Source organism: Castanea sativa, chromosome 7 (genome assembly GCF_040712315.1).
Source record: "Castanea sativa cultivar Marrone di Chiusa Pesio chromosome 7, ASM4071231v1".
In the NCBI taxonomy this organism is placed as follows: domain Eukaryota; kingdom Viridiplantae; phylum Streptophyta; class Magnoliopsida; order Fagales; family Fagaceae; genus Castanea; species Castanea sativa.
Genome location: NC_134019.1, coordinates 4,321,496 through 4,465,674, shown reverse-complemented (window position 1 = coordinate 4,465,674; position 144,179 = coordinate 4,321,496). Strand labels below are relative to the sequence as shown.

Genomic DNA, 144,179 nt, shown 5'->3' with positions numbered 1-144,179 from the left:
AAAGTTGTTAAAAAGTAAAATTTGTGACTCATGAACAGTACACAGGTACACTGTTCACGGGAGAATAGTCAAAAGTTTCGGCTTGAAAAAAAGAAAAAAGAAAGATAAAATGCAGACGTGTATCCAAGCGGATACTTAGTTTGGTGATGAAGGAAAACTTCCTTTTCAATTGATTGTCATGAATATACACATTTAAATTTGTGGTACTTGCCATGTGGAGGGCTAAGATCATGCCATATGGCAGCTGATGATAAGGCCAAGTATTCAGGATTTTAAAAACACGGGAGAATAGTCAAAAGTTGCGGCTTGAAAAAAAAGAAAAAGAAAGAGAAAACGCAGACGTGTATCCAAACGGATACTTAGTTTGGTGATGAAGGAAAACTTCATTTTCAATTAATTGTTATATGAATATACACATTTAAATTTGTGGTACTCGCCATGTGGAGGGTTAAGATTATGCCATATGGCAGTTGATGATAAGGCCAAGTATTCAGGATTCTAAAATACTCAAGAAATATTTTCATGCAATTTGCCAAGAACATACCATGTGGCAGCTTATAATGAGGCCAAGTACCCAAAGTTTTAGAATATTCAAGAGATACTTTCATACAATAAATATTTTCGGTAATGGATTTCATTCAAATTTGCAAGCTTCGCGTGGACTTTGGACAAATGGGGTTCTAGAAAAATGTTGAACAAAATTAATATGAGTGTATTCATTTAAAGAAAAGGCAGCTACTCTCATTTTATTGGTCTTTTGTTTGATTTTGAGTGTTACAAAATGTGGTCTTCTTTTTCCATCGATCTTCCATTTGAAAGAACATAGAGAACCACAAAGAAATATGGAAACAAAGAAACAGAGAGAGAGAGAATTTTCTTTATTAGAAAGCAATTGTGATTGAATGGCTTAAATTACAAATAGGCATAGACTTTACAGTATATACTAACTGAGAGAAAAACTGAATCTGTTACAAGTCCTAACAGCCTTTCCTATGTGCATACGCGCAAAAGCTAACATAACAAACTCAGCACTTTCAAACTAAAACGACACCGTGCTACTTAAGCGGAACGACTACATTTCTTATATACATGTTTGCACTGTTTCTCAATCGGCACCGTTTCTGCTTTACTTACCATTGGAACAGAATCCTCTTCTTCTTCAATTTCTTCAATCTTGCAACTGGTGTTTTCACCATTTTCCTTCGTTTTCTTATGAACCAAATATGTTTATTTTTTTTATTCAATATTAAGAAAAAAGTTCATTAAATTTTATTTTTAAAATGATTTCATAAGATTTTAAATTTGTAATGTGCACCACTAATTTGGACTTTAATTAGGATAGTGAATATATATATATATATATATATATATATATATATATCTTGGTGAAAGTTTCAATTATTGTACTGCTTGATCCTCGCAAATGGTGCTGCTTTTGATAAAAGAGATTCCTCATAATGTTACCTGATTTCTTTCAGCATAAACTGCCAAAAGAAGATGAATTGCTTCTGTCCGTTCTGATTTGAAAAATGAAAAGTTACTATTCACTGGTACTGTTCATTGTTATTGTTCACTAAGTTTTTGCCTATTTAAGAGGGGATGTCCCTTATGCTGGATTCAGAATTCTCTAGAGCTCTCTTTAGGAATACTCTTCTCTTTTAGATTTTCCCTCTAGAATTCCCACTACTACACTATTTCCCTATTTCCCTACGAATCTTGTAACTAGACCTAGTTTCAAGCTTTATACTGTTGAACCCTTGAGATCTTGTAACTACTACTGCTGTAAGTATTGTTGTCTATTTTCAATAATAACTACTTTTAGCTTTGTGTTTCATATATTTTAACTATTTTAATATACTGCTTGGCTGGTTATATTGCCTTATTACTTTCTTTCAATATATTATTATACTATGCTTCCACCTTCAGCGCTGCGTTCCGCTCCCTTTGCTTTAGTTTACTTTGTTTACATACTGCTTAGCTGGTTTTACTGCCTTATTACTTTCTTTCAATATATTATTATACTGTGCTTCTGCCTTAAGTGTCGTGTTCCACCCATATTGAAAGAAAGTAATAAGGCGGTAGAACCGGCCAAATAGTATATAAACAAAGTAATTTAAAATAATAATGAGGCGGTAGAACTAGCCAAGTAGTATATAAAGTAATTTAGAATAATAATGAGGCAGTAGAACCAGCCAAGTAGTATATTAAAACAGTTAAAATAAATGAAACACAAAGCTAAAAATAGTTATTATTGAAAATAAATAACAATACTATAGCAGTAGTAGTTATAAGACCTCAAGGGTTCAACAGAACAAAACTTGAAACTAGTTCTAGTTACAAAATTCGTAGGAAAATAGTGTAGTAGTGGGAATTTTAGAGAGAAAATCTAAAGGAGAAGAGTACTCCTCAAGAGAGCTCTAGAGAATTCTAAATTCAACATAAGGGACATCCCTATTAAAAAAGCAAAAACGTAATGAACAGTAACAATAAACAGTAAAAGTGAACAACTTTTCACTTTTTAAATCAGAATGAACAGAAGCAATTTAGCCATCTTCTTTGGCAGTTTATATTGAAAGAAATTCGGTAACATTATGAGGAATCTGCTTTATCAAAAGCTGCACCATTTGCAGGGAGCAAGAAATACAATAATTGAAACTTTCATCAGAAGTAAATATTGTAGCATTTTGGTCGTTGTGCAGGCTAGACAATTAGTAGAGTACCAGTTGACAGAGCATCAATACTAGCAGTGGCAAACAGTGAGAGCATTAGTCAGTGCTGGCAGCAAAGGGGGCGGAACACGGTGTTGAAGGCGGAAGGACAGTATAATAATATATTGAAAGAAATTAATAAGGCGGTAGAACCAGCCAAGCATTATATAAACAAAGTAATTTAAAGTATTAATGAGGCGGTAGAACTAATTAAGCAGTATATAAAGTAATTTAGAATATATATATATATATATATCTATCGCAAATGAAATTATTGGCCTCCGTTTATGTTCAGCTCCTGGAACACTCCATTTTTTTTTTTTTTTTGAGCCAAATGTTTAGGATTTTATCACCACCTTCGCCTAAGTTCAGATGACCTCCAATAAAAAAAACACACACAATATCAATAATCCATTATCTTTTTTTTTTTTCAGAAACCAATAATACATTATCTAGTACTAGTAATTCAGCAAAAAAAACCAAGGACTAGTATATGGCAAAGTTTTCCTTTCAAGTAAGTTGCGTTGCTGTTGTGGACTTTTTTTTTTTTTTTTTTTTTTTGTGGATAAATGACTCTCGTGAACTTCAAACTATAGTTAAGTTGTTTTTATTATTGCTAAGAGTGGTGTGTGCGTGTGTGTGTGTTTTTTTTTTTTTAGGGAGATTGCTAAGAGTTAGAAATGCTTTTTCATACACGAAATTGTATTACCTGGCCCAATGTTACGGCTTTAATTGAGCCCACCAACCCCACAAGTTGATGAAGTTCCGTCCAATGTGACAAGCCCAGTATAAACTTCACGTATTTGGACCCAAAAAACTACCTAAGATCCAATCACTTGAAAATCAACAATACGGGTTTTGTCACTCACAAGTCACAACAAGTAAAAGCCTGAAAGACCACGATTGCTAAACACAAGTATAGGCCATCACCAGATGAAAAATGAGAAAGATGAATATGAGGCTCGGGATCGGCATTTTTCTTCACAAAGCTTTTGCTTGGGCTCAATATCTTTAAAAAAAAAAAAAAGGCCTACATAAAAAACTAAAGGAAAAAGTGTAGAGTTGTGGCTTGGAGGGCATTAAAAAAAACGGATTTTTCCTCCCCTTTTTTGGGCTTCATGGGAGGCCTTCAAATGGGCTTCGAGTCCCTTCAAAATAGGTCATGTGCAGAAAGCTAAACATACATGAAAGAGTCATTCTAAAAATGGTAATTTTTTTTTTTTTGCTCAAAATAGGATTTTAGCACATCAAACAAGGATAGACAAAATATGACATCAATAATATGTTTGTTATTGAAGGGTATTAAGACCATTAACATTAGGGGTGTTTACCAAACCGCATAAACCACACAAACTGCCCGCAAAATGGCATAACCGCACTGCAAGTAATATTGCACCGCACTACACCACATGGTGCAGTGCGGTTTGCGGTTTTATAATAAGAAAACCACACAAACCGCACCGCACCGCACCGCACCCTAATCCTAGTTTTCAAAAAAAAAAAAGTTTGATAACCCTAGCAAGTGTTGATTAGGAAAGCCAGCCAAAAATAAAGAAAAACTAGCTCAATAGTTTAAAACTTGGTACAAGACAAAGGGAAAATTTAGTTTTGAGCTGGGTAGAAAAAACCCAAAATTTAAAAAATATATTAATTTCAAATCATTCAAACCACATCTTATACATTGCACCGCATATGTGACCGCAAAAATGAGGTGCGATGCGGTGCGGTTATGGTTTTGGTTAAATTTTAAACCGCACCGCACATGTGATTGTAAAAATAAGGTGCGGTGTAATTATAGTTTTAACTAAACCGCACCGCAAAGTTTGGTGCTAAAAATAGCCCAAAACCGCATTGCATTGCATCACAAACACCCCTAATTAACATATTGATCCAAACTCATATAAAAAAAATATTGAATTTTCCATTAAATTGATAGAAAATACTATCGGATGAGGTAAAGTGCTCATTACCAAAAGACAAGGAGGCACAATGCTATGTTTTAAACTAAATGGGGAACATTGCCAAATACTTAGGTGGGGATGTTTCAAGTTACACCTCGTATAACTTTAAGCAATATCATACCACCTAGTAATATTTTACTATATTCATATTTTGAAAATCTCAATTTTGGATTACATGTTATATATGTTCTTAACTTGTATATCAAATTTTGAGTTAATTGGATGTTATTTACTATTTGATCCTTTAACTTATCTTTTATGTATAATTTTAAACTAAAAAAACTTGAAATTAATATTTGATTGATAATAAGATATTGATTTTTTTTTATTATTTTGAAAATTTGCAAGTATAGAGAATATTAGAAGAAAATGTAATTCAATGGTGAATTTACCAAAATTCGCATCTAATGAAAAAAATATATTTATGTAACATTACTTAATTTATTCCATGTATAACTTTTTTGAGAAAGAACACCATGTATAACTTGGATCTAATCCATATTGATGGATTAAAAGTTTGTTTCATTTCATAGAGAAGACACTTAGCTAAGTACAATATGATATAATATATATAGTATAGTATTATAATATATATATATATATATATATATATATATATATTTATTTATAAGAGTATTATAATATTTAGCCAATAGGGGCCTTGGTGCACGCATCATGTATAACTACCTAAACTGTGAACAACTTATATCCAAAAAAACCATACTAACTTCCTTGATAACGAATATATATATATATATACATATATATATATATATATATATATATATATATATATATAAAATTTATGTTCATATTTTTTATGGATTGGACATTATTAGAAAACAATATACAATAGAGCTTTTATTTTTTTAATTTTTAGAATAGAGTTGAATGCATAACTAGTATAAGGTGTATTGAGGTAAACGTAGATTTCCACATACATAAAGAAAATAAAGATACAGAGGTGGTTGGGGGAGGGGGAGGGGGGGGGGGGGTTGGGAATCTTGCAGACACACTCAATTTCACATGGATCAACTATCAAGACTCAATTTATTATGCACCAATAACAACTTAACACATTAATTGGATGTGAAATTTAATGTGTATTTTTGGACTTTGTTTTTGGGAGGGGGGGGGGATATGTAGGATAATGAAAACCAAAGGTTATGTTGATGTCATATGATGCTATTTTACGATTCAATTAAAACATATAATATTTTTTAGAATTTTTTGGGGGGGGGGGGGGAATTGTAAAAGAAGTACCTTTCTTGGAAGTTTTGTATGAAAAATGCAGATTGGAAAATTTTGAAGGGTTCTCTTTAATCTTTATTAATAGTAGATATGGTTATTAATCCTTGTGAAATAATAATTAGGATTAATCCATGAGAAATTTATATTTTAAGTACAATCAAAAAGGATTTTTGAAGGTTAGATATAATTATGACTCGTTAATCAACTAAATTGAAGTCTTTGTTTTGAATATAATTTGTTTAAAGTAGATGGTTTTTTTTTTATCAATAATAATGCTTTTATATCAAATATTAATCGGAGGTTGACATCGCCTAAATAATTTTCCTTTATTTTTAATTTTCATGAATTTTATACTACTATTAGGGTTGACATTTCTAACTTCTATAAATATATTAGTAATATAATCATGGGTTGCACGGCTTATTAAATAATCATATATAAATAAAGTAAATAATTCAATAATAAAACTAAAATTGAATAATAATAAAACTGTTAGTAAAAACAAAAACAAAAAGTTTATTTTAAGTTACATAACAAATTCAAATAAATTGCATAGAATTAGAATTGGTGTACATTGAAAAGTCGACTTTACAAGTTCTCCAATAACACAAAAATCGCCCAGGATATATCTTGGGAAGGCCGTCAATTATGCGAAAAGCACCAAAGTTAGGAGGTGAAATCTTGGAGATATAATTCTTGACTCCCCTGATGAAAACTGAACATATATTATAGTATAAATTAGGAGGTTGGAACGTTTAAATATCATTGTGTCCCATCATTATCTCCTAAGCAAGATGGAGATAGAGATAATTGTCTGGTTTTATTTATTTCTTTATTTTTTGCTGAGTGATTATTTGTCTTGATTTATGATAATACATCTTGGCGTGCAGTTAATGGAATTCTCTAATTATATATAATTAGAGAATTTCATTAAACAATCAATTGATATATTTAATTATTTTAAAATTTTGCAAGCATAGGGAATGCACGAAGATAATATAATCCAAAGTTAAAATTTGCATAAAATTAAAAGAATATTAAGTGATGTAACATTGATGTAATCGGACGGATGTGAAAGCTAAATTGTGTACCGGCAATAATGTGATGGAAGCTGAGCCCCCTGATCTTCTGCTTTTCAATACCACTTATCCATATCAAAAGTTTTTTTTTTTTTTTGGGTAGAAATCCATATCAAAAGTTGTCTACAACTAATACACACCACCAAACTCTCAATCTCCAAAAGAAACTTACTTTTACTAGAAACTAGAAAGATATGAAAAGAATCTTTTTTATTGAACTGATTTTAAACATAGGCCACCACTTTTCTTAGTGGTGGGCTTATAAAAAAAAAGTGACAAGAGGCCTGCCAAAAATGTACAGTCTTTTACCAGCAAAGATAGTCTTATCAGGATGCCAAATGCTTGTGTTTTCCCACTACTGTTTATGTTCTTATTAGGAATTTTCAGTTTAGAGATTTTCTAGAATTCACACCATTTGGTTCACAGCTGAATTTTTCAACCTTTTCAACTACTTGGACAACCTCAAACCTACTTAAGAGACCAAGTATATATAACTTGTGCAAGAGTGGTGATATATTTAAGAGGTAATTAGTAGAAGAGAGATTTTACAAGAAGCTTAATTAGCAACTTGTGAGAGTTTAGCATATACAAAACCCTGTGAAAGAGGAAGATGGGGAACACCATAGGAGGAGGGAGAAAAAAAGCAAAGGTGATGAAGATCAATGGCGAAACCATGAAGATAAAGACTCCCATACAAGCTTGGGACGTTGTCAAGGACTACCCTGGTCATGTTCTGTTGGAATCTGAGGCTGTTAAGAATTATGGCATCCGAGCCAAGCCATTGGAACCACAGCAAGAGCTTAAGCCCAAGAAAGTTTACTTCTTAATAGAACTGCCCAAGTTTCCTGAGGAGAAAAAGTTGTCTAAGCGCTCACAATCCACTGGCATACACCTGAGTGCCAAGGATAGGCTAGAGTGCTTGATGCTATCTCGAAGAACGGTTTCAGACATTTCGCTTAGTAGACCATCGTCGAGTCTTGTATCCGATGAGCCGGGGCCGGGTACGAGCCCTTTGAGGGTGAAAATGAGGTTGCCAAGTTCCCAAGTGGCTAAATTGGTGGCTGAAAGCAGAGATAACGTAGAGGTGGCTGAGAAGATTGTAGGCCTTTATATGAACCATGCTGGACCTAGAGAGGTTAACAAGGACTCACTGGAGGCAGGAGAGGGCGCGTTGGTGCACCAGGAAGTACCATGGAAACCAGCTCTTGGTAGCATTGGGGAGAAGAACAAAGCACATAAGGTACGCTTCCTTCGAAATACAACTTCTTTGTTCTATTTTTTACGTTCTACTTTATGCTTCATTAATCACAACTTGTTATATGTTAATTTAATTTAATTTATTATTATTATTTTTTTTGTTGGGAACAAAGTAGTGTATCATTCAATAATCAATGTTGCGAATTACATAATTTTGATTCTTTGAACGTTTCTTTCTAGGAATTCCACATTCATTGTGCCATCTTTAATCAATTGAACAAGTAGTACTAGCAATAATAGCTCAAGGCCGAAAAAAATATATCTGAGGGCCCTTAATTTATGAGATGTTGTCGGCCTTTAGGGCCTATACACCCATTGTTCAAAGATGTTGAATTGTTGATGCTAACCTTTTTTTTATTATAATTTAATGGGTAGGCTAATATGTAGATAAGGCAGTTGGATAGTTGGAATAATTCCATTAAAAAGAAATAAAGAGAAATGTATAATTTAGTTGTGGAAGTGGCTAATGGCCTAATATTACGCGACAATTTGAACGTGGGATGGGACCAATTCTTCCCAAAATATGTATCATGAATTAAGAATTAGTAATTCCGCCATTATAAGGAAAAGGAAGAGAAGCAAAGTATTAAAGAAAACCGTTGAAATTTCAATGTCAAACAATAATTATAAGAAACAAATGAGGAAAGGAAAGTTGTGGTGGAAATTAAGACTGGTTCTGTTCTAGTGTGAAACTAGATCCAAACCTCACCAGACACGTAGTTCGAGGATTAAGACAAACCCTGATTTTGTCCATCTTGATCACAAACAGTGATATTGGCATATCTTTGTAACTTTGGTGTGAAAGCTTTGGACAGTTCTTCAGAAGAGTTTGCTAGTATGATAAGCATTACGTAACAAATGACAAAGAATTGAATATACTCAGCCAAAACCCTCCAAACAAGAAGAAAATGATGTACGACAAGAACACGACGTTCTTCCTCATTTTCGTCGAATTCGAAGAAGTGAACCCAGTACGTCGACCATTTTTGACTTTTTAGGCAGATGCCTAGTTTTTGGCATGAAATTACAAAGGTCTGCTTTGGATACCAAAATAAATAAATTATTTTCTCAATCGAACTTTAATCCTACATAAGAAGAGTTTTGTACTTTAGTAACATTTTCTAATTCTTCTGCCAGATTTAGAGAATTTGAGTTAGAATTATTCTTACTAGTAGACAAATATGTTTGACAAAAAAAAAAAATGACACATGTTACTATTTCTTACATTAAAGTAATATTCACGAGATAACTTGGGCAAACTAACATATTTGTTTGACTATGCTTAGGTCAGTTAATTCTTCTAGGAAAACCCTCTATGCTTGATGTTTATCTATGCCCTATTACTATAGTTAACTTGATAGTTTCAAATTTTGTAACTTGAAGTATCTGTTTGCCTACAATTTTTTGGACAAACTTTTAGTTTTTAGTTTTTGTTTATAACGTTTTAAAAACTTTTTTTTTTCTCTTCAAATTTCTGGAGTACAAGTATACTTTAACGTATTTTTAGCAAAAAGTGAAATAAGTTGATACCAAATGCACATGAAATATAACATACGCCCATAAGCTAAACAATTTTGTTAAAAATATAATTTTCTTTTGGAGATAAATCTTGGAATTACATCATCAACATAGAAGATTTACTTTTAAAATGACCACAATCAAGAGTTTTATATTTAAACTAGCTTTTGTAATTGTTTCCAGCTGAACCCTTTTAAATCCCTCTTTCCCCACATATCAAGACATAAAATAAAAAGAAAAATAATTGTAAAGAGGACCTCACTTTATACTACTTTCTATATTAAGTTGTAAATCTATGTGGCCCGTTTCTCCACAAAAAAGAAAAGAAAAGAAAAGAAAAGAAAAGAAAAGAGAAGAAGTAAATCTATGTGGCCCAGGAAGGCAGATTGGCATTTGGCAGTATTATTCGAGATTGTAGACAAGCATAATATATATTTTTTAAAGTCCAGATAATTGTGACTAAAAGAAATTGGAACTAGTCAAAAGAAGTGATCCAAGTTGAAGTTCCTATTTTCAATCCTCTGCAATAATCTTTAAATTGTGAAAGCATTGAAATCTTAGCTAGCTGTTGTAGTTAATTATATAATAGCTTGTAACTTCATGTGTATGCATAGATATAGTTAAAGATATACAATAAGATGCATAATATAATTCCTATATATATAATTTAAATACTATTGATAGTCATTTTTATATTTTGTTAACTCTTTATAAAATTTTATAAGGATATTATTAGGTATAAAATGTAAATTGTCCATATTTATTTATTTATATATTATTGTGAAGTATTTTTTTTTTTACAATTCATTAATTCTAAACTCTTTGATTTTTGTACTTAATAACTCATTTAGATGAATATTTATGATGTGGTCCTACATTTGATTCTAAAATTAAATAATGATTTGTCCTTATACCTACACAAGTTATTAGTGTTCTAAAACTCAAAGACTTTTCCTGACAAAAACAATCACATCCAATAAAACTCAAAGATTTTTCCAATTAAATTAGAATTTTATTGGGGAGGGGAGAGGAGGGAGACGTGGGTCAAGACCGTGACACACAAGAATTAAAGTTTCTCAACATGAAGAAATATTAATTAATTAATTGCTTCGAATTCTATGTTTTGATTGTTTTCCAATTATTAAAGCAAGCTTAAATTTAAAATTTCAAGTTATGATTCTTTAATTTCCTTCAATAACATGAAAATTTGGACATTAATTTCAACTATGCTAACATTATTTCTTGGATAAAATCTAAATTTGCAGAAGAAAGTGAGCTTCGTCCCAGTGGAAGAAGATGAAATTACTCTAGATATTGCTTCTAAATAGCAAGATAGACTTTGTCAAAATATATATTAGTGAAGCATATGGAAGCAGCCATGATTAGTATGCTTATTGTATAGATTTTGTTCTTAATATATTATTTCGTAGAAGATTTCAATTTATAGTTGTTATAGGTATAGGTGTAGCAAGACAAATACTTGTATTTAGTCGGACCAGGAACCAGTCTCAATGCATGCTCTTTAAGTCCGAGCAAGAGTAGTAACTAGTAACAAGGACATGATGATTGTCAATATATTTTGAGTTTGAAAGGCTTTGAAACCAAAAGATTTGCTTATTCATGATCATGATTTGAATGGTATTCTTTTGAAGTGAAGATTGTCAGAGTGAAGAAGTATTTTTACAGCAATATGACAGCCATTATCATATATAGCATGTAACTTTTTTTAGGATATATTCTGCTTTTTGTAGGGTTTGGACTTTGTATCATGGTGGTGATTATTTGCAATGAATTATACAGTGCAAGTACGATATGTATGAACCAACTTTTACGATAAAAAACGAAAAATTGTGGTAGAATGTTATATTAATATAAAATAAACTGTTTAAAAAAATTCCCAAAACTATTTTTTTTTTATAAGATTCCAAAAACTATTTGTAGTAGAATTTTAATTGTTGAGTAATATTTTTTAAACTGTTTGAAATTATAGAAATAGAGTTTCATATAGAGCAAATATGTTAATTATTGTAATATTCTTGTAGTACATCACATGACATATATAGGAGAAATAGAACAAAATATGGCATTCACTTAGGATGTGTTTATATACCGCTTATTTTGCTGAAAACAAAAAACACTGTAGCAAAATAATTTATAATATGTGAATAGTGCCATGAGACCATTTTTTAATAAAAATTTTGCTGAAAGAGAGGTTTTTGGGTCTCGTGAACAATGCATGAGACCTATTGAAAGTGCATTGACTTTGTTGAAATGCGCTTCTAAACAAAAAAAAAAAGAAAAAAAAAGAAGGAAGATGCAGACGCAAGAATAGTGCTTTTCAACACTATCCAAATGGGTATTAGTTAGGGGTGGCAAAATTTGACACGACCCGCGAACCCGACACGACACGACACGGAATTAGCAGGTTATGGGTTGAGGCTTAACGGGTTCGTGTCATATTCGGGTTGACACGACTAACCCGTTTAATAAATGTGTTGGGTTAGTGTTGAACCCATAGAACTCGTTTGACCCGTTTCACCCGTTTAATTAAATGATATTTTACCAATATACCCTTCAAACTCTAGGTATATAAACTTATTAGTTGTTGTGATTTATTTTCTTTGACAAATTGTGATTGATTATTTGTGATATTAGGATATGCTTTAATTTTGAATGATTATTTGTGAGGCAGTTACTCGTTAGTTCTGAATTTTATATTAAAAATATTTATTTGTTTGTTTTTTCATTAATTTTTATTTTTCATTTTGATAAAATCTGATAAACAGGTCGACACGACTGACCCGTTTAATAAATGGGTCGTGTTAGGGTTGAGGAATCTTGACCTGTTTAATAAACATGTCGGGTTAGTGTTGACTTATGTAGTCGAATACTCATGACTTGACACGACACGAACCCGACACGCGAACACGAATTGCCACCCCTAGTATTAGTGTGGCTAACACGTATACGTGAGACACAACTTTATTTATATGTTATATAATTTGAAAGTGAGCTTATGTAATATGCAATTTATTGCGAAAGTTTTAGTGGCAAGGCACCAAACTATGAGTCTGCCAAAGATCCAGCCACCTGGAAACATAAACCAAATAACACAGAGGCAATGCACCAAACTCATAGCCACACTAAGAGGCCTTTTCTTAACAGTTTTTTTAAGTATTGTTGTTAAAAATGATGTGAAAACTGTGGTTTAAAAAGTGTGCCACCTGAAAACATAAACCAAAGAAGATAGAGGCAAGGCACCAAACTCATAACAACACTAAGAGGCCTGTTTGGTAATAATTTTGAAGCATTGTTGTTCAAATGATGTGAAAACTGTGGTTTAAAAAATGTGAAAATACATGTTTAAAGTACTCATAATGCAAAAAAAAAAGAAAAAAAGAAAAAAAAGAAAGTATTCTTTAGGACTTGGAACTTGCTCACCTACTGAAGGAACCAATGTTGGCTTTTGAATATAGAGAGAAAGATGAGAGTGGAGATATAGGGAGAGTATATATAACCATGAGGTAGTGTGACGTTCTAGTTGTTTCCAGAGATTGAGAAATGACTTCTAGCAGGTAGGAAACTTTTCACTTGTTTTAATATCTTTCATTTTCTTTTCTTTCTTAGTAATTTTGACTCTATTACTTTTTCTGTGTCCCTTTATGTTCCTCAACCATGCCCTTTCTTTTATAGAAGTATGGAGTGAGTTCTCAGATCAATTGATTTCCCCTTTGATATAGTAGTGCCCTTGGGCATTTCTTTGATTAAATGATTGAAGGAAGAGTGATTCATACCTCCATGCCGAAGTGCATTAATGACAGTCTCTGAATCTCCCTCAAAGATGGATCGATGGATTCCAATCTTACGAACAAATTAGACAACCTGCTTAACATTAGGAATGCCGATCTAAATTTTGAACATTAGGAGGTAAAATATATATACCCCTAAACTTGAAGGGTGTGTTTGGCACTTTAGCTTTTTAAAAAAAAAAAAAAAATTCTTTTTGTTTTTTTTTGTTCTTTGATAAAAATTTGTTTTTCATTTATTAACTAACTCTATTGATTAAAATTTGGGATTGTCTTTTGTTGCCTCGGGGTTTGTAGGTTGTACGGGCCTCACCCCCCGTCAAGCCTAATCGCCCTAAGGCCTATGAAGACTAACTCGTATAAGAGCCTTGCACTGATCACACATGGTAACGCACGTGCCGTTCGAGGGGTTTGAGCTCGGAGTGCTCAAGGTAGCTTGTGGCGTGCCCCTGACGAGCACAGAACTTACAGGCGGGACTGGTCCTAATGCCACTATCATTTTCTCCTTCCTGTCACCAAACATCCACTTAGGCGAAACGGTATTGGACCTCCCTTCCATTGCCTAGGGAATGCCCCTGCCGAGCATCAAATCTAGCGGTGGAGCCAGTTCCAATGCTACTCTCACTTCCTCCCACTCCTAACTAAACCCCCACTTATGGGTAATAGTATTGGACCCCTCCTTCCACCCACCAAGAGAATAATCATGACCGTTCCACTAAGCTTGGCTATAAATAGACAGGGAAGATTCAGTTGGGGGGGTTGGCGATTCCAGAGTGAAAAGACTAGAGAAAGTAATATTAATCATCCCCAAGGAAGAAAGGAGAGTGTTAGCGAGAAAAGAGGGGAGACTCAGGAAATGGGGCAGCCGAGCATATTGCCACCCATGGTAGGAAATCCAAAAGCCCACCATACAAATAAATTGTGAGCCCAAACTCCCCTTAGGCCCAGTAGCCTTATTTTGGAACGTACAATTGACGCCGTCTGTGGGAATCTCCTACATAGCTGTAGTGCTATCTTGGCACGCTCGCAAGAATGTCTGGAGGTGTGTAGGGAAGTCATGTAGAGAGCGGCACTAGAGGGTCGTCATGGGGGTCTACATGGCTAGAAAGGTGGCAAAAAAGGTAGGAGGATAGAATGCATGAGGAGGTAGAAGAATCTGGGCCCGGAGAAGGGTCGTGCCAAACCTTCCGAACAATGTCTGACGCCTCGGGCCGTAGCCGCCTTGACAGAAGAGACTAGGAGCTTGAGTAGAGGGATCAAGAGCTCCAACGCCTGCACAGGGCGGTTAGGGATTTGGAGTTGCAAGCACGGGGTCGACGCAGGAGAAGGGACTAGGGAAAATGAAGGGAAAGGTCAGTAAGTGTGGGGAATCGCCGTGAGGCAGGATCTCATCAATCCAGGTCTCATAGGCACTGCGACCGTTCCCGAGAGTATACGGACCGTGAATCGACTTCCCCCGACGCGAAGCGACCACGTAATGCAGCCATGGATACCATAAGCCGAGCATTGCGTCAAGCTACTTGGTCTCCGTTTTCTAGAGATATTAAGGGCGCGCCTATGCCGAGCCGGTTCGCACGCCCACCGTTCAATTCCTATACTGGGAAGACAGGCCTGGTGGAACATGTAAGTCACTATATTCAAATGATATCCTTACACTCCCATAACGATGCATTGACGTGTAAGGTTTTTCCCTTGAGCCTTGGCCCCACTACTTTGAGGTGGTTCAACGGGTTGAAGAAGGATTCGATCCATAGTTTTTCAGAACTGATCCAAGAGTTTGGAGTGCGGTTCATGATTTGCAGTCGGGTGCCGCAGCCCGTGGATGCGTTGCTATCAATGAAGATGGGGGTTAGAGAGACCCTTCGGAATTATGCCAGTCGATACTGGGAGTTGTATAACTAGATTGGCGGGGGTAATGAAAAGATCGCGGCGAGCACCTTTTGGATGGGCTTACCTAAAGAATCCGGGCTGAGAGAATCATTGACCCTAAAGCCTCCAAAGGATATGAGGCAGTTGATGAGGCGTATCGAGGAGTACAAGCACTTAGAAGATGATCGGCTGCAGTCCAAGAGGAAGGAGCCAATAATCAGTTATCCTCGGAACAATGGTTTCAACCCCAGACACAGGAAGGATTTGAGAATTCAAGAGCCCGGCCCGGCGGTTGGGAAAGTCAACGCGACATTCAAGGATCCCGTACACCGCATCATTGATAGGATAAAAAATGAGCCGTATTTTAAGCGGCTGAACAGGATGGTGGGCGACCCGTCAAGGAGAAACTAGAATTTGTATTGCACCTATCATCGAGATAAAGGGCATACCACCGAGCAGTGTAGGGTGTTGAAAGATCACCTAGAACAGTTGGTGAAGGCGGGGCATTTGAAAGAGTTTCTGGTGGAGACAGGGAATCAGGAGACCGGACAGGCAGATCGGCTGCGTAGAAACCTTCTCCCACCCCCTTTGGGAGTGATAGAGGTCATCCACGTCGCACCGAGGGTAATTAGAGTACCCATAGCAAAAGGGGTGTTGACTGTGGTGTCAACGGAAGGAAGCGTGAACGAACAATCCCCGGGGAAGAAGCTGAGGTACCGTAGACAACCCATAGCATTTGACGACGACGACGACCTGGAAGGTACTATTCAGCCCCACCACGATGCTTTAATAGTCACGGCCCGAATAAGGGGTTTTATAGTGAAGAGAATAATGATAGATCAAGGGAGTGGCATAGATGTAATGTACTTGAACCTATACAGGGGGCTCGGCTTAAAAAAGGGGGACTTGTTCAAGTATGATACACCTTTAATGGGATTCGATGGGCATATGGTGACTCTAGAAGGACAGATTTCGCTCCTAGTTATCATGGGAGGCAGGGAGGTAATGGTGACATTCATAGTGGTCACCTGTTTCTCGCCGTACACGGCAATATTCAGAAGGCCATGGATACATGACATGGGGCCTATACCGTCTACCTCACACGTGAAAGTCAAGTTCCGAACTGACGAAGGGATTACAGTAATAATAGGTGATCAGTAAGCGACCAGACAATGTTTGGTAGCCGCGGCAAACAAACAAACGGAGCAGAGAGAATTAGCCAAGAAGGCGCCCCTATAGCAATTACAGCATCCCCAGGTGGAAGGGACCAACACTGCCGAGGATTTGGTAAGCGTAAAGATCTTATCGGGAAGTGAAAGGAGTTTTCAGATAGGGGCAGGATTGAATGATGGGGAAAGGGTGCAGCTATTGCTCTTCCTCATACAAAACATGGATGTGTTTGCATGGAATCCATATGAGGTGCCCGGTGTTGACCCCGAGTTCATAGTTCACAAGCTGAATGTGGATCCTCTATGCCCTCCCAAGAAACAGAGATCGAGAAGGTCTGCTAAGGAGCATGTGGAAGCCATCAGACGAGAAGTTGGGAAGCTGAAAGAGGTAGGGGCCATAAGGGAAACATTCTTTTCGGAATGGCTCGCAAACACGGTGGTGGTGAAAAAGAAGAGCGGTAAGTGGAGAGTTTGTGTTGATTTTATCGATCTGAACTGAGCATGTCCAAAGGATCCGTTTCCAATGCCGAAAATCGATCAATTGGTGGATTCTACGTGCGGGCACCCAAGAATGAGTTTCCTTGATGCTTTCTAGGGCTATCACCAGATTGCACTAGCCGCCGAGGATTAGGAGAAAACGACATTTTTAACGCCCGATGCTAACTACTACTATACCGTGATGCCGTTCGGTTTGAAAAACGCAGGAGCCACTTGTCAGCGAATGATGATGAGGATGTTTAGGGATAAGGTTGGACGGACAGTCGAAGTGTACATTGACGACATGGTGATAAAAAGCAAGCAAGAAGGACATCACATTGACGACCTGAAAGAAGTGTTCGAGATACTCCGACGACACCGGCTGCGCCTCAACGCCGATAAGTGTGCCTTCGGGGTTGGATCCGGCAAGTTCCTGGGTTATTTGATTACTAAATGGGGGATCGAAGTTAACCTCGATCAAATTGAAGCCGTGAAACATCTCAAACCGCCGAGCAATCCGAAAGAGGTTCAAAAGCTTACTGGTATACTGGCTGCTCTTAACCGATTTATTTTCAAGTTCGCTGATCGGTGCCAGCCCTTTTACCAACTTCTGAAGAAGTGGAAGGGGTTCTAGTGGGACAAGAAGTGTGACAGAGCCTTCCAAGATCTAAAGGATTATCTTGGGCGGGCACCGACATTGTCAGCCCCAGAACCAAAAGAAGACTTGTATATGTACCTCTCAATATCCGAGCATGCAGCGAGCGCCGTACTACTGAGGGATAACGGTGTATAGCTGCCAGTTTATTACATCAGCAAGACGTTAGTCGACGTGGAGACCAGGTATTTACCACTGGAAAAACTGGTGTTGGCACTCGTGCATTCCACCCGAGAATTACCCCATTATTTTCAGGCCCACACAGTCCAAGTCTTAACCGAGTACCCACTCCACTCATTGTTGAGGAGATCTGACTTTACGGGGAGGATAGCCAAGTGGGGGACTCGGTTGGGCTCTTTCGACACCAGATACAAGCCGAGGAACTCAGGTACTTGCGGACTTTATTGCCGAGTTCTCACTGAGAGGTACAGATATAACCTGCATAGTAGAAGTCAAGCCATCGAAGATATTTGTGGACGGAATGTCCAATGTGGCTAGAGTAGGGGCAGGGATCGTGGTCATCACCCCAGAAGATCTGAAGCTAGAACACTCATTCAGATTAGGCTTCAGAGCTTCTAATAATGAGATGCCCTAAGTTACCGGTCATCGTGCACGAAGATCTCCGACCTAAGAACGAAGTTGAGGTCTCTCGCATGTATAACTCGAGTGTCCGGAAAGAACCTTTTGGATTCTGCAACAAGTCCGGAAACAAACCGATTAGCTATAAAAGAAAAAATATATAAGATGCAAGAACAAATCAAATGGGGATTGTCGGCACCGAACAACTTCACGTGGTGAGAGCGGGCAAAGAAGCTCACTGGCATGCCAGTTACCACGCACCCGAACGAACTCTCCGGCCGAGTTCCTATTAGAGTTGGGCAGGCAGGATATAAGCCGGACTCGTTTATCTCTAGTTTTCAAGTAATAACCACGTGTGAAGTTGCCGCACAGTTTATACATGAAATTTATGTCGTGTTGGTTCAACTGCAGCCCGAACATGTGATTTAACTAGATGACACAACTAACAACCCTATAAAAGTTGGAGGGAAACTGGTCGGGGCACAGACCGTAAAACCTTAGGGTACCTATTACGAGAGGGTCTATAGGGAACCTAACCCCACCCTCAAGTATGGACATCAGCGGAAAGAACGCTGCGTTTGAGTCAGCAGCCCTTTGAAGTTTGAGGTCGCCTACATTGCAATACGCAATGTCGACATCCCCTAGGATGCCAATGGTCTCTCTAAAACTAGCCAAGGCAGCCCCAGGGGTAAGTACGTGAGAAAACCCCATTCCTAGAGTATGAAATGGAAGAGAATCGAAAAGGAAAGAGAGACAGAAAGAACTTACTTTGGGCTCTAGGGAGTGGAGAACTGAGGAAGTTTTTGTGTAGAAGAAGAATGCTCGGCAAAGGAGGGATTGGGAGCGAGAGGAACGCGAAAAGTGAAAAAGGAGTCCAGAATGGGGCTATTTATAGGACCTTGAAGCATTTAATGAGGCCAAGAGCGGGAAAACCCTCCCAAAATCCCTTTCTTGGATAGCCCCCCACACGCGTGGGCATGGTTCACGAACCGTCAGACGGTTCACGAACTGTCGGGCAGTTCGCCAACTACCAAATATTAATTACTGACGTGATGACCTGATACAGCGCCATTTTTGAGAAATCTACTATGACGATCGCCCTAGCTGTGTGCAGAGAGTATACGTCCACAGAAAGCCATCACTATGACTTGCCCGGGATCCTTGATTCATCGCCTGAAGCAGAGCATGAATCAAGGGGGGCTATTGTACGAGCCTCACCCCCCGTTAAGCCCAATTGCCCTAAGGCCCATAAAGACTAACTCGTATAAGAGTCCCGCACTGATCACACATGGTAACGCACGTGCCATCCGAGGGGTTTAAGCTCAGAGTGCTTAAGGCAGCCTGTGGCGTGCCCCTGACGAGCATAGAACTTACAGGCGGGGCTGGTCCCAACGCTATTATCATTTTCTCCTTCCCGTCACCAAACATCCACTTAGGCGAAATAGTATTGGACCTCCCTTCCATTGCCTAGGGAACGCCCCTGCTGAGTATCAAATCCAGCGGTGGAGCCAGTTTCAATGCCACTCTCACTTCCTCCCACTCCTAACTAAACCTTCACTTATGGGTAATAGTATTGGACCTCTCCTTCCACCCACCAGGGGAATAATCATGACCGTTCTACTAAGTTTGGCTATAAATAGACAGGGAAGATTCAGTTGGGGGGGTTGGCGATTCCAGAGTGAAAAGACTAGAGAAAGTAATATTAATCATCCCCAAGGAAGAAAGGGGAGTGTTAGTGAGAAAAGAGGGGAGACTCAGGAAACGGGGCAGTCGAGCATAGTGCCACCTGTGGTAGGAAATCCAAAAGCCTACCATACAAATAAATTGTGAGCCCAAACTCCCCTTAGGCCCAGTAGCCTTATTTTGGAACGCACATAGGTGATTTCCTAACTTGCCTAATCGTTAGGCTGTCTGTGACTTCCTTTTCCTTCGTTTGAGAATTGCTTATTTCTAATTACTTATGCTTGATAGTTTATTTGCATAATATGAGACAAAAAACTAAAAATTATGTTATTTATAAAAAAAACTTAAAATTAGATTATTTGAAATAAAATTCAGACAAAAATTGGCGTGAGATTCATAAATAGTGAATAATTTAAGTAGAAAGTTAACTTTTAATATGTTGTTAAACACAAACTAAAGGCTTGCTATTTGAAATTATTTCTTTGGAGTAGCTTTATAAGTCCAACGAGTTGCCTCTCCTTTCCCCATCATGGTGCTAGGGGTTAGAGGTTCGACCTTCCTCGCTGAATCTATTGTCTATGTGCAAATCATTGATAATTGACCACACACACCAACACTCTAGGCTTCAATCCGAGGTTTATCCAAGCTCCCAAGGCTTCAATGAGTAAAGGCCACATGTTCCCTCCTTGGCTGTACTCCCCAAACTTCCAAACCGTACAAGACTTCACTCTCCTTCTTTGAGTTGCCAACCCGTAGCCTGGACCATGGGTCTTGATTCTGAAGTTAAAGTCACCAGACTGAGGCTCTGATGGAGAGGGACAAATGCTTTTTGGACCACTAGAGATCACTCTCTTCTCACCGGCTTTGCACAAGTTGACACTAGTCTACAAATAGAAGACAAACACACTAGCTTGTGTAAATACCATGGTTTTAAAAACCGAACCTGGTATCAAACCATTTTTTTCAAATTTTTCGGTTTTTGACTGGTTTTGGGGCTTTTAACCGGACTAGATGGAACCGGTTTTCCTAGTTGAACCGGTCGGACCGGCCGGTCTGATCCGATTTTTAAAATAGTGGTAAATGCACCTACCCTTCCCATTTTTTATTTGTTAAGAAAAGGGTGAATTCCATTCACACTTTTTGATGTTTGAACTTTGAGCTAATGTCAATCAGGTTCAAGATTTTTCAAAACTAACTAATTTGGCCCCTAAAGCCAATTTAGTTCCCAAAACAGTTGAGAAAAAATAACTAAATGTTTAGGGACTAAGTTGGCTTTAGGGAGCAAATTGATTAGTTTTGAAAAGTCTTCGACTTAGTTGGTATCAGCCCAAACCTCAGGGTATGTTAGTAGAATTTACCCAAAAATTTTGGGTAAATTTACAAGTAATTACACTCTTTTCTGTTCTTAAAATTTGGGAGAATGACATTTCACCCAAAACCTAAAAGGAAAAAAGAGTTTCCTTGATTAAGGTTTGGAAAAAATAATACCCCCTGCCTATATTAGTAACAAAATATTCTAAATTTTTATAAGATTTTCTTTATCAAAATTCAATCATGATTAGTACAAACATAACTAATAAATTTAGAATAATAATGCAATTTTTATCAAGCACCAAAAGAATTGCAATGATAAATCTCTCCACAATCCATTGAAAAAGAAGAAAAAAGAAAAAAGAAAAGAAAAAGTCATACTAAATATAGCAAGCAAAGCACAAGGTGCTTAGGGATGTGCATGGATCGGGTTAAGGAGATTTTTTTGACCCAACTTATTATGGTGGGTTAAAAAAAATTCAACCCAACCTAACCCAACCCATCACATAAGTCCAATCCAACCCAACCCACATGGGTCGGGTTGAACCCATGGGTTTGACAATATTTTTTTATTACTATGATTATTAAATTAAGTAGAAAAGAATATAAATATAAATAGATTAAAAAAACCTCAAAGATTAGTATCAATATAACTCCTTAAAGGCAAATAACACTAATGACTAAATAACAATAGTAATTTACTAGAATTTGTGTAAACTAATTGGCTTTTATATAGGATAAGAAGAGCTGTTTATTTAGATATTTATTAATTATATAATTTATTTTAAATATATGGGTGAGTCGGGTCGGGTTTGGAATTTTATGACCCAAACCCAACCCAACCCAACCCGCAATAAAATAAAATTGTAACCCAACCAAACTCACCAAGCCCTAAAACCGACCTAACCCAGCGGGTTGAGTTGGGTTGATTCAATTTTGACAAGTTGGCAAGTTGGTTGCACACCCCTAGATGTGGTAATAAATAAAAGTTTGGATTCAGTCTAACCTTAAAATACTCATTGATTAAAAATTTAAATCAATAAATTTTAATTCTGAAAGAGATGATAATTTTGAAAATGTGTCCTAAAAAAATACAAGCTAGTAATTAATACTCAACATTTTTAAAATCAATTTAACAGAATTTGGTTAAACAGATGCCAATAGAAAAGAAAAATATTTATTTTATTTTATTTTCTTAGAGTGGTGTATCATTTCTCTAAGAATGAAGTGTAATTACCATGGGCTTTTGAAGCTAGTCAGGAATAGCAATGGGCAGCCTTGATTCTTTTGGATAAGGCCGAAAGAGAACTCTTATTCCCTTTTGAGCACACGCCTAGCGTGGCACGACACTGGGCCTATCAATGGGCACTCATGAAACACTCATCAACCTGCTCTTTTTGACACAGAGTTGGGCTTTAAAGACAGCCCCATATGTATGGGTCACAAATTTGGGTTCAACATACTGGTTTTAAGAAAAAGGCCGACAACAAAAGTTGCGCACAGTAATTTGTTCCAAGCTCATCGCCCCTCTTCTTCACCATCAAGTGTCAAAACATCCCTAATACATTTCAAAAGTTGTCTAGGTTTGAGTCTCGTTGTTAGCAGTTCTTCTTGGTGAGTGATTTATAAATTCAATGTAAGTCCTTTTGAGGTCTGCGGTTTACCCTAACCCTGGTACGAAGTAGCCTCCTCTCACCTAAATTTTCGTTTAGCCCACCCCCACCAAAAAAAAATTTCATTGAAAGATTTTTGCATATATCACCGTTTATATAAAAGGTGACAAAAAAGAGAGTAGGCATGGCATGTCAACAATGTTCAATATTCTTTTTCCACCGAAGAGTGTCTTGTCATCAATCATCATGCCAAAAATGTTCAATATTCCTTTACCACTAGTTATGTTGTTATTATAAATTTCAGTAAAAGAATGTAATCTGTAGAAATTTTGATTACAAACGGTGATATATTGGCATATATTTGTAACTTTGGTGTGAAAGCTTCGAGAGTTCTTCAGAAGAGTTTGCTAGAATGATAAGCATTACGTAACAAATGACAAAGAATTGAACATACTCAGCCAAAACCCCCAAATAAGAAGACAAAAAAGTACAATAAGAACACGACATACTTCCTCATTTTCCTCGAATTCGAAGAAGTGAACCCAGTCGACCATATTTGACTTTTAAGGCAGATGCCGATTTCTATGCATGAAATTACAAAGGTCTGCTTTGGTTTACCAAAATAAATTAATTCTTTACCCAATCAAACTTTAATCCTGTACTAGAAAGAATTTTGTACCTTAGTAACATTGTCTAATTCTTCTGCCAAATTAAGAGAATTTGAGTTTGAATTACTCTTACTAGTAGACAAATATGTATGACAAAAAAAAATATGATACAAGTTACTATTTCTTACATTAGAGTAATATTGATGAGATAACTTGGGCAAACTAACATATGTGATTGACCATGATTAATTAGGTAAGTTAATTCTTGTAGGCAAACCCTCTATGCCTGATGTTTATCTATCCCCTAGGACAATAGTTAACAAAAGTGATAGTGTCAAATTTTGTAACTGGAAGTATTTGTTTACCTACAATTTATTCGACAAACTTTTAGTTTTTAGTCTTTATGTACAACTTAAAAAAAAAAAAAAAATTTCCTTCAAAAATTTGAACTACAAATATATTTTAACACATTTTTAGCAAAAAACTGAATAAGTTGATGCCAAACGCATATAAAATATTACTACATACGCCATAGGCTAAACAATTTTGTTAAGAATATAATTTTTCTTTTGGAAATAAATCTTGGAATTACATCATCATCTTAGAAGATTTACTTTGAAAATGACCCCAATCAGAGTTGTATAGTTCAACTGGTTTTTCTAGGTGTTTCCAACTGAGGCATTAAGGGTTTAAATCCCTCTTTCCCTACCTATCAAGTTATAAAATAAAAAGAAAAACAATTAAAAAAAGACCTCACTTTATACTATTTTCTATATTAAGTTGTAATCTATGTGGCCCGTTTCTCCACAAAAAAAGAAAAGAAAGAAAAAAATCTATGTTAAAACTGATGCATTTAGCTCAAGTTGTAAGGACTTGTCTGCTGAGACTGGTGCAGGGCAGCAGTCCAATAGTGGAGCATCATCACTAGCAACCAAGGACAGCCATAAGCAATTGTGTAGCAACAATGCAACAGAGGCATCAGATATAGAGCATCAGTGAGCTTGTAGGGATGTGCTAGAGACCATTGAGGCAGTACCCTATCATGAAATCTTCATACATAGCTTTGGAGATTATGATACTCGTGGCTTGTAACAATTAGTCTGTCATGTAAATGGTATAAGACCGTTGTACAGTTTAGCATAGTTAGTAACTAATTTAACTGAAATTAGGGAGTTAGTTATCTTTGAGACTTGTGTATATAGGATAGTCCTTATGTATTGAGATCAGTTGCTTGTATCATTCATTTCTGATTCAATAAAATCTCTGATCTTCTATTTAGAGAGAGGGAGAGTTCTAGACTTTTATAATCTATGTGGCCCAGGAAGGCAGATTGGCATTTTGCAGTATTATTTGAGATTGTAGACAAGCATTAATTATTTTAAAATATATATATATATATATATATATATATATATATATATATATATATATATATATCTAGATAATTGTGACTAAAAGAAATTGGAACTAGTCCAAAGAAGAAGCGATCCAAATTGAAGTTCCTATGTTCAATTCTCTGCAATAATCTTTAAATTGTGGACTTAATTATTATTGTTACTATATTTATTAAATAATGATTTGTACTTGTAAATAACCTACACAAGATGTTCTAAAACTCAAAGACTTTTCCAATTAAATTAGAATTTTATTGGGGAGGGTAGGGGAGAGGAGAGAGACCCTTCCTTAGGCTCAAGACTTATAAGGCAAGGGTGGGAGGTGTCTCTTCCCGATGTGGGATTGAGCAAATCCGTGCGGGTGGGAGCAAGGGTCGACCCTGCCCATCCCAAAGCGGACAATACCTGATTGGGGATGAGACTAAGTTTCCTTCTACAACACACACTACGGTACATGCTTCCTTAGGCTCAAGGCTTATAAGGCAAGGGTGGGAGGCGTCTCTTCCCGATGTGGGATTGAGCAAATCCGTGTGGTGGGAGCAAGGGTCGACCCTGCCCATCCCAAAGCGGACAATACCTAATTGGGGATGAGACTAAGTTTTCTCCCACAAAAACACACACACTACAGTACACCCTTCCTTAGGCTCAAGGCTTATAAGGCAAGGGTGGGAGGCGTCTCTCCCTGATATGGGATTGAGCAAATCCGTGCGGGTGGGAGCAAGGGTCAACCCTGCCCATCTCAAAGCAGACAATACCTGATTGGAGACGAGACTAAATTTCCTCCCACAAAAACACACACACTACGGTACACCCTTCCTTAGGCTCAAGGCTTATAAGGCAAGGTTGGGAGGCATCTCTCCCCGATGTGGGATTGAGCAAATTCGTGTGGGTGGGAGCAAGGGTCGACCCTGCCTATCCCAAAGCGGACAATGCCTGATTAGGGATGAGACTAAGTTTCCTCCCACAATATGCATGGTATTATTTTGAAGTGAAGATTGTCAGAGTGAAGAAGTATTTTTACAGCAATATGGCAGCCATTATCATATATAGCATGTAACTTCTAGGATATATTCTACTTTCTCTAGGGCTTGGACTTTGGTACAACTCTGTAAGTGCTTCATAGGTGTGTGCTTGGTTAAAAATTCCTTACATCATGTTGATGATTATTTGCAATAAATTATATAGTGCAAGCACGATATGTATGACCCAATTTTTATTATTGAAACGAAAAATTGTAGTAGAATGTTATATTAATATAAAATAAACTATTTAAAATAAAATTCCAAAAACTATTTGTAGTAGAATTTTAATCGTTGAGTAATATTTTTTAAACTGTTTGAAACTATAGAAACAGAGTTTCATATAGAGCAAATATGTTAATTATTGTAATGTTCTTGTAGTACACCATTGTGGACACGGCCACGTGACGCCTCTCGGGAAAGGTTTTTTTAAGAAAAAGAAAGGTTTGATTTTGGGAGTATTTTTTTTTTACTAGGAAAAATCATGAGTCTGAAAAAAGTTGAGGAGTCGCCACTTATTTTATTATTTTTTTCAAGGGAAAACAAAACAAGAAATAAAAACCCTTTATTTTTATTTGATTGACTCAATGGATAAGGAAAACGGTCTATGTCCACCAAGGACAAGTTCGGGGGTCAAATTACGCCGTTGGAAGGTATGAGGCACCCACGCACGCCCGATATGTCTACCGGTCTCTACTAATTAAGTAAGGACTATTTGATGTTCAATTAATCGTTCAATGGGCACAATATTATTAATCAAATTCATTACACCAAATCAAGCAAGTAGTTGATTTTATGGCATGGTGGCCTAAAGCTAGATCATAAGACAAGATAACGATAATAAAAAGAGACGGCAAGTTAATAATAAAAAGAGACGGCAAGTTAATAACCAAAACAAAACTATGACCAAGAAATTAACAAGCATGTCAAGGAATTGATATAACAACTACTATAAAAAAAAAAAGTGTAAGCTTAAACTCTTCCAAGATATGATCTGAGCAATACAAGAAGATTTTATTTTAAGGAACTAGAAGGATTGTAATTTTTTAAAGACAAGAGTGGGGCTTAATCAGATTAGCTTGTGACTTGGATTTGATTTGAAGTGAAAAGAAAAAAAATATTTTTATTTTTGTTTGTGGAAATTGAAATCATAGACTTGGTAAAAGAAATGCACATTCTTATTTTTGTTCGTGGAAACCGGAGCATAGACTTGCTTTTGATTTGAAGTAAGTAAAAAAAAGTATATTTTTTTTTATATTTTGTTTGTAGAAACCGAAATAGTGGAAGTTGTTGGGAAGATCATGGGTCTAGGCAACTTGTAGATATTAGCTACGGTGAAAGAAAAAATAAAAATAAATAAATAAAAACCTATGTCCTCATCACAAGCATTGGTCCATCTTTTAAGAAGTCATGATTTAACCCCACTCTTTCACTTTTAGCTTTCTTTTATTACAACCAAACTTTGCTCTTTGTTCACAAGGCAGCCAAGCTTCAACTTTAACATTCAGACTGAAAATGAGACACGGGAAGGTTGAAAACATACCCAGCACCCTTGGATGAGTTTGACGGCGAGTCCTCTAAGACGAACGGCGACGACAACGGCGTTCTCTGATGGATGGTCCTCCCCACCACGCGACGCTCCACCAGCGACAGTTGACGGAGAGGTGCTGAAAAATCTGTGTACAGTGTGGGATTTGTCCTCCCTCAAGACCAGATTTTCTCCCAAGAAACCTCAATCTCTCAATGTCTTTTTTTGTGTTTTTTGAAAGCTTTTTTTTTTTTTTTGAAGATTAGAATGCAGAGAGGTGCAAAGAAAATGAATTTTTGAGATGGGAAAAAAATCGGTCTCTCCTATGGTTTTGGAATCTAGTGGAAAACAAAAATAGTCTCTTTGTTTTCCTTTCCCTCCCTTTTTTTCTCTTTTCCCCGCTGTTATATGGTCTCCTCTCTCTGTTTTTTCAAAATTCGAAATCCACCCCCACCTGCTATCCGTTTTTTTGTTTGCACATACTCCACTGCCCCGCTGGAACAGTGGAATGACAGCCAAGACAAAAAAAATGTGCAGAGGAGGGCACGCCGGACTTGCTTAGTGTGGGGGTGTCTGTCCACTGCACCCAAAATGTACCTCCCGCCATTTTGTTTTGTTTTTGTCCTTTTCTTCTGGACCACTAAAGCTAGGCTTACCAAAATATTTTCAAATAAAATGCAATTTTCTTTAAGTTTAATTAACAGAAGGAGCTTGAGGGACAAAACTTGATTTTTTTTTTTATATAACTTTCAAAAATTGAGGATTTTGTGGAAAATGAAAAAAGACAAGCATGCATGGATTAAAAAAAGTTGGTTCAAATGCACTTAAAATAAAAATTGAAAGTTAAAACTATGAAAATAAAAATGCGTCAAATGAGAGAGAGATTAGGGAGTTATACATGTCATTTAATCAATTCATCATTGGGGGGACGCATGCGCAAAAGGTATGCATTATAATTGAGGAACGAAATAGGGTGTCTACAATCACATGACATATATAGGAGAAATAGAAAGAAAAAAAAAAAAAAAGTTGAAGGCATTCACATAGTGTAGCTAACACGTTTACATAGGACACAACTTTATTTATATATTAGTTGTTAATCCGTGCGATGCATTAAAAAACTATTGACTCTGAAGAAAAAAAATGAAGAAATATTAAACTTCTATATTTTTCCATAGTTTAGAAGTGTTGTCTAACATTGAATATTATTGAGTTGCAAGTGCATAATTACCGAAACCTACAAAGTAATTTACAATCCTTAAATTAATAAAGCAAAACTTCCAATAGTTATACACACACACACACACACACACACACACACTCAAAACTAATAAAAACTGCAAATATATAAACAAAGACCGTGATATGAGAAAGACACACCAAGTTTCAAATTTGAGTAGCAATATGACTTTCTCATAGTAATAACAATATAGACAATTCAAAACCTGGAACAATATCAAAATTATAATGCCTAATTCCATTATCTTTTATGTTGAATCCAAACAAATAATTAATTGAAATTAATCCAAAAAAATAATTAATCAACCAAAAATCATAGCTTCTAATAAGAAAACAAAAAATCATATGAACCTAAATAAAAAGTATTTAAGGTGAAGAATTAAGATCAACCTTCTGAGTCGTAAATACCAAAAACCTCAAGACTTAAAACTTCAAAATTTATAGAATCCCCAAATTCTACTTCATAACCAAACCAAATTCAACAAATTTATATATAATATATCAAATAAAAATCTATCATTTTCTAGACTGGAAGACATAGGTTGTAGTTTTGATTTCTCTCCAAAAAAATAGAGATGATTTATCTGCCATATATAATATAAAAAATTAATTAGTAGAAATTTCAACCCAAAAACCAAACCCACGAAAACAATGTCAATATAAATATGGAGATTAACCCAAATATTCAAAAGAAAATCAATTCTAAACATAACAAAAGAATAAGATATAAAGAAAATCTCAGGCACATATGAAAACAAATAAAAAATTTGACATAAAAGATAAAATTCATTAATAACAATATAAACAATTATCCACATATGTTGAATTAAAACTTTATTAATAATAACAATATAAACAAATTCGACATAAAATTTATTAATCAAAGAAGAAAGTTGAATCAGATTGCTTGCGTTTTTATTTATTTATTTTTACGTTAGTCTCTATTTTTTTTTAAATCCTAAAGTGAAGTTAAGTTTAGAGTTTTAACGTGGCAATCGCTAGGGTTTTGAGGAGGGAAAATAGACTCCTAATAGGACTAGTCCTTCTCTTCTTCTTTTTTTTCTTATTTTTTAATCGTAATTTTTTTTTTGTTACATGAGTCTTTTTTTTTTTTTGAATCCTAAAGTGAAGTTAAGTTTAGGGTTTTGAGGTAGTAATTGTTAGGACTTCGAGGAGGGGAGAGAGAGTCCTACCAGGAGTAATTGTTAGGACTTCGAGGAGGGGAGAGAGAGGTAGAGTTTCACTCATTGTTAAGATTTGATTAAACAAAAATAATTTTGTTTTAAAAAAATGATAATGATAAGTTTGAGTTTAAGTTGGACTTGTTAGAGAGATAGAGTTTCACTCCTTGTTAAGTTTTGACTAAGCAAAAATAATTTTATTTAAATAAAATGATAATTTTATTTGAATATTATGCTGACGTGGAAAATTGTGAGAGTTTCAGAGGTTTCGGTTATATATAATAACTAGTCGCTAACCTGTGCGATGCACGTGAAATCTATTACGTATGAAGATGTAAAAAAAAATCCAACAATTAGTAAATAGACATTTTGCTGGTTAGTATTTTTAAAAAAATGAAGAAATATTTAACTTCTATACTTTTCCATAGTTTAGAAGTGTTGTCTAACATTGAATGTTATTGAGTTGCAAGTGCATAGTTACTGAAACTTACAAAATAATTTACAATTCTTAAATTAATAAAACAAAACTTCCAATAATTATATATACAAATACCATGATATGAGGAATAAACACCAATTTTCAAATTTGAGTAGTAATATGACTTTCTCATAGTAATAACAATATTAACCATTCAAAACATGGAACAATATCAAAATTATAATACCTAAAAAAAAAAATTTACATGAACCTAAATAAAAAGCTTTTAAGGTGAAGAAATTCAACAAATTTATATATAACATATCAAATAAAAATTTATCGTTAAATGAACATGCTTTTGAGATCAAACTAAAGAATTAGAAAACAGAGATTATGTACTCTATTATATGTGACATTAAGTGAGGAATACCGTAAAATATTATTGAACCTAAAAGAAACTACTGATTCTCTTAGCTGCTAGGTTGTGTTCCTAGGGAACCTACAAAATAAAAATAAATAAAAAACATGAAGAACCGTCAAATAAACAATTTTTTATTCAATGGATGGTGAGTTCTTCAAACATGCGTCAAAGTCCATTAATAGCTGTGTTAGAATTGGGGTTAGCCAAATCCGCCAAAAAAATGGTGTTTGATAATAGATTAAGTTTGGTCTTGAAAACAGCTCTCCCAATATCTACTGCCTCGCTGCTTTGATGAGTATCAGCTAGGGGGTCTTGCACTTTCTTGTGCCTTATAGCTTGGTTAGCATCAAGTGTCTTGTTGGCGAATAGTTGTTCCATACATATTCTGCAAAGGTTTCTACACCGGGTTGAAACAGATGCCCTGCTTAGGTTCTTAGGGGAAGGGAAGAGTTCTAGGGTTTTTATGGTTAGTAGTAGCTAAATAGCGTGTAGTAGCAAAATAGCAAAATAGCGTTTTGTAATTTTATTTAAATATTGTTTAAATATTGTGCTGACGTGAAAAATTGTGAGAGCTTCAGAGCTTCGGTTTTATATATAATAATAATAATAATAATAATTTGAATGTGAGCTTATATAATATGTAATTTATTGCAAAGGTTTTAGTGGCAATAACAAAATAAGTGAATATTATATAATTTCACAATTCTCATATAATGTATCAAAGGCCTTATAATTTCACATAGATAGAATTTTTTTTATAGAAAGATTTTATGTTATTTTAAGTTAATGGATATTGAAGAGGTACATAAAATAAAAGTGGTTGGGGGGGGGGGGGGTGGTTGGGTTAGTGTAGCAGGGAGGTGGACCTCAACTAGACACAGGTTCATTATGGGGAGTTCGATCCACCACTCTAATCAAGGTTCCCCTTGATTGCTAATGAGTCTGCCAAAGATCCAGCCACCGGGAAACATAAACCAAAGAACATAGAGGCAAGGCACCAAAGTCATAGTCACACTAAGATGCTTGTTTGGTAACAGTTTTCAAGTATTGTTGTTTAAAATGATGTGAAAACTATAGTTTAAAAAGTATTGTGAAAACACGTATTTGAAGTACTCATAATGCAAAAAATGTGTTCTTTTAGAACTTGGAACTTGCTCACCTAGAGAAGGAACCAGTGTTGGCTTTGAATTTAGAGAGAAAGATGAGGGTGGAGATTGAGGGAGAGTATAACCAAGAAGTAGTGTGGCGTTCTAGTTGTTTACTAATCGTGAAAATGTTTCTAGAGATTGAGAAATGACTTCTAGCAGCTAGGAAACTTTTCACTTGTTTTAATTTCTTTCTTTTTCTTTTCTTTCTTAGTAATCAACTCTCTATTACTTTTTCTGTGTCTTTATGTTCCTCAACCATGCCCCTCCTTTTATAGAAGTATGGAGTGAGTTCTCAGATCAATTGATTTCCCCTTTGATATAGTAGTGCTCTTGGGCTTTTCTTTGATTAAATGATTGAAGGAAGAGTGATTCATATCTCCATGCCAAAGTGCATTAATGACAATCTTTGAATCTCTCTCAAAGATGAACTGATGAATTCCAATCTTATGAACAAATTGGACAGCCCGCCTAATATTAGGAACGCCAATCTAAATTTTAAACGTTAGGAGGTAAAATATAAGTACCCCTAAATTTTAAGGGTGTATTTGGCACTTTAGTCATTTTTGTAAAACATTTCTTTTTGTTTTTTTCCTCTTCTTAGATAAAAATTATTTTTTATCTATTGACTAACTCTATTGATTAAAATTTGGGACTGTCTTTTGCTTCCTCGGGGGCTTTAGGTAATTTCTAAACTTTCCTAATGGCTAGGCTGGTTGTGACCTCCCTTTCCTTTATTTTGAATTTACTTATTTCTAGTTGCTTATTTTTGATAACTTATTTGCATATTTTTGGTTGTTAATTTTTAATAACTTATTTGCATAATATGAGACAAAAAGCTAAAAGTTAACTTTTTTTTAAGCTTAAAGTTAGATTATTTAAAATAAAACTTAGACAAAAATTAGTAAGTGACTTATAAACAGTAGATAATTTATACAAAAAATTAAGGCAAAACTACATTGTTGGTCCCTAAAATTTACTTAGGGAGCACTTTTAGTTCATAAAGTTTCAAGTGAGCACTATTGGTTCCTAAAGTTTCAATAATGAGCGCTAGCGGTCCTTCTATTAACTTCTGTTAGTTATTTTGTCCATGTGTCTAATGGAATAATGATGTATCATTTTTTTATTATTAAAAATTACACATTAAAATACACATCAGCTTGGATCTCCCAAATCAAACCCAGTTCTATTTTGAATCATACATTGATTTTTTTAGGAACCAAACAGAAATACTGCTAATTTTTTTGGATCTTACATTGATTTTCTTAGCAATTTGCATCTTATAATGATTGTCTGGCTTCTTCAAGCTGTAGTACTACCTCCACTCTCTCTAAAACCAAAGGATTTAAAATCAAAACCCCAATTTGAATTAAAAAGAAAAAAATAACAAGAATAGGACTATTTGAGATAAAAGAAAAAGATGGAGATACCCTGTTGATTGTCCACCAGAAAATATATTATATAGGGTAGGGAAATGCCTTCCAACTGTGGGTGTTAGACTAACCGATCTCGAAGATACCCATGTACTTTGGAGAAATATATGAGTTGTGGTTTTTCTTTCATTATCCTAATAATTATTATGGCTATTATGTTATATCTCCAAACCTTGAGAATGTTTTCAATTTGTATTTGATTTTCGGCATGTTCTACAAATTTCCAAGTGGTGGTTAATCTAACAGCTAGTAAGAAGGAAGGCAATGGTAAGTTTGGCAAGCCAGGTTTCAACGATTGGAAGATTTCAACGATTGGAGAATATTAATAGTAGTTTTTTTTGGTTAGTAAGAAAATCAATAGAAGATCCAAATAGAATTGGGTTTGATTTGGGAGACTCAAGCTGATGTGTAATTTTTTAATAATAAAAAATCGTTACATCATGAAAAAAATGCCACATCATTATTCCAGTAGACACGTAGATACCAATAGGAGTCCAAATCTTCTGTCCCACTTTTTCTGCTCCACTCTATACTCTACCAATAAAAACTTGCCACGTGTTCACCTAATTAATTAAATACTACTATTAATTAATAACGGTAACATTAAATAGTCAATAATGATAGTATTTAATTAATTAGGTAAACACGTGGCAAGTTTTGGTTTGTGGAGTATAGAGTGGAGCAGGAAAAGTGGGACAGAAGATTTGGATTCTACCAATAGTGCTCACTTGAAATTTTAAGAACTAAAAGCGCTCTGTAGTTAAACTTTAAGGACCAACAATGTAGTTTCGCCAAAAATTAACTTTTAAACGATTGTGGAACACAAACTAAACAGACATGCTATTTGAAATTGTTTCTCCTTTCCCCATCATGGTGCTAGGGGTTAGAGGTACGATCTTCCTCGCTAAATCTAGTGGCTATGTGCAGATCATTGATAATTGACCACACACACCTACACTCTAGGCTTCAAGCTTTCAATCCCAAGGCTTCAATGAGTAAAGACCACATGTTCTCTCTATGGCTGTACTCCCCAAACTTCCAAACCATACACGTCTTCTCTCTCCTTCGTGTTGCCAACCCATAGCCTGGATCATATATGGGTCTTGATGCTGAGGCTTTGATGGAGAGGGACAAATGCTTTTTGGCACCACTAGAGATCACTCTCTTCTAGCTGGCTTTGCACAAGATGACACTAGTCTACAAAGAGAACACAAACAACAAAGAGAAGGGTGAGCGTTAGTTTGTGTAAATACACTTACCCTTCCCTTTTTTTATAAAAAAAAATTATAATAATATGGTGTAATTACACTCTTTTCTCTTCTTAAAATTTAGAAGAATGACATTTCACCCAAAACCTGAAAGGAAAAAAGAGTTTCTTTGGTTAAGGTTTGAAAAAAATAATACCTCCTGATTATATTAGTAACAAAATATTTTAAATTTCTATAAGATTTTCTTTATCAAAGTTCAAACATGATTAGTAAAAACAAAACTGATAAATTTAGAATAATAATGCAAAGTTTATCAAACACCAAAAGAATTGCAATGATATATAAATCTCTCCACAATCCGTTGAAAAAGAAGAAAAAAGAAAAGGAAAGGTCATACTAAATATGCCAAGCAAAGCACAGTGTGGTAATAAATAAAATTTTGGATTTGGTCTTCCCTTGAAATACTCATTGATTAAAAATTTAAATCAAGGGATTTTAAATTTGAAAGAGATGATAAATTTAAAAATGTGTCCTTAAGAAAAGTGCAAGTTTGTAGTTAGTACCCAACATTTTTAACATCAATTTAAAGTTTGTTCAAATAGATGTCAATATATATATATATATATATATATATATATATATATATATATATATATATATTCTCTTACCGTGGGCTTTTGAAGCGAGTCAGTAATAGCAATGGGCAGCCTTGATTCTTTTGGATAAGCCCAGAACAGAACTCTTATACCCTTTTGAGCACACTCCTAGCGTGGCACGACACTGGCCCTATCAATGGGCACTCGTGAAACACTCATCAACCTGCTCTTTTTAACACAGAGTTGGGCTTTAAAGACAGCGCCCAAATGTATGGGTCACAAATTTGGGTTCAACATACAGGTTTTAAAAAAAAGGCCAACAACAAAAGTTGCGTACACTAATTTGTTGCAAGCTCATCACCCCTCTTCTTCACCATCAAAAGTGGGGCTGTACATGGTGCGGTGCGGTCGGTTTTTGAAGGCTATTTTACACCGCACTTGCAGGTGCGGTTTCCTTATATGTTTGACCGCACCTCAACTATGGAGGAGTGGAAGCTGGTCTACACAAGTTGCAGTGCATCATGCCGGTTCAGTGCAGTTAGTTTGAATATTTTTCAATTCTCTCAGGAACCAAACACAATAAATTTAACACACAAACCACATCTAAATCATTAAAATACCCTAAATATTTCCAAAATTATAAATAAGAAAAACAAAACAAACAAACAAACAATCTCACTATCTTTTTGTCAACTATCCCATTTCAAGTCACAAAAACTCATCAAAACAAAACACAACCCATAATAGGTTAAAAAAACAAAAGAACAGAATGCACATACAAATTTGGCAGAGAGCATAGTAGGAATTGAGCATCAAAGCCTTCTCTAAAAACTTTGAGAGAGCTACATGGTGGCTTTGGAGAGTGATGGCTTCAAAGGGTGGAGGTGGAGGAGGAGGCAGAGGCGGAGGAGGAGGAGGAGGAGAGGGAGGTTCTCACACAAACTTGAGAGAGTCTGATCCATTTGAGATTTGAAAATTTTAACCTAAACTTAAACGAGTTAAAATGACATCGTTTCATTTTTTTTAATTTGATGCTAAAACGTGTAGTTTTGGACCTAATTTTAATTTTAATATTGGGTTCAAAACGACATCGTTTGGTAATTTTTTTTTTTACTTAGAGAGAAGCTAAACATCATCGTTTTAGCAAGTATTATATTATAAACTTAATCTAGCTTCTTCTTCCTTCAAGCTTCACTTTGCCTCTATCTCATACTGATAGTCTTATATGCTAATCTCTCTCTCTCTCTCTCTCTCTCTCACTCACACACACACACACACACAACACACAGTAAATTGCCTCTCTGTCTCTCTCAATATTTTTTATACTAAAACACACATTGACACACACACACATTGACACACACACACACACACACACATATATATTTATATATATATTTATATATACATATATGATATATCGGTGCGGTGTGGTTCTCGTCAATATGCAAAACCCACAGCCGCTAGCCGCATTGGCCGGCTTTGGTACTCGAAAAACTTTGCCAACCACTGCGCCTAAAACCTGCAGTGGAGCCATGAGCAAGTGGATCGGTGTGGTGAGGGGTGGTTTTGTTGGTATCGAGTAGTGGCTGAACGGGCCTAATCAAAAGTCAAAACATCCCTTATACATTTCAAAAGTTGTCTACAATGCACAACACCACAAGGTATGAAAAGAATCTTTTCATTGGTCAACGGGGTTGATTTGGTTGGTAAGGCTCAAACACTTCGCCTAAAAGGCCTAGGTTCGAGTCCTGCTATCAGCAGTCCTTCTTAGTGGGTGATCTATAAGTCCAATGTAAGTCCTCTTGAGGCTTGCGGCTTGCCCTATCCCTGGTGAAAGCTCGGATTTGTGTAAATACACAAAAGCTTGATTAGACCCCCAAATTAAAATTACGGCTAGATAGCTTTTACTCTAACTTATACTAAGTGCGGAACAAGAGTAAGAAGCGCAAACAACCGTTATCACTACCCTAAGCTATATTCATCCATTATTAACAGTAAAAGGAAAGCTTAAGAGTAGAGAAGAGAGATGCAAGCACAAGATGACATCGAGATATGTTATCGAAAGGAAAATCGAAGAACTCGGGAAAAACCTCTTCACAACCCTCCAAGTTGAAATCAATCCACTAGAGAATAAAGTTGGAGTACATAAATAACAAAAGACACTCCAAGCCTAGTCTACCCCATGTACTTAAACCCTCTAAGGTCCTGCTCGTAACTGACTTCTCGGAGCCTTGTCTTCTCTAACTTTCTGGATACCGCAATTCAGCCCGATTGCATTCGCCAATGAATGACTCCTTCCAATGCTTACCAACAACACCAAAATCTCACTTTACACTTAGAATGGGTGTGGTAAGTGTTTGGGCTATCAACCTCTCAAGGATGTAGAGTTGGAGAGGTAGGAGTTGAGGAAAACTACAAGGAAATGTGTAGATGATTGTGGGTATAACAATTTCTAACTCTCAAGTGTATTTTCTAGGGTATTCTATCTGAAAAGCACTCCTTACAATATGTGGGTAATAAGGGTATATATAGTGTGGGTAAAGACTTGGTAAAGCAAAACATAACTTTTTGCCAAACAGAGAGTTTCGCGAGTCCTTTACGGGTTGGCCTTACCCGCGAGACACTCGTGAAAATCTCTAGCCTGACATGACTCTTCATCTTCCAGTCATGTGCTCTACACGTGGCTCTTTCACGGGTAAGCTTTTCGCGAGACACTCGCGAAAACCACTTGTTCATCGTTTGAAGCTTGAGTTTTCACACTCTCTCACACTCATCCCTTACAATTAGAAACCTACATACATACATGGAAAAATGATTGAAGAAATTACAATTAAATTTGGCACGAATTTAAAGCCAACATAAAATAGTTGTAAATCACAACTTTACAATCTTTTCCTTTGGCTATTCTGTGACAAAACCCCTAAACAGACTCTAGACTTAAACATGAGTTTGGGAACATAGGAAAAACTCACTCACACCTAATTCTAGAAGTTGTGAAACACTTGCACCGTATACACCTGTATTCTGAAACACTTGCATATACAACAAACTTGCATTAAGCTCATGACAAGTAGAACACAAGGTACATATAGGAACAAGTAAAATGCGATCAAGATACTAAAAGAAATGTAAGCTATGAAGCATAACTTGATCAACCATGAACAATCATTAAGAAATGACTACAATGAAAATTTATCCAGTAAATGATCATCTAGACACGCAATGCAATTAAGAGCAATGCTAAAATCAATTGCATGTCCAACAAGCATGATGCATTAAGAAAACTAAAGCTAAGAGCAATAGAAAGCAATAAGCTTCAAAACGGCTATAAAAACCAAGATACAAAGAAGTACTAAAGAAAACTAAATTTTAAACTAAAGTACTTAAAAGCTTTAAACGAAAGCATTGTAAATATCCAAAAGCTATAAAAACTTAAAGTAAACTAGAAAAACCACCAAAATAAATCAATGTATACTAAGATGTGCTAAACTGTGCTCCCCCTCAAGCTGTACTCCCCCTTTTCTACCGGAATGCCAAAGAGACTAGAATGCCTCTGACTTCGACTCTGAGTTTTGCTCCTAGTTCCTCATCAGGTCATCAATCTAAGACGAGAGGGCAGTGATCTAGCCTTCAAGGCAGGTGAATTGAGATTTGGAGTGGTCGATATGGGAAGCTAGCATGCCATGCAACTCTTCAACCCTTCCGATTAGATGATCAAGGCGATTGGGTGCTCTTGTACGCACTTGGGAAAAGGGTTGTGCAATGTCCTCCAGAACTGAAGTGAAATGCTCAATTTCTTATTTATTGTCTCCTCCTTCTTCATCCCTTGGAATTTGAAAGACACAAATAGATGGTCCGGGGATATGATCTTTGCTTCGAATTATGGTTCATGCACTTGTTGGATCTTCTCTTTGCATCACTTGAAGTCCACTTGGAATCTTCACTCTTGCCCTTGTATAAGAGACTTGACAAAGCTTGGGAATGGTAGATTTAGCCTTGAATTCCTTTTTGTGATGCATTTGGTGAATAGGTGGTAGATGTGACTGCAGATGTCGATCTCCTTGTGGGTGAAGAGATCAAATAGGAATATAGATCGTGGTGCTGACAAGTTCATCAAGTTTCTCACCGGGTAGAGATTGAAGATCAAGATATAGGCCAAGGTTTGCATCTCCGGGGTGAATTAATGGTGTGCAAGGCCTTCTTGTTGATTTGTCCACCAAGGATTTCCACAAGGGGTTCTAGTTTCTCCCTTCTCTCATCATATTGTAGGGATGTGTGTGGAGTTGTTGGATGAACCTCCAATACGTCTTGAATCAACTCCCTTGAGATTAAGAACTCTCTCCCTTTTATCCAACAATTGATGTGATTCTCTTCCACATAGGCATTGGCATAGAAATCCCGAATGACATCTTCGTATACATTGCCCGTCGGCATCAATAACTTCCTCCATGTCCTTTCTTTGAACACCTCCGGAATGAAAGTGCCCTCTAAGGATTCTAAGTCCACAATCCTCTCTAAGATGATTAGGGCCCTTTTGTAGTGATCATTAAAGGCCATATCAGCATCATCGTTTCAAAACGAATCCGAGGAGGTGCGGGGATGCTTTGAAGACTTCTTTGCGGCCGATTTCTTGATAGAAGACATCTGCAAAACAAACATAAACACAAAGAAACAAAGACAAATACAAACAAGAAAACAAACTTGATTAGATACAAGTTAGTCCATAAAAACTAACAAAAGATCTAAAAAGAACATAAAAACAAATAACCAAAGTCACAAGACCATGTTTTAAGTGCTAAACATGTAACAAGACTTATCTAGCATTAGTGAAATGTAAAACATGCCAAGTGATCAAGAATGTGCATCAAGTGTGCATGTGGTGTGCATGTGAGATGCATGAGCAATGTATGACAAAATACTCATGGGGCAAAGTATGTAAAACACACAACCAATGTTTAAAACATGTTAAAAATGTAAAAACATAGTAATCCTCAAAATTTGGTACTCATTGGAGTTCAAAACAACAAGAAAATACCATTTTGGCATTTCATCAAACACTGAGGTTAAGTCTTAGAAAATACCATTTTGGCAATCCAAGGTATGTTTTAACACTTTATCACTCTTATTTCCTTAGATTAAGTCTTAGATTATAGGATTTCTTGGGTTGGGTTATTTTTGAAAGGGTTGGGAAAAACTTGTGTTTCTTGCAAATTTTTTAATTTTCTTGATTAGGTTGTGTCCCATTGTGTTTGTGTTGGCCCCAAGTGGCATTTTAACATGTATTTAGGCAAGATTTCAACATGTTCATGCATTCTTTTATATGTTAGTGGTTAAAACATACCTTGGATGAGTTTTAGGAGGGATTGTGTCACGACCCAAATCCATGAAACATGAATTTAGATACATGACTAACTTGCTAACCTTACCTAGCTCAATAAACATAATTTATTTAAACTTAGTTCAATAAAACTCCAAATAAACAATGCTTCTGATAAACCTCTTATAATAACTAAAATCCACAATTTATAATAATCTCCAAAATATTGTGAAGTCTAAGCGGAATAAAAAAAATAATAACTAATAATCTTTTCAAAACTCCAATTGAAAATAATCTCCATTATATAAAACGTGAACTACAAAACAAAGGTAACTAAAATTTTTATGAGTCTTCAAGTAACACTGAAGCCACCTACAACTTCCACGCTCTACCTTGCACCTCACAAAGCGATCCAAGGGTTCTATATTCCCAACTACACTCAAATCTGAAAATAGTGATTGATGGGGTGAACCACACATCTAGTAAGTAATTATATAGAATACACAACGGAATAGAGTCAAGCAAAGCACGAGTTTGATTTCACAATTTCACTCAAAATATCCAATATAGTTTTCAAAACATGTAAAGAATCACTTAATACACATATAAATAATTGATCAGAGCACAATGCCACATATACACATCACATATTCTCACATACAATCTTGTGAGCGGATACCAACATCTAATCCCTACTGGTGAGGGATCAACACATATTCTCACATACAATCCTGTGAGCGGATTTACACATATATCTGATCAATTCTAAAAACACTCATTTTGAGTCACATATCACAAACAATAAAGTTTATACAACATATAATAATTTTCTCAATATTAACAATTGTTCCAACAATAAAGACATTGAATATCACAATATCAAATTGAAACATAAATCAAAGGATGCTTGACTCTCTTAGGGAACGAATAGGAACTAAAGAGTTTATATAAATATTTTTACAATTCTTGAGTAAGTTTGAAAATCCAGTTTGTTAAAAGGAACGTCTTAAATACCGTTTAAAAAACAAGAATATGACTTCGAAATCACTTGGTTTGAAACAATTTTAAAGAACAAGAACCTTTTTAGAATACTTACTTTGAAACTCAAGTATTTTGGGAAAATAGTTTAGTTTAAAAACCATCTTTTAAATGGGATTTGGACATTCAAAACGTTATTTAAAATTCGAAATTTCTCTTAAAAAATTATTTAAAAGCCAATTATAATTTCTCTTTCAATAGTGTAAAAATGCTTTTTGATAAGCTTTTGAAAATTTTTAACTTCTAAGAACCTAAAGGACAAAACTTGTGCATATTATGCATAATTACTTACAGCACTTGAATCACTCTGAAAGTCCAGCCGAAACAACCTCCAAAGAGCCTCAAAATACTCTTAAATAAGACCTATAATCAATCATGGAAATTACTTAATATCCTCCACAAAATATAAATTTTACTAAACTATAAAAACTGACTCACTAGTAAAATACTTTGCTGAACTAAATGATAGCACTAATGCAAAGTATCTCTACCCAAAAATGTGTTTTCCTTGAATTTATCAAAACGCAGAGGCACCAGCTAATACTTTAGGGTTTAAGTTGATATACATAACCCCAAACAAGCCATATTGTATATATATCCACTATAGAAAACTTTACAGTTATCCTAATATATATATATAACCACACTGGCATAGCATAATCTCAAGGAAAGGTCCCAGAGGCAATGAAAACCATAGCCGCATTCTTTGACTTATATATCTATCATATATATTATATGTACTAAATAGTTGCATTCCTTGACTTCTTATATATCTATCATATATATATATATTATATGTACTAAATAGCCGCATTCCTTGACTTCAATTTAGGATTATATATATTCAAATCCGAAGGTGGCTTAAGCCAAAATCACATTCTCTTGCAATCCATGACTCAATCTAGGATTATATATATATATATATATATCCTAATGAACAATCTAACATCTAATGTGGATACCCAACGGCAAATCTAAACATTAGAATATATATTTTAGGATCAAAATCAAATTTCTAAATAACCTTATAAACTTTTAATTTTTTTGTTTCTAATTGTGAGAAATCTTACCTTGAACAATCTGATTGTCTCTTCAATTGTATCTGCTCTAACTCCAAGGAAAACATCTCTTAGCCTCTTAGATAAAACCCTGACTATTTTTTCCTCTACCTTGTAGTTTGTATTATAAGATGTGTGCTTAGTGGGTAGTGGGCTGCAGTAATAATTAAAACAAAACCTATGGCCCATCAATTATATTTTAAAGAAAACTCTTAAATAAAATTATGTGGGGTATTACAGATTGATCTTGAGTTTTGGGTGAGATTTGGGAGAAATTTTTTTTTTAGTTAAGAGAGGCACGGAGGAGGCAAAATGAGAGTGTTTGAAATACTGTCACTGTTTGGCTTTAAAAACTACAAAACCGCTCATTTCGCGAGTAAGCTTCTCGTGAATTTACTCGTGAAATGGCCTCTGAAGAGCCTTGACAGATTTCACAGGTAGCACTTACTCGCGAGCCAATCGCAAAACTCTCTGTCTAAATTTTAGAGTTTTCTGAGATTGCCTTCCTCACTAGAGGTCTCAAATCACACTAGGATAATGAAATCCGGTAAGTGTACCCGCTATGATACCAATTGAAAGCTCAGATTTGTGTAAATACACAAGAGCTTGTTTAGACCCCCAAATTAAAATTACGGTTAGATAGCTTTTACTCTAACTTATACTAAGTGTGGAACAAGAGTAAAAAGCGCAAACAATCGTTATCACTACCCTAAGCCATATTCATCCATTATCAACAATAAAAGGAAAGCTTAAGAGTAGGGAAGAGAGATGCAAACACAAGATAACACCGAGACGTGTTATTGAAGAGGAAACTGAAGAACTCGGTGAAAAACCTCTCTGCGACCCTCCAAGTTGAAATCGATCCACTAGAGAATAGAGTGGAGTACATGAATAACAGAAGACCTTCCAAGCCTAGTCTACCCCATGTACTTGAGCCCTCCAAACTCTTGCTACCAACTGACTTCTCGGAACCTTGTCTTCTCTAACTTTTTGAATCCTGCAATTCAGCCCTATTGCATCCGCTAATGAATGACTCCTTCCAATGCTTCCCAATAGCATCAAAATCTCACTTTATACTCAGAATGGGTGTGGTAAGTGTTTGGGCTATCAATCTCTCAAAGATGTAAATTTAGAGAGGTAGGAGTTGAGGAAAACCATAAGGAAATGTGTAAATAATTGTAGGTATAACAATCTCTAACCCTCAAGTGTATTTCTAGGGTTTTCTCTCTAAAAAGTACTTCTTACAATATGTGAGTAATGAGGGTATATATAATGTGGGTAAAGACTTGGTAAAGCAAAACATAACTTTTTGCCAAACAAATAGTTTTGTGAGTCCTTCATGGGTTGACCTTACCCGCGAGACACTCACGAAAATCTCCAACCTGGCATGACTCTTCATCTTCCATTCATGTGCTTTACAGGTGGCTCTTTCGCGAGTAAGCTTCTCGCGAGACACTCGCGAAAACCACTTGTTCATCCTTTGAAACTTGAATCTTCACACTCTCTCACACTTATCCCTTACAATTAGAAGCCCACATACATACAAGGAAAAATGATTGAAGAAATTAAAATCAAATTTGACACGAAATTAAAGCTAACATAAAATAGTTGTAAATCACAACTTTACACCTAGTATGGGGAACTCCTATCTATAGGGCGGGCTTTCAAGAAAATGATGTGTTATTCTATCTAGAAAGGGCTTTCCCTCATGGAGAAAGAGAATAACCCCTTATTTAAGGGTCCGTTTGGTTGGAGCGATGGAAAAGTGAGAGAATAGGAAATGGTGGGAAGATGGAAAACTGGGAGGATAGAAAATATCTTAATTTCTCACCTTTTTGTTTGGTTGGGAGTAGGAAAGTGGAAGGATGGAAAAAGTGAGTTTGTATAAATTTACTCATACACCCTTGTTAAAAAATGATGGTCAATTAATACAAAAAAGTGGCAAACAACCACAAAAAAAAAAAAAAAACAGTCACCCAATTTATTAAAAAATAAAAATAATGTTAAAAAAAAATCATGTCTAGTTAAACCCAAAAAAGAAAAAAGCAACATGCCCACCACAGCCTAGGAAATCAAATAATGAAAAAAAAAAAAAAAAAAAAAAAAAGGGGAAAGGGGCAACATGCCCAACACCAAAAAAAAGGAAAAAAAGAAAAGAAAAGAATTGGATATGAGAATTTTTGTCTATTAAGCAGCCTCATTTTCTCCATTTAGTTTTCTCTTCATTTTGGGAGAAAACTTTTTGATTGGCCCAGGAAGAAAACACCTAGGCCTCACAATTTATTTTCCTTCATTTTCACCTAACCAAACACGCTAAAAAAAAAAAAAAATTCCCATTTTCTCTACAAAGTTTTCTATCTACCCTATTTTACCTCTAAACAAACACACCCTAAAGATAAGGCCAAGAGGGAGTAAAAAATCAAAAGAAAAAAATCCCCTCACCTCAACTTTCATTTACCCAAAAAAAAGAAAAAAAAAAAAAAAACTTTTTTATTGGAAGATTTTTGCAGATAGACCACCACTTTTCTTAATGGCCAGTGGGCTTTTATATAAAAGGTGGCAAAAAGAGAGTGGACATGGCACGCCAAAAATGTTCAATATTCTTTTTCCACCGAAGTGTCTTGTCAACAATCATCATGCCTAAATTGTTCAATATTCCTTTACCACTAGTTATGTTGTTACTATATATTTCAGTGAAAGAATGCAATCGGTAGAAATTTTGATTTAACATGTATATGAAGACATAGAACGAGACGGGGATACAGAAACAAATTGCCCCCACAAATGGCGTATTACAATTTACAACTTAAAAGACTAAATACTAGTACACACTTATTATAATACAAACTAATTTCAACTCACGATTTGTACCAAAAAATAAATGTGTATACGTTAATTTGTATGCAACAGAGTAGCAAGTGTGAAATAAATACCGCGCATTTAACAAGTACAAAAAAAAGACAGCAAAGAGACTTGCTTGACAGACCCAATTCTTCATGCTCTAAACACTGTAACAGTACTTGCAGTCGATTTCATAAGTTATATTTGCTACATCTCTGAGCATAATTCTCTATTTCTTGCTAAACGGATATAAGACTCGATGAGATAGCTCAAGCACTCTAGCCTATCCTTGGCACTCATTGTGTCTAACACTAGATTGTGACCGTTATAGGAACCTCTTTTTTTCTCAGTAAACTTAGACAGTTCTATTAAGAAGTTGATTTTCTTGGGTTTAAGTTCTTGGTGTGGCTCCAATGGCTTGGCTGGGATGCCATAATGCTAAACTGCCTCGGACTCCTGTGGGAGATTTGACATTGTCAAGGACTACCCTCGTCACGTATTATGGCATCTTAGCCAAGCCATTGCAACCACAACAGAGCTTAAGTCCAAGAGAATTTACTTCTTGATAGAACTCGGTATCCTGAGCAAACAAATTGCCTAAAAGCTCACAATCTGGTGTTACAAACCTGAGTGCCAAGGATAGGCTAGAGTGTTTGCTGCTATCTTGAAGAACGTTTTCGAACCTTTCGATTAGTATACCACCTTGGAGTCTTGCATCCGATTAGCCAGTGACAGGTACAAGGCCTTTGAGGATGAAAATGAGCCTGTTAATTGCTCAAGCGGCTAAATTGGTGGCTGAAAGCAGAGATGAGGTAGATGTAGCTGAGAAGATACAAGACTCGATGATAGTCTAATAGTCTAATAATCAAAAGGTCTGAAATCGTTCATCAAAGACAGAAGAGGGCATGTTGGGGCATCGGGAAATGCCATGGAAACCAGCTCTTGGTAACATTGGGGAGAAGAACAAAGTATGAGGTACGTTTGCTTAGAAATATTTGTCCCAATTTTCATGTGTCATTTTTTATATAGAAGAAGGTAGTATTACATTGTGAATTACATCATTTTGAACACGTCAATGTGCCACAGTGAGTTTTTTTGGAAGAAGACTGTAATTTTATTAAGGAGAAATAGATATATCAACTAAGATGACAGCATTAAGATGTGAAGGAACATGCTCCATCCACATTGAAAGACCGCTAACATATCTAGCATGTCTAATAAGAATATGAGTAGCAAAATTACCCTGTCTCCTAATATGAAAAAAACTAAACAATAAATTCTTAGCTAAGCCTTTAGCTTCCTCAATCAAATGACCATAAGATGCAAAAGAGTGAGCCTCATTCTTCAAAGCATTGACGACTATCTCTAAATCTCCCTCCAAAAAAAGGAAAGACAGTCCAATGTCTTGTGTGAGAGTTAAAACCTTGAAAGCTGCTGTAGCTTCCATGGATGCAACAGAATTTGGGAGATGAATCTTCTCTGCTAAAGAGGTCATTGCTTGTCCCTTGCCAAGATGATTTAATGGGTACATTTGTGGTTAATATGTGAATAAGGATGTTTGATTTTTTTTTTTTTTAATTTAATTGTGGAAGTGTCTAATTGCCTAGTTGTGTTAGGTACACATGGGAACATGGAAGAATTTGAATAAGAGACCCATTCTTCCTAATAGATATATCAATATTCCATGATTGAGGGTCCATTTGAGAATAACATATTTAGTTGAAATTAAAAATCTTTTGCTGAAAATACTGCAGGAAAAAAAAAACTAAAAACTAGCTGAATAGTATAATGAGACTCATGAATAGTACTAAAAAGTGTAATAAGACTCATGAATAGTAATAGAAAGAAGCTAAAAGCTCAAATAAGCTGAAATTTGCATCACATCCCAAATGGGCTCTTAGCATCCGTTTAGAAATAGCTGATCTAGCTTTTTGCTGAAAGTATGCTAAAATATACTTGTACTTTGAAAAAAGTTATAAAGAAAAAAAAAATAAAGGAAAAAAGGTAAGAAAAAATAGGGAAAAGTGAGATTTTAAAAAACTGTATGCTAAATAGCTCTTAATTAAGAATTAGTAATTCCGTCATTAGATTATCAAAATAAAAACAAAATCTTTAGTCATTCTTTCTATTATAAAAATAAAAAATTGGACAAAATTATCATTTTGGTTTTACACTTTTGGGCAATTTTCAATTTGGTTTCTACTTTTTCCCAATAGTTAATTTGGTTTTTATTATTTTTAAATTGTTGTCAAGTTAGTCCTTTCTGTCTCCTCACTTACAAAAACACCGGTGCAAAGGTAAAAACTAGGGTTGTCCATGAGTTGCTCCAGGTTAGTTTTGGGCTTAACTCGAACTTGACTTGCTCAAGTTGGGTGGAAGAAAACGAGACCTGCTACCTATTGCTAGTCACCACGGGTTGAGTTGAATTGGGCTTGGGCCGACGATTGACCGGTTCGGTAAAAACCTATGAAGAAGCAATAGTGAGCTATAAGCTTTAGATCTTCCCTAAATCTAAGCAGAGGAAAGCAAAACGCCGAAGGATTCAAGCTAAAGACATCCAAACATTGCCTAATATGAGAAGAGGAGAGCCCAATGTTGCCAAATCTAAGTGGATTTAAGCAAAATATCGCCAAATTTAAATGGAGAAGGGCCAAATGTGGCCAGATCCAAGCGGAGAAGAGCCTGATCATCGCCAGATCTTGGTAGAGTCAGCCTTCTTTGAAGTGCTTGTTAGTCATCTCGAGTGACTCAGGTTTTAAAGGAGGAAACCCATTGCTTGAATCCCCAGAGTTGGTTTCTAAGAACTAGTACCCGTTGTCAAATTGGGCCATGGACGGGTCAGTTCCAGTTGGTTGGATTGAGTGATCGGGTCACTTGGACAGCTCTAGTAAAAACAAGAATTTTATCTTTCTCTTCCCTTTACGGGATTAAAATAAAAAAATAAAAAAAAAGAATTCTTATCTTTCCTTTCTTTCTCTTTACGTCCTTTTTTTTTCCCCTTCTTTTCCCTTTCCTTAGCTACAACCAAATATAGCTACCCTATGTTGTATTGTATTTAAAGGATTTTTTCTTCCTCTTTTCCTATTTCCTTTTTTATATTTTTATATTTAATAGTTCTTAAATAGGTCTTTGTTTTTGTTAGTTGTAGTGCCACTGGCTTACTGGTTTGCAGCTTTAACGTTTTGAGTGGTAATGTTTATCTCATATTGGTTGTTTATCTCATATTGGTTGCTGCACAAAAATGTACACACTTTTTGCATTGAACTTATGACTTGAAGTTAATGCAAAAAACTAGTATCTACCCTTATCATCAACCGCTAAACAAATTTCTTGTATCTTTTAGTTGCTTGAATAAAATTTCATATTCAATACAAAGAAACCAAAACAAAAAAAACAAAAAACAAAAAACATAAAAACCAAAAAACAAAAAAATGAAAATGAAAATCCAGTACGAAACTTCAATTTGTACAAGAACTTTCCCTGCACCATTTCTTTGCCTTTATTTTTCTCCTTCCTCTTTTAAACAACTTAATTTACAAAAATCAACTTGCATAGAAATTGACCGTAATAAGAACCGAAAAAGGAAAAAAAGAGTAGCCATAGTTTCATCCTCTTGTGTAATCACCCATTCAACACAGAAAAACTCAATATTGTTTCCAAGGGAACATGCTTGTTACTCTGAACTTGGTTGAGGCAAATCAGGCAGAAGATTTCCTTGAGAATCATATACAATTTTACCTGAAAAATCCAAGGGACGACAACGTTCTCCCTTAATGATCGTCTTCTTCCACACTGCTTCATCACTATCATCATCTTCTACCATTTCTTCTTCTTCTCCTTCTGACTCCGCCACCTTCCTCCAAGATATCATCTTCACCATCGAAAGAGCTTTGCTACTAATATTGCTATTCAACTTTGAGAAAACCCTCTTCTCCTTCGACAGAAAGCTTGTTTTTAGTGTCAACGATTTCTTGGTTTTGCTAGAAGTACATAGAAATGCCATGATGGAAAATATGGATGCAACTGCAATTATGACAAAGAAAAAGTTGACGGGTATTGAAGTAAACCAAAGATTATGAATTCCAAGGCTAGGAATTAGAGGCCTTGCCATGAACAATAAGAGGATTGAACTAAGAAATGTATGAACTCCACTAAGAGTGTAATAATGGAGCCTAGCTATGATTGTTGCATATAAATATCTTAGTTCTTGCATTATAATAGGACATGGGATATGGGTATAAGACTCTTTCAAATTTCTACTTTGGACCTTAGTGTAGTGATTGGGTCATCTAACCGCGTGATATGCTGACATGGCATTCTATAATTAGGCAAGAGACTGCTCCGTGTTTTACCAGTTAACACAGACTTGACTAATTGACTTAAGTCGTCTGTGAGCTTTTAAAGTCGTTCATATAGTCATATACTGTCAGCTGCTTTTATTCGCTGGTATTTTTGGTGATAATTCTTTATGGTCTATTCTAGGATTTTACCTTTTCTTGCTTTGAAATTTTTTTCTTTATTTTTCTAGGCTTGCTTTGAATTTAAGTAAAGAAACCGGAGAGGCTTCTAAGCAAAGTCCTAGCTATAAAATTTCATCAAAAATTAAACTATGTATAAATTAAATACGAATTCATTAACGCAGATCTACTTCTCTATGAGGCGTTTAGTTCGTTGTAATGTTACATTATACTATAATATTATACTAATATAATTTTATATTAATGTAATCTCAATATAGGAATATAACATTATATTATTTAGGAAGATGATAAGATTAAAATGCTGTAATATATTTTATAATTTTAAATTATAATAATATTAAACAAGATAAACTAAAAGTTTTAATATCATATCACCATAACATGCATTATATTAAAGATACATCGCAACAAACTAAACATACTAATTATTTATTACACGCCACTGTTTGAAGTTATGTTTGATACGGGTTTTGGTTGTAGTGGACTACGCTAGTACAATTCTTGTGGTGTGAATTAAATTTAGGCCCGGTGCAAATTAAACTTTTCACTCTTTCTTTCTTTTTTCTTTTTTTATAATTGGAGAGGCAGTAAAACTTTTGGATTTTGTTATTGTAGTTTCCGCCATATTGATTATGCTCCACATATCTAAAAAGCCTCACAAATAGGAGAAATTATGATACATATTAGTTATAGGTTGAGCATGGGTCAGGTGACACCAATTTAGTTAAAGACAAGTCAGAAGGCATATGGGTTTCATAATCGATTTGTTGGATTCTCGACTAGCAAGGTGACAACGACGATAGACAAGAGAGACGTTGATGGCAAGGGATTGAAAGGCAAGGAAAAGGGGTCACAATTGCCAGATTGTCGTCCTCAAAACTTAGATATTAAGCTCTACCATCAAGTTTGTCCTTTTTTGCATTATTCCTCTTTGATGATGCCTTAAAATGTATATTTATTATATATTTATTTGAGCATTATCTTCTTAATTATTATTTGTATAATTAAGTTTTGATTTGTATCTGTTCCTATTATTTATATATCTATACATAATTTTTTGAATACAATGTCATTTATTGTGTAATTTTAAATTTTCAAAAAATCATGTGAGATATCTAAAGAGGTTAAACTAGAATTAAAAATGAGCTAGAAAACCTTGTTTAAATGTTTAAAGAGGTGCAACTGGAGTGGTTGGATTGTTTACCATGTTTGGAAGCTTCAAATAAGGAAAGAAATCAAAGAGACATAATCTGAAAATGAAAAATTAGATTTAAGTATTAATTAGTATTTTGGATTTATTTCCCTCCTCAAAAATTCAATTGATTCAAGGCCGGATGGGCTGGAACCATGATTTAAATATCTACAACTTTCCAGTTTTGAATTTTTCGAAATTCATACTTTTTGGAGGCTGATATTAACTCATAATTTGCTACTGAAAATCTGGACAAAAATTAAATAGTCAAAAATTTTATTTTCTATGTACACTTTTTACATTAGGGTATTAAAGTGAGGCGATGGAGAACGAATTTTACAGAGAAGAAAACTTTTATTTTTCTTCCTCTAATGGCAGCCTAAACTCTTTGCTAGGGTTAGGAGTTACGTTTCTTCTATATGGTATGAATATCAATGTGATTCTTTCTAAGATTTTAAACAACAAAATATTTGATTATTCAATTAGATTTCTTTTGGTGTATTAGATCTTTCATGCTTTCATTAAGTTCGATCATGTTTTTCTTATTGTTTAAATGAATTTCTAATAGTTTTAAATAGAAATTAAAGTGAATGAGTTTTTCTAAAAACCATTCAAGTTATATCATTAATCTAGGTTATCATGCGTTCCTGAATTGTCACAGTTCAATCGAATCATAGGTTTTTAATTATGTAAGAACAATCAAATATGAAATATATATTTTCTTAGATCACAAAGAATTTTTATATCGATATAGGGAAACACTCAATGCCCTAGTATTTAAAATATTGGTTTAAACTAGTTGTTATTTAATTGTTAACAATCAAGGAGCAAAAAATTACTTTTGTTCTTCATCCAAATTGTTGTTTGATTACATTATCTTTGAATTTACCTTGCTCCTTATGGTTTGACCTTAGTACTCCAAGAATTATAATGTTATGATCTCCTGCACTTAGGAGTGAGCAACCACGCCCTCGGATGCAAATTAAAGTCAATGGCCGTTGAAAGGAAAATGAGGAAGAGGCGGTTGAGAAATTTCGACGGCTTGACCTCTTGAGTCCTAAAATCTTGGATTTGTGCTAAAATTCAAGAGCTTGTTCAGACCCCCCCCCCCTCCCAATTAAAAATTACGGCTAAATTGCTTTTACTATAACTTAAACAAAGTGCGGAATAAGAGTAAATGTGCACAATGAACAGATAACACTACCCTAAGCCATATTCATCCACCATTAATAATAAAATGAAAGCTTAAAGAGTAGGTAAGAGATATGTAAACACAAGATAATACTGAAATATATTATCGAAGAGGAAACTGAAAAACTCAACGAAAAACCTCTCTGCGACCCTCTAAGTTGAAATCGATCCACTAGAGAATAAAATTGGAGTACACGAATAACAAAAGACCCTCCGAGCCTAGTCTACCACATGTACTTGAGCCCTCCAAACTCCTGCTACTAATGGACTTCTCGGACTTTTATCTTCTCTAGTTTTCCAGATCTCGCAATTCAGCCCGATTGCATCTGCCAACAAATGGCTCCTTCCAATACTTCCCAACAACACCAAAATCTTACTTAACACTTAGAATGGGTGTGGTAAGTGTTTGGGCTAACAACCTCTCAAGGATCTAGAGATAGAGAGGTAAAGTTGAGGAAAACCACAAGGAAATGTGTAGATGATTATAGGTATGACAATCTCTATATCTTAAGTGTATTTGTTAGGGTTTTATCTTTGAAAAGAACTCCTTACAATTCATGGGTAATGAAGGTATTTATAGGGTGGGTAAAGAATTTGGTAAAGCAACATAACTTTTTGCCAAACAGAAAGTTTCACAGGTATTTCGCGGGATGACCCTTCTCATGAAACACTTGCAAACTTGACAGTCTGGCATGACTCTTCAGCTTCCAGTCATATGCTTCACACATGGCCTTTTCGCGGGTTGCTTCTCATGAGCTACTCACGAGTTAGTCGTGACTTCCACTGATTCACCTTTTGAAGCTTAATTCTTCACCGATCACTTACACTCATCCTTTACAAATAAACCCACATACATACAGAGAAAATGATTGAAGAAATTACAATCAAATTTGGCACGAAATTAAAACCAACACATGCTAGTTGTAAATCACAACTTATAATCTCCCCTTCTGGCTATTCCGTGACAAAACCCCTAAATAGACTCTAGACTTAAACGTGAGTTTAGGAACATAGGCAAAATTCACTCACACCTAAATATAAAGGTTGTGAGTCACTTAAACTACATACACCTGTATCCTGAAACACTTGCACACAAAAACTAAACTTCATTAAACACGACTCAAGTAGAACACAAGGCATGTATAAAGAACAAGTAAAATGCGATCAAGATACCAATTGAAATGTAAGACTTAAAACATAACTTGATCAAACATGAACAGTTATTAGGAAATGACCACAATGAACATTTAACTAGTAAATGATCATCCAGACACGCAATGCAATTAAGGGCAATGCTAAAATCAATTGCATGTCCAACATACCACATGATGCATTAAAGAAACTAAGGCAAGAAGCAATAGATAACTATAAGCATCAATAAACGGCTATAAAAACCAAGATACATAAAGTACTAAAGAAAGACTATGTTTTAAACTAAAGTACTTGAAAACTTTAAATAAAGCACTGTAAATGACAAAAGCTATAAAAGCATAAAACATAAACTAAAAACCACCAAAATGAACCAATGGTGTTTCTACTCCCCTTTAGGCTGTACTCCCCCTCAAGTTAATATACTCCCCATTTTTTACCGGAATGGCCAAAGGTCCTAGAATGTATCAGACTCTGAGTCAGATTTCTCCATCATGTCTTGAACTTGAGAAGAGAGGGCAATGATTTGGCCTTGAAGGTATGTGAATTGAGTTATGGAGTAGTTGATATGTGAAGCTAGCATGATACGCAACTCTTCAACCCTTCCAAGTAGAAGATCAAGGCGGTCGGGTGCTCTTGCTTGTGCTTAAGAAGACGATTGTGGAGTATCCTCCAATACTGAAGTGAAGCGATCAATTTCCTTATTGATGTTACCTCTTTCTTCTATAGTTTCATCTCTCAGAATTTGAGATACATCGACGCTTGGTCCGAGAATGTGAGCTTTACTTCGGATAATGGTTTACTCACTAATAGGCTCTTCCCTTTGCATGACTGGAAGCCCACTTGGAATCTTCACCGTTGCCCTTGATATTAGAGACATGACAAGGCTTGGGAATGGTAGAGTTAGCCTTGAATATCTCTTCGTAATGCTTTTGATGAAGAGATGATAAATGTGACCACATATGTCGATCTCTTTGTGAGTGAAGAGATTATATAGGAAGATGGTCCTTGGCGCTGACAAGGTCGTCAAATTCTTCACTAGATAGAGGTTGAAGATTATGATGTAGGCCAAAGCTCGCATTTTGGGGGTGAACTCAATCGTGTGCAATGCCTTCTTCTTGAGTTGTCCTCCAAGAACTTGTACAAGAGGCTCAAGTTTCTCCTTTCTCTCATCATAATGTAGAGAGATGTTCGGAGTCGTTGGTCAAATCTCCAAGACCTCTTGGATTGACTCCCTTGAAACTGTGAATTCTCTCCCCCTTACCCAACAGTTGATGTCGTCACCTTCCACAAATGCATTAGCAAGGAATTCCTTGATGATGACTTCAAACACATCACCCATAGGATTCAGCAATTTGGTCCATGTCCTTTCCTTGAACACTTCTGGAATGAAGGTGTCCTTTAGGGGCTCAATGTCCACAGTCCTCTCTAAGACAATCGAGGCCCGTTTGTAATGATTAGCGAAGGCCATGCTAGCATCATTGTTTCTAAACAAATCTAGGGAGAAGTGAGAGCACTTTGCTATATTCTTTGCTGCTAACTTACAAGGAGACATCTACAAAATAAACACACACACAAACAAACAAAAACATGGTAACAAATTTTATTAGATACAAGTTAGTCCACAAAAATGAACAAATTGTCCTAAAGTGCAAATAGACAAGTAAACAAAGTCACAAGATCATGTTTTAAGTGCTAAAGGTCTAACAAGACTCTCATAGCATGAGTAAAGTGCAAAATATGTTAAGTGATATAGTGTGTGCATCAAGTGTGCTTGTGGTGTGCATGTGACATGCATGAGCAAGGCATGACAAAGAACTCATGGGGTAAAGTGCGTAAAACACACAACCAATGATCAAAACATGTTAAACATGCATATACATGATAATTTCCAAAAATTTGTACTCAATGGAGTGCAAAACAACGAAAAAAATACCATATAGGCATTTTATCAAACACTTAGAGTGCACACATGAAACATGTATATGAAACAATGCATGAAAATATGAAAATTTTTGCCTAAATACATGTTAAAATGTCACTTAGGGCCAACAAAAACACAAACAAATACAATGGGACACAGTCCAAACAAGAAAGATAAAAAACTTTTGACAAGAACATGAAATTTTCCCAACCCCTTTTAAAATACCCCAACCCTAGAAATCCTAGAATCTAAGGCTTAATCTAAGGAATCAATGATGAAAAAGTGTTAAAGCATACCTTAGATGAGTCCTACAGTTGAAATCCCTTGAGTTTTGGTTGAGATTTTGGAGAAAAAGAAGTTTAGGGTTGAGAGAGTCATGGAGGAGGCAACAAGGATTTTTTTTTTTTGAAAAACTGTCACTGTTTGGCCTTTAAAACTGAAAAATCCGTTCATTTCATGGGTAAGGTACTTGCGAATTACTCGCGAAATGCCTCAAATGCACAGGGCAAGTTTCACGGGAAGCTATATCTCACGAAGGAGTTGTGATAGAGTCGCGAAATTCTCTGCTTAAAATTTTGGAAGAAATGAAAATTAGCTTCCTCATTTTCGTGGATAGACTCTGATACCAATTGAAAGCTTAGATTTGTGCTAAAACCCAAGAGCTTGTTCAGACTCCCAATTAAAAATTACAGCTAGATTGCTTTTACTATAACTTAAACAAAGTGCAAAACAAGAGTAAATGTGCACAATGAACCGATAACACTACCCTAAGCCATATTCATTCATTATTAACAATAAAATAAAAGTTTAAAGAGTAGGGAAGAGAGATACAAATATAAGATAATACTGAAATGTGTTATCAAAGAGGAAATCGAAAAACTCGGTAAAAAACCTCTCTGAGACCCTCCAAGTCGAAATTGATCCACTAAAGAATAAAGTTGGAGTACACGAATAACAAAAGACCCTCCAAGCCTAGTCTACCCCATGTACTTAACCCTCCAAGCTCCTGATACCAATAGACTTCTTGGAGTCTTGTCTTCTCTAGTTTTCTAGATCCCACAATTCAGTCTGATTGCATCTGCCAACGAATGGCTCATTCCAATGCTTCCCAACAACACCAAAATTTCACTTAATACTCAGAATGAGTGCGGTCAATGTTTGGGCTAACAACCTTTCAAAGATCTAGAGATGGAGAGGTAGGAATTAAGGAAAGCCACAAGGTAATTTGTAGATGATTGTGAGTATGACAATCTCTAACTTTCAAGTGTATTTGCTAGGGCTTTCTCTCTAAAAGCACTCCTTATAATTCGTGGGTAATGGGGGGTATTTATAGTGTGGGTAAAGAATTTGGTAAAGCAACATAACTTTTTGTCAAATAGAAAGTTACGCGGGTACTTTGCGGGATGGCTCTTCTCGTGAAACACTCGCAAACTTGACAGTTTGGCATGACTCTTCAGCTTCTAGTCATGTGCTTCACAGGTGGCCTTTTCACAGGTTGCTTCTCGCGAGCTACTTGTAAGCTAGTCATGACTTCCATTGATTCACCTTTTGAAACTTAATTTTTCACCGATCTCTCATACTCATCCCTTAAAATAAACTCACATACATACAGGGAAAATGATTGAAGAAATTACAATCAAATTTGGCATGAAATTAAAGCCAACATATCCTAGATGGAAATCACAACTTTACAAGTCCTAACCAAATATCCTATTAAAATCATCAGGTTTCAAGTCGAATAACTAGACATTAACTAAAGCATTGGTCGAAATAGGACGAAATGCTTCTGATCAACTCAGATTGAATGAGTAGGTAAGGTTCAGTAGGTTGTTACCAACTCTAATGGTTCGTTTGGATTGAGAGGAAGAGAGGGGGAATAGAGTAGAGTAAATTTATCCCGAAATTAGTCTATTTTCAACGAACTCTATTCTACTCCCTTCCACTCCCCCTCCATCCAAACAGGCCCTAAATACATATCTCTCTCTCACATATTAAGGTGGGTTCTATTTTGGGAAATGAGACTCATAAATAGAACCACCTTTATATGAGAGGGTGCAAGTGCAACATACCAAGCGCATTGAATAATATCACTACCAATAAACAGTACTTTGTATCTTGAAATAAAAATCCAAATTGAACCATTTCTTTCTCTTTCTTTCTATAGATTTTTTTTTTTCAATGGTTACTTTTAAAGTCAAAGGAAACAAGATTCAACCCTCTAATCTAAAGTTCGAAATCTCATATAGGGGAACGGAATGCCATTAGACAAGATGGTCATTGACAATGCAAGTGACATTTTTTTGTTATAAAAGTGGTGAGGGTATTGTCATTCTAAAATTGAATATTGATATGAATCTCTCTCTCTCTCTCTCTGTGTGCTGATTTCATTATCCACGTAATTACACGTGTATCCTAAAAGAAAGCACACGAATCAAGAGAAGTAAATTCCAAATATGGTTCTTATCCATTTTGTAAAACTCTAAACTAATTGAGGGTATGAACATTAAATATAATGGAGAAGATGGTAGTCTTCAAGTTATAATACAGATGCTGAAACTAGAACCAGGATAGTCACAAACCTACAATGGGAACAAATTTAAAAGGTTTTGTGTCAATCATAGGCTTTTTGTATCAATTGGAGTATCCTTAAGAAATATTATTGTTGCCAGTTCAAATTGGATTAAGTAGTCGAGTTTTATTATGCTTAACTTGTGCAACTTGTGATTGAGTAATGAGTAATTCATTTCTCTCTCACACACAAAAAAAAAAAATGAAAATTTAAAATCACATTGACAAGAAGTAACCTTTATCATATAAAAGAAGTGCACATACACACAAACTGTGTTATATATTATTACAAGCAGATTAAAACAGAAAACATAGGCACATGCATTTACACATTACAAATACCAAACAGAAGCAAGCTTTCACCAATCATATGGGAATTGCATTGGAGACAGAAGGGTAAACCACTGTAGCAGGATGAGCCATAATGTGACGACCCTTCCTGTGGCGAAAGCAATACACCAAAGCCCCCACAGGCCATTCCACAATAGCAGCAGCAGTAAAAGCCAAGAACCCAAGTGTTGGGCCAACAACCTTGCACCTGCATGGGTTGCTATGAGTCCCACATTGAACACATGCTGGAATTCCAATACCACCAGTCATATTGGTTGCAACAAATAAAAGCAATTATCAATAGTGTCAAAAAATGAGGAACAGAAAATTAAGAAGATCGACGAAGAAGAAACAGATTTGTTGGATCAAAGTTTAGGAAAGTGTAGTACGATTTGGGGTTGTGATGGGACCTTTGAGTTTTATAGGGTAAGAGATTGATGGATTTGGAAAATTATATTGGTTGTGAGTGTTACGTGTCAGCCTTTGAAAGCTTAAGTTGTACGCGTGTCCGCAGACTATGAGGGTTTGGACAGATGTCCTGCTTTAACATTATTTTTTTGGGATGCTAATTGCTACATCACTACATGGAGGAACTTTGTGATTGCAATTTGCAATAGCTTTTTAGTATCCAATTCCAAGTAGCGGATGCAACTAATGGGTGCACTTATCTAACTTGCAACAATCAGAATATGACAACTTAGCGATACCTAGGGCTTCCCGTGCCCGCCCCCTTTCTTTTATGGAAAAAAAGAAAAAAATTTCAAATTATTTCTCTTTCTTTTTAATAGTCGTAAATTTTTAAAATTTAACCTTTGAATTTTATGCCTTTTATATTCTTAACACGTATGTCAAATTTTGTTAAAATATAATATTATTTATTATTCGAACAATAAAATTATTTTTATGCACAAATTTATACCAAAAAAAAAACTTGAAAATTGAACATTTGATTAATGACATAAATATTAGGGTATGTTTGGTAATTGTTTTTTTCTCTTATTTTCTGTTTCTAAAAACAATTTTTTTATTTTTAAGACTAAAAAACTTGTTTGGCAACTCAAAATGAACAGAAAACAAAAACTGTTCTCAAAACTCAATTTATGAAGGAAACTAAAAACATGCAAAAAACTGTTTTCAGTTTTAAAATTTTAAAAGTCAATAAAAACATGCATTTAATTTAATGAATCTGTTTTATTTAATGAGTTAGTATTAGAGTTCAAATTCTAATAACAGCATATTTCAGTATTTTTTTCTTTAAAAAACTATTTTTTTTTAATTTAAACTAACCAAACATGTTTTTTATTTAAAAAATACAAGAAATTTTTTTTTTATTTTATATTCTCAAAAACAAGTTTTGAAAATAGAAAACAAAAACTATTACCAACATAATCTTAATTTTTTGACCATTTTGAAAATTCATCCTAAAAGTTGTATTTAATGCAAATAAGTGGTTACCACAAGATAAAATACTTCCAAAGGCACTAGATGGGAGCCTTGGTGCTTAATAAGAACTTTCTAAAAACTAATTCTCCAAAATATGTTTTCGACATTGAAAATGGTTTCTTGTTGTTTTCTTTTCTTTCTTTTTTAGAATCTTTTCTCTTGTTGTTTTCGATGTTAAAAGTTTTTACAAAAATGGGTACTTAAAAGTCAATTGTTTGAATAATGATAGCAGAAAAAAAGTTTGAAAACAAGAAAACACAAAGGTTTTGAATGCAATATAGATCGCACAGAATAACTTCTTTCATAAATTAACCAAACATACTGAAATTGATTGCTATTTTGTTTGTCACTATTTTCAATAGGTTACTTTACAGCTTATTTTATCTATTTCCTTTCAATAAATCTCATTTACTGGATTGGTTCTATGATCTTTTATCCAAATGCAGATTGACTTCCTGCAACCCATTTTGAGTTTGAGAGCCCATTTTAAGTTTGAGAGAGACTATTTGAGAATATTTATTAGAATGTCCATATATATTTTACAAAGCTAAAAAAAAAGAAAAAAAAAAAAGTAGAGGATAAAAAGGATGTAGGGTCATATAGGACTAGGCCCAGGCCAATTATCCTTTGGTTTACATGTACTCATAGAGTATGCCTACATAAATGTCCCCCTTATACAGGTTTTACGCAATTAAATGGTTATTGGTATTTCATAAATAAATAAATAAAAGTTACTTGTAAGAAAATAATTTAATAGAAACAAATTGTTGACATAGTTTATGAAATGTCCCCCTTATACAGTTTTTACACAATTAAGTAATTGTAGGGACACAATTTTTGTATCTTAGCCCAAAATAAGAAAGGGACTACGCACAAAGAGCCCAATACAATGAATTTGTAGAGAGTGAATTAGAAAATAAGGTTTTAGTAAGCTTAGAAAATGATCACAGTAGGTAAAATATGACAATAGAATAAAGATGAACTGATATTGTCTAAAGAAAATCGTCATCGGCTACAATCCAAGGTGGTTAACTCTTATATATGATTCTTTTGGGACAGATTACAAGTATTGTTTTTTACTCTACAATGTTTTTCTCTTTCTTTCTTCTCCAATCCCCCATCCTGAGGGTCTCTCTTCTCTTTTATACTACCTTCCTCCTCTATCTCTACCCTCTACGTATAGATCAGATTGCTGGTCTTGATCCTTGTCCCATCAGCACCTTCCTGAAATCTATGGAAGTAGTTGTAAGGCTAAAAACCACTGCTCAAGTATCACTTCCTCATTAATGCGGCTAGAGAATTAACTACAGAACATTCAATATGGTGGTAGCAACTTTCTCTTAAATATTTCTTAGTTTTCTTTTGTCCTGTATTCTCATGGTGTATATCCTTATCAATAGAATCTCATGGAATGTTGCTTCTAGGTGGCAGACCGTATCTTTTGACATTTGCTTCACTCAGCCGAGGAGATATCTCTCCTCGGACCCCCTCCTCGAACCATTGTAACTTGACCTCTTTCTTTATTCATCAACGCTAATCTCCCTAACAATGTTTACCCCATCCTCGGACAATTAGGTGTCCTCGGACCAGGCCCCCGGCCCAATATACACTACTAGGCCCATTCTCCCATACAATAGCCCCTTGAAATCCTCCATTCTAGCTCCTTATGAAGAAAATGGGGATTTTGAAACCACCCCAAATATCATGATCTTATCATATATTAGTCCTGTCTGAGTATGTACCCTTTAACTGCCCAACGCACGCTCCTAATGCTTCGGCATTCGAGACATGCCTTTATTAAATTTCTGCGACTTCATGCTTCCCACGTTCTACGATGTGATACAGATCCAATAGCCAGGGATTTTCTTGGACTTCAGGCAAGAATTTTCCCACTTATCTTCCTCCCTGATACAAATATCACTTAAACCCTTCCTTTCCTTCATTTTTGCAGTCATAAATATCAAGAGCTAGTCCGAGGAGAGTTTCTTTGCACTCGTAAGTCTTTTCCTTCCCTTCTACTTACTTTTATTTCTAGTTTTCTTTATACAGTCCCCTTTTCTCCTCGGCACCTTCAATTTTTCTTTACCATCCTAGTATCTTCATCCTTCTTTCACACATGGGTAGATTCGCTTACTTGCTAGACTCTATGAAGAATATAGAGAGCTATAAAGCTCAATATAAAATCCCACCAAGAGCCTCCATTAAGTATTGTAAGCAAGGGGATTGGCTCACCTAAAGGCAAAAGAGAGAAGTGGTAATCCCAATAATTGCCTTTATGGAAGGGGGGATGAGAATCCCTATGGGCACGGTCACTAGGGATTACCTTAAGGCTCACAGATTAGCTCCAACCCAAGGTGCCCCAAACATGTTTAGAATTTTGGATAGCGTAGATGCCCTTAATGAGAAAATGGGCTTAGGTCTTACCCATCACGATACCAATTAGGTCTATAACCTCCACCACTTAAAAGGGCCGGGATACTAACTAAAAACTAGGTACCCTGAGTTTAGACTCATTTCTTGCCTCCCTGAATCCAACAAAGGGATGAATAAAGACTTTCTAATCTTCTCCGGAGAGTGGCATGGTCTCCCCTATCTGACGAGAGAGGGGAAACTAGGTAGGGTTGTAGGTCTAGGTCTACTGCTTCTAAATTTTCCTTTATTTTTCTTTGCCACACTTTGTATTTATCTTTCCCCGTTTGTGCTTGTAAGCGTACTCTCTCTTTGATTTGTGTTACTTTATTACTGATAATTTTTTGTTTTCTTAATGATTTTGCAGATAAGCACACCAACGAACCGAACTTAAGCCTTTTCAACCAGCAAAGTCTAGACAAAATATTCCAAGTCGAGGTGTTTTTCCACACAGACGGTCAAATTTGAGCAGCGCACTTGATCCTTGGTTACACCCCGCTCTCATACAGCTTTCAAGTACCAAAGAACATGATAAAGGCGAAGGACCCACGCCTACCCTTAATCAACATCGTTGTGCCTAGTTTCCTCAACCCAGGTTCGTGACCACAAGGTGTATTGAAAGTAGAACCACTCCTTCAATACAAGGCCGAGGACGAAGCAACCCTCTCACAACCAGCCACTTCAAAGGGAGAAAAAGAAGAAGAAGAAAAAGAAACATAAGTGGTTGAACTGACTAACTCTGAGGACAAGTTTGCCATCTTCAACCAGCCTCAGATCTGCGACCCTTGCCACCTCCCCTTAGCTCAAGTAAGTAGCATCCAAGAAGACGCAAACATTCCTGAAGCGATGGGGATTCAGCGCAAACCCAAGGGCAACCTAATGGAAATGATGGAGTCCCAAGTTGGGGGTAAGGCACCCAAGGCAGCTAGTTAAGCTTAAGACCCCCTCTTCCCACTTCTCACGACCCTCAGCAGGAACTTGCTGATAAGAAAAGAAAAAGGGAACAGAAGGGGAAAGAGGTGGTAGAAGAGGGACGAGGCGCTCCTGCCAAGGAGGACGAGCCTCAAAAGGGGGCCAAGGTAGCCAGGACTACCCAAACAAGGTCCCATAGTAATGAGGGACCCGGAGACAGAGGACATGACCTCCACACCAAGGTACCGAGCTAGAATCCCTCCTTGGTGTTGGATGGGTCCCTTCTCCAAGCTAACTCCTCCATTAGGGACCTTCAACAAGGGAAAGTCGGGTATATGGCAGATGCTGTAAAGCAAGCCTTGCTACTACTCAACGACATGGCCGACCTACGAAATATAAGGAAACACAAGGTGTTTCTAAGTCTGAAAACAGACCTCGCCAAGGTAAGTTGTTCATTTTTGTTTGCTTTTGTTATTATTGCTTATATATTATTTATTTCAACATATATATATATATATATATATATATATATATATATATATATATATATATATATTTACCCTTGCCTTTACTTACCTACTAAATTTCCTTTGTAGGCTATCTAAGTCGCTTTCAGGGCCGAAGGGTTAGTGAATTATACCCACCGACAATACAAGAATGAGGAAGGTAGGCAGACTGCAATTGTTGAGGCCTTCAATGTGGCCAAAAAAAAGGGTGAAAGAGTTGAATACCTAGCTCATAGAGGCTGAAAGGGAGAGGAAAAGCGTTGAGGCAGCACTAGAGGGGGAAGAGAGGCAGGCCTAGACACAACCCAAGCAACTCCACCAAACTAAGGTTGATCTTGCTACTGCCAGGGAGCAAAACAAGCTACTAAAGAAAAAGCTAGAGGAAGCTGAGAAGGCCAAGGACCAGGCTGAACAAGACGGCTACAATGTGGGGATAGTTGAAACCAAAGAGGCCTTCAAGTCCGAGGTTACGGGGGTATGTAGAATATATTGCCTCCAAGTGTGGAAGGAGACCCTCAACCAGGCAGGGGTTGAGGCCTCCTCGGCACTTGGGAAGGCAGAAAACATATACTACCCCTACAATTTAGGCACTAGGCTCCTCAACCTCTCAGGAGGACTCAGCCACTAACGTTGCAAGCCCTACTGAAGAGGCTCTTACCAAGGACCCTCCTCTTCCCAGCGGTCCTCAAAAAGAGGTAGAGCAAACTAGCGCCCTTGACAAGGAGCAAGAAGCCCCCAAGGAAGCCCTCTCCTAGATGACAAAGCCCTCGGACGTGTCCAAGGAACCTTCCAAGGGAGGGGCGGTTTCTCAGAGCCATGAATTGACTTTGGCAACCCTCCCCATCCCTGCCAAGGAAGACCTGAAGAGAAAAGGTTTAGCATTCTCAACAGCAGCAACCACTCAGCCTGCCAAGACTCCCAAAAACAAGCTTGTAATAAAGATGAAGCTATGATTTGTCCTTTTTTTTTTTTTTGAACTGTTTTTTTTTTTTCTTGAGTTTCTAATACAAGTAGATCTTTTGTAAGCAAATTGCCTTTTTCTAAGGCACAGTTCAATGAAAAATATACGTTTTTCTTTCATAATTGTGATACTTGTGTTTTTCCTTTGCATAGTTTATGTTTTACTTAACACTTAACTAACATGACAATGAGATATAACTCCATTTGGTTATCTACATAAGTGGTAGTACAGTTACCACACTTTCCTGATTAGCAATAGAACAGATTAGACCTACTAAGTCCACAATATCAGTAAAACACACCTTTAACTTCAAAAACTATACTCAACAACTGAAAATTCATCCACATCATTCCCAATAAGTTTAATGGCCTTGGGGGGACAATCAAATATTGATAAGATAATAAAAAATTTTAATATACTTACAAATGCTTTAAGTAACGCTCATGAATTTCCATTTGTTCACGTCACTGTTGTGGGAATCCTTGTCATTCAGTATGAATGGTGTTATTTGAGACCTAAAGAAATAATGGAAAGTACTAATTTACCTAAAGCAGATGGTCCAAGGAACCATACATAACTAAGATTCTATTTAACCCTTAGAAAAATGATGAAAAATATCAATTTATCCAAGATATGTGGTCTGAGGGAGCCAAGCATAACTAAGGTTCTGTTTGATACTTAAATAAGATGACATGAAGTATTAATTTACCCAAAGTAGATGGTCCAAGGAACCATGCATAACTATAGTTGTGTTTAACACTTAGAAAAATGATGAAAAATATCAATTTACCCAAGGTATGTAGTCCGAGGAGCCAAGCATAACCAAGGTTTTGTTTGATACTTAAATTAGATGACATGAAGTATTAATTTATCCAAAGTAGATGGTCCGAGGTACTAGGCATAACTATGGTTTTGTTTAATACTTAGAAAAATGATGAAAAATATCAATTTACCGAAGGTATGTGGTTTGAGAAGTCAGACATAACCAAGGTTCTGTTTGACACTTAAATAGGTAAGAAATATAGCGCATAATGCAATAAATGATATACAATAGAAAAGAGTTTCATTAATAATAATACCTTCGTAGATTATTTACATTCTAGAGGCGTTGTATAACATTTTCATCTAGATCTTCAAGATAATATGCCCCTATTCCAGCTACCGAGGTAATGCGATATGGCCCTTCCCAGTTGGGCCCCAACTTTCCCCATACTGGATTTTTTGTGGTGCCCAAAACCTTTCTTAATACTAAATTCCCAGGCGCTAATGGCCTTATCCTCACGTTTGAGTTGTACCCTTGTTTAAGCTTGTGTTGATAATAGGCCAATTGAACCACGAAAAATTCCCTTCGTTCTTCAATAAAATCTAAGCTCTTCTCTAATAGCCCATCATTGTTGCTTGGAGTGAAAGAGTTCGTCCTCATTGTTGGGAATCTGGTCTCGAGAGGAATTACAACCTCGGCTCCATAGGTCATTGAAAAGGTGTCTCCCCTATGGATCTGCAAGGTGTAGTCCGATATGTCCAAAGGACCTGTGGCAGCTCTTCCACCCAGTTTCCCTTTGCATCATCTAATTTCTTCCTGAGCCCATTCACAATAACCTTATTAACAGTCTCGGCCTGTCCATTCCCCTATAAATAAGCCAAGGTGGAATATCTATTAGTAATGCCTACGTCGCAGCAATATCTCCTGAAGGCTTTGCTATCAAACTAAAGGCCGTTGTCTGAGATGAGGGTATAAGGAATCCCAAACTGAGTGACAATGTTTTTTCAAACAAACTTCTTGGCATCCATGTCCCTGATGTTTACCAGTGGTTTAGTTTCAACCTACTTGGTGAAGTAATCTGTACCAACCAATAGCCACCTCTTATTCCCTACTGCCTTATGGAAAGGCCTTACAATATTCAAGCCCCATTGAGTAAAAGGCCAAGGGCTGGATAGAGGATTGAGGACGCCCCTTGGTTGATGAATGTTTGGAGCAAACCTCTAATACTGGTCGCACTTTTTCACATACTCTTGGACTTCTCTCTGCATGTTCGGCCACAGGTATCCTTGGGTGAGAACCCTGTGAAATAAGGATCTACCTCCCGTATGGCTTCCACAAATCCCTTTTGTAACTCCTCTAGGAGTAGATCTATTGTCTCTGGGTGTATACATAGCAAATATAGTCCTAAAAAAAGCGTTTGTATAGTTTTTGGTCCTCATACAGCCAAAACCGAAAAGCCTTTCTACATATCTTATCAGCAGCGAACTTCCCCTTAGGTAAGATATTTTCTTTAAGAAATAGCACAATGGAATCCATCCAACTAGGTCCCACTTTGATCTGATGAACACAGACCATTTTTCCTTTCATCTCAATAGACTTACATAAATCTTCAATAAGGATAACCCAAGGTAGGCTATGCGCCGAGGATGTTGCGAGAGTGGCCAGAGAGTCAGCATGGGTATTTTTGCTTCTAGGAATCTACGATAAGGTGAAAGACTTAAACCCTGACTGCAAGTATTTAACCTGGTCCAGATACTCTTGCATCCTCGGATCCCTGGCTTCCAATTCTCCCTCTACTTGGCCTATAACCAATCTTGAATCTGAGAACATCTCCACCATTTTTCCTCCCATTTTCTTAACCATAGTCATCCCTACCAATAGAGCCTCATACTTAGCTTCATTATTTGTGGATGAGAAGCCCAACCTTAAGGATTTTTCAATAATGATTGTCTTAGGAGAAATTATGACTAGCCCTACACCAGATACTCTTTGGTTTGCTACGCTATCAACGTACACCCTCCAGGATGAAGGCTTTTGCAAGGAGACTGTACCAATTGATTTTTCATCCATGTTTTGCTTCTCAGCTTTTTCTTCCAATGGGGATTCAGCAAACTCAGCCACTAAATCCGTGAGGACCTGGCCCTTAACAAAGGTGCGAGGCATATACCTAATATCAAAAGCCCCTAGGATGGTGCCCCATTTGGCAATCCTTCTTGTGTAATCAGCGCTTCGAAGTAACAATCTAAGTGGTAGTTAGGTTAAAACAACAACTGTGTGGGATTGGAAGTAATGAAGGAGCTTACGCGTAGCGTGCACCACTACTAAAATGACATTTTCCAGTGGTAGGTAACAAACCTCTACCTTATGCAACGACTTGCTCACGTAGTAAACTGGCATCTACACACCACTATCAACCCATACTAGCACCAAATTCACAGCATGGGAAGCCACGGTAATGTAAGCAAACAAAACTTCATCCTCCTCAAGCCTGGACATAACAGGTGGCCGAGAAAGGTATTCCTAAAGTTGTTGAAAGGCCAAAACACAGTCCTCTGTCCATTCAAATCCCTTCCACTTATTCAATAGCTGGAAGAAAGGTTTGAACCTGTCCGCGGATAGAGAAATAAATCAGTTCAAGGCAGCAGTCATCCCTGTTAATTTCTGAACTTTTTTGGGATTTCAAGGTGGCTGTAAATTACTAATTTCCTTAACCTAATCAGGATTGACCTCAATCCCATGATGAGCGACTATATAGCCTAAAAATTTACCTGACCTAACGCCGAAGGAGCACTTGGAAGTATTGAGGCACAGCTTGTGTTTTTTCAATATTTCAAAAATATTTCCAAAGTCTCCCACGTGCTCGAACACCACCTTACTCTTTACCACCATATCATCTATATAAACTTTAATATTTTTACCTAGTTGTGGCTCGAACATCCTAATCATCATCCTATGATAAGTAGACCCTGTATTTTTTAAACTAAAAGGCATCACCTTGTAATGGTAATTTCTAGTAGAAGTGACGAAAGTTGTCTTCTCCTGATCATCCAAAGCCAGTGGTATTTGGTGGTATCCCTGGAAGACATTTGAAAAGCTTATCTGATGATGGCCTTCAGTCGCATCCATCAGCTGGTCTATCCGAGGCATGGGGAAATGATCTTTTGGACAGGCCTTATTCAAATCGATGAAGTCCACACATACTGGCCATTTTCCATTCTTCGTTTTCACCACTACAGTATTAGCAAGCCACTCAGGGTAAAACACCTCTTTCATAGCCCCGGCCTGCTTAAGTTTGATCACTTCCTCCTTAACAACGTTAGGATCTTTGGATGAGTGCCGAGGTGGTTGTTTTCTAGGGATTACAACTGGGTTTACATTCAGATGATTGCAAATGAAGCTTGGATCCACCCCAAGAGCCTCATAACCACTCCATGCAAACATATCAATATTCTCCCTGAGGAATATTATCAGGTCTTCCTTCTCCTGTGGAGGCAGCTGAGCTCCAACCTAAAAAAACATTTCCGAGTCATCATCAATAACAAATTTCTCTAACTTTTTGCACTTTAGCCCTTCTGAAATAGCGCCAGTAGATAATACTGAAGTCCTTAATTGCTATAAGCCCTTCTTAGTGGAGGCCGAGTACTCCACTCTTGGCTAATGCATTATTGCAGCCACTAGACATTGCCTTGCCATGGATTGGCTCCCAACCAACTCCTCAATTTGGTCCCCAAATGGATATTTCACTTTCAAATTTAGGGTTGAAGAAACGGCTCCCAGGACATGAAGCCAAGGTCTTGCTACAATGGCTGTGCAAGAAGAATAAGCATCCACCAGAATGAAGTCCACTTCTACCACCTCTGAACTGGCTTACACGGGCAGCCTAATTTGGCCCATTGGAACAACAAATTTCCCATCAAAGCCTAACAAAGACGAATCATAAGTTGTCAAATCTTCACGCTTCAAGTTTAGCCCCTTATACAAATCGGGGTACATAATTTCTACTTCATTGCCCTGATCCACCAACACCCTCTTCACATCATACCCCCCAATCCTGAGAGTAACCACCAGGGTATCGTCATGTGGCTGTATGGTTCCAGCTTTGTCTTCATCTGAAAAGCTCAATGTCGATTTTATCTCCGTCCTAGCCTTCTTCAGCTCAAGGTTAGAGTCCTCAGCATGTGGCAGGGCTACAAACATCACCCTAGAGGGGTGAGAACCTGTTCTCCCTAGGGCAGCAAAGATGACATTAATAGTTCCCAAAAGAGGCCTTGAAGAAGTGTCTCTCTGAGGTTTGGGTCCAGCCTGGCCACCCTACCCACTGGATTGATGTAGAAAATGTTTTAATTTACCACCTTGGACCAACTGCTCAAGATGATTCCACAAAGTTCTGCAATCTTTTGTGGTGTACCCTCACTCTTGGTGGTATTAACAATGAAGGCTTTGATTATGCTTCATGAGATCTCCTCTCATCTTATTTGGTCATTTAAAGTATGGTTCATTCTTAATCTTGTCCAAAGACTTGATGCACTGGTTTCTAGAACACTGTGCTAACCACTTGATTGGCGGTACACCCAGACTGCCTCGCAAAGTCCCTTCGAGGCTGATTACTATTGTATTCGTCTGACATAAAATCCCTCATATCCTAAGGGATAACCTTCGCCTTTCCCTTCCTTTGTTGCTGGTCCTCATCAACCTGCTTATACTCGTCAATACGGTTCATGAGCCGACGCATACTCCTTACTGGCTTCTTAGTCAGTGACTTCCTCAAATCATGCTCGGCGGGTAGGCCAACCTTGAAAGTCCTTATGGCCACATTGTCAAAGTCCCCATCGATCTCATTGAACATCTCTTAGTATCTTTCCGAGTATGTTTTCAAGGTTTCCCCCTCTCGCATGGTCATGGACAACAGGGAATCTAAAGGCTGAGAAACCTTACTGCATGTAATAAAGCGAGATCCAAATGCCCGAATGAGTTCTTTAAAGGAATCAATAGAACCTACTCTCAGGCCGTTAAACCACCTCATTGCCACCGGCCCTAAACTAGATGGGAATACCTTACACATCAAGGCCTCTTTCTCAGAGTGCACAACCATCCTCTAGTTGAAGTGACTCACATGCTCTATAGGGTCTATTCGACCATTGTACATGGTGAACGATGGCTGAGTAAACCGATGAGGAAGTCTTTCTCCTTCAATTCTGCATGTAAAAAGTGACCTAGAAATCTGGTTTAACATTTTGCTCATAGCGTTGTTTCCCAAGCGTTTGGAAGACGAACCCCTATTCCTACAATCATGAGAGCCGTCCTCTTCATATGAGAAAGACTCAATGGGGGGAGTCCTTGACCTGGACCTGTAACTACCATCCTCATTACCATCAGAAGAAGAGTCAAAATTGGAAGGAGTCTGCCTTTGCTGTTTGCGGCGCAACTTCCTTTTCAAATGATCTATCTCCAGTTGCATGGCCCTAGCATTCTCCTCATGCGAAATATGGCTCCTACCCCCAGACTGGCTTCTAATGGTATGGGTGGTATGCACACTTCCTTCCGGGTCCCTTCCTTATTCAAGATTGAGAAAATGATCTTGACGCTGGGACCTGATGGACTCCGCTTGGTTCGGGCCTGAACCTACCAAAATTGAACGTTAAACTCACTAAAATACAAGGATTTCCCACAAAAGACGTCAATTGTAGGGACACAATTGTTGTACCTAAGCCCCAAGTAAGAAAGGGAGTAGGCCAAAAGAGCCTAATACAATGAATTTGTAGATAGTAGATTAGAAAATTAGGTTCTCGTGAGCTTAGACAATGATCACAGTAGGTAAAAAATGACAATAAAATAAAGATGAGCTGATACTGTCTAAAGAAAATCATACTCGGCTACAATCCGAGGTGGTTAACTCTTATATATGATTCTTTTAGGACAAATTACAAGTATTGTTCTAAACTCTACAGTATTTTTATGTTTCTTTTTTCTCCAATCCCCGAGCTTGAGGGTCTCTCTTCTCTTTTGTACTACCTTCCTCCTTTATCTCTACCATCCACGTGTAGATCAGATTACTGGTCTTGATCTTTGTTCCATCAGCACCTTCCTAAAGTCTTTGGAAGTGATTGTAAGGCTGAAAACCATTGTTCAGGTATCACTTCCTCATTAATGCAGCCAGAGAGTTAGCTACAAAGCATTCAATGCGATGGTAGCAGCTTTCTCTTATGTATTTCTTAGTTTTCTTTTGTCCAGTACTCTCATGGTGCATATCCTTATCAATAGAATCTCATGGAATGTTGCTTCTGGGTGGCAGACCGTACCTTCTAACCTCTGCTTCGCTTAGCCAAGGAGATATCTCTCCTCGAATCATTATAACTTGATCTCTTTCTTTATTCATCAACACTGACCTCCCTAATAATGTTTACCCCGTCCTCGGACCGAGCCCCCAGCCCAATATACACTACTGGGCCCATTCTCCCTACAGTAGTTATTGGTATTTTCATCACCAAAAAAAAAATTTATTGGTAAGAAAATAATTTAATAAAAACAAATTGTGACATAGTTTATGAGTAATGCTATTGCTAGGGATACAACAAAAAAACCACAACAATTTCATATATATATATATATATATACTTTTCTTTTTCTTTTTTTGAGAAACAACCCAATTGGGTAATTTTATTTGATAGCTGAAAAATTATGGAAAAAGCAATGAAAAAGATTTGGAGGAACATCCTCCATCCAGATTGAAACTGGAAAAGAAAGTCTCACTCTTTGAGCTAAGGCATGAGCTAGAGTATTTCCTTGTCTATGTGTGTGAGCGAAGGAAAAACACCAGAGAGAGCTAATGTAAGACAAAATGTCTTTTATGAAATGACCATCTTGCAACGCCTTGATGGATATTTCTGAATCACCCTCAAAGATAACATTTTGAAATCCTTATATATGTCTAGGGTTGTCAGAAAAGAAACTCTACACAAATACTTAAGGATATGCATGTAATCAGATTTGGAAATTTTGATTTTGTAATTCTTGACAGATACAACTTGTGTCAAGCTTCTGTTGAGTTTCAACATTAATCCTCGATGGAAATGATTTTGTCGAGACATCTGTCGAGCTTTAATGAACAACACTTCTTCACTTATTTTTTGGTCAGACTTGCATGGGTTCAATACTAAACTTGAACATTTGTTTTTTGAAGTACTAAACTCATCCTAGATCTACCCAATTGTAAGTAACGTACATTTTGTCAAAGGATTAGCCAATTACATCAAATATGTCTCTGACGCAAACCCTTGAAGGTTAATGAAGAGCAATTGGGTTTCAAAACGAAGGCAGCGTGATGAAAAGGGAAGGGAGATGATGCCTGGGTTGTGAGGGAGAACCAAAGAACGAGAGGGAGAGTCTAAGAAAGTGAACGAGAGTAATAAAAGTGAGCCGTGTCTAAGGAGAGAGAGAATTAGAAATCAATAATATATTATAACATCTTGCTACATGTGCTCTCAAATATGAGAGTGCACTATAACAAGATGACAAATCTTTTAGCATATGCAAGTTTTGATAGAGTGGATATTTTGGGTTTTAGATGCTAAAATTTAAGTTTTAGTATTTTTGCAATCCTTGATAAATATGCTCTTAGGAAGATGATGAGATTAAGATTATGTAATATATTTTGTAATTTTAAATTATAATAATTTTTTAAAAAATAAAATAAATTAAAAATTTTAATGTAACATCATTGTAACGTGCATCACATTAAAAACAAGTTATAAAAAACTATGTTTTTTTTTTTTTTTTTTTATAGAGCCTTGGACCAACCAAACTTCGTTAAGGCCTCGGCTCAATGTATTGTGGGCCACTGTTTGAAGTTAGGTATGGTACGGGTTTTGGTTGTAGTGGACTATGCTAGTACAATTTCTGTGGTGTGAATTAAATTTAGGCCCAGCGCAAATTAAACTTCTCTCTCTCTTTTTTTTTTTTTTTTTTTTTTTAGAATCTTTTAATTTTTTTTATTAGAGGGGCGGTAAAACTTTTGCTTTTTTTTTTGGTCAAAAAACTTTCTTTTCTTTTTTTTTTTTTTGAGAAACTGGTTAAAAAACTTTTGGATTTTATTATTGTAGTTTCTGCCGTATTGATTATGCTCCACATATTTAAAAAGCCTCACAAATAGGAGAAATTTAGATTATGTATAAGCGCATGCACATTAATAGAGCTATAAATTTAGCTATTTGATACTATAAAAACTACTTTATTTATTTTACCTTTTTACTTTACAAAACACTTATCATAAGTAGTTTTATTTTAGCTTTTAATACAGTAAAATAATATAAACAATACAATAAAATAATATATCCACTATAATAAAATAATATATTTACTATAATAAACAACAATCACAACCACCACCACCATCGGTCAACCATCAATTCACACAGCCCACAACCACTTCCACAAGCACAACTAACTCAATCATAGCCACCCACCACCCACTACTACAACCATAACCAGCTCACCACAACTCAGATTTAAAAAAAAAAAAATTATCACCACCACAAACCCACCTCAACAACCTACCCACATCAACAATGGTCATCCACAACCTACAACACACATCACAGCAGCCCACAGCCACGACCCATCACAAGCCACAAGCCACAAGCCATAACTAGCCACAATTGGCCATAAACCACACACCGATCCGACTCACGAAACCTAGCAAACTGATCTGACCCATAAAACCCAGCAAGCCAATCTAAACCCACACAACAACACAGCGATTTGAGGGAAAAAAAAAGGGAGAAGAGTACAGGCGAGCACGACAGCGAGTGGAGGAAGAGGCGGTTAGAGCTGGGCAGGCAAGGTTAAGGAAGATATAACTCTGAGCTTGCAATTGGAAGAAGAGAGGACTGAGATTTGCAACGGGAATAAAAGGAAATGATGTAAATAATCTTCATTAGTGTGAACGAAAAATAAAATACTATTTTTTTAATCTTTGAGCTATAATGTATAGCCAAAAACTGTAGCTAAGAAGCTAAAATATATAAATTTAGCTTTATTAATATACTCCCATTTTTGTTGTTGATAATACTAAAAATAGCAATTTAACTTTTTAACATCGCCAATACTAATGTCCTTAACATATTAGCTTTCTAAAAACAAAAATTCAACATATTAATTATAGGTTGAGCATGGGTCAGGCGAGACCAATCATGCCAGGTTAGTTAGAACACAAGTCGATGCCGATCAACTATCATTGAGTTATCAAGTTAGAAGGCATATGGTTTCATAATTGATTTGTTGGATTCTCCATTAGCAAGGTGACAGCGACAATAGACAAGAAAGATGTTGATGGCTTGATGCGAGGCATTGAAAGGCAAGGAAGAGAGGTCGCAATTGCCAGATTGTGGTACATTGATATTAAGCTCCACCGCCGAGTTTGACTTTTTGGCATTAATGCATTGTTCCTCTTTGATAACGCCTTAAAACCGATATATATTATATATTTGATTGAGAGTTATGTTCTTAATCTATATAAATATATATATCCAAAACTTCTGAAACTCTTACTATTTTTCACGTCAGTACGATATTTAAATAAAATTATTTTTTATTTAGTCCAAACTTAATAAGAAATAAAACTTTATTTCTCTAACAAGTCCAACTTAAACTCAAACTCATTATTATTTTAAAACAAAATTATTTTTGTTTAATCCAAACTTAATAAAGAATAAAACTCAATTTCTTTGACAAGTCCAACTTAAATTCAAACTCATCATTTTCAAATATATATATATATATATATATATATATATATATATATATATATATATATATATATATTTTGTCCAAACTTAACAAAGAGTGAAACTCTATCTCTCTGACAAGTCTAACTTAAACTCAAACTCATCATTTTTTTTAAACAAAATTATTTTTGTTTAATCTAAACTTAACAAGTAGTGAATTTCTATCTCTCTAACAAGTCTAACTTAAACTCAAACTCAAACGTTGATAATTTTTCTTTAATATTTTTTAGTCTTTTAGAAGTTTTAATATTTGAAATTTTGAGTTATTTTTTTGTAGTATCTGAAATTGTCTGATAAATTTTTTATAAGTCATTGCACGTTCAAGCAATGGTTTCTTCATCAATTTATAACACAAATTGAAATTATACAAGAGCAAATCATGCAATGATGTAATTTCTTAATCAATTTAAGATTTTATAAAATTATTTTAGTCTACCTCACAAATAGGTAAGTTCCTGTGCATAGCACGAGTTAGTAACTAGTTATTATTATTTGTATAATTAAGCTTTGATTTTTATTTGTCCCTAATATTTATCTTTATACAATTTTTTGAATACAATGCCATTTATTGTGTAATTTTATATTTTCCAGAAATCACGTGAGATATCTAAAAAGGTGAAAATAGAATTAAAGAGGAGGTGAGAGACCATGCTTAAATGTCTAAGGAAGCTCAATTGGAGTGGTTGGGTTGTTTAGTATGTTTGGAAACTTCAAATAAGGAAAGAAATCAAAAGAGAAATAATCTGAAAAGGAAAAATCATATTTAAGTATTAATCAGTATTTTGAATGTATCTCTCTCCTCAAAAATCCAATTGACTCAAAGCCAAATGGGCTGGAACTGTGATTTAAATATCTACAACTTTCCAGTTTTGAGTTTTTCGAAATTCACACTTTTTTGAATGTTGAAATAAACTCACATGTTGTTGCTGAAAATCTAAACGAAAATTAAATAGTCATAAGTTTTTTTTTTTTTTTTGTACATTACGTTAGGGTTTTGAAGGGAGGCGGTGGAAAACGAATTTTGCAGAGAAAAAAACTTTTATTTTCTTTTCTCTAATAGCAACCTAAACTCTTTGCTAGAGTTAGGGGTTATGTTTCTTTTATATGGTATGAATATCAAAGTAATTCTTTCTAAGATTTTAGACAACAACATATTTGATTTTTCAATTAAATTTCTTTTGATGTATTAGTTCTTTCATACTTTCAATAAGTTCAATCATATTTTTTTTATTGTTTAAATAAATTTCTAATAGTTTCAATAGAAATTAAGTGAATAAGTTTTTCTTAAAACTATTCTAATCATATTATTAATCTAGGTTATGATGCATTCTTGAATTTACTAAGTTCAACTGAATCATAGGTTTTTAATTAGGTAAGAACAATCAAATATGAAAAATATATTTTCTTAGATCACAAAGAATTTTTAATATTATGTAAGAACAATCAAATATAAAATATATATTTTTCTTAGATCACAAAAAAAATTTAATTGTTAACAATCACAAAGCAAAAAATTACTTTTGTTCTTCATCCAAATTGTTGTTTGATTACTTTGCCTTTGAATTTACTCTCAGTACTCAAAGGGATTGAGAATTATGTTGTTACAATCTCTCGCACTTGAGGGTGAGTAAGCACTCCCTCATATCAACGGCCGAGTTGAAAGGAAACAAGATTCAACTCTCTAATCTAAAATTCGAAATCTCATTAGGGGAACGGAATGCCGTTAGACAAGATGGTCATTGACAATCCAAGTGACATTTTTTTGTTATAAGAGTTAAAGAGTGGTGAGGGTATTGTCATTATAAAATTGAATATTGATATGAAAATCTCTCTCTGCTAATTTCATGATCCACGTAATTACACGTGTATCCTAAAAGAAAGCACACGAATCAAGAGAAGTAAATTCCAAATATGGTTCTTATCCATTTTATAAAACCCTAAAATATAATGGAGAAGATGGTAGTCTTCAAGTTATACAGATGCCGAAACTAGAACCAGGGTGGGGCAAATTTAAAAGTTTTTGTGTCAATCATAAGCTTTTTGTGTCAATTGGACCATCCTTAAGAAATATTATTGTTGCAAGTTCAAATTGGATTAAGTAGTCGAGTTTTATTATGCTCAACTTGTGCCACTTGTGATTGAGTAATGAGTAATTCATTTCTCTCTCGCACACAAAAAAATTAAAATCGCGTTGACAAGAAGTGACCTTTATCATATAAAAGAAGGGCACATACACACAAACTGAGATATATATTATTACAAGCAGATTAAAACAGAAAATATAGGCACACACAGTTACACATTACAAAAAACCAAACAGAAGCTAGTTTTCACCAATCATATGGGAATTGCATTAGAGACAGAAGGGTAAATCACTGCAGCAGGATGAGCCATAATACGACGACCCTTCGTGTGGCGAAAGCAATACACCAAAGCCCCTACAGGCCATTCCACAACAGCAGCAATAGCAAAAGCCAAGAACCCAAGTGTTGGGCCAACAAACTTGCACCTGCATGGGTTGCTATGAGTGCCACATTGAACACAAGCTGGAATTCCAATACCACCAGTCATATTGGTTGCAGCAAATAAAAGCAATTACCAAAAGTGTCAAAAAAATGAGGAACAAAAAATTAAGAAGATCGATGAAGAGGAAACAGATTTGTTTGATCAAAGTTTAGGGAGAGTGGAGTACGACTTGGGGTTGTGATGGGACCTTCGAGTTTTATTTTATAGGCTAAATTTGGAAGATTGTGAGTGTTACATGTCGGCCTTTGGAAGCTTAAGTTGTACGCGTGTCGACAGACTATGAGTGTAACATGTCGGTCTTCGTGATTGCAAATAGCAATAGCTTTTTAGCATCCAATGCCAAGAAGTGGATGCAACCAGGAGGTTTTAAAAATGGGTGCACTTATCTAACTTGCACCAATAAGATTATTACAACGGAGCGATACCCAGGACTTTTCATTCCCACCCCTCCTATCACAAAAAAGTTCCTTCAAACTATTCCACAATCTTCTTATTCTATATGAATTTTTAAAATATAATTATTATATTTCATGTTTTTTTTAGTTAGATCAAATTTCGTTAAAATTAAATATGATATACTATTTTATCAATAAAGTTATTTTTTATGCACAAATTTATTTCAAAAAAATAAAAATTGAACATTTAATTGATTATAGAGTTATTAATTTTAGACCGACTTGAAAATTCGTACTGAAAGTTGTATTTAATGCAAATAAGTGGTTACTGCAAGATAAAATTACCGACTTGAAAATTCGTACTTAAAGTTGTTTTCATTTCTTTTCTTTTTCTAAGAATCTTTTCTCTTGTTGTTTTCGATGTTAAAAGTTTTTACAAAAATGAGTGCTTAAAAGTCAATTGTTTGGATAATGATAGCAGAAAAAAAGTTTAAAAAACAAGAAACACAAAGGTTTTGAATGAAATATATATATATATATATATATATATATATATATATATATATATATATATATATTCCTTTTTGAAAAGGTTTTGAATGAAATATAGATCGCAGAATAACTTCTATCATAAATTAACCAAACAAGTCACAATAATGCAGGCATCCAAGAAGTACGGAGTCCGACATGAAAAAGTTCTTAATTACCTCGTAATGCCCACAAGTCATTAATAAATTATTAGATATTTTTAAAGTGTTTAAATATGTATTTTTTTTCTTTATATGAATGATGAGTCTCATTATATATTTAATTAGTGAGACTCACTATTTATGTAAGAAAAACATATATATATTTATGATACTCTGAAGCTACACAATAATTTTTCCGAGCCATTAGCCTCACTAAGGATTTTTGAAGGAAGTTGAAACTAAATTAATTTGGGAACGGACTTCACAAAAAGTTTTTCTGTCTCTAAGAAAAGGTGGTGCTCCTCCCCTTAGGCAGTAGAATTGCAATTTCTTCTAGTAAGGCGTTGTCGTTCCTCGAGGAACAGTGTTACTTGGAGGCTAGTGGGGATAATTTCGTGGGTTCTGGGAAACATATATAGGTTATCTAACTTGCACCAATAAGAATATGACAGCGGAGCGATACTTTCCACTCCCAGCCCTTCTATTACTGAAAAAGTTTTTACTCATATTTGGAAAAAAAATCTTTTAAACTATTTTTTTAATTTTTTATTGAATGTGAATTTTTAAAATATAATTATTAAATTTTATGTTCTCTATATTTTTAACATATATATTAAATTTCGTTCAAATCGGATGTTATTTACTATTTGATCAATAAAATTATTTTTTATGTACAAATTTATACCAAAAAAAAATTTGAAAGATGAACATTTAATTGATTACAAAGTTATTGATTTTTGACTGACTTGAAAATTCGTACTAAAAGTCGGATTTAATGCAAATAAGTGGTTACCGCAAGATAAAATTATTCCAAAAGCCCTGGGAGCTTTGGTGCTTAATAAAAACTTTCAAAAAACTAATTCTCCAAAAAATGTTTTCGACATTGAAATGGTTTCTTGTTGTTTTCTTTTCTTTTTTTTAGAATCTTTTCTCTTGCTGTTTTCTAAAAGTCATTGTTTGAATAATGATAGCAGAAAAAACGTTTGAAAAACAAGAAAACACAAAGGTTTTGAATGATTTTTTTTTTTTTTTTTTTGAGAAGGTTTTGAATGAAATATAGATTGCACAGAATAACTTCTTTCATAAATTAACCAAACATATTGAAATTTATTTCTATTTTGTTTGTCACTATTTTCTTTAGGTTACTTTACAGCTTATTTTATATATTTCCTTTCAAGATAAACCAGACTTTTCATTAAATCTCATTTACTGGATTGGTTCTATGATCTTTTATCCAAATGCAGGTTGACTTCCTGCAACCCATTTTGAGTTTGAGAGAGACTATTGGAGAATATTTATTAGAATGTCCATATATATATTTTACCAAGCCAAAAAAAAAGAAAAAAAAAAGTAGAGGATGAAAAGGATGTGGATCATTTAGGCCTAGGCCCAAGCCAATTATCCTTTGGTTGCACGACTAGCATATTACATGTACTCAAAGAGTATGCCTACATAAATGTCCACCTTATACAGTTTTTACACAATCAAATAGTTATTGGTATTTCATCACCCAAAAAAAAAAAATACTGGTAAGAAAATAATTTAATAGAAACAAATTGTTGACATAGTTTATGAAATGTCCCCCTTATACAGTTTTTACACAATTAAGTAGTTATTGGTATTTCATCACCAAAATATATATATATATATATATATATATATTGGTACGAAAATAATTTAATAAAAACAAATTGTTGACATAGTTTATGAGTAATGCTATTGCTAGGGATACAACAAAAAAACCACAACAATTTCATATATATATATATATATATATATATATATATATATATATATATATATATATATATTGTGGGGATAAAAGGCTCAGATAAGGATATTGGGCCATGGGCCACGCCTGAGGATGCCAAAGAGCCCGAGGACAAATAAGTATTAGTAAAGGCAAGTAAGTTATGGGGTTGAGGACGAGGTCTGATCACGACAAGCAGGTGATATTGTCCAAGGAGCCAAACCTCCTCAGGAAACAGAGTGGAAGCCTAAAGTCCGACCACCCAACAAGTACTAGGTAGTGGACAACCATGCTTGGAAGGAGAATAACCTTCGAAGAGAGGTGAGTCAACAGAGAATTGAAAGAAAGCTGCTACCACCACATTGAATGCTCTACACCTAACCAACTGGCCGCATTAATGTGAAGGTGATGTCTAAACAGTGTTCTAGCCTCACAGCTACCCACAAAGATTTCAAGAAGGTTCTGATGGGACAAGTATCAAGAGGATTAGTTATTTGATCAACAACAAGTGGAAGGCTAAGATGAGAGAAGGTGAAGGAGTATAAAAGGGAAAGGATTCCATTACAAGAGGGGCACTAGAAATAATGAAAAGAACCACTTTGTAATCAAGAACTTGAATATTTGTATAAGTCTGAGATATATATATATATATATAAGAACATACCATCTCCAGATTTGACCGAGAAGTGTTTTTCTTTTCAACTTGCTCTTCTCAGTCATTCCAACACTAAACTAACTCATTGTGATTCATATTTGACTCATTAAACATTCAATATTAAACCCACTCTCTAACAAATTTATTGTTATGGGCTTGTTAGGCCATTGTCCAAATCTTTTGGACTGTGGATCAATTTGGGTCCTTGCATATATATATATATATATATATATATATATATTTCTTTTCTTTTTCTTTTTTTTTTTTTGGAGAAACAACCCAACTGGGTAATTTTATTTGATGGCTGAAAAATCATGTACAAAGCAATGAAAAAGATCTAGAGAAAAGTCTCGCTCTCAGAGCTGAAGCATAGGCTAGAGTATTTCCTTGTCTATGTGTGTGAGAGAAGGAAAAACACCGGAGAGAGCTAACTTAAGACAAAGTGTCTTTTATGAAATGACCATAAGAAGTTGGTGTTGAAGTACCATCTTGCAGCGCCTTAATGGATATTTCTGAATCACCCTCAAAGATAACATCTTGAAATCCAATTTCATGAACAAAATAGGCAGCTCATCTAGCAACAAGTGTCTCAAGCACCACTACCAAAGATGGCTTCAGTAATTTTTTGGATAGGGCTTCCATAATCTCCCCTTGAGGATTTCTAACAACCACACCTATATCACTTCATTCAGTTCATCAAACATGGCTCCATCAAAATTTGCTTTCACCTTACCCTCATCTGGTGGCTTCCATATCCTCTTGACCGGTCGGACATGCTTTGCAGCTTTGGGATGAAGCTTTTGAAACTCAGATAGGTGATCACGGGCTGAGAAGGATAATCTGTCCAAGGGTAACACGGACTGCTGCACTCGAACTTTATTCCTTCTATTCCAAATCATCCAACAAGTTGTCGCAAACCGCTCCAAATTGCTCTAATTTTTAATCAACACTCCAAACAGATCAGCAAAGGAACAGAACTAGTTGTTTGCAGTAGCTAGCTCCTTAAACTCTAAGCTCCAGACCTACAGTAAATTTTTACAGCCCCACAGTGCATGAAGGACGTCCTTAAGGGCTTGCAAACATGATGCACACAATGGGGACCTAAAAATTGTTTTTTGAACTAGCTTCTTCAACATTGGTAAGGAGTCCGAGCATGCTCTCCACATGAAAGTTTTCACCTTGTTTGGGACATTCATCTTCCATAATCTATTCCAAAATGATCTTGAAGCAGCCCCATTTGAGACTGAGGCCAATGCACTATCATCCTCTGCACATAAAAGGTGGTAACCCAATTTTACTGCATAATTACCACACCTGGTACTCGGCCACTTTAATTTAAAGGAGCAGATTGGGATTGATTTAATTTATTCTGCCTCGAAAGGGTAAAAAATCTGATCAATGAGGGAGATGTTCCACCACTTTGTGTCTTGGTCAATAAGCTAGGAGACCATTGATTCGCTGTGTAGTAAACTTGGTGCTGAGAAAATTCGGCCACTACCCTCCCCAGGCAACCAATTGTCCTTGTAAATGTGGATAGATTTGCCATCACCCATTCGCCACTTGGCTTCTAGATTGATAACCCTTCTAGCCCGGAGAATACTCTTCCACGCATACAACTCGGACTTCACATTTGCCTAAAAAATAGATCTATTTGGAAAATACTCTGCCTCAATAAATTTTCCCAATTCCCGAAATCTCATACCACCCTTGGATTTTGGTTGGCACAAAGATTTCCAACTCTTCCAATGAATTTTTCTCCTATCCCCATGTTGCCCCCACCAAAATTTTCGTATCATTGCTTCAATGTCATGACAAAAGCCTATGGGTAATTTGAAGCAACTCATAGCAAAGGCAGGTATAGCTTGCATAACTACTTTCAATAGCACTTCTCTTCCGGCTTCAGAGAGAAATTTTTTCTTCCACCCTTGAAGTTTTCCCCACACTCTTTCTTTTATGTAGTTTAGGCTTGACCGAGGTATTTCTCATATTCTTTTATTTCCAGAACTCCCAAGTAATTTTTTATTGAGTTTTTTGTGGAATCCGTCACTCCTTTACTAAAAAAGAGATTTGTTTTCTCCCTATCCACCTGTTGACGTGAGGCTCTTTCATATTGCTTTAGCAAGGATTGAATAGATTTCACATCCTCCAAATCTTCTTGGCAAAAAATCAGATTTTCATTTGCAAAAACAAGTGAGATATTTGGAGGCCATTTTTGCATAGTGAAAAATTCCTCATCTTACCATCAATCACAACTTTGTTGATAAGCCCATTTAAACCTTCAGAACAAAGGAGAAATAGAAAGGGAGATAGGGGGTCCCCTTGTCTAATTCCCCTTGATGGTTTAATATTGCCTCTAAGTTCCCCATTAACCAAAATAGAATATGAGACTGAACTGATACAAGTCATTACCAAGCTAATACATTTCCTATCAAAGCCCATCTTCTCCATAAGTTTTTTAAGAAAACCCCACTCCACTCAATCATAGGCTTTACTCATATCGAGTTTCATAGCCATGGATCCACTCCTAACCCCCTTCCTTAATTTCATGTGATGTAGGGATTCAAAGACCACCAATATATTATTCAAGGTAGCCTTGTCTGTTTGGAAGGCACTCTATGTTTCAGAAATAATATCTGGTATGATCTTTTTTAATCTATTTGCTAGTACCTTAGACACAAGCTTATACAAAATGTTACATAAAGTAATAGGTCTAAATTCAGATACACACTCCAGGCTCTCTACTTTTGGAATCAAAGTAATATAGGTATGATTTATACTACTTGGAATAATACCTGTATTAAGCACAGATAGAACAGCATGTGACACATCATTACTAATCTTTCCAAAAGTGTTGATAGAAGACCGAGGGCATGCCATCTAGACCTGGGGCTTTTAATGGTGACATTTGTTTCAATGCATCATCCACTTCCATCTTGGTGAATTCCCCAACTAGCATGGAGTTCATCGTTGTAGAAACTAACCGGGTAGTAGCCTCCAACACTTCATCAATATGGTTCGGGTTTGAGGACTAAAATAGATCCTGATAAAATTCCACAAATAGAGCAACCACTTGATCATCACCTTCGCACCAAGAACCATCTGTCCTCCTTAATCCTTTTATCAAATTTCGCCTAAACTTGTGAGAAGCTCTGCTATGAAAATAGGTAGAACTCTGGTCCCCTTCCTTCAACCAAGCTTCCTTGGCCCTTTGCTGCCATAGTTTTTCTTCTTGGGCCAACAACTCCCTAAGTTCATGTTTTAGAGCAAAAACCACCTCAATCGAGCCCCCCAATGCAGTTTTACCTTTTGTTTCCTTCAATTTTTTTCTCATCTAGGTCACATGTAATGTTACCAAAAGATGTACAACTCCACTTTCTGAGCTTTGTCTGACAAGCTTCTAAGTTTTTTTCCACAACCAACATTGGACAAGGAGCATTCCGAGTGCCTTCCCATGTTGAAGCCACCGCACTATGGCAGCCACTTTCCTTTAACCATACATGTTCAAACCTCCATGATTTCTGCCTTCGACTAGGGATACCAGATGGGTGAATGATGATGGGTTTATGATTAGACATGGCACACTCTAAATGAATCAGCCTCGCTGCAGGAAAGAGCAATATGCATTCATTGTTTACTATAGCTCTGTCAAGGCGCTCCCAAATAGTAATATTATCTTGCAATGTCTTACACCAAGTAAATTTGTTGCCCACAAACCCCAAATACACCAAACCACAATCATCCATAACATCTCAAAAGTCCTGCATCTGTTTTGACAGTCTCATATTTCCCCCTAATTTTTCATGAGATTTTAGAATCTCATTAAAATCCCCCGCACACATCCATGGTAACAAGGGGTGTTGGTTCAAGGATTTTAGGAGCACCCAAGAAATATGATGATTATGACTCTCAGGAGTGCCATAAAAACCAGTGAACCTCGAAGCATCGTCTTGCCCCCTATTTATCCTTGCATCGATGTGATTAAGGGATGATGAATCAACCACCAAGTCAAAATCGCCTTTCCACATAAGAGCTAAACCACCTCCTCTGTTTTCTTTTGACACGACATGTTTTTGTCCAAAGTCTAAATTTCTCAACAATTCTTTTATCCTAGCTTCATCCAGCCATGTCTCGGCTAAGAACACGATTGTAGGATCTTGTGTCTGTATTAAATTGGCATACCAACTCGCACATGGACCCATCACAATTTTTAATTAATTATTTTTAATCATATGACATGCTAATTTAGGAATGTTCTAAAATTATTGTGGTTTTTTATTGTATCCATAACATTACTCATAATTTATTGATGCTACTGCACATAGGCACAATTTTCTATCATTGCTTAAAAATCATCTAGAGGATGATATGATCATGATCTCAAATTAATATCTTAAAGGAGTCACATCTGGTTTTGTATAATTTGGTAGAGAAAATGGGCTTTTGCCCTTTCTTTTTAAAATATCTAGCAAAATGCCCCATGTTTGGAACATCGAGTTATAGTGAACGTGGACTTAGAAGGAAAAAAATTTTGGAACTTGAGTTCCATATAAAGTACTCGAGTTCCACTTGAATATTTTCAAGGAAGTTCCAATTTTTTTTTTCACTTCGCTATAACTCGATTATCCAAAAATCGAGTTTTAAATTGAAACTTGATTTTTAGAAAATCAAGTTTCAAAACAAAGGCATTTCCCTAATTAGTTTCAGACATGGGACATTTTGTTGGATATTTGGAAAAAAAAAAATGGCAAAAGCCCATTTCCTCCTAATTTGGCAAAATTTTTGTAATTAATAGTCACTTTTTTTTTTCTATTTTAGCCATCCACTCTTACAATACACCTTACATTCCACCTTTTATTTTTATAATATGTCATATTAAAGAATCTAAATTGATTCTTTTTATATATTTTTCCCACAACACTCTCACAGCAACTCAACCAATGCTAGGTTTGGGCTAGATCAACCAATGTCTAGCTCCACCAAAGGGATCCACCACCCATGTCCAAACCATTAAGGGTCTAGTTAATGGGTGTCTTTAGGGCATTTGTTAAAAAACTGTCAAAATTCTTCTTCTTTTTTCCTTAAGAAAATTTTAAAAATATTTCATAAACTAATGCATTTAGAGCATTCGTAATTTTTTTTTTTCCAATCATAAGAGCCCCATCCCACAATTGCGATGATTTGGGCTAGATCAACCCAAGCCTAATCCCACCGCAGCAATCCCCCATCCATGACCAAATCATCAAAACCTTGGCCCACAGTGGCAACTATAGACCAAGCAAATCAGCGACTCGAAAACACCAATTGAACTATAGAAACAACCCAAAGAGGCAACATCAATACCAAATTGACCTCCACAAACAATGACTCATACTAGCAATCCATAGCCCCCCATGTGCCACGCCCAATGACCACCACACCTCATGAAAAACAACCATTGTAGCACACATCCAACACACACGCAAAGAGAGAGAGAGAGAGAGAGAGAGAGAGAGAGAGAGAGAGAGAGAGAGAGAGAAATGTTGAAAAAGCATATACAAAAGCCACGATGCTTTGTATTGTAATAGAGCAATACATCTTTTAGCAAATATTTAAATGGTGATACAAAAACCGGATGTGGGAGCTTCTTCTTTTTTATACCAAAACAGGGAGAATTACATCACAGAGTTAGGAGTCTAACTTGCTACCATATTAGCAAGTTTCTTACATTCAGCTAAGATATTGTCCGGAGCTCTCAAAATGACAACAAACATAGTGTACTGATTAACAATATTATGAATATCATCTATTAAACTATCCGTCCACCAAGGCCAGTAGCTCTTGGATCTCCAGAAGAGTTGAATTTCCTTACTATCAATTAGGATCACCACCCTTTGAAGGCTTGAGTGAGCTGTGAAAAGGAGTGTGTCACGGATTGCAGCAAGCCTTGCCTTCTTAAGATCTTGGAAAGCTGTGAAAAATGCATTTTTAACAATTGGATTTCCTTCCTTTGATCTTCCAATCAGGACAGCACCTTGTCTTCCTTTAGTTACTTTGCTGGAAACTAGGTACAACAGCTGCCAAACTTCTTGATAGGGCCAAACCAGGGAAAGGCGCTGGTTTTCTTCCTTTGATGTCTGATCTTGGCCTGTAAGATTTTCAAAAAAAGCAGCATTGTACCTGAGAGTTAAAGCACTTGCGGTTAGAATAACCTCCCTTGCATTGGGTATCTTCCCTTCGAAGACTATGCCATTTCTTTGATTCCAAATACACCAAAGGGTAACAAGCAAGGTTGGGATACAGATCTTGATATGGTCTTCTTGTTGGCTTCCTAATAGCCAGTTACAAATCCAATCAGAGATAGTGTGATAGGGCAAAATATCAGAATGAATGGTTAAATCATTGCCTAACCAAACAGCTCTAATAAAATGGCATTTGAGGAACAAGTGCTCTAAAGTATCCCTATCTTCTTGACAAAAAGGACAAGTATCCAAACAATTTAGACCTCTATTGATAAGGGTGTTTCTAACAGGGAGGGCTGAGTGTAAAACTTTCCAGATGAATTGTAGGATTTTTTGGGGCAGGGGAATTTTCCATAAAATTTTCCATATCTTTTGTGGGATCGCAAGTGGATTTGGGTGAGCTAGGAGATTGTCATTAAGGAGGATGGAATATGCTTTTTTCACTTGGAAATTACCAGTGGTGGAGAAAGGCCAAATGGTTTTGTCTTGGGATTCCAAGGGTCTCAATTTGGGTATAGAGATGTTACGGATGGTCTCTGCTTCTTCCTTATTGTACAGAGAATTGATGAGTGACAAATCCCAAGTGTTGGTGACAGGTTTTATGAGGTTGGCAACACATAAGGTAGGGTCTAAGGTTGAAGGGTTTTTTGGTTTAAACCATGCTGGATGCTGGAGTGGGAGCTTTATATATAGTTCTTTTTTTTTTTAGAATGTATAGAGTTTCAATTCTAGCCAGTTTTGTTATTAAAAAAAAAATGGAGAGCCTAATGTAAGCGCTCTTAAATGTTTAAACCAAGTACATTTTTGTAGCCTCAAAATAGTTTACACGTGTGAAATGGATCAAGATCTTCTCCATTTGTTTTAAAATATGGAAAACCTATGTCATGATAAAATTTTAGTGTTTTATAAATCCAAAAGTGAATATATAGTGTAGATTTTATGGTGTACTAAAAATTTATTAGAAAATAAATTTGTTCTATAAAATGGATATATATTGGCATTTTGCAAATCAAAACATAAAATTATTATTAATAACAAAGGATTATATGTAACTGTTGCATACATTCCTCTCACGTGAGGTGAAAAAGATGTTAGATGCAATCATTACACAAAATAATAAATCGTAGCAGTTGGGAGGCGGAAAGGAAAGGGGGAAGAAAGCTAGAGGGGGCGGTGGGTTATAAAAAACGAAGCAGATGCTAATTTAAGATGTGCATGGTGGGGACATCAATAAGCATGTGGATTGTGAAGCTTCTCAATCACCCATCAATAAGCATGGACTAGTTATTCCTAACTTTTTGTCTTCTTTATATAATTCTTTCAAGACCCCATTATCCTTGCTTTTTCATCCAACACATTTTTGTGGTGTTTATGCATCTTTCACAAACTTGTTTCATTTTCTTTTTTTCTTCTTTTGTTAATTGATTGAAAGATCACAGCAAAGAGATTCTGACACTTCCTTTTGGAACATAACTTGGCCACATGCATATATGCTCTTTCAATAAGACCCATAATTAAGAAACCTAATAACCCACCCGATCTAGGAGATGTAAACAGCAGAAAATAAAAGATAGAAAAGACAAAAGCAAATACTTAAATTTAAGTGGCTTCCCCAGAACTAGGGCTATGTACACAAAAGTAATGTATTTTTATTGCAACCGTTACATTTAAAGTTACATGGATCGTTAACATAGATATACATATACTGTTCTACCAATTGAATTACATGTCCTCATGCATTCTCAAATTCCAAAATTACTCCCCAATAATTATACTTGCCCCAATTTTGGGGCCCTTGGTATAATTAACATAATAGAACAGACTCCACACATGATGAATTTAATCATTTATAAATATTTATTTATTTATTTATTCAGCTTGGTTAGAATCGCCTACTATTATCCAAACTCCTCCCCTCCCCCTCAACCCCTAGGTATCAATAGACTATGTTAGTAATCGGCTTATGGCCAAAATGGGGTTTTGCCCCTTTCAGTAAAAACAAGTAGCAAAATGCTCCTGTTTTAAAATTATTTAACCATATACCCATGTTTTAAATTTGGTTTCTAAAAATCGAGTTTCAATGAAAAACTCGAATTTTAGAAAATTGAATTATAGGCAAAAAACTTATTAAAAAAAAATTTACATAGAACTCGAGTTCCAGGTAACATTTTGCAAGTATCTTGATTTTCATTAAATCAAGTTTTATTGAAAAATTCGATTTTAGAAGATCAAGTTTCAAAATAAGAGCATCTAGCTAAATAGTTTAGAACAGAGACATTTTACTACTTGTTTTTGCTGAAAATGGCAAAAATCCCATTTTCTCCTTGGCCTATATATATATATATATATATATATATATATATATATATATATATATATAAAATGTCATGACACTTTTCAAATTTCAGCAGGAGTACTCGTGGGAATTTAATTTGCTGAGAATTCCTTGCAGGGAAAGAATGGTGCCTGCTTCGATGAAAAGATGAAAGCTAAATAGCTGATGCCTTTTCGATCATTTGCCAGAGTATATGATTCCTCTACGCTACTAAAAGTAACCTGAACAAACTTTGCAACAATAGATTTCCCTCTATGCCTTATTATTTACTTTTCACCATTGAAATGTTGCCATTAACTTTAGGTATTTAGATCACCAAATTTCACTTACCAATCACCACAAACTTGGGACATAATTGAATATTAAAGAAGAATGCCCCTACACTATTGATGGTGCAATGTTGTCTTTTCAATAAGAAAGTGATAGCAAGGAAACCTGTTTCTTTCAGCAATTTAACTCTATTTCAAAAGTATACATCAAAATTAAAACTCAATAACTTGATCCAGAACCACTCTTTTTCATCACAAATTGGTCTAACACATTAGTACTTTGTCGTAATGCTCTTAATTAACAAGTTAGCAACCAATTCCTATGATTGAAAATCATATGATTACTTGAAAAACACATTAATTAGAGGGGGGGAAAAAAAGTGTGTTGGGAGAGACAGATAAGAGAGGGAGAGATCACATAAGGACCACAAACAAAAAGCTTTCAACTCCCTTAGTACTACTTTACTTGATCATGAAATTATAAGATGCAAATGGAGCCCTTATATTTTATGTACAATTAAATGATTATAGTAAAAGGTTCAAGCCCTTATAAATTAATTCAAAAGATTATAATAATAATAATAATGGGTATTATAAAAGCCTAAGTGGAAGAATAATGCCAACCTTACACTTTATATAAAGTGTAGGATGCATTCTCTAGTTGGAGAGACATAAAGCAATCTTATGAAGTAAGTCCAAGTCTCTTAAATCTTTAGATCAAGCAATTAAAAACAACTTTAGAGATCCTGCAAATTTGATTACAATTCTTATGGCTTCTTTACAGTTTTATAGGGCATAAAAGTTGTTTGATTTTGATAATTTTATTTATTAAAGAATTTAATGAGCTAATGGTTGATCTTTCTGTGTCCCACTCTTGTAACAAAGGATGGGAGCTAATCATTGGCAACAATTGACGATATCCATAGCCCAAATGACATGATTATTGGCAGTTTTTCTTTGTCTATATATAACATAGCTTAAATTTCTAATATTACTTTAAAAAAATTATAATTGACGTGACAATAAATATAATTGATATCTTATTAATAAAATAATAAATAAATTTCTTGATTTTTTTTTATTATGTTTATAAGTTCACACATTTAAAACCTATGTACATAAAATATACAGTAATTGTAGCTAGCTATTTTCATTTTGTTTTAGCATTCACCATCTTAGTTGATGCAATAATCCTAAAATATTCTTCTTAGTAAAAAGTAGTCCCGGACAATATATAAACAGGAAAATATTGCCATCAGATGTATGGAAAAGGGATCTTATACCTATTGTCTGTAGCTCTTTTCTTTTCTTTTTTGGTTGAGAAACACCTATTGTCCGTAGCAAATTATGCTCATTAAAGGTAAATCTCTTAAACCAACGCTAGAAATCAGAGGGAAAAGATTCTAGCTAATTTTCTGGTAAGGACTGCTGTTGATAATATTCCTATGTACTACTTTTATACTGTTTACAATTATGGAATTATCACTTGTATGGTTGAAAGATTTTTTTTTATATATATAAGATAGAAACTTTATTATAGCCTAATTTAAGTGTATATGTATGTGAAATTTTCCCCTGGAGATAATGCCGGCTCTATATGTAAAGCAACTGATGCGACTACCTAAGGCCCCAAATAGAAAAAATGCCCCCAAATTTTAATCAATAGGGTTTTTTTAAATATTATAATAGTATTAATTAAGTCTAAATATTAGCCAATAAATAAAATAATATTTTTTTATCAAATGAAAAACAAGAATGTTACGTCCACAACATTTTTCACAATACTTTCAAAATAAATCCTAATAGATAGGTTGTTATAGGATATTATTGATGATAAAAAATCAATTTCAATGATGAGTTCAAATTAGAACCAGTAACAAATGAACACTTAAGATTTGTTATGAAAATATTATGAATGTATCAGTTCTAAAAAAAAAAGCAATAAAATAAATTCACAACATTTTTCACAAGTTGAGTCGAAAAACTTTTACTAGTTTTTATCTAAGTCTACCATTAACATCATTTTTTACTTAGCACTATCAAATTATCAATCCATCACATCAACAAGTGTGAAAAGTTTTGTCAAATTTTTTGTTTTTAGACTTTCAAAAAAAAATCTACATAGTTCATGTTAATTAGTAGTAATTTGCATCTAAAACAAGATAATTAAATTTAAGTAATTTTTAAGTTTTTTAAAATCATATTTAAATATATAAAAGGCCTCAATTTTAGTTTTCGGCTTAGGCTCCTAAATACATTAAACTGCCCCTGCTTAGAGACTTGAACCAAAGCCCTTAGCTCCACACTCCACAAGCACTTAATACTCGTACCACATGCAATCAAAATTTGTCATTTTCTATATAACAAAAACAGAAACAAAAAAAAAATTAAGTATTGAATTACCGCTTAATTTCTAAGCCTACTAATTAGTAAAGCTCAAATTAAAAATGTAGCACGCCTAGCTACCTTAAAGGCCCAATTAATTTAAAGGTCGACATAAGGTCCCCAACATTTACAACAGCCACATGCAATTCACTTTCAAAACCATTGCAAACCCATTCAAATGAGGATCATCATTATAACAAGTCCCTCTCAACAAACAACTCCATATTTTCCCCAAAAGTTATTTATATAGTAAAATAAATTCTCGTCCACCCAAAAGTTTATATTTATTATAACTTAAGCTACTAGAATTTAGTGGGTTCCAGCTAACTTAACTAGTAAAGTCTTTAATGGTTGAATAAGAGATTTAGGATTCAATCACCGCTTACACCAAAAACTGATTGGTGTCTTAGTCTGATGATAAAAAGTTATCATCAAGAATGAACGCCATAAGTTGAAACTATCTCTCAAAAAAAAATTACTAGAATTTAATTTCAATCACTAAAGTCTTTTTTTTTTTAATTGTTGATGTAAATTTCTGACCAAATTTATTAAAATTTCTTGCATTAAATGTCATAATAAGCATTTGAGTATGACTAAATTTTGATTAAAAAAATCAGAAGAAAAATATGAGAAAATGGCCATTTCTCAACCTACTTCATTTTTAATTTTCTTACAATAAGATTGACATATTTGGAAAAAAGGGGTGAATAGAAAAACAAATAACTTCAAAGAATCTAATTAAACACCAAATTTAGACCATTGGAGAAAATTGAATTACCTAATACTACCTTCTCAAAAAAAATTACCTAATACTAATAGTATATAGAGCATGTCCTCTAGCATCGAACATTCCCCATGCACCTAACGTAAGCCATTTACACCCAAAGACTCCTCATTCCTCACATCCACCTTTCCTATTCTCTTTGATGTAATCAATCTCTCTCTCTCTCTCTCTCTCTCTCTCTCTCTCTCTCTCTTAAACACATTAACAAAGAATCAGCCTCTCTCATCGGAAAATGATGTCTTCAACACATTGTTGGAGCCATCAAAAACTTCTTGTGATGCTTCTTTTTCTCTTAATATCATTTTCATTTCCAACAAGTGCCACAGTTTCTCAGAAGCTAGACCAAACTCCGCTGCCTCAAGAAGGAGATGCAGAAGTAAAGTGCGGTTCATGCCCTTGTTCCAACCCATGTGTCCAGCAGCCTCCAACACCGCCACCGCCACCGCCACCGTCACCATGTCCACCACCGCCACCACCACCGCCAACTCCAAAGAATCCATCCACAGATTCCACACCGTATTGCCCTCCTTTCAGTCCTTTGGCACCACCACCACCAAGATTCACTTACGTCACAAGTGTGCCTGGTGGAAATTTGTACAACACTGATCCACTTAACACTTGGGTGTTTTACTCAAGTGCCGATCGGAATATGATTGTGGGGTTGTTGCTTTTGCTTGGTTTTGGAGTGTTGGAACTTTTAGTGATTTGGGAGACTCTGATATAGACCAGAGAATTTGGTCAAGATTGAAGGTCTTGGAAATGGATACATATATATTAGGTCTGTTCTTACAGTTCTTGTCTAAATGTTATAACATGAATATTGGTTTTTTTTTACTGTGTTATTATAGTTTTGTCCTCTCTAACACAGATGGTCCATTGTGGAGATCAAAATATGTTTAATCTCTAATTTTTTCATGCAGAAATAATTGAACTTTGAATTTACCAAAATAAATTAATACAATTCATATGGTTGTCTTGTGTATATCTTTTATGTAAGTGGGAAACAATTATGTGTTGCTACTTGAACTTGGATAATTGCTAATTTGATGGAGGAAAATACTATCGGATTATTCGAACGACAAGTTAGAATTTAGAATTATGCGTTCTTGAAGAAAAGTTGCAGAAGAAAATACAAATTAATATGAGGTTTAGATAATATAAGTGTTGATTATTATTGTGCTTGTTAATTTCTTCAAGGAGGAAAATGATCCTATCCATTTTAAAAGGATATATTTCATGTTCAAAATATATATTATAAATTAAAAAGAGTTCACAATGCTACGCTATTTAAAGCGTGAAAATATTTATTTCATATTCATGATATAAAATTTAATTTTCAATAAATTACTATTTTTTAATTTTCTATATCTGTGTTTTCATTCAATCCAATGCCCAAATCAAACTTCTTAACTAGAGCCACGGGTTTGGATCGTGTCACAAATTTGATCAAATATTTTCAGATTTTGACAACTTAATTATGAAGCTTGAAAAGAATGAGAGCTAAATTCTACCCAAAAAAAAACCCAGAAAACTTAAAGAGGTTCTGCTGGTTGCAGGGAAGAATAATTAAACCCAACAAATTTACCTTTTAAAAAAAGCTTCAACTTCACTATTTGTCAATTGGGCCAACACTCACTGGCGTCCGAGTTGCTCTTTATTCGGTTTTAGCCACCGGCCACTCAGACACTAAAACCTATCTATATGTATGTAATATGTGTCACTATACGAGATAGGTATTATATGACGTAAACAATCAATTTAAAGTTTTGAACCACCCTCATCGCTACCTCAGCTTTTACTCTTTCTTAATGTACTTTCAGATCTTAGTTTTTCGGTAGGAGGAAATAAAGTTTATTCTGTTCTTCTGTCACACCATTTATCATAATTTGTTGAGGTAGCAGACAATTATTTATACATATTCATTATTTTTTTCTCCATTACTCAAAATCGACCGCATTAAAATTGTAGTCAAAATTATGACACGGAAGTTGGATAGTAGATTTTGTTTAATGCTTGGCTCTTCTAATTGATCAAATTGGATCAAATATTCTGATAATCATGAAATTATGCTACAAGTCAACAATAATGTGTAGCTATGATCTCACAATATTCTGCCCAAGTTTATTTATCATTAATCAAATATAAATGTTTCAGTGATGATAAACCAACCCACCTGTTGGAGTGGCAGCTATTTTGTTTCACAATAAGACTACTTGAATGATTATCCTTATAACTCTTGGTAGCTTTTATGAGTTTTTAAGTCCATCCCTAGTGGGGTACACAGTTTGATCAGTTGTCACTCACACTGTAGTAAATGTTTGAAACACTGCATAATAAGAATCTAGAAATGAACATTTATAACTTCAACAACATTGTTGCACTTTCTAGCTGTCAGTGACTCTCAGTGATCACAACCACAAGAAGAGCTTTAAATGAAGCTCTGTCCCAACATACTGCAGCTCAGAGTATAAGAAAGAGCCTTTCAACCTAGTCCTCTAATGAGAAAAAGGGATGCAATATTTGAGTCAAACATTTCAGCAAGGAGAAAGATAAAAAAGTGAAGTAATTTTAGTAAAAGAATACAGGTAAATGTTTGTGCTTAATTACGTGGTCGATAGGAAAGAAATGACAATCAACCTTCTAGAATCTACTCACTAAATTAGGGGACCATGGTTTCACAGTTTTCTGAATACTAGGGGCAGCTAGTTGGTCTTATCCACAATTAGGTGACATACTAAATAGTACGTGTGATTAAAAAAAAAAAAATGATGTTGGCAGTAAAGAAATTTAATTTTAAATTGACTTTGGCTTTCTTACGATGGTTTTAAGTATGTTTGTTCTGTGTTCCGTCCTATACTCCTATTTACAAGAGGGAAGCCTCACCCATGATGAAAGATAACTACTCTCATGACTAAAATAAATTCAGGAATTTAAGTGTGTTGAAGGTCAAATAGAAGAATTTGATATTCCAAGTGGAAAGAACTATTGTGATAAATGGAATAGAATAACAAACAGACATCTAGGTCATGAAAGCATTGAGTATCAAATGAAGGAGAAGAGGTGAATGCGTGTGGGCGTTTAGGGGCCATGTAATGTACCCTAGATTAATGATACAATTCAAGCAAGTACTCTTAAATGTGTATGGCATGAACATTTGAGACACATTCTAAATATTATATACAAAGAACTAAGCAAGAGAATGTAGACCTATGATGTCAAAATGTGAATGCCTCAATGATGCACCCTTCAAGTATGTATGACATGCTTTTGACAATTTCATCCCAAAATGCAACTTGTGACAACCACTTCCTAAAATCACCATCGGAAATTTTCAAGAATGATGATACCCTAGGATTTCTAACTGAACATTAAATGAATTTAATGACTAAGGACAATTAGTACCATAAAGCACACCATGAAATTGAATCAAACTTGAGTGAGGCATTTTGTTGGACATTAGCTAGATGCAAATTGGACATGAAAAAGGTTTGTTGCAAAATGAAACAACCCAAAACTTTACACCCAGTTCCAAAGTCATGCAATACAGTTGATCTTTGAAACAAGAAGCCCATCATTACAAGATTGTGAAAAATGACAAACATGAAAACATCTCCCAAAAATTAGCAAACAAAATCACCATCTAAATGATAGGGAAGGAAATATCACTTGAATTCAATCTAAATCCATGCAGAACAAAAACTCATACATCCAAAATGAAAGATGAAACAAGAACATGAGAGATTGTAGAAAATCCCAAATTTTGAAACCCAAGGTTCAATGCAAAACTTCATGAAATTTGAACTAAAATGAGAGGATTAGAGACAATGCCATAGCAAAGATGATGTGGGAGGAGTTACACTCAAGAATTGTGAGAGATCTCGATAAAGTGTTGGGCTAGAGAGAGAGAGAGAGAGAGAGATTGTTTTTGCAAAAGTAACAAGCTGGAAAAACTGTCGTTTAAAGTTTAAACAGTTCTGCTCAGCTTGAGCAAGTCTCACAAGATGGATTTAGCTCAACCATACTCATGAAGGATGAGTGAACTCTCGAGCATGACCTATAACAGACCGAAAGAGCTACAGAATTTTGTTCAAGTCTACACGGCCTTAAATGTATAAAATAGATACACAAACAACTCCTTATTATAGACACAAAAAGTGCCACTCAAATACCGTTCTAAACACGAATTCCCATTAATATTGGGCAATTCAAATCACTCAAACTGAACAATTACTACAATTACACTTAATCATGAGTAATGTATAAATCAAGCGTGTGAAAAATGTCACCTATCACTTTTATTTGCAACCAATGCAGTAGAAGCTAAAGTTGTACTTAATTCAAACTTCCCTTAATTGCAAATCAAAACATGAAAAACAACGCATGAATGCAAACACTAATGTAAAGTTGTACACACACTCCTAGCGTGTATGATGGATCTAAAGATTCACCCTTGGAGCAAAAACAAAGCACAAGAGACAGCAAAAATACCAATAGCCTTCCTAAGATACTCAAAAGTGAAGACCAAAAAGGCAGACTAATTGGTTTTCGGTGTCAACAAATTCTAGAGAGAACTTGTGTTTCCACGAGTTCATAATTGAAACGGTATCAATGTGTCACTATGCTTTGTCTGAGAGAGTTGAACAACGTTCTTGGAGATGATGATGGCATTGTTAGTACAATATATTAGTGCCACCATCAATGCCACAGTCATTTAGCAGTTGTTTCATCCACAAGAGTTGGGTGCAACAGCTGCCAACGGCGATGCATTCCGCTTTGGCGGTGGACAAGAACTGACTTCTTTCTTCTTTTTTCCTCTTTTTTTTTCTTTTTTTTGAGATTAGTCAACAAATCAGGTAGAAGTAGAACCACAATATTGTGGTTCATCAGCATAATATATTCTCATTTCTCGCAGTACAAACTGTCTTGCTAGTTGCTAATCTTGCTTTGTACTCTTGTTTTTTTTTTTTTCTTCCTTTTTTTGGTGTTAGATCTATTAAAAGGTGAAAGTAGATAATAATAATAATGATTTTTACTTTCTTTCATCCGACATTTTTTTCTCAGATAAATTCATTCAATAATTCACTTGTATTTCAGTAACAATTCACTTGTATAACTATTCAGTATATAATCATCTTTAAATATAAAATGACAGGACACTTTATGAATATAGCTGTGCCTGCCTAAATAAAGTGTGCCTTTTACGGTCCTCTGTTTGTTGAAAAACCACGTTAGCCCAGCTCCATTCCAAAGAAACCATGTCCAACCAGAAGGCTGCAGCACCTGTTTGTCACTCCTTCAACCAAGGATAGGTCAGTATAGTTCAGTCTTTACACATTTTATGCTCGTATGGTGCTTCCTCCCCAAATGAAATCTGTCCAGCCGGATGATAATGCTTATTTCAGGCATTACTGCTTCCTAATGACTTGATTACCTTACGCCGCCACATTGCAGTGTCAGGATTAAATCTCAACTCCCATGTAGGCCAGTAGTGCAAGTCCTGCTTCAACGTTAGTACCCGAGGCTTCCCATTCAGGTGAATTGTTCGTACACGGACAAACTCCCCATGTTCTAATTCCTGAATTGATGTAAAGAGAATCTTTATAAATAAGCATATGACTCGGTATAACATACCTACCAATCTGATGATAGAAGAATTAACATACAAACACAATGTTATGCTATAACATTTCTGCTATTGGTTCTAAGATAGCAATAAAGAATATCTGATGCAGAATTACCAAAATACTAATTGTCCGACCACTAGCCAATTGTGAATATATATTCTGCCCTTGCTTGACTATGTATATACAGTATGTCTGACTCGTGCATAAGTTGGAAGCACAACTCAGAAAATCATCATTGACATTTCATATGCACTGTATATAACCTCTGTGCATATAACAAACATAATCCATATGGAAATATACAAGTAACAATGAAGTTACATGAAAAAATCATAAAGATTTTAATAAAATTACTTGAATAATAACCATGATAGCTCCCACTAATATTACCAGACTTAACAAGGTGCAAGCTTATGTCAGTAAAAGTTGACTAGCTCTGATAATGCTTAGTATCTTGTTATTCAAACATACAATTAGGTTAGTGCATATAGCCACAAGATGTCAAAGGTCTTCACAGCCCTTATGTCAAAGTGAGCCTTATGAAAGTGATTCAAATGCAGTTTTACCCAAATCCCAATAAAAATATAAACAAGACCCATGCACCATGACTTTGCTAACGTTGAATGCCTATACTTTGGCCTAAATTAGTGATCTGTGAAAAAAAAATGAAACAGAGAATTTTTTTTAAATCATTTTTATTCTTCACATTGGCATTAAATGCTCACGTCACTTCCCTTGAAAATGGATAACCATGCATCCAACATCACAATGTATTCACTTTCAAAGCATCAATGTAATTTTTCAAAGTAGCTATCAACATCAAATATTTAAATCAAAGGGAGAGAAAGGAGAAGAGGGGAAAAGTTAGTGGATTAAGGGGGCATTGTCAAATTTTCAAGCATCACAACCACAGGCACACACGCACCCACACATAGCCAACATATAAGGAGAGAGAGAGAGAGAGAGAGAGAGAGAGAAGAGGAAGGGAAGGTTGCGGATATACCTTTGTCACATTAACAAAAGCATCTAAATCAGGAGTCAGTTTCCCATTTACTTCGACGATCCACTGAAGTGCATACAGACCATACCTATGCGCTGGACTGCCATGGCACCACCTGATAAATTTTAGAAATTGTCAAGCATACTCAAGTAGTTGAAGCTTTAACGGTAAGTAATGAAATTTTATTAAAAATGTAAAAGAGTGGTGCAGGGTGATATTAATATTCAGTAAGTGACTATTTCGATCTTCAAAGAGTATGGAAGGAATTAGCAAGTTGGCCTGCACTCAAGGTAAACAGTGGGTAGAAAAACAATAACAGTCAATGTTTTGTGTTGGTTGATGCGCATCAGGCTGAACACTAGCTACCCAAATTGGCCTAATTAACAACTTTTGTGGGTTCAAAACATTTCTGTATAACACCCAGAGATGAGTATTTAGCAAAGACTTAGGTTGAGCTAGTCAATGGGAATGCTAACAGAACATCAATTATGCAATTCCTTAAAATTATATACCCCTTCATGTCACTGCCAAGATTCTAAGTAGTTGCTGTCATCTCCATATCAGGAAAAGCATGGAATACTTGTAACTTCAAACAAATTTCATACCTTGACACATACACACCATGACCTTCTTCAGGAAGAAATCCAAGAGCACGAACTGCTGGATGAGGATCATGAACAATACACCCACACCAATTTATCACACGTGTTGTGCCATTGCCATCCCTAACATCTGTCCCCACAAGAACATCGATTTCACGTCCCTGGAATCATACAGATCAATATATGAATGATGATTCATTCAATAGCTGCTTCAAATAATGTATGAATGATGATTTATTCAATAGCTATTTCTTATATCAAAAAGGATTCAATGCACAATAACGTGAAAGAGACAAATATACCTAGGCAATACTTTCTTGAACCCCTGCTTCTAAAAGAATGTAAAAAAAAAAAACAAAACCTACATGGGGCATATTATTTGCATACCTGCCGAAAAATGGTCATGTTAAGCTTCCCATCATTGTTGTCACATTTGTCTAATGCTTGGCAAGTATTTTCTATGTCAAGGAAGGATGTAACTGGCTCTTTGTTGATTGCCAAGACCATGTCTCCTTGTTCTAATAAATTTTCAGCTTTTGATCCAGCCAAACAACCTTTCACACGTAAAACCTGTCGTCTAATTGGATCTTTCTTGACAAGTGCCTTCAAGGAACATTCACCAATGATTATTTACAAAAATAATGATATCAGTAACCAAAAAGATTCATTCAAGAAGGAAATGATGTAGAGACCAAAACATGATGATAAAAATTAACTTATCACATCTAATGGTTCACAATTCCAATATCTAAACCTAGAAAATTTTGATGATGTTTAGCCATAGCAATACATCAAGTGAAACATTCGTTAGCCATTAAGGCTGTTTCATCTATATCTACAAGTTTTCAGGAACCAAAATATTATGAGCAATGTGAATTCTTTTTCCCACTGAAATAGTAAGCCAGCATGGATTCACATGTGGCCGGCCACAACTAATCTATTGAGAATCCATAGCTAACTCCAAAATATGTGGGACTAAAGCTTTGTTGTTGTTGTTGAATGGATTCACAATGAAAAGAGAAACAAAGAAACAAACCATTTTCTTTATAAAAAAAATTAACAGCATTTACAAAGTCGAATGCAGGAAACAAATGCATTCATATTGCACACTAAATGAAATGGAAAGAAGGATAAAATATTTTCTAAGGAAGAATATATACTTGCACCCAAACATCGCTCAGTCCAAAACTCCGGGCCTTTGATAGCAATGTAGGATAAAGTTCAACCTCTAAAATTCTAACAAGTGGCATTGGCTTTTTGACACCATTTATGAGAAGAGGTGGCCCATGTGCACCAGATAAGATTTTGTCAAGGACTTGGCTGATTGTATATATCGGGATTCCTCTGACAAATTGATGATCCTCAGACGAATTGCAACCAAATTTCAACTACAATCAGGAATTTATATGTCAGATTCATGCTCCGATGGAGCATGTCAGAGAAATCAATTTAACAATGAACCTTAGTTTTTTTCTTTTTCATTTTCTTTTTTTTGGTCCGAGTGGAAACCTGAGTTGAAAAGCTTCCCCAGATAGCTTGGACCCTTCCTTGTTCATCAGTTAACACCCCCGAAAAAGTACTACCAAAATCTGATATCATACATGCATAATGTCAAAATCTGGATGAATAAGATCTACTTTGGTAATGAAAGCACAGTTACCAGTATCAAGCTCGATGACTTCCATATTGGTTGCTCTGTACCGTGGACAATCAGCTGAGCCAATATTCAATGCAGCACATGGATTGGTCACAATGGATTTTCTGGATGTTGCTTGGAGGCTTCTACTCAACCCCACAAGATAAACAGAGTCACCACGACGTAATGTAGGCTCTGTCTCAGAAAGTATGAAAATTCTTCTTCAGTATGCATATTTTAGGTAAAATAACTGTCAACGTACTTGGAAATTAATACAAATATAATAATATTTGCACACATGGAAGAAGACCAGCTGTATGAATGATTCAAACATGTGACACGCTATAAACATATAATTGTATCAGAATAGGGAATCTGACAAACTCCAAATAGAATTGAACAAAGAGAAATTAAAATTAATGTAGTCAAAATTACCTGGAAGTAGTTCAGCAGCACGCACAACTGAGGCGCCAACAGCTCCCAGAGCAGAGGGATCATATGCAATGAGAGCATAATTATGAACAGGATGGAGGAAAACCACCTATGTAGATCGTAAACAACTTAAGCAAGTAGCAGATTTTTATTTTATATTACATTTAAAAACTTTTACTGACGCTAAAAGATTTACCTCCCCAGGTATTTCAATTGGAAAAGCAGCAAAGGACAGCATCACATCAGATGCAGATATTGCAACTGTGTTCTTGTCAACCACGACAAGTCCCATGCTTTGAGAATGATGTATAATGACACCAGTCCCAAAAAAATGTTGTGAGTGCACACCATCAAGCATACACGATGGTGGCACATGGACCTGCAGGTATAAAGACCAACTTACTAATCAAATGTAAGCCCTGGAAAGAAACACTTCCAACCATCCATGCATACATATTCACACATATACAAAGTTTCACCTCAACAATTGAATAAAAGTACGTTATTACAATTTTGAACAAGCCACTAAGGTAAAATCAGTAGTTTTTTTTTTATAAGTAATATATATATATATATATAGAACAATGACTCTGAGCAAAATATAAGTAACAAATATAAAAGAGGGAAAAGGGGCCTCCAAACCCAAAATCTAATGAAATATACAAGCCTTGTGTCCCTATACATTTTCATCAGATAGTTCCAAACAAGGACACCCTAAATTTTCTGATATAACCTAATAAATAAACGGCATGATAAAAAATCATATGGATGGATCAACTGTCAGTGCCTAGTGTCGTATATTTTGTTCACAACCAGTCCCAAACCTGGAAAAAGAAGGGTTGCAGTGCATTGATAGCAAGGTAAGATTTAGTCACTTTTCATGAAAGAATTTATTATCATCTTGATTGAAACCACATGATAATAAGATTCAAATTAACATGGGTTCTCAATTGTATTTGTAGGCAAGGTCATCTTCCAAGACAATTCCAGATGATAAATCATAGAAGGGCTAAATTGACAAGCTATTCTTTAAAAGAAAACAATTAAAGGGGTACTCGACTCAACTTGCGAGCAAGATTCAGAAAGCTAGTGTAAAGCCCCTTACTATTTAAGTTTAACTTAATATGAATAAAGCAATAGGCATCACAAAACTAGTTGGGTGAAAATCAACTAGCCTGGTCAATTGAATTAGGCAGGCAATTGAAGAAAATATGATTTAATATTTCTAAGATAATTACCTCAAACATTACAAGAGTGGGTTCTATCACACGTTCAGAAAATGAAGCATTAGCTGCTGTCACCGTTGCACCTTGAAACTCTCTTAAGATATCATTTTGCATGGTATTAGGATCCTCCAACTTCGCTTCTCTGGTTTCAAGCAAGGAACAATCAGCAACAACATTGCCTTCAGCAGACAAATCCTCTTCCACTCGTCGTTTCTTTAATCCAACAGGGTCATTCCCAGGACGAGCTTCATCAGAAGCATCTTCACAATTCGTTTCCATACTAGTAACACCATCAGTCAACTCCTGGCCATTACTTTGGTGTATATGTTCCATAAAATTACCCTCACCACCTATTGAAATTGTCTGGCTTGCCAGACCACCAACATCATTGATACCAGAGGATGGTAGAATGAAGTCAGTTTGAAAAGCTGGCTTTGCAGTCCATAGACCAGTACTATCATCACGAGTGTATATCTGTGGAGGGGCATACCATTCATGCCGATCAACTGTGACAAGTACAGACTGAACCCACCAGAAGAGTCAGAATAGTAAGACAAAGAAGAGGGTGGTGAAACAAAAATGCCCATAATCAAGTTAGAATGCAAAAGATGCATGGGGAAGGGGGGAATCTAAGAGTAAATGTCAATGCAACATTAAGTACATAGCATAAAGCATACAACAGAAGACCACGGAAGGACATTTAGTGTCTCTCATGCTTATAAATGCTATCATGTAAACCAAGGCTTCTATGGATCTAAAAATAGCACATCTACGGACTAAACTTCAGTGGAAATGAATCTTTTTTTTTTTCCCTCATCCAAAAAAAGGAAATGAATCTTTTCAGATATTAACTATAATGAAATGAGGGTAATAAATACCACTGGGACTCTAAAGGTCCATTCACTAGAGGCTCATTTTTATACAAGTAAACGATCAAAGCAACATCAGGCTCACACAAGCTGAAAGAACCAATAGACCTTAATAGGTCCATAAACCTAAAAGAAAGCCATGACTGATTTAAAGAAATACAACTGATTGGGCCTTCTCACAAATACAATTATAGAGATATTCCAGTTGAAATCAATTTGGAAATAAAGAAATCAATTTGGAATAAATCAAATAATTTGACTGCTTCCCATAAACACTATTAAATAGTGTTATCTATTTATTAAATCAATTAATTATTGAATTAAACCAAAAACAAGAAATCATTAATAAAGAATAATAAGTAACAGTTCACTGTGCTGATATACTATCAATTTGATCAATAGAAGTGTAATAACTAATCATCATATACCTTCCTCCGGTGACGATCTGTGTAGCTTATATACTCCAATGGTACTCGAGCACCCCTAGACAGCTTGGATAAAATTGAAATTAGTTCCTCAAGACATGATATTTCTTCACCCGCAAATTTCTTAATGATGGCATGGCGAGGAACTCCTGCCCTAAAGAGCATATATCTGCAATAGGTAAAACAATTGGCCCATTACATTAAAAAGGCATAGAGTGGAAAGAAAGCAAACACAAATTGGTTCAATTTTCCAAATAATTAAATTGCACGCCCATGTTGTAACATAAACTCATGAGTCATGACATGAAAATAAAGTGCAGCAAAAAAGTTCAACACAGGAACATCGAGCCAACTTACAAATTCAAAATGCCCTATTGAGATTCTCAACAACTCAGGCATAGTTTTGATGGTCACTTTTCAACTCATTCAACACTAGTATGTGAATGGATGGAAAAATTTTACTATGAAGATCATCAAAACAGTGGATACGTTGCCCCACTCTCTATTCTGTCACCTTTCAATGATGCGCAGCCCATACGTTCGCCCACTCTCTTCCAATATGAATTCAAACAATTTTGATTCTACACAGAAAACACGCCTTCCTTCCCATCCCTTGTTTCTATAGTTCTGGACTTCCAGTAAACCCTTACAAAAAGAAGTAATAAAAAACTACTGCCTTTAACCTCACAGAATGCCTGTTTTTGCCATGGGAACCGTGGCAGGGAGAGTTCAGTTAACAGCTGGTGCTCCCTTCAAGGACAGGAAGCATTACAACGTCACTAGATTCTGCCTTTCAATATTTAAATTTATGTTAGTGTGTAGATTTGTATCTGGGGACTCCGGATAGTTATAATCTTGAACCTCATGCTATCACTCATCAAAATAAAATTAAAAAAATCTTGAACCTCATGCTATCAAAACTTATAAACGAATGAATTGAAGGGTTTTACTAAAAAATATTAAATAGTATAAAAACAAACGTAAAGATACAGAAGAACAGAATTTCTATCAACATCAAAGGAAGTGTAGCAGTGCTTGCAGAACAGTCATAAAGCACTGGGTGGAGCTTCTAAAATGTCACTGAGTAATGCTCTTTGGCAGCTACTAACAAGATAGGTTGCTCACATATTAGAAGCCCAAAATAAGCTTGTTTTCTGCAGTGAACCACTCTAGGGAACCACTAAAAATTATATCAGGTAATCAATCTTCTCTAGATATTAATTAGTGTCAAGTCTTAAATTTTATTATCAATATATATAGAATACAAACAAGAAAAGATCAGCATTTGTTTGCATACTGTACATGACAATTGATGAATAAGTCAAACTAATTAGTAATGTATATCTTAGTACTAGATCTGATTAAACTTACCCTGGTTCTGCAACATATACAAGACCACAATTGAAACGGAAATTTCTAGCCTGCATTGAATAAATTAAATGAGTTACAATGTCTGCTATAATAATTAAGGGTTGTATATGAAAAGTAGTTAGCAGAAAGCAACATTGACTAAACTACAAGTCAACAAAGCTAGGCCAACAAGTTTGATTTCACAATAATAGAAGGTAAAAAAAATTAAATTAAATAAATTATATAAAAAGGCTCATGAAAAAGAAGAAACTGATTTATCCCGTGAAGTTTCATTGCTTAATTAATGGAAAGTTTGAACTAAAAGTATTCCAAAAAGTTATAAAAACCCCCCAACCAAGCTTGTCACATGCAACAAATACCAACGATTCTCCCATATACAGTGCTATGATTAAGGCACCAGATAACTAAAAAGAATGCCAATTGGGATGAAAGCCACGGCACAATAGCGCATAAGCAGAAATGACTTTCAAAAAAGCACGGAAACAAAACAGGATTATTTATGTGGGCTCTCTATATTTGAAATAAGGCTTAGCTACATAGTCTTTACATCATCTTATTATTACAAATGTGGGCTCTCTATAGTTGAAATAAGGCTTTGCTACCTAGTCTTTACATCATCTTATTTAAGATGAAAAATTAAGGCAAACATGCAATATGCTTTTCTGGCTTTGTAGCCATACAGTACCTCTCCCAATTTTAAGGAGTATGTCTTGAGCTCAACTTTCATGGTATGGATGTGTTGGGCTCAAAGTTTATTCTATTAATTCACCAACACCATCATTGAAAAAGAAAATGTACAGGACTTGCCAATATGTAATACACATGCACATCCATTCACAGACAAACTGATGCATCAATTGAGAGGAAAATATCAGCAAAAAAAGATGGACAGTAAAAGTTGCCACTCTAAAGAATCAAGCAAGAACTGCTAATCCCAACCTACCTGTTGATATGAAAGAGGGTGTATCACCGCGCCACTTACTTCTAGGAAGTAATCAGGAGTTATTGAATGTAAATCCTGGACCTAAAATATATAAAGAAGACATTAAATTTTACATTAATAAGATGAAGCAAAATGGAAACTAATATACAAATATCACCAAGTAGCTAGTACATTTAAAACATATTGTATCAACGAAACCAAACATGCCATTGAAGGTGAGAGCTAGCACATACTGAGGATTTAGGTAAATCCATGGACTAGATATGATTGATTGGGCCAGCCAAAACCAACCCAGAAATTTATGTCTGAGGTGTAGGGTTGATATTAAATATAGTCGCATGATACGTATTCATATTGATGTGATAGAGTATTCAGATTAGAGTTTTGAAAGAATAAATTAGTTATCTTCTCTTTTCGGCTTTTAGTTTTGCTCTCTTTCTTGATTATTTGAATCTACCGAGCTTCATTTCATTTCTCAGGGATCCAAGCCCGCTTCTGAACATCGCAAAGGACCTTTGCTAAATTGGCCCACAGTCTAACAATCTAGGGTCCATAGCTTTTAGCTGTCAACCTCTACTTGGATTACATCACTTCTTCATGCCACTCTGGTGGCCCATTATTTATAAACAAGCATCATTTCTCACTTGGTAAAGCTACTGCTAGGTGTTCACTGTAAGAGCCACCATCCTAGACCATGCATAGAATGGTTCTGGCAGAGTTTGTGAAATCAATCCCATAATGCAGATATAGGCTTCCATGTGAGTCACTCCAGGATCAAGTTCATTATTTCTCACAGCAAGCTATCAACCGAGGACCTGGGTAAACTTTTCTAGATAAACTGAAAGCAGTAACCAATACTTGAACATTAGCACAACCCTTACCATCAAGCTGACAGTCAATGGTATGCCACCCCTTTCTATTTGTAATTCAAGGTTCTGGTTGACACTGTCATCAAGTAGAGTCTCCAACTTCAGGAATTGGGTAAGTACCTGCATTAGGATTTCCACACGTTGAAGCAACTAATACAAGTAATAGCTCCACAGTAGTAGAAAACATTGCCTGAATACAAACTAAGACATGATTATTCAAGATTATTTCACTCTGTGGTGTAAATACAATTTTTTTTTTATGAGTAAGGATAAATTTATTAAATAGAAACATAGACAGTATACAAGAACTTAGAGGGAGTAACTTAAGAATACAGTTTGCATAGTATCTCCCCAAAACAATAATTCCTTACACGCAAGTCCAAAAACTCCTCATAAATTCAAAGATCTATGTCCATCTAACGACATCCAAAATAATCTAGTTCAAATGATATTGCACTACTCCTAAACACAAATTGTTGCCAAATGGCATATGGTCTAATTCCACATATGCAAACAAAACAGTCATAGGATATTGAGAATGAAACTAATGTCCAACAAAGGTATGGGAACAAAACAGAAAAAGGAGAACATTGGGTCTTGTTAGAATCTGCTCCCTGGAAACAGTTTTGAGTAGCCTGCTCTAAGGGCTAATTCTGGAAGCTTTTCTGAGAACAAAACTGGTGGTACATTTTAGTAAAAGAGTTTCAGTTTGAAAATAACAATACAGCTACCAAAACCATCCAGCAATTACAAAACACAATTAAAGTCATACAGGAATAGCTCATAGAATAAATCAATGTAATCAAGAATAATTCAAGACATTACTTACTTCCCCATTCACACGAACAAGCACATCCCCTGGCTCCAAATGCTTATGAGCCGGGCCACCTGGCACCTGAAACAAGTCCACACTCGTGAGTCAGAAAAATATTACATAACAGCAACAACAAAATCTTATTTCCAAAATTTTGGGGTTTGCTATGGATCCTCAACAAACTCGAGATTGGCAGAAACATTTCCTGCTGGGATTTGAACCTTAATCCCAAATTTTTTTAAAATAAAAAAATGACATAATATTACCTTTAAAATAATATGAAAATTAGCATGCAATTAAGCATTAGAAATACAAACATACTTTATCCTTTAGAGGTAAAATATCAAGCAAATGTACTTACCACAGAGTCAACGACGGGCATACCAGTTTCCCCTTGTGGAGATGCATTCCGCACCATCTAAACAAGTCAAAAAAGCACAAGCATAATTACACATTGAGGAAACCCAATTTTATCCAAAAAATATATATATAAATCATCACAGGAAACAATGTAAAAGCAGAGAACTAAAGACCTGCTCTGTTTCACTTTGTAGACCAAGCCGACGTGTCTCATCAAATCCTTTATGAACAAATGTTACCTATACCATGTATTAAAGAAGCCAAATCAAGTAATAAACTCTCAGATATTTTATACAAAGATTTATTGTTTATGAATAAAAGCACTTACATATATACACATTAATCAGATATTTATATATAAAATAAAAATTGGCATAACTAATTGAGCATTTTTTAACACAACTCAGTGTGATGCCACTGGCATGTAAGGATTTTTGAATTGACAACCACTTTAGAGATTAGGATGAAAACTCTACTTTGAAGGCTACACAAATGAAAACTTTTTCATAACCATTTTCTAGATTCTAGAAGTTTTCATCTCCTTGTGACTCAGTTTTCACCATAAGAAAAAAACAAAACAACAACAACAACAACAACAACAAAAAAACAAAACAAAACAAAACAAAAAAACAAAACAAAAAACAAAAAAACAAAACAAAACAAAAGAACTAGTACATGCATCTGGTCCATTTACTTATTTCCCAAATAAGTGAATTAGGTCAGTGATCAAATCAAGAGAATGCACAGAAAATCCACTCTGCCCAACTCCCCCCCTCCCCCAAAACACCACAAAACCTCCCAAATCTTTGGGGGCGGGGGGGGTGGATCAAGAAATTGAACAACGTTAAGGGGAAAGAACGCTTCAACATTGAAATAATGCATGCAACTGACAATGTCATGTTTCAGTTAGTGTATATTTGGAAATGTATCATATGTGTACTTCTCAAGATTCTAGGATCAGGGTATTTTTATTTTCTATATATTCCAGACCAACCACAACAAATGTCCTCAAATTTTACCTGATGTACCATAGCTTCCACAACCTTAAAAATTAAGAATCTTAAGCAATAACGCCCTGATTTATCATGACAGTCATGTGAAAAATGTATTCTGGCCTACTCAACAAAACTCATTCTATCTTCTGTCTAATGCATTTTTGCTGTAAGAGTAAACAACTACGAAAATCAATTTAATGGTAGGAAAGCTATGCAAGGATAACATCAACAACAAACCTGAAGCGTACCCCGGGGTATGGAAACTGGCCCCCATTTATTTACATATGAATCACAGCCCTTCTGGAGAAACTTCAATGCCCTCACAACCTGCCAATTAAGTTCTGCTCTGTTTAGTTGCCTAAGTTGAATTACACACTCCCCACGAGAAGAATTGAGCTCAATCCCAGTTTATACCGGAAGGATGGCATAAAGGCTCAGCAAATATACAAAAAGTGCTCACTCGTTCTAAAGGCAAAAAAAATGCTGATGCACTTGATGACTTGCTCCCAGCATTCAAGGCCACCGCTCTTCCTTGCCAATCAATAACTGGGGAACCGCTAGAACCACCTTTAGTCCCAGATGCAGCCTGTAAGCAAACCAATCATGAATTAAGAAACAATAACATTTTGGCTCAAGTTGCAACATAGCAGATTAAAAATTTGACAACAAACAACCAATAAGGAATGTCAATATCTAATAACAAAAGAATCAAGAAACAGACTCCATGAAAACTATGTTCTACAATTTGGCACCAATTTTGATACACCATTGAGCATCATAAGATGTTATGACCTTCTACAGACACACCAAAAGACCAATCTTAAGAAAATAATAAGGATGGCACTTTAGGCGCATATGCCAAGCACAAATGAGAATTTCAATATTATAATATAGCAGCATTCTTAGCAAACAAATTAATTCATAAATAGGTGCCAAATTCATTTAAATATTTTCCAAAACAAGACTCATTTTTCTTCCAAGGAATGAAAAACTATGTAAAATTCTTCAAATTAGAATTTTTTTGGATAAAAAATTCTTCAAATTGATATTAGCTCAGAATGGCTTGCTTAACATTAAACAAAAGACAAGTTAATATCTTAGCCCACAATTAAAACTGAAATCGTGTTTTTAAAACACGATTTCACCTGTGCATACCATACACAGTGTAACTTGCACTGCTCTAAAAACAATATAACATAAGTAAAAAAAATCAAATATAAAATTATAATCAAAATGTAGGAGGCCAAACCCCACAAATTTCCATTCAACAGAAACAAACATAGGCCCTCAACTTTAGATATCTTTAAAGGAGAGAGAGAGACTAGAACTAAGAGGGAAAAAGACAAGATATTACTTACCATCCAATTTAACCATTTGAAACAAGAGAAGAAAAGGTAACCCAAGAAGCAAGTAGGGCTGCAGATGAAAGTGGACACTGATGCCATCAGTTTGAATTCAAATGTGCATGCGCAATGTGGACATGCCTGGGTCTGACTTTATGTTTAACTGGTCATATAAAACCATTGGGAGGGCTTGAGTGAGGTTGGCAAACTCAACCTAAGTGTGAGCCTGGCCGAGCCGGTTCAAGCCAAGCTCAAGTTTCAATTTCAAGGCTCAATTGCTCAAATCAAGTGAACACAAGGACCCCACTGCATAGAATACTACAACAACAATCAAAGCCTTATTTCCAAAAAATTTGGGGTCAACTATGGATCCCAACAGACTAGTCAAGGTCGACCACATGCATTCTTTTCCACCATTCTATACTATTCCAAGTCATACACATTGTTAATTTCTAATTGTCATTACTTTTTTACTACTTCTATTAATGTAATTTTCAGTCTTCCTCTACCTTTTTTAGTTCCCTCAACTTAAATTAACTCACTCTTTCTCATTAGTTCATTAATCACTCTAAATATGACCAAACCATCATAAGCAACTCTTCCTCGTCTTTTCATCAATAAGGCTTACCCCACTACACAAGATGCAAACAAAAATAGAGCCCCCAAAAGGAATACACAAAAGAAACCCCTATAGAGAAGAGAAGAGAAGAATACAAATATTATAACCCAAGTAATTGTATTTCACAAATCCTTAAAATCATATAAAGAAGAAAAAAGAGAACAGCTTGACTCCACCATTTAAACAAAGAGAGACCAAATAAACGAAAGCATCAGAGCATCAACTTAGAACCAGGAAGCTTAAACCTTTCAAAGGTCCAAGCAATTCTTTCTAGCCCAATGAACTACATGAGACGTAGAGGATCAACATCCCATATCACAGGTGCCTAGCAATGTGCCTTTTCCAATATGGCAGTTTCTCTGCAACTGTCCTAGGCATTACCCATAAATGCCAATAACAAGAAAACAAGTGACCTAAGTTCCCAATCAATAAAACAATGTTGAAGATGGTCCACTGTGTCTCACCACTAACTTTACTAATATTATTAACAGCTTTTCTTAATGTATGTATACATGTATTTACGAACACATATACTTGTCAACATTAACAATGAACCCTCTCTGGTACCACACTATGGAATGAAGTACATTGCATGAGACTCCTCATAAGTTCTAAAACTGCAAAACTAACAAAAGATTCACATATGCTGCAAGTAGCATCAATACGATTTTCAAAAAGTTGATCTATCGTTGACAGTCAATTACAGTAAGGGTAAAAGGAACATTGATTATCCTTAGTGACAACCATAGTCATTAGAACCATACCATGTGCTAACCTAGAAAATTGTTGGGTCAAAGTGTCATTGTCTCAACCATTGGACCAACAGCTGTACTGTTGGTTGAATTATATATATTTTCTCAACAAATTAAATAATCATGGATAGGTTTGAAAAGAAAATAGCAATACGTATAATTTATGAATGTCATTTTGGAGATTTATAATCAATGTACTTTTTCCTTTTTTTTTTTACTTGTCTTCTTTTTTTTTCTTTTCTTTTTTTTGATTGGCAAGTTACACATGCACCCAATGGGTCTTGAACCCACGAGCTCACCCTCCACCAAGAACTTATAAGGGAAGGAGGTGCCAATTGTGCTTAACTTAAAATAGATTATTTTTTACCTAAAAAATGAACAACATGGGATGGGAGTAGTACATATATTTTACACTACAAATTCAAAACTAACCTACATAAGAAATTACACTACACAAAATTTAATAAAAAAAAATGCAGATGTAGTACCAAATCATAACCCCCATAAAAGATATTACTTGATAATTTAGTTTCCATTGACAACAGAAGCATATAAGAAACCAAGACACAAGAAGAACATATAAGAAACCAAGGCTAAAAGATTAAGACACTTACTTGCATGTAGAATGTATTGAAGTCATTGTAGCCATCCCTGCACCAAATAACAATCATTATCAACTACTATCAATCGGTAGTCAACACAACCTTTTTTTTTCATTTCTGGCAAATAGAAGGCACATATACAAGTGTCTGCAAAACCAAAGGTCAATAGGGATAACATGTTCATGTGAATTGCAGCACTTGTTTCTATTATAGCTCCCACATATAATAAAAAATGGCAGACAAGAAGCCATGACCTAAACCTAGCAAATTGCATCCACGTCCTTAAAAATATTATGATAAAAGATGGAAAATTAAATGCCATACCTCAGTTTTAATGAATGAATACCACCATCAAAAGATTTACAAACATTATTAGAGGGGGGGAAACAAAAACAAAAATCCCTTAAAGACAAGAACCTCAATTTTGAACATTTGGTGTCAATTAATTAAATTTTTTTCCAAATGTGACTGTTTATAGATTAAAGGAATCAAAATGAAATAAAGTAAAGCTACTACATACTTCTTATAATGAGGAGCATCTCTATCTAATCGAGCAAGAGTCCCGGCCAAAATGGAAACCTGTAAATTCAGAGTTAAATCAATGAAGGAACATTCATGAAAAATATATATATATAATAAATTAAAGTCCTATAATAAAATCATAGGAAGTACCAGAGGCAAAATATATGTAACATTAAAAAAGAAGGAAGCTACCACAATGTTCCATTTTTATTTCTTGGCTTTGTAAGCAGCAAACATCCACCATAAATACTGACTACAATTGGCTTCTCTTGAGGAGACTTCCTGGAGGCAAAAGTCTCGAGCCTTATTTGTGAAAGAGGGAGATAATAATACTCGGTTTCTTCATAGATTAGCAAACTCCCATAGAAATGCTAATCAAATTAAAAGGATTGAGGTGGATGGTATTCTTTATGAGGATGAGCTTGATGTGCGCTCTCAGATAGTCCTCTTTTATCAAGAGTTGTATAAGAAAACTGAGGTGGGGCGTCCTTCTATGGATGGGTTAGATTTTGCTCATATTGAAGAGGATGACCGGGTGTCCTTAGAGAAGGAGTTCACGAAGGAGGAAATCTTCCAAGTACTAAGGGAGATGGAGGGGGATAAAGCCCTTGGTCCTAACGGCTTCACCATGGCCTTTTTTCAGAAATGTTGGGAGTGTCGTGGAAAGGGATGTAATGGATTTTTTTGAAGATTTCCATCGCCACTCTACGTTTCAACGGTCTTTGAATGCTTCGTTCCTCACTTTAATTCCTAAGAAGTGTAGTGCCGTTAACATTAAAGACTTTCGCCCCATCAGTTTGGTGGGTAGTGTTTATAAGCTGTTGTCCAAGGTGTTGGCTAATAGGATGAGGATGGTTTTGGATAATCTCATATCTGAGACTCAAAATTCGTTTGTTGGTGGAAGGCAGATTCTGGATTCAGTGCTTGTTGCAAATGAATGCTTGGATAGTAGGTTGAAGAGCAGAATTCCAGGTGTGGTTTGCAAGCTGGATATTGAGAAAGCTTATGACCATGTGAACTGGGAGGCCCTGTTTTATTTGTTGGGCCAAATGGGTTTTGGGGTGAAATGGAGGGGGTGGATTAAGGCTTGCGTTTCGTCTGTCCGTTTCTTAGTCCTAGTAAATGGTTCCCTTGAAGGTTTTTTTGGAAGCTCTCATGGGTTGAGACAAGGGGATCCTCTATCCCTGTTGTTGTTTCTTTTGATAATGGATATTTTAAGTAGACTCTTGAAGAAGACAGAGGAGTGTAATCTTATTCGGGGATTTCAAGTGGGAGCTGTGAACTCTGCTGGGGTGAGTATTTCTCATCTGTTATTTGCGGATGACACCATCTTATTTTGTGAGGCCTCTAGGGAGCAGCTGTTGTCAATAAGGTTGGTGTTGCCTTGTTTTCAGGCGTTTACAAGTTTGAAGGTCAATGTTGGGAAAAGCGAGATTGTCCCCGTTGGGGAGGTGAATAATCTAGATGCTTTGGCTAATGTGCTTCATTGTAGAGTAGGCAGTTTGCCTATGAAATATTTGGGGATGCCGTTGGGTTCTTCTTTTAAGTCTCCCTCGATTTGGAATCCTATTTTGGAGAAGATAGAGAAGAGGCTCTCTGGGTGGAAGCGTCTCTATTTATCTAAGGGTGGTAGGCTCATGTTACTAAAGAGTACTCTTTCAAGTCTCCCGACATATTTTCTATCTCTCTTTACTATTCCTAAAGCAGTGGCGACTAGATTGGAAAGTATTCAGAGGAATTTCCTTTGGGGGTCTTCTGAGGGGGGTTTCAAATATCCTTTGGTGGCATGGGATAAGGTCTGTTTACCCGTTGAGATAGGTGGATTGGGGATAAGAAAGGTGGTGCCGTTTAATAAGGCTTTATTAGGGAAGTGGCTGTGGAGATATGGCCATGAAGATACCCACCTATGGCGTCGTGTTATCTCCTCAAAATATGGCGAGGGTCATGGGGGGTGGAGGACTATTGTTTGCAGGAGGTCCCATGGGTGCGGCCCTTGGAGAAGCATTAACGAAGGTTGGGAGAGCTTTTCTAAGCATCTGTCTTTTGTAGTGGGGGAAGGCACTCGTATCTGCTTTTGGCATGACAGGTGGATTGGTGACGCTACTCTAAAAGTTATCTATCCTGAGCTCTATGTGTGTTCAGCGGTCAAGGATACCTATATCTCTGAGGTTTTGTGGATTCCAGAAGGGGGTACTGTTAGAGTGTGGAATTTAACGTTTTATAGAGCTTTTGAAGATTGGGAGTTGGCTGCTTCGTATTCTCTTCTTCGGCTTATCCAAACTCGTATTCCACAGGGTAGTAGGAGAGATACCCTTTATTGGCGGCTTAAAAGGGATGGTAAGTTTGACACTCGGTCTTACTACCTCGCGATCCGGGGTGCTTCGAATTCTTGGCTTCCTTGGAAGGGAGTTTGGAAACCAAAGATCCCTAAGCGCGTGGCGTTCTTTCTGTGGTCTGCTGCTCATGGTCGGATGCTCACCTTGGATAACCTTATGCTAAAGGGTCGCCCTTTGGTTAATAGGTGTTGTATGTGTTGCAAGGATGGGGAGTCGGTTAACCACCTTCTTCTTCATTGTCCTGTTACCCATTCCCTATGGACTTGTTTGCTTCAGACCTTTGGGATTCTTTGGGTTATGCCAGGATCGGTGGCAGGTTTGATATCTTGCTGGCATCAGTGGCATGGAAAATAAGTCGGACATATGGAACTTGGTTCCAGGGTGCTTAATGTGGATTATGTGGTTGGAATGAAATCGTCGATCCTTAAAGGACAAAGAGAAGACTTTGGTTGAGTTAAAACTTTTATGCCAGCGTAGTCTTTTATAATGGTCTCGTTGTCGGGGCTTTACTAATTGTTCTTCTCTCTCTGAGTTTTTGTCCTCCCTTAGCTTAGTTTCCTATTAGCTTTTTTCTTGCTATTCATCATCATGAACTTCTTGTATGTCTTTTTTTCTATCATTTATAAAAGCTTTCTGATTACCTATCAAAAAAAACATGTATGTGTTTTTTCATTTCTTTTCCTCACCAGATGGTTTGACTTGAATGAGATCTAGGCTAATTTTGGTTGGGTATGTCTGCATTTGGCATGAGAGCCCAAGCTTCCTTGCCAAGTTGATGTCAAGTACAACAATAAAAACTACAACCCAATCTTTGCCAATGCCTTGCCTTTCACTAAGATGGTAAAATCATCTTTTTGCATTTTGTTGAGAAAAGTTTTTCTTTTTTCTTTTTCTTTTTTTTTTAATTGGGTCACTAGCTTAGGGTAAAGTTGAAAGAAAGTCTTTAGGAAGGATTTAGAAGTAAAAGTATTACCCATTTGCCTTTATTTATGAAATTTTGGAATTAATTTTTTCCCTTCATCTGAGATGGTTTTAGCTCCTCAAATGGTTGTATCAGTAGGGTTCCTTCTAGAGACATCTTCCTTCAATGCTACCTCTACTATTGGTTAGGAGGCATTAGATGAAGACTACCACGGTCCTTAAACCCTGCTAATGTTGGACTATCTTCATTTTCTTTAAGATTCCTTTCAGATTTGGTCTTGCTAATAGAGCAATGGTGATTGTTTCTGGTATACAACAAACTAAAGAACAGCTCCAAAATTCTTAAATCAATGAAAATAACCGATTAGATCAAAAAGGTTTGTGAAGATCTGCCTATTTACTCAGTTTAACCAAAGAAAGTAAGGACTTCTCTGTTTTAATATCCTTGGCACAATAAATACACTAATCAAAAACAGCTGATACTTAAACTTCCCCTACAATTTCTCTTCTTTTGCTGTACTTATCAACAAAAAAAAAATTTCCCTTCTTTTGCTGTGTGTCATTTAGATATTTTATCTTCTTGCCTCTCATTAATTGTTTTCCTTTCTAAGAGATCAACATAACTTGGTGTTTTTAAGTAAGTATGCATCTTACAGAAATCTAAAGCTCTGCTCTCATCTACAAGAGATAACTACATGTGAGAACCTCATTAAGAGAGGTTATACTTTATTAGGATGGTGTTGCATGTGCCAGTGTAGTGGGGAGACAAAGGACCAATTTTTAATTTAATGTACAAATACAATGGCCCTTAATCTGTGGAGTTTTGTTTTTAGGTGCTTTGGGATACATTGAGTCCTACCAGGGAAGGTGATGGAAGCCATATTTTGTTGGAGGAATTGGGTGGGTAAGCATTCATCGGCTATTTGGAATATGGTTCCTTTGTGTTTGATGTGGACTATTAGAAAGGAAAGTAACTTGTGTACATTTGAAGATGTGGAGCATACAGAGACTCTGTTGCTAGCAACTTTCTCTAGCTCTTTATTTGATTGGTCTCATGCATAGGATTTTACACATTGTGATTCTTTTGCAAAGTTTTTAAAATCATTGTATTTTTTATTTGTAATAATTCTTTAGGCTTCTTCATATGCTCATGAAGTAGCCTTTTCTTTTTTGATAATAAAAAGAGATAACTACAGCAAGGAATGTAACCTATCCAACAAAATATCCCCTTTCAGGGAGGTTTTAATACATTTTCTGACATCTACAATAGAACCTTGTATGCAGATATGATTATACATGTCTTCATTACAAGAGAACATCAAACCTTAGGTTTGCTTTAACTAGAACCAAGCAAAACACACATCCATCTGCTAAACTTTCATGAGTTTCTCACCTCCAATGATATCAAACAATCAGTATACATATTTGAAAAATGTTTTCATGCACATAAGCACAAATATAGCAATACTTCAGACTGGGCTTTTTGTACACCAAAAATTTTAATTTAAGCCACAATTTTGTGTTATCATTTAATTAAAACTATATAAAGAGGAGAGGGGTCAATCAGTAATTACTATTTGCCTAATTTCTGCATTTTCAAGTATCTCCAAAAAGATAGGATGTATTACAAGTGATTTCCAGTCCAAATGAATACCTTTTCACCGCTATCGTTACCAACAACCCTGATTTCCAGTCCAACACAAGCAGCCTCAGGGGCAAGAGGAATCTCCTCGTAATTCAGAAACTGGATTGCACCAGGATCATAACGAAAGAAGCCAAAATCGTGGACCTAGAAAAATGTTCACATAAAGTTATATCACCATTGACATACACAACGAAAGTACCCAAAAGTGCTGAAACTTGAATGATTTGTCTATTATTCATGTCAGCATGAGGATTTTTTATTTATTTATAAATATGTCAGCATAAGGAAGATAATATATACACATTAATGGAAACACTATAGAAGCTAGCTACAGTGTTTATCATGTTGAGAGGAAACATACTTAACTCTTTAAGTGAATAGCTCTTAAACTCTTGCAACATTCTGAAAGTTATATTCAAAGTAAATAAATGTGGAAAGAAATAAAGAAATATATGGTCCAAAAAAAGTGGCCAGCTCCCCTTTGTGGAGTCTAAATCTTCTATCTTACTTTTCCTGCTCCACCAATAAAAACTTGCCACGTGTTTATCTAATTAATTAAATACTACTATTAATTAATAACGGTAGCATTAATAAGTCAATAATGATAGTATTTAATTACTTAGATGAACACGTGACAAGTTTTTATTGGTGGAGTATAGAGTGGAGCAGAAAAAGTGGGACAAAAGATTTGGACTCCCCTTTGTGGTAGCCTTTTTAACTAACTTTCCTTTTTTATAAGCTGCTGACTTGAGTCAGATAGCAAAATTGAGGGATATTCTTTGTTATTTGTAAATGAATCAGGTTTGAAGATTAATTTGGAAAAATTTGAGTAGGTACTGGTGGGGGAAGTGACCAATTTGGGAGAATTAGCGACTTTGTTGGGATGTAGACAATCATCGCTTCCTATGAAATATTTGGGTCTTCGCCTAGGTGCTAAATTCAAGGAGAGGATATTTTGGAATCCTTTTCTTGAGAAGTGGGAACGGAGGTTAGCAGGTTGGAAGAAGCTCTGTCTATCTAAGGTGGGTAAGGTCACTTTGACTAAAAGCACGCTCTGAAGTTTGCCTACTTACTTTCTTTCTCTCTTCTTCATTCCGGTGGAGGTGACTAATCGTATTGAAAAGCTACAGAGAAATTTCCTATGGAGTGGCATAAGTGAGGATCATAAATTTCATCTAGTTAATTGGGATCAAATTTGTTAACCAGTAAGATATTGGGGGGTTTGGGATAAGGAACCTGAGAAGATTTAATCAAACTTTGCTAGGGAAGTGGTTGTGGAGATATGGGAACATGAGGGAGCTTTTTGGAAGAGGGTGATAAGAGGCAAAGTATGGGAATGAATGGGAGGATGGTGCACTAAAAGTGTTACAGGTCCCTATGGTGTGAATCTTTGGAAATCTATAAGACGGGAATGGTTGACCTTTTCACAATTTCTTCAGTTTGATGTGGGTGATGGTACTAAAGTGAAATTTTGGCACGACATCTGGTGTGGTGATTGCCGACTTAAGGTGGTTTCCCAGAGCTATTTAGTATCAATTGTTTAAAAGATTTCTCAATAGCTAAGGTTTTCCATCTCACTAATGGGGTGCCCCATTGGGATGTTCGATTATCTAGACCAGTCCAAGATTGGGAGTTGGAGTCACTACTTACATTTATGGATCTAATCTATTCCAAGGTTGTTAGGGGTGAGGGGATGGATAGGCTTTGTAGGAGACCTACCAAGAGTCGGATTTTTTAAGTGTGAGGTTAATATCACTCTTTTATCTTCATCTAATGGCATGTTGTTTCCTTGGAAAGTGGTGAGGCAATCTAAGGTCCCTATAGGGTTGCCTTCTTTTCTTGGACTCCTGCATTAGGGAAGATATTATCAACTGACAAACTTTGGAATAGAGGTATTATTGTATTGGATTGATGCCACATGTGTAAAAGGTGTGGGGAGTCCATGGATAATCTTCTTCTTCATTGTCCTATAGCTTATGAGTTGTGGACAATAGTGCTATCTATTTGGACTCCAATGGCTTATGCCAAAAAGGGCTATTGATATATTTGCAGCTTGGCAAGGTACTTTCAGCAAGCATAGAAATTTTTCTTTTTGGAAGGCTGTGACACATTGCATCATGGGGTGTATTTAGCAAGAAAAGAACACTAGAATTTTTGAGGGAAGTCAACTATCTATCCTTGAAATCAAATCCCTTTTTCTTTCATACCTTGTTAGATTGGAGTGCTGATTATCACTTTCCTCTCTGTTTTTCTCTTTTAGATATGATTGAGAATAGTAATTTGAGAGATTGATTTTTTTCCTTCTCTCTAAGCACACCCCCGGTGTACTTAGTTCGTTCATTTTTAATATAAAAAAAAAATTTGTTACTTATCAAACAAGAAAAAAGTAATTAAATTTTATTAAAGAAAAGGAACTACCTAATATACACAAACAATAGTCCTAAAGAGACATAATCAATTAAAGTTACACTTTAAAAAAAGAGAATCAATTAAATCCACAACCAAACGTATCTTACTACGACCCAAAAAAACAAGACCACTAAAAAAATATTATTAGGAAATATGATTTCAACTGAAAAACCAAGGCATACCCTCAAGAATGCATTGGTTTCTCTCCCTCTACAAAGTCCATAATAGGCATAACAACGCTAAGTTCCAAACATATGAAGAATGCTTACCAAAACAATTCCTACATCCCGAATGTAATTCAAAAACAATTTTGGAGATTTCAACATTACTCATCAAACCATGTTGAAGAAGAAAAATAAAAAGAGAGATATTTTACAGAAAAGGAGGAGATGGAAAATCAAGAATCTCAGCGCTTAGACTATTCATTACACTTATATGGGAGAGGTGGTTACAATAGGATAAGGAATATTACGACGTTGACAGCTGGCAGGGACACGCAAATGCATAACCAGGTGTAAGTCAAAAATTCATGGGCAATGGCACAATGCAACAACAAAAGATCTATGGTCTTACCACTCCTTGTAAATAGAACATTTAATCAGGACCCTCACTGCTTGGGATATTAGAGTAAAAGATATCAAACAAAGAGTCAACCGACACCAATTTCCAATCGTTAACATTGAGAACAAACACTTAATATTTCATGAGCATGTCATTTCGTCAATCAAAAATCACCAAGTGAAATCTAACTAAACTAAATCATCCTTATTAATTGTAATGACATACAATTCAAGATGCATTTCTATTGGAGATCAATTTTTACAACATGCATCATGCCAAAACCTCACCCTATTACCATCCCCTACCACATACTGAACATACCCTGCAAATCTATCCCAACCCATATGAGACACCCATGAGTACATTTTACCTCCTCCCTATTCCTCACCATATTTGAAAGCTAAAACCCATTTTCACAAATGAGTAGTTTCTTCTCCATATCTCCATGGCCATTTGCCCAAGAAAGCTTGATTGAAAGCGCACAACTTACCAACTCAGAAATTTGAACTCATTAGTAAAAAAAAAAAAAGGCACTAAGGAGCTTCTTTAAGCACAAGCACCAAAACCCAATTTCACACCCAGAAATCAAAATTAAATCTCCAGCCCCAAAAAAAAAAAAAAAATTATACACAACTAGCTTCTTGAGCACAAACACCATGTTCCTCAAGAACCCAAACCCAATTTCACACACACACCCAGAAATGAAAATTAAATCTTCATCAAGAAATGCTTGTAATTTTGCAAGATTGTTGTGTGGGGACTCACAGGATCTCTATATATAGGATGTACCGGAACTTCTTCACGGTTAACAAACGTAGCCTCTGCAACCACAGGTCCTACAAAACCCAAGAAACCAAAATACACACAGGAAATGAATATATATAACATAAAGGGAATTCAATTAGAGAGAGAGAGAGAGAGACACCGGCGTACCGGGCTTGACGACATGTCGGTTAGTGAGAACGATGCCACGGCGCTTGTCGACGACGAAGCCGGTGGCGTAGCTAGCGCCGGCGGCCTCGGTGTCGAAAGCGCGACAGGCGTTGGTGCGGAGGACGACGACGCCGGGGACGACCCTGCCGAGCGCCCTCCTCCAGTCCTCCGCCGTGGCGGCGTTCTCCCGGAGCGGCGGCGGCGGGTCGATTTCCATGCTCAGGTCGCTGTCGACCTTGATCGACGAGTCCGACTCCGATCCCAACCTCTCCATTGGATCCCCCATTGAAAATTGAAAATGAGAGCGAAAGAGAGAGAGAGAGAGAGAGAGAGAGTGTGTGAGTTTTAGGGTTCAATGAATGAGAGTGTGACGAGTCCAAAAGAGTAGAGAGACTTTGATGAGAGAGTTTTGGAGTCTTTCTTCTTCTTCTTCTTCTTCTATTATTATTTATCGTTTTGTTTGTTTGTTTGTTAGTTTTTTTTTTTTTTTTTTTTTTTTTTGGGTGTCGATGATTTAAAAAGTAAGGGCCGCCTGACTCCGAGGTAGGGGGTGCGTCATGCGCACATAGACATGGCGGGCCAATCACCTTTGCTTTCTCTTTTAATTTTTTTTTTATTTTATTTTTTTGCATTTTTCAATTTTCAATTGCACTAAACAATGACCTTTCACAAGCATGTATCATGTTTTTAGCTTGATTTTTTTTCTTTTTTTTTTTAATATTATATTTTTCAGCTTACTTTTTAATCACCTTTTGAATAAATTGATTAAAAAAAAAATAAGGTAAGATTTTTGTCTCGCTTTTAAATTTTAATAAAGAATCATATTAATGAATATTTTTGGATAATTGTTAATAAATTATAATGCGAAAAATTTTACACTACTTTTATGGGATATATAAAAGATTGTTAATAACATTTATTATTAAGCTCAGTGACATTTATGTATGAATATATCTGTGATTGGAATAATTTATATATTAAAGATGTAGTAGCTTAAGGACGACTACCGCATACCCTTAGTGCGATGGTCACTTTACAGGTATAAATGCTTGTGGAGTGTGGGGGGCAAGGGTCGGGGTTCAACTTTCTAAGAGAGAGTTTCACACATATTTATACTTAGATTAGGTTAGAGTATAAATTATATCTTGTATAAAAATAAAAAATAAAAAAAAAAGCTTAAGGACGTTTATGAATGAATTTAAGCCATCAAGCCAAATCATGTTATTTCTTAATTACGATTTTTTTTTCTCTCATCTCTTTGTCACTTTCAACTTCCAACAATAATTGTAATGCTATGAATAAGAGGAAATTTTAAATTCCATTTATGATTAAGTAAATGGTGTAGTCTATTGAACCGAACATAAGTGAAAAAAAAAATTGTGTTTTTTCTAGAAAAGCAGAAACTAAGGATGGCAAAGATCTCTTGCCCTACATTGCCTCAAGTGGAATTTACTTTTCTTGAAGATAAGACTATGTGAGGATAGGTTTTACTCATCCTGCCTTATCTTTTTTTGCCCCATCTCTAATGTGTATATGCATATTTGTATTCAATATATTTAAATTATATATATTATTTTTTCGTACACTTTTTGCATATATTTTATTACTATCTCTCATTTACTCTCTCTCTCTCTCTCCAAGGACGGACCCCGGTGGGGGCTCAAGCCCACTTTAGGCTCAAATTTTTTTTAGTAGTTTAATTTTCAGTAAAAAATTAAAAAAAAAAATTTAGACTTGGGCCCCCCTTACTTTGTAGCTTGGGTCCCCTCCAAAATCATGAATCATCAACCCCGTCCATATAAATCTTAAAAAAAATGTAAAAAAACAATAGTGTCTTATGTATTAAGAAATAATAGTGTTTTGTATCTTTTATTTTTGTTGGTAGATAATTGCATTTTAATATGTTAAGAAATAATAATTTTTGTGTATTTATCTTGGTTGAAAGTTTCTTAATACTATATGGATGCATATTTGAATTTTTTTATTTTTTTATTTCGCTTATCTCTGGCTCCACCTAGCTTGAAATTCTGAGTATATCCCTATCTCTCTCTCTCTACCAATTTCTCTTGCTATTTTTCTTTTAAGGATAGCAAAATGGCAAAAATTAGATCAAGTGCATAAAAGAATTGGATCCAAACCTAGTCCATTGCAAAATACAGCCAACTTGCCGCACTCTCGTCCAACAAATTTTTTCCAATTTTTTAAAAACAAAAATGAATATGGAAAGAACAGGACACCTCCCATCTCAACCACGAGGTGGTATATCCTGCACCCGGCATATATGCCGGGTGCAAGATATCATTTTCGCTCAACCACACCCTATCTCATTGTCATACCTAACACGTACCACCCATCCTATAAATGATAAATTTTCCCAGGAACTCATGTGCACTTTTACAAAGTTGAAGGTCCAGTCCAATCAGGCATGACCATTTATTTTTTTAACAAAAAGGATAGCAATGTTTGCATTTTACATCAAATCGAAAAGATATAAACATGAGTAATGAGTTAATGATCAAAATCTCTTTCCTTGTGAGTTGCCATTGCCTTCAACAAAATGATTGACTTTTCAGAACTAGCATCTACCCTTTTAAAAAAAAAATACTATTTTAATATATTAAAAAATTATTTTATTTATTTTAACACAGTATTTTATAATATAATTTAAATTATATATTTTATTTTTTACCACTTTATTTAAATATTATTATTTTTTAATTAAGAAAAATATTTTGTATGAAGAGAATGTTTTAATAAAAAAAAAATAGTACATCTAGTGTCAAAACATCAGTACAGTAATTACAATCTATTAAAGCCACAGCTTCCATATGTATTGGCCTACAGAGCGCCCTCCTCCGGTCCTCGGCCGTGGCGATGTTATCGCGGAGCAGCGGCGGCGGGTCGATTTCCATGCTCAAGTCGCTATCAACCTTGATCAACGAGTCCGACTCCGATCCCAACCTCTCCATTGGATCCCCCATTGAAAATTGAAAATGAGAGCGAAAGAGATAGAGAGAGTGAGTTTTAGGGTTCAATGAATGAGAGTGACGAGTCCAAAAGAGTTGAGAGACTTTGATGAGAGAGTTTTGAGTCTTTCTTTTTCTTCTTCTATTATTATTTATCGTTTTGTTTGTTTGTTAGCTTTTTTTTCTTTTTTCTTTTTGGTTTGGTGGTGATGATTTAAAAAGTAAGGGCCGCCTAACTCCGAGGTAGGGGGTGCGTCATGCACATAGACATGGCGGGCCAATCACCTTTGCTTTCTCTTTTAGTTTTTTTTTTTTTTTTCATTTTTCAATTTTCAATTGCACTAAACAATGACCTTTCACACAGCATGTATCATGTTTTTAGCTTGATTTTTTTCTTTTTTCTTTTTAATATTGTTTTTTTCAGCTTACTTTTTAATCACCTTTTGAATAAATTGATTAAAAAAAAGAATACGGTAAGATTTTTGTTTCGCTTTTAAATTTTAATAAAGAATCATGTTAATGAATGTCTTAGGGGCAATTATTAATAAATTATAATAGGAAAATTTTTACACTACTTTTATGGGATATATAAAAGATTGTTAATAACGTTTATTATTAAGCTCAGGGACATTTATGTATGAATATATCTGTGATTGGAATAATTTATATATTAAAGATGTAGTAGCTCAAGGACATTTATGTATGAATTTAAGCCATCAAGCCAAATCATGTTAGTTCTTAATTCCGTTTTTTCTCTCTCATCTCTTTGTCACTTTCAACTTCCAAGAATAATTGTAATGCTATGAATAAGAGGAAATTTTAAATTCCATTTACAGTTAAGTAAATGGTGTAGTCTATTAAAGCGAACATAAGTGAAAAAAATGTGTGTTTTTTAGAAAAGTACAAACTAAGGATGGCAAAAATCTCTTGCCCTACATTGCCTCAAGTGGAATTTCCTTTTCTTGAAGACAAGAGATACACTTTTTGCATATATTTTATTACTATCTCCCATTTACTCTCTCTCTAGGGACGAACTCAGGTGGGGGCCCAAGCCCCTTTGGGCTCAAATTTTTTTTAGTAGTTTAATTTTCAGTAAAAAATAAAAAATTTAGACTTGGGCCCCTTTACTTTGTAGCTTGGGCCCCCTCCAAAATCATGAATCATCAACCCCACCGATATAAATCTTAAAAAAAAATGTAAAAAAACAATAATGTGTCTTGTGTATTAAGAAATAATAATGTTATGTCTTTTGTTTTTGTTGGTAAATGATTGCATCTTAATATATTAAAAAATAATAATTTTTTTGTATTTATCTTGGTTGAAAGTTTCTTAATACTATATGGATGCATATTTGAAATTTTTTTTTTCCGCTTATCTCCGACCCCATCTAGCTTGAAATTCTGAGTCCGTCGCTTATCTCTCTCTAACAATTTCTCTTTCTATTTTTCTTTTAAGGATAGCAAAATGGCAAAAATTAGATCAAGTGCATAAAAGAATTGGATCCAAACCTAGGCCATTGCAAAATACATCCAACCCGCGGCACTCTCGTCCAACAATTTTTTTCCAATTTTTCAAAAATAGAAATGAATATGGAAAGAACAGGACACCCCCCATCTCATTGTCATTCCTACCACGTACCACCCATCCTATAAATGATCAATTTTTCCCAGGAACTTGTGCACTTTTACAAAGTTCAAGGTCCAGTCCAATCAAGCATGACCATTTATTTTTTTTAACAAAAAGGATAGTGCATTTTACATCAAATCAAAAAGATATAAACTGTGAGTTGCCATTGCCTTCAACAAAATGATTGACTTTTCAGAACTAGCATCTACCCTTCTAAAAAAAAATACTATTTTAATATATTAAAAAATTATTTTATTTATTTTAACACATTATTTTATAATATACTTTAAATTATATATTCTATTTTTTACCACTATATATTTTTTTAATTAAGAAAACTATTTTGTATGAAGAGAATGTTTTAATAAAAAAAAAAGTACATCTAGTGTCAAAACATCACTATAGTAACTACAATCTATTAAAGCCACAGCTTCCATATGTATTGGCCTGCAGAACGCCCTCCTCCAGTCCTTGGCCGTGGCGACGTTCTCGCGGAGCAGCGGCGATGGGTCGATTTCCATGCTCGGGTCGTTATCGACCTTGATCGACGAGTCCGACTCCGATCCCAACCTCTCCATCGGATCCCCCATTGAAAACGAAAATATGAGAGAGAGAGAGAGAGAGAGAGAGAGAGAGAGAGAGAGAGAGAGAGAGAGAGAGAGATGTGAGTGTGTGTGAGTTTTAGGGTTCAATGAATGAGAGTGATGAGTCCAAAAGAGGAGTCCATATTATTAGGTGAGTTTTGAGTTGTGACTTTGAGAGAGTTGAGTCTTTCTTCTTCTTCTTCTTCTTCTTCTTCTTCTTCTTCTTCTTCTTCTTCTTCTTCTATTATTATTTATCGTTTTGTTTGTTAGCTTTTTGCTTTGGCGGTGATGACTTAAAAGGGAGGGCCACCTAACTTTGAGGTAGGGGATGCGTCATGCGCACAAACATGGAGGGCCAATCACCTTTGCTTTCTTTTAATTCTTTTTTTTTTTTCCAATTTTCAATTACACTAACTAAACAATGACCTTTCACAAGCATGCTTTTAGCTTTTTTTTTTTTTAATATAATTTTTTTTTCAATTTACTTTTTAATCACCTTTTGAATAAATTGATTAAACAAAAAATAATATGCTAAGATTTTTGTCTCACTTTTAAATTTTAATAAAGAACCATGTTCACGGATGTCTTTAGGACAATTGTTAATAAACTATAATAGGAAAATTTTTACATTACTTTTATGGGATATATAAAAGGTTGTTAATAACGTTTATTATTTTATCACTCTCTAAATAAAATGTTTCTAAAAATAACTACGACACTGGTTAACATTTCCTTTTAACAAATAAGGGCTTGTTTGGTATTGCTATTTAAACAACAGTTTTCAGTGTTTAAAAACCACGACACGTATTTTTACAACATTTTTTAACTCATACGTATTTTCACAATACTTAAATAATATTACTAGAAATCTCTTACCAAACGGATCCTGAGCTACTGAGCTCATGGATGTTTATGTATGAATATATTTGTGATTGGAATAATTCACATATTAAAGATGTAGTAGCTCAGGGACGTTTATGTATGAATTTAAGCCATCAAGTCAAATCATGTTAGTTCTTAATTCCGTTTTTTTCTCTCTCATCTCTTTGTCACTTTCAACTTCCAACAATAATTGTAATGCTATGAATAAGCGGAATTTTTTAAATTTTATTTATAGTTAAGTAAATGGTGTGATCTATTGAAGCAAACGTAAGTGAAAAAATGTGTTTTTTTAGAAAAACACAAACTAAGGGTGGCAAAAATATCTTGCCCTTCGTTGCCTCAAGTGGGATTTCCTTTTCTTGAAGACAAGGCTATGGGCAGGATAGGTTTTACTCACCCTACCTTATCATTTTTTTGCCCCATCTCTAATGTGTATATACATATTTGTATTTAGTATATTTAAATTATATATATTAATTTTTTATAAATTTTTTGCATATATTTTATTACTATCTCCCATTTACTCTCTCTCTCTCTCTCTCTCTCTAACTATTTCTCTTTCTATTTTTCTTTTAAGGATAGCAAAATGGCAAAAATTAGATCCACTGCATAAAAGAATTGGATCCAAACCTAGTCTATTTTTCCAAATTTTTTTTTTTAATGAATATGGTAAGAACAGTACACTATTAATTCAACCATACCCCATCTCGCTGTCATCCCTAGCAGCACGTACCACTCCTCCCATAAAAGATCAATTTTTCTGTGGAATTCATGTGCACTTTTACAAAATTCAAGGTCCAGTCCAATCAGACATGACCATTTTTGTTTTTTTTAAGAAAAAGGAATGCTATGTTTGCTGCATTTTACATCAAATCCAAAAGATCTAACATGATTTAATGATCAAAATCTCTTTCCCAGTAGTTGGCATTGATTTCAACAAAATGATTGACTATACAGTACTAGTATCTACCACTAAAAAAAAAATTTAATATATCAAAAAGTTACTTTATAATACACCTTAAATTATATATTTTATTATTTTATCATTTTATTTAAATATTATTTATTTATTCTTTTTAATTAAAAAAATATATTTTGTATGAAGAGAATGTTTGAATAAAAAATATATATATCTACTGTCAACACATCACTATAGTAAATGCCAAATTTATTTAGCAATTGACATATATTTTGAAGGTGATAATTATCTTATTACAAAGAGTAATGTTAATTGCAAAGTGCACAAAACGTGTAACTACAATCTATTAAGGCCACAGCTTCCATATGCAGCATTGGCCAATTATCATTTTATAATGAATTTGAATTTGATAAAAATGTGATGTAAAACCTATGGATTAGACCATACAAAAAAAACAGGCTTTGTTGGTAGATGACTTTGGAGATCTGTAGAATTTGGGGTGGGTAATACTTTATGTAGTGAATTGCTAGTATATACCCAAACACATCTCATCTTATCTTCAAATTAAGAAACTAGAAACATGAAAAGTTCTCCCTAGATTCTTGCATTTTGTCTTTAACTTTCATAAAGAGTGTACTTATAGTCATTAATTCATCCAAGATTTGGCATGCACGTGGCACCATAATCTAACAAAATTAGAAATCAATATAATCATTTATTAAAGAAAGAGCGACATTCTGGTAAGTTGTGAATGAAGGTGAAAAAATTATTATTTACACCGAGAAGATTGCTAATGTCATTTATGTAAATATATGTGTGAGCTTCCTAATCAACATAAGGAATAAAAAATAAAAATTACTAGATGATGCCACATTTACATAAATAACAACATTTTATTAGTTGAGAGGTCAAAAAAGATTACATCAACAATCCTCCTAATGGAGCTAATAATTTATCATGAATGTGAGGATTAAAAATGATGAGACTTGCCTTACGAGTCTTTTGGGTAAATATTGCTAAAAGTGAAGCTTTTTGGGGTTATAGTCACTGTTTGAAGTTATTTGGGGAAATGAGGAGAGAGAGTGAATTTCGGCAACAGTGTTGCCAAATTCAAAGAAAAAGTATGAGAGGGAGAATCAAAACTGAGGAGAGAGAAATTTTGGAATTTCGGCAACAGTGTTGCCGAAATTCCTTCTGCCCAAACCTGCCCGCTACACTGAGTGCCCAAAAAAATAAAAAAGGTTTGTGGCAATCCCATTGCCGAAAATGGAGGGAAAAAAAAAAGAAGAGAAAATGTGGCAATGGGATTGCCGAAATAGTGGGGAAAAAAAAAAAAAAGAGGTGGCCATGTAGTGCCGAAATAGGGGAAAAAAAAAAAAAAAAAGGAAATGTGGCAATGGGATTGCCGAAATAGGGGGGGAAAGAAAAAAAAGAAAAAAAGAAAGGGAAATGTGGCAATGGGATTGCCGAAATAGGGGTGGAAAAAAAAAAAAGGAATTGTGGCAATGGGATTGCCGAAATAGGGGGTAAGAAAAAAAAAAAAGAATTGTGGCAATGGTATTACCGAAATAGGGGGAAAGGAAAAAAAAAAGAAAAAAAGAATTGTGGGTATTGTGGCAATGCTATTGCTGAAAATGTGAAAAAAATTATAAAAAAAGAAAAAGAAAAATCAATTGTGGCAATGACATTGCCGAAATAGAAGAATTCTTATCTGGTTTCAAGTACATATATTCTAACACGTGAAAGTTATAGAAAAAAAAAATATTGATGTGACTCGTACTTGAAGAAAAGTTTTCGCTGAGATTCTTTGCTAAGAATCAAACAAGACTTGAAGAAGAATCTCTGCAAAAAAAATATGATTGATGTAACAAAAAGACTGGAGTATACCGAAATAGGTGAGCGTATCACCCCATATTTGCATCAATGTAGACTATACCGTGTTACCCGCCTACCACATATAGATATTGACTGGAGTCTTATCACTTCTTTGGTGGAGCGGTAGCAATCTGAAACCCATACATGTCACCTACCAAATTGTGAAATGTCGATCACTCTACAAGATATAGCAATCATTACAGGATTGCCTATTGATGGCAATGCAGTGTGCGGGCCCACTAATATGGAATGGGGGCCAGTTTGTCAGAATTTACTTGGAGTGACACCACCTGAAACTGCATTGACATATGGTAGCCTTAAAATAACATGGGTTAGGAATACATTTTTGAATCTACCAGAGGGTGTCAATGCTATAACAACCTAACAGTATGCTAGGGCATACATGTTCCAGGTCTTGGCTTTACTATTTGGAAATAAGAGCCAAAATAAATTGTATTGCTACTTTCTCAGGCTGTTAGCGGACTTTGGTATAGCTGGGCAATATAGCTGGGGTAGTGCCACGCTTGCTTTCCTTTATAAAGAGTTGTGTATTGCTTCTATTAAAAAAACCACGGAGGTTGCAGGTCCTATTTTTATATTACAATTATGGGCATGGGAGCATCTTCCATATTTGACTCCAATTCCAATAATTCCAATAAATTTAAATGGTGACGATCCATACGGTTGCAAGTATAATATTTACTTTCTATTTCTATACAATATTGTATACTGTAGTGTTTATCCTTGATACTTTCAAACCCTAAAATCAGTGGCAATCATTAATTGTGTATAGGTGGGATACTAGGAGAACTTATACTCACACACCAACGCATGTTCTACCTGCGTACCGTTCTAATCACGATACACATAATAAGGATCAGGTAATATATGTTGTCACAATACATCAATGGTTAATTTACTAGTTACATTATTATCTTGATCGATTATAACATAGTTATTGTAATTGAAATCGCTGGTTATTTGGACACCATACGATAATTATTTGCATCCATGGTGTCTTGTAGGACAACATATATGGCTTACAACAGCGCCATTGCTATGTTTCCAAATTGTTGAGGATTACCATCCAGAGAGAGTCATGCGACAATTTGGATTATTGCAAAGATGTCCAAAGTGGCCTACTGACAATTTTGATAAATCTGTACATTGTGTAAAGTTGACAGGAAAGGCTGGTGTTGATTGGTGTAAGCATCATGCACATTACTACCAACTTTGGAACCAGCGAGCTCAAAATATAGTTGGAGATGAAAATTTTCATCTAGATGTGGATTACACAACATGGTACCACCAACATGGCCACTTATTTACGACACAAGAGGCGGCTGCCCATATGTACCAGGTTATTATTTTAGCATTTTTAATACTGCACTAATATTGATAACAAATTATTATTTTAGCATTTTTAATAATACTGCACTAATAATTTTTTTTCTTTTTATGTGGCAGCAAACGAAAATTAATAAGATGTTAACTTCAGCTGTTGCAAACCAAGGAAGGGCTGACCTGACTGCACAACAAGTCCTTCCGGCAATAGTAGAGAGCCTTACTCGAGTGAAGTTATCAATGGAAGCAGATATTTCATCCGTCCCTACTGAGAGGGTGACACACTTTGGGCGACGACAGAGGCACCAAGGAAGACAGGGTAGACAACGTAGAAATGATGAAGCTGGACCATCCACGTCTACCCAAGCTGGACCATCCACCTCTACCCAAGCTGGGCCATCCACATCTGCCCATAATGAGCCTACCACCTTCAATGAGTATAATCCAATTAATGTCAATGAGTATTGTATGTCTTTATATCAACAGATTGGATTATCAACTTCCATAGGACAAGGATTAGAGGGTTTGTTTAATTATGACCACCATCCCCAGCCTAGTTCAACACCTCCCTCTTATCATCCATCGCCACCTCCATACTATTCTGGGCAATACAATTATGGCCAAGATGCTCAGTTTAGTTATGAACAACCTTCCCAACCATCCCCTCATGTTGGTGATTTCTGCACACCACCAAATACATGGGCATGTGCTCCGAACTCTGAGGAAGAGGCCTCTATAACAGACTCTGAGGAAGATGCCTCAAATGAGGATAGTGGGGAAGATGAAGAAGATGCAGAAGATATGGAGGTGTCATCAGATAATGAAAGTGATGAAGGTGGTAATTATCAAACAGATTTTGATATTAGAACACAGCCAAGGCGTATGGGAAATAGTCCTGTGCAAGCACGAAGGTACCCTCAACGAGTAAATAGGCATCCTCCACGTTGTGGAACACAACAAAAACTTCATGTACCCCATCGTGGAAATCACTAATCAATTATTAAAAATATATTAAAGTATTATCATTGTTTATGCATCATTGTAGCAAAAAATATTATGCCTACATAGTATATATATCACGTTATACTACTAACTGTAAGGCCTTTGCAAAAATAAGAAATGTGTACACATATTTGGTATTTGAAATTAGTGCCCAATTAATTTAATCATACATCTATTTAATATAATTTTCCAATCCACAACCTCTCTTCCAAACCCTTGTAAAAGTGTCAAAGAAAAATAAAACTTTCACCATCTAATTTTCGTCCAAATTTACAGTAGTAATTTGTGAGTTAATTTCGGCCTTCAAAAAATGTGAATTTCAAAAAACTCAAAACATAAAAGTTGTAGATACTTAAGTCACGGTTCCAGCCCATCTAGTCTTAAGTCAATTGGATTTTTTAGGAGAGAGATACATCTAAAATACTGATTAGTGCTCAAATATGATTTTTCCTCTTTATATATATATATATCCACTCCATAAAAGTATATATTTGAAGGTGTTATCGAACCCCTAAACTATAATACGCAATATATATATACACACACACATGCACAAAAAAAAAAAACATACACCCCAATCAAACTTGCAGTAATAGAAAACATTGTAGCATATGGAATTAGTACCAACTTGTTCTATCAAATAATACAAACTAACAATATGGTCTAACTCCTAAAAAAAAAAGAACAGTCCAACCAATCCACCGAAGTAGATTGAATACATATGTTGGGTCATTCAGTTTGGCCACTAGTGGAGCCAGCCATAATTCGAGTGGGGCATGTTCTTCTATTATGGCCTTCTTGCCTACAAAGGCTGCACAATGGCCTTGGTTGATGCTCTGTCCCTAAATCCATTTCATTTAGAAGCCGAGTTGATCTTGGTCGACCTTTTGCACGGCGCAACTTCACATTAGGATACAAGACCGGGAAATCAGGCTCATTCCAATGTACACTGTCTGGAACCATGCGAAATCTAGGTGCATAACAAGCAACTTGTTCTTCCAAACAGTAGTAGCGGTCGATATATCGCATTGCAGAGATGCCTTGATATTTACACACGGCAATGACATATGAGCACGGAATCTTATAAACTTGCCATTTTTGACAACTACAAGTGCTCTCCCTCAAATTTACCTCATGACGATGATTACCCCTATAAGCAGAGTTAGGGTTTATTGGTGTTCTGACTTCAAATAGACCATCTTCATGACTAAACACAATAACTGAATGCTTTGGTGCCTTTTTTTCCCATTTATTGAATTTATTCTTTGCATAGGCTGTAATGCGTTCACCGGCTGTAATCTCTGCGTGTGCCTTAGTATACCGATCGGCTAAGTAGGCTACACAACGGTAGTATGTAAGCTCAACTAACGCAGTTATGGGCAGATTTCTAGCACTCTTTAGAACACCGTTGAAGCTTTCAGATAAATTTGTAGTCATTGCCCCATAACGATGTCCACTATCGTGTGCTAATGTCCACTTCTGCACTGGTAATTCCCTTAAATACTTATCATCATCTGCATTTAATTGAGTAATTCTATCCCTTGTTATTTGATACTTTTGTAGCTGATTCTCCATGCCTGCCCACATTACCATAGCCTTCAAGTTTTTATTCCCAATTTTTTGATTGAAATTGCTAGCCACATGGCGAAGGCAAAAACGATGATGCCAACGTGTCGATTCACATATAAACCGTATCGCTGACATTATACCAGGGTGGCGATCAGATATGACACATAACTCATCTCGATTAGTGACATTATTTTGAATACAACGCAAAAACCAATACTAGCTATCATTAGATTCCTCCTCCACAATGGCAAAGGCAAGTGGAAAAAGTCTATTGTCACCATCCCAAGTTGATGCAATCAATAACTTACCTCTGTACTTACCATATAGGAAAGTTCCATCTATACTAATCACTGACCTACAATGTTGAAAACCTTCAATTGATGGACCAAAAGCCCAGAAAACTCTCTCAAATAGGGCACAGCCTGGCACAGTAGCAGGTACCGTTCTCCAAATAACCCTGCTGCCCGGGTTTGAATCAGTCAAAGCTTTCAACCATTTTGGCAATAATTGGTAAGATTTGTCCCAATCACCAAATGCTCTACCAATTGCCTTCTGTTTCGCCTCCCACACCTTAAAATAAGAAGGCCGGTATTCGTACTTATTGTAAAGACTCTGTTGAAGCGAAGAAATCCTTATATTTGGATCATCTTTGACAATATTCCTCAACTCTTTCTCAATAATATGAATGTCTAATTGCTCGTGATCTTGTGTGAGTGTGGACTCCGTACATGTGTGTGGACCATTGTATTTCCTAACCTCAAAGAACCCATGCGTAGCCCGGAAGCATGCTCGAAGACGCCAAGAACAATTTTTGCAACATACAGACCAACATGCTGGATCTGACTCTTTTACACTAAATGTTTGGTTCCTCTTGATGTGATATTTTTTAACAGCAGCTTGTAGTTCATCCTTATCAGCAAAAAGCAATCCCACATAAAACTCTTGGGTAGGGTCCCAAGTACTCTGAATGGGCTTTTCAAATGGTGGGGTTGGATCAATCATATTTTCCCACGTGTTCTGTGAAAAGCTCAGTGATGAAGGTTGATGGAACACCATTGCTGGACTGCTTTCATGATTAGGTTCATTGGGAAGCTCCTGTTCATCTCCAACATCATTAAGGACCTCGTCGTTATCAAGTTGGTCATTACTATCCATGGCCCGCATCCTTTCTGATAATGTATGGACCGCATTTTCAGTAGTAGCAGCTATGTGGTGTGTATCATTGGGATCATTAGTAGCTCTCTGAGTGGCGGTTTAGTCATACTGAGTTTCAAACTGTGGTGCAACATGCTTAGTTAGGTTATCATAGTCAACATCATTGGTGTTCATTGGCCGATAAGGAGCATGTTGGTCCTCAGTTGCAACATGGGTATATGGAGCATGATAGTCAGCACCACCAATGTTGATTGGGGAACGAGCCACATCTTCAGAATAATGACCAGTATGAGTGGCATATGGATCATGAAAGTGCCCGCCATGTGAATAACTGACCGGTGCACTTGGTTCTTCGTTGCCATATTGAATGGGAAAAACATCTTGATGGCTTCTTATGGGCTCCACACCCACGTACAACTCTGCACCTACAAAACCATATTGGCAGTCTAACATATTGAATATTGCATTAACACCATTATCATCTTCTACCAAAACTTGTTGGTAATTCACAGGATGTGGATGACATTGAAAAGGAAATTTATACCAAATAGTAAGTTTTGAATCTTCTCTGTTTATATGAAGCGTGGATGCTACTCTATCACATAGATCTTCAAATGTCACACCCCTGCTTAATGGAAGCATAGAAGGAGGTGGTCCATGGTAATAAACCCCATTTTCACCATGTTTAATTATTTCACCGGAATGGATGAGAAAAATGAACAACTTTTCTGCCATTCACACTAAAACATAAAAGTAGTATTAATATATTAACACTACACAACCATTAAAATGCAATACAAGAAGGTAATCTATTAAAAATATTCAATGTTTAAATAGCTAGGGTTAAGAGAATTCTATTAAAGAGGATTGGTTTACTGATAATTTATTATTGTCTATCATAGTAGTTAAAATTATTTAGAATGATCCGTTATGGTTACGTAAATTATTTTATGTTGCTCTTCATTTTGCTTCTTCTAAAATAAGACAGATTATATTTCTCATGCATCATTACGCTAATAGATAAATATTTATAATATCCTATAATTTTTGTTATTATTATTATAACTAAAACTTAGATTTTTGATTTAGGGGCATGTACTAACCTTTTTTTTTTTTGGGTTTTCTTATAGCATACATGTATATTTTAGGCTAACAAAGTAAGAATTTTTTAAAGAAAAACTTATGTCAATTTTGAAATTTATTTTGGCTATATGAAATTTTAGGCAAGACCCATAATTTAAAACATATCATACAAATCAGTTCTTGTTGCAAAACACATAATACAAAAACAAGATTTTCATGAACAAATAATTTAACAAAAACAAAATTTTCATGCTTAGCTATACCCCTAAAACATATCAACATGAATATTATAAAAAGAAAAGTAACTACTTAAAGAAATGTAACTCACCCGGTAAAATGATAACCACAGATAGGTATTTGCAAGTGTTATTCCTTATAATTGTTTGTAGAATGTATGGCACACATGAATTCAAAATGGTTGATAGAATTATGAGGGGAATAAGAGTGAAGAAGAAAGCTGGTATAATTTTTAGGGAGAAAAGAGTGGAAAATAAGAAACGTGAAAACTAAATAATATTGGTGCTGTTTAAATAAGATGCAAGTTTCGTATAAGTTAAATTCTTAGATTTTAAACGGTACTAATAGAAATTGACCAAATATAACAAGGACCATCTCTGCAAAAAATCTAAAAGTGTCTTTCTTTTTTTTGTTTACAATGCACATCAATCATTTATAAATCTCTGCAAATCCTGCAAAGAATCTCTGCAAAATCCTCAGTTTTTTTATTTTTTTGTTGTTTATACCGTGCACATCAATCATTTTTTCTTCCATAAATTTCTCCCATGCATGGATAAGAATCTGAATAAGAATATCTATGTACTTTAAATTGTACTAATAAAAATTTACCAAATACAACACGGTTCATAAAAAAACAAAAAGCCAAAAAGATGGGGAGACTTGTCACAAAACAGTTCATAAAAAACAAAAAGCCAAAAAGATGAGGAGACTTGTCACAACACAGTTAATAAAAAAATAAAAAGCCAAAAAGATTAGGAGACTTGTTACAGTGAGGAGGGATAAAAAGTAAAAAGAATCTCTGAAACCAAATTTTAGGCGTGATATGGTTTTATTGGGAAGGATGAATGGAATCATTTCAGGCAGAAAATAAGAATGAGAGGAAGAGGTGAATATTTTCACAACAAATTATAAGTGTCAGGTTGTTACTAGTTGTTATTGTTAGGGCAAAAAAGTATCTTAGTGTTAGGTTCAAATTTGAACCAACAACAACTAACCACCTATAATTTATTGTAAAAATAAAAATGTTATGTACGTTTTTTTTTTTCCTTTTATTTCGGCAATGCCACTGCAAAGAATCTCTACAAAAATCTCAGTTTTTATTTTATTTTTTATTTACGGTACACATCAATCATTTTTTCTCTTCTATAACTTTCTTTCATGTACGTTTTAGAATCTATGTACTTTGAATAAGAATCAAACGGTACTTGAATTTTTTCAGACAGACGGACAAGACAAGAATCAAACACTCAGCGTACTTGAGTTTGTCGTTTTCCCCTCCGACAATGCCATTGCCAAAATTAAATTGCCTTTTTAAAAATTTTTTTTTTTCTCATTTTCGGCAATTGCATTGCTACAATTTTTTTTTCTTTCCCCTATTTCGGCAACACCATGGCCACAATTCTTTTTTTTTTTTTTTTCCCATTTCAGCAATCCCATTGCCAGATTTCCTCTTTTTTTTTTTTTTTTTTTTCCCATTTCAGCAATCCCATTGCCAGATTTCCTTTTTTTTTTTTTTTTTATATTTATTTCGGCACTACATGGCCACCATTATAACAAGGACCATCTTTGCAAAAAATCTCAAAGTGTCTTTCTTTTTTTTGTTTACAGTGCACATCAATCATTTATAAATCTCTGCAAATCCTGCAAAGAATCTCTGCAAAATCCTCAGTTTTTTTGTTGTTTACACCGTGCACATCAATCATTTTTTCTTCCATAAATTTCTCTCATGCATGGATAAGAATCTGAATAAGAATATCTATGTACTTTAAATTGTACTAATAAAAATTTACCAAATACAACACAGTTCATAAGAAAACAAAAAGCCAAAAAGATGAGGAGACTTGTCACAACATAGTTCATAAAAAAACAAAAAGCCAAAAGACGAGGAGGCTTGTCACAACATAGTTAATAAAAAAACAAAAAGCCAAAAAGATGAGAAGACTTGTTACAGGGAGGAGGGATAAAAAGTAAAAAGAATATCTGAAACCAAATTTTAGGCGTTATATGTTTTTATTGGGAAGGGTGAATAGAATCATTTCAGGCAGAAAATAAGAATGAGAGGAAGAGGTGAATATTTTCACAACAAATTATAAGTGTCAGGTTGTTACTAGTTGTTATTGTTATGGCAAAAAAGTATCTTAGCGTTAGGTTCAAATTTGAACCAACAACAACTAACCACCTATAATTTATTGTAAAAATAAAAATGTTGTGTACGTTTTTTTTTCTTTTTATTTCGGCAATGCCACTGCAAAGAATCTCTACAAAAATCTTAGTTTTTATTTTATTTTTTATTTACGGTACACATCAATCATTTTCTCTCTTCTATAACTTTCTTTCATGTACGTTTTAGAATCTATGTACTTTGAATAAGAATCAAACGGTACTTGAATTTTTTCAGACAGACGGACAAAACAAGAATTAAACACTCAACGTACTTGAGTTTGTCGTTTTCCTCTCCGACAATGTCATTGCCATAATTGATTTTCCTTTTTTTAAATTTTTTTTCTCATTTTCGGCAATTGCATTGCCACAATTTTTTTTTCTTTCCCCTATTTCGGCAACACCATGGCCACAATTCTTTTTTTTTTTTTTTTTTTTTCTTCTCTTTCCCCCTATTTCGGCAATCTCATTGCCATAATTTTTTTTTTTTTTTCTATTTCGGCAATCCCATTGCCACAATTCTTTTTTTTTTCTTCCCCCTATTTCGGCAATCCCATTGCCACTTTTTTTTTTCCACCCCTATTTCGGCAATCCCATTGCCACATTTCCTTTTTTTTTTTTTTTTTTTTCTTTCCCCACTATTTCCGCAATCCCATTGCCACATTTCCTCTTTTTTTTTTTTTTTCCAACCCTATTTCGGCAATCCCATTGCCACATTTCCTTTTTTTTTTTTTTTTTTTTTTTCTTTCCCCCCCTATTTTGGCAATCCCATTGCCACATTTCCCTTCTTTTTTTCTTTTCCCCCCTATTTTGGCAATCCCATTGCCACATTTCCCTTCTTTTTTTTTTTTTTTTTTCTTTCCCCACTATTTCGGCAATCCCATTGCCACATTTCCTTTTTTTTTTTTTTTCACTCCTATTTCGGCAATCCCATTGCCACATTTCCCTTTTTTTTTTTTTTCCTATTTCGGCACTACATGGCCACTTTTTTTTTTTTTCTTCCCCCACTATTTCGGCAATCCCATTGCCACATTTTCTCTTTTTTTTTTTTTTTTTCCTATTTCGGCACTACATGGCCACCTTTTTTTTTTTTTTTTTTTCTTCCCCCACTATTTCGGCAATCCCATTGCCACATTTTCTCTTTTTTTTTTTTCCTATTTCGGCACTACATGGCCACCTTTTTTTTTTTTTCTTCCCCCACTATTTCGGCAATCCCATTGCCACATTTTCTCTTTTTTTTTTTTTTTTTTTTTTCCCTCCATTTTCGGCAATGGGATTGCCACAAACCTTTTTTATTTTTTCCTTTTGAGCACTCGCGCATGGGCACTCAGTGTAGCGGGCAGGTTTGGGCAGAAGGAATTTCGGCAACACTGTTGCCGAAATTCACTCTCTCTCCTCATTTTCCCAAATAACTTCGAACAGTGACTATAACCCCAAAAAATTTCACTTTTAGCAATATTTACCCAAAAGACTCCTTGCCTTACTGCTTAGTGCATTTAAATTTTGATGTCTGATCAGTGATTCTTATAATGCCATAATAGTCAAAGCAGGGGGTGGAATTAAATTGTTTCTTTTATTGTCAGAAAAGAAATTACTTATTATGATTTTCATTTTTATTATGTACCATGAGAGAATATAATCAGACAAGTGTTGAATGCAAAATCGAGGTACTATGCTAAAAGTAGAAAATGGAACAGTGTGCTCAAATTCAGGAGAAGTTCATCAAATTTATAAATTAGAACTAGATAAATGATGCAACTCATTCAATGCATTGTAAGCACTAGACAGTGCACAACCGTCATAATGCTAGTAAAAGTCATAACTAAACGTATGGCAAATAACATAACTAAATAGCATTTAGAAAATTATTTTCAAGAAAATAAGTCAATGATAGAAAATTCTTTAGTGCAAATCTCAAATGAATATTTCCTTTTTGAAAGATTTTTACAATTAAAATTTGTGCCCATCCAATCCCAATTAATACAGGATCAAAGGGATTTACATATGAATAATCACTTACACATATTCATTTTATTTTTTTTAGAGAGAGTTTCAACCTATGGTGTCTGCTCTTGATGATAGCTTTTTATCATCAGATCAAGACATCAATTAGTTTTTGGTGTAGGCGGGGAGTTTTCTTTAGGCGGGAAGTTTCAACTTATGGCGTTCGCTCTTAATAATAGCTCCTGAGATATTTAGTTCTATATACAATATATCTTGATCCTCAAAAATAAATAATATATATGTACACACACAATATCTTTTGAATTATTACAATTTCACAAAATATTTCATAATAAATAATTATTGAGGTGGTAAGTTGTAATGTCAAATGATGAATTGATGCAAATGGTTGGCTCCAATGAGAACCAACTTGTTAGTTGTTGTGAAAAATATTATGAAAATTGTTGTGAATGGAATGTTACTCTTCTATATATGTTCTCCAACTCATTGATTATTTGAATACTGAAATATAATAAAACAATTTTGACATATAATTTTTTTCTCATTTTGGGTGTGGCTTTCGTTTAGTACTCTCATGTATTGTATGAGACATCAGGCCAACACATAGCTGTTTTAGAATGTGTCGAGTCCATGTCACCTCTATTGCACAAGAGCATTGGAGGTAAGCCGAACGCTCTCATTAATATTAAAAAAGAAAAAGAAAAAAAAAGAGCAGAAGGTCATTCATATAAAGAAAAAACAAGTCTATCAACATTAAAACACATAAAATCAAAATCCTCGAGAAAACGAAGTGGAAGAAAATTTCTATGACTGAACTCAAACCAAATGGCCAAGCCTTGGTTTAATTCACAAATACAAAATCTATTTTAATAATCAACCCTTTAATTTACATCTAACAAAACCGTGAACAATGCTTCTTACGAGGAATTGAGGTACCTTAAATTGAAAGTAGCAATGTAATTTTGAGTTATTCTAGTTTGTACTACAACTTTTATCATAACTCGAACAAGGTAAATTGTGAGTAACTGTGAGGGCCGTGCCACCTTTAGTTCAAGGGGTTCAAATGAACCCCCTAAGATGGCCATATTTTTTTTTTTATATAATATATATTTATTTATTTTTGTTTTGTTTTTGTTTTGAGTGACTTTTGACTTTCAAAAGTAAAATTATGGAATACTCTGACACTAATTTTTTTTAGGCTCAACTGATATAAAGATAACCCTATTAACAATCTATTCTTGCAAATAATGTTATAATTAATTTGAGAAATTTTATGTTCACAATATTTTCCCAGTACTTTTACAACAAATTATAAGTGGCAAGTTGTTACTGGCTATTACTATTGAGTAAAAAAGTAATTTCAGTGGTGGTTCCAAATTAGAATCAGTAACAACTTAACAACTAGGATTTATTTTGAAAATGTTGTGGATATAACAATTCTCGAGTAATTTATACTTTTGACCAAATATGTGAGACTAGAATGGCTGAATTTGAACGTACTTTTAATTTGTTATTTTTTGAGTAGGGACTAGGGGCGTGGGTCAATCAATTAGTGGGTAACAAATGTTAACACTAAAAGAGAATCAAACAATTAGATAGATAGTGATTCTTAAAAAAAAAAAAAAAAAAATTGGACTAGGGGTGTGGGATAGGAGATTGATTGGGTGAAGATAAAAACAAACGTTAACACAACAAAAATTTTCTTAATACAATTACAAAGATCAATTGTTATCAAAGTGAAGTTGAACTGTTAAATAAAATAATTGTAAGAGTATAGACATAAACTAATAAATAAAAATATTCTAAGTTTTAATATTTAAAATTCACTGAACAACAATAGTTAACATGTTTATTATATTTAGAAACAATAAATGATTTCCAATATTTAATCTTAGAATGAATAATTACTATGTTCAGTGTATTAAGAAACAATATGCTTAAAGAACTTACCATTTATCTTTTATTCTCTTACAATTACTATGTACAAATTTGAATAAAGAAAC

General features: G+C 35.3%; 9 protein-coding genes across 10 annotated transcripts; 2 read left to right on the top strand and 7 right to left on the bottom strand.

The window, feature by feature from the left end:
- Positions 1 to 7,251: 7,251 nt before the first annotated feature.
- LOC142643175 (uncharacterized protein At1g66480-like) lies at positions 7,252 to 11,381 on the top strand. Its single transcript, XM_075817721.1, has 2 exons — positions 7,252 to 8,239; positions 11,040 to 11,381. The coding sequence occupies exons 1-2, from the start codon at positions 7,610 to 7,612 to the stop codon at positions 11,100 to 11,102; spliced, it is 693 nt and encodes a 230-aa protein (XP_075673836.1). The 5' UTR covers positions 7,252 to 7,609; the 3' UTR covers positions 11,103 to 11,381.
- Positions 11,382 to 15,065: 3,684 nt separating this feature from the next.
- Positions 15,066 to 16,610, top strand: LOC142643878 (uncharacterized). The gene is made up of 3 exons (XM_075818606.1): positions 15,066 to 15,203; positions 15,483 to 15,773; positions 15,909 to 16,610. The coding sequence occupies exons 1-3, from the start codon at positions 15,066 to 15,068 to the stop codon at positions 16,608 to 16,610; spliced, it is 1,131 nt and encodes a 376-aa protein (XP_075674721.1).
- A 41,409-nt stretch (positions 16,611 to 58,019) lies between these two features.
- On the bottom strand, positions 58,020 to 58,618 carry LOC142642025 (uncharacterized). The gene has a single exon (XM_075816373.1). It carries the CDS (start codon positions 58,486 to 58,488, stop codon positions 58,255 to 58,257), a length of 234 nt encoding a protein of 77 aa, XP_075672488.1. The 5' UTR covers positions 58,489 to 58,618; the 3' UTR covers positions 58,020 to 58,254.
- Positions 58,619 to 65,548: 6,930 nt separating this feature from the next.
- LOC142643877 (uncharacterized) lies at positions 65,549 to 65,923 on the bottom strand. Its single transcript, XM_075818605.1, has one exon. It carries the CDS (start codon positions 65,921 to 65,923, stop codon positions 65,549 to 65,551), a length of 375 nt encoding a protein of 124 aa, XP_075674720.1.
- An 11,262-nt stretch (positions 65,924 to 77,185) lies between these two features.
- LOC142643752 (uncharacterized) lies at positions 77,186 to 77,710 on the bottom strand. The gene has a single exon (XM_075818467.1). The coding sequence runs from the start codon at positions 77,563 to 77,565 to the stop codon at positions 77,332 to 77,334; it is 234 nt and encodes a 77-aa protein (XP_075674582.1). The 5' UTR covers positions 77,566 to 77,710; the 3' UTR covers positions 77,186 to 77,331.
- A 6,327-nt stretch (positions 77,711 to 84,037) lies between these two features.
- Positions 84,038 to 84,752, bottom strand: LOC142643876 (uncharacterized). The gene is made up of 2 exons (XM_075818604.1): positions 84,426 to 84,752; positions 84,038 to 84,340 (listed from the first exon to the last, which is right to left on the bottom strand). The coding sequence occupies exons 1-2, from the start codon at positions 84,750 to 84,752 to the stop codon at positions 84,038 to 84,040; spliced, it is 630 nt and encodes a 209-aa protein (XP_075674719.1).
- Positions 84,753 to 97,962: 13,210 nt separating this feature from the next.
- On the bottom strand, positions 97,963 to 123,227 carry LOC142642575 (protease Do-like 7). 2 transcript variants are annotated; one of them, XM_075816956.1, is made up of 24 exons: positions 122,810 to 123,227; positions 122,642 to 122,712; positions 118,916 to 119,050; positions 114,003 to 114,061; positions 113,495 to 113,531; positions 110,627 to 110,752; positions 110,404 to 110,493; positions 109,345 to 109,410; positions 109,173 to 109,229; positions 108,827 to 108,892; positions 108,010 to 108,117; positions 107,129 to 107,209; positions 106,186 to 106,235; positions 104,818 to 104,983; positions 103,533 to 104,042; positions 102,491 to 102,673; positions 102,298 to 102,403; positions 101,887 to 102,057; positions 101,688 to 101,815; positions 101,387 to 101,614; positions 100,614 to 100,829; positions 100,230 to 100,387; positions 99,628 to 99,739; positions 97,963 to 98,575 (listed from the first exon to the last, which is right to left on the bottom strand). In XM_075816956.1, exons 1-24 carry the CDS (start codon positions 123,093 to 123,095, stop codon positions 98,399 to 98,401), a joined length of 3,387 nt encoding a protein of 1,128 aa, XP_075673071.1. In that variant the 5' UTR covers positions 123,096 to 123,227; the 3' UTR covers positions 97,963 to 98,398. The 2 variants fall into 2 exon arrangements, with proteins under 2 accessions (XP_075673071.1, XP_075673072.1); XM_075816957.1 differs by having other exon boundaries at positions 101,736 to 101,815.
- An 11,509-nt stretch (positions 123,228 to 134,736) lies between these two features.
- On the bottom strand, positions 134,737 to 135,711 carry LOC142643875 (uncharacterized). The gene has a single exon (XM_075818603.1). It carries the CDS (start codon positions 135,709 to 135,711, stop codon positions 134,737 to 134,739), a length of 975 nt encoding a protein of 324 aa, XP_075674718.1.
- Positions 135,712 to 135,792: 81 nt separating this feature from the next.
- On the bottom strand, positions 135,793 to 136,740 carry LOC142643874 (uncharacterized). The gene has a single exon (XM_075818601.1). It carries the CDS (start codon positions 136,738 to 136,740, stop codon positions 135,793 to 135,795), a length of 948 nt encoding a protein of 315 aa, XP_075674716.1.
- Positions 136,741 to 144,179: the final 7,439 nt, after the last annotated feature.

Excerpts from the sequence above, each read along its gene's own strand:
- LOC142643752 (XM_075818467.1), bottom strand. The coding sequence starts at position 77,565 with ATGACTGGTGGTATTGGAATTCCAGCTTGTGTTCAATGTGGCACTCAT.
- LOC142643175 (XM_075817721.1), top strand. The coding sequence starts at position 7,610 with ATGGGGAACACCATAGGAGGAGGGAGAAAAAAAGCAAAGGTGATGAAG. Across the intron at positions 8,240-11,039 it reads AGAAGAACAAAGCACATAAG|AAGAAAGTGAGCTTCGTCCC; the intron begins GTACGCTTCCTT and ends CTAAATTTGCAG.
- LOC142642025 (XM_075816373.1), bottom strand. The coding sequence starts at position 58,488 with ATGACTGGTGGTATTGGAATTCCAGCATGTGTTCAATGTGGGACTCAT.
- LOC142643874 (XM_075818601.1), bottom strand. The coding sequence starts at position 136,740 with ATGCGGGCCATGGATAGTAATGACCAACTTGATAACGACGAGGTCCTT.
- LOC142643875 (XM_075818603.1), bottom strand. The coding sequence starts at position 135,711 with ATGTCAGCGATACGGTTTATATGTGAATCGACACGTTGGCATCATCGT.
- LOC142642575 (XM_075816956.1), bottom strand. The coding sequence starts at position 123,095 with ATGGGGGATCCAATGGAGAGGTTGGGATCGGAGTCGGACTCGTCGATC. Across the intron at positions 109,411-110,403 it reads TACCCCGGGGTACGCTTCAG|GTAACATTTGTTCATAAAGG; the intron begins GTTTGTTGTTGA and ends TACATGGTATAG. Across the intron at positions 102,058-102,297 it reads TGCTGCTGAACTACTTCCAG|AGCCTACATTACGTCGTGGT; the intron begins GTAATTTTGACT and ends TTTCTGAGACAG.
- LOC142643878 (XM_075818606.1), top strand. The coding sequence starts at position 15,066 with ATGGATACCATAAGCCGAGCATTGCGTCAAGCTACTTGGTCTCCGTTT. Across the intron at positions 15,204-15,482 it reads AGACAGGCCTGGTGGAACAT|ATTGGCGGGGGTAATGAAAA; the intron begins GTAAGTCACTAT and ends TTGTATAACTAG. Across the intron at positions 15,774-15,908 it reads ACGCGACATTCAAGGATCCC|TGTAGGGTGTTGAAAGATCA; the intron begins GTACACCGCATC and ends ACCACCGAGCAG.
- LOC142643876 (XM_075818604.1), bottom strand. The coding sequence starts at position 84,752 with ATGGATGATTGTGGTTTGGTGTATTTGGGGTTTGTGGGCAACAAATTT. Across the intron at positions 84,341-84,425 it reads ATGCTCCTTGTCCAATGTTG|ATGAGAAAAAAATTGAAGGA; the intron begins GTTGTGGAAAAA and ends CATGTGACCTAG.
- LOC142643877 (XM_075818605.1), bottom strand. The coding sequence starts at position 65,923 with ATGACCTATGGAGCCGAGGTTGTAATTCCTCTCGAGACCAGATTCCCA.